Genomic DNA, 144,179 nt, shown 5'->3' on the forward strand with positions numbered 1-144,179 from the left:
GATAGGACTAGGAAATAAGTTATGCTCAGGGTGTATGAGCAGCTAAGGGGTCAATTCAAAAGTAGAACCTGAAAGAAATGGGGTGTGATTCTCCATCCCGCTGCGCCCGTTTACTGGGGCAGCGTGCCCCCCCCCCCCCCCCCCCCCCCCCCCCCCGGCAGCAGGATTCTCCGTCCCTGCAGCCGGTCAATGGGGTTTCCCATTGTGGGCAGCCCCATGCCGTCAGGAAATCCCCGGCCGTGTGTGTTACCGGCGAAATGGAGGATCCCGCTGATTGTGAATCCAGCCCATGATCTCTGGATTATTACCTCAGCCACCAGCAAACTGGTGTTGGGTAAATCGGATTAGAGAGATGAATGTGCGGCTCAGAGATTGGTGTGAGCGAAATGGGTTTTTGATTCGTGAGGCAATGGCATCAGTCCTGGGGGAAATGGGAGCTGGACCATTGGGACAGTCTTCAGCTAAGCCAGGCTGGAACCAGTGTTTCTGGGGAGTCATATAACCAAGGTGGTCGAAAGAGCTTGAAACTCAATACTAGGGGGAAGGAATCATGCCAGAGGCAGTGTAGTAAATCAAAGGGACAGTGATTTGGATAATGACAAGTAGAGCAAGGATAATCCCGGGAACTACAGGCCGGTGAGCCTTACTTCAGTGGTAGGGAAATTACTGGAGAGAATTCTTCGAGACAGGATCTACTCCCATTTGGAAGCAAATGGACGTATTAGTGAGAGGCAGCACGGTTTTGTGAAGGGGAGGTCGTGTCTCACTAACTTGATAGAGTTTTTCGAGGAGGTCACTAAGATGATTGATGCAGGTAGAGCAGTAGATGTTGTCTATATGGACTTCAGTAAGGCCTTTGACAAGGTCCCTCATGGTAGACTAGTACAAAAGGTGAAGTCACACGGGATCAGGGGTGAACTGGCAAGGTGGATACAGAACTGGCTAGGCCATAGAAGGCAGAGGGTAGCAATGGAGGGATGCTTTTCTAATTGGAGGGCTGTGACCAGTGGTGTTCCACAAGGATCAGTGCTGGGACCTTTGCTCTTTGTAGTATATATAAATAGAACATAGAACATAGAAAATACAGCACAGAACAGGCCCTTCGGCCCACGATGTTGTGCCGAACCTTTGTCCTAGATTAATCATAGATTATCATTGAATTTACAGTGCAGAAGGAGGCCATTCGGCCCTTTGAGTCTGCACCGGCTCTTGGAAAGAGCACCCTACCCAAACTCAACACCTTCACCCAACACCAAGGTCAATTTGGACATTAAGGGCAATGATTTGGAGGAAAATGTAACTGGTCTGATTAGTAAGTTTGCAGACGACACAAAGGTTGGTGGAATTGCGGATAGCGATGAGGACTGTCTGAGGATACAGCAGGATTTAGATTGTCTGGAGACTTGGGCGGAGAGATGGCAGATGGAGTTTAATCCGGACAAATGTGAGGTAATGCATTTTGGAAGGGCTAATGCAGGTAGGGAATATACAGTGAATGGTAGAACCCTCAAGAGTATTGAAAGTCAAAGAGATCTAGGAGTACAGGTCCACAGGTCATTGAAAGGGGCAACACAGGTGGAGAAGGTAGTCAAGAAGGCATACGGCATGCTTGCCTTCATTGGCCGGGGCGTTGAGTATAAGAATTGGCAAGTCATGTTGCAGCTGTATAGAACCTTAGTTAGGCCACACTTGGAGTATAGTGTTCAATTCTGGTCGCCACACTACCAGAAGGATGTGGAGGCTTTAGAGAGGGTGCAGAAGAGATTTACCAGAATGTTGCCTGGTATGGAGGGCATAAGCCATGAGGAGCGATTGAATAAACTCGGTTTGTTCTCACTGGAACGAAGGAGGTTGAGGGGCGACCTGATAGAGGTCTACAAAATTATGAGGGGCATAGACAGAGTGGATAGTCAGAGGCTTTTCCCCAGGGTAGAGGGGTCAATTACTAGGGGGCATAGGTTTAAGGTGAGAGGGGCAAGGTTTAGAGTAGATGTACGAGGCAAGTTTTTTACGCAGAGGGTAGTGGGTGCCTGGAACTCACTACCGGAGGAGGTAGTGGAAGCAGGGACGATAGGGACATTTAAGGGGCATCTTGACAAATATATGAATAGGATGGGAATAGAAGGATACGGACCCAGGAAGTGTAGAAGATTGTAGTTTAGTCGGGCAGTATGGTCGGCACGGGCTTGGAGGGCCGAAGGGCCTGTTCCTGTGCTGTACATTTCTTTGTTCTTTGTTCTTTGTTCTAGAGTATCCAGGGGAGGGACTGAACATACAAACTTAAGAGAGCATCAGCAGCCAAGGCCAGAGAATTCAAAAATGGTAAAAGGACAGAATTTCTGGCTCTGTATCTGTTGGAGAGGAACGTGCAGATGGTGGTGTTCCAACTCATCACTTGCCTTTGTTCTTCTAGGTGGCAGAGATTATCAGTTTGGAAGATGCCCTTGAACAATCCTTCATGAGTTGCTGCAGGTCAAGTTATAGCGGGAAGACAACGTGGCCACAGTGCACAGGTGGTGGAGACAGTGTCCACCATGGTGTTTGGCTCATCTGCTTATCGCAGCAATGGCTTTCCACAACGTGTATCAACTCAATCCAATCCTTAACAAAGGATTCTGGTGATAAAGACAGCATGCTCATTCCATTGTTGCAGCAACATTCAGAACCAACCTTTGCATTTCTGACCCTGACAGAACAGAAAAGAGGCTATGAAACTACGTGTGGTCTAATCCAATACACGAATCACCAAATCTTAAATGATTGTTGATTACAGATTGTGTGCACCGTGTTTATACCGTCCTGGTGCCATCTCCACACTAGGAGTTTTTCCCACTCAATGGACAACTTACACAGCAGCTGACCTACCATATACAAATAAGCTCAATGTCATCCAGACATTAATTCATTGCTTATCAGTACCTGAGGCAAAATGTACAAGCTCCAACACCCCAAGTAACTACACTAATCATTTTTCATGGGTTTGTAAATAGAGTTTTGATTTCTTTGTCAGTTACAATTGCATTAATAGGGGCCATTGACATTTAATCATGTGATAAATTGTAACTTTCCCAAGTTTGACGTTACTTAAATTGGAAACAATATCTGTTTTTCCAACAAGGTCATCATGTTTGACATTTTCCATTGTTGAAAAACTTTTAATTACCTGTTATCCAAATCTGTAGACCACGGAATGGATTGATCCTGATGACTATAAAAGTAGCAACAACCAGAACCCATTCACTTTGGAATTTGACATTTCCTTGTGGTGTCCTTCAACTACTCGACGAGGCAAAAATGAAGTGGTTGCTCGTTGCACTTGCTTGCATTCAGCTCTCTGAATGTTTAGTCAGGTAAGATTTTTTTCTGTTATGAATTTAGAGTACCCAATTGTTTTATTCCAATTAAGGGGCAATTTAGCACGTCCAGTCCACCTACCCTGCACATCTTTTTGGTTTGTGGGGGTGAGAGCCACGCAGTCAGGGGGTGAATGTGCAAACTCAACTTGGACAGTGACCCGGGGCCGGGATCGAACCCAGGTCCTAGACGCGTGAGACAGCAGTACTAACCACTGTGCCACCGAGCTGCCCAGTCAGATATGAATTTGTGATTGCAGTCTTGGTTTTGAAGTTTGGATATGTGTTGAATGTACCCTCACAGAAGACGATAATGCTAGCAAAATACTTGGTGTTTGGTTTGAACGTTTCGATTATGTATCTCTCTCTTCCACCATTCGGAATATCGGAACAGGAGTGGGCCATTAACCCCTCGAGCTGGTTCTGCCAGTCAATGTGGGTGATGTCCATACAGCGGCCTTTGACTTATTCCCTTAGTACCTTTGGAGAACAAAAGTCGAACAATCTCAGATTTAAAATATATCATTGATCTAGCAGCCACGGCCAGTTGTGGAGAAGAGTTCCAAACGTCTACCACCCTTTGTGTGTCGAAGTGTTATCGACTTTCACTCCTGAAAGATTCAGCAGCTGTAATCTGTAGACTATTCCCTTAGACCGTGACACCTCAAACAACGGAACTGGTTTCTCTCTATCTACCCTATCTTTTCCCCTTAACATCCTGAAAGCTTTAATCAAGTTGCTTCTTAATCTTTTAAATTTGAGGGAATGAAACCCTGCTGTGTGCAAGGTCCTCTCATAATTAATCACGCGCAATGCAGCTGTCATTCTGGTATGTCTATGGTTATTGATGAAGGCCCCGCCTTCTCACCCTTGCCCCTCGCCCGAGGCGTGGTGACCCTCGGGTTAAACCTCCACCAGTCAGCTCTCCCCCTCAAAGGGGAAAGCAGCCTATGGTTATCTGGGACTGTGGTGACTTTGTCTACCTCTACCTATAACACTCCGGGTGTGAGGGATGTGAATAGCTTCACGAAGGCACCATAACACACAGCATTTAAACTAATAATAATCTTTATTGTCACAAGTAGGGTTACGCTAACACTGAAGTTACTGTGAAAAGCCCCTAGCCGCCACATACCGGTGCCTGTTCGGGTACACAGAGGGAGAATTCAGAATGCCCAATTCACCTAACAGCACGTCTTTCGAGACTTGTGGGAGGAAACCGGAGCATCCGGAGGAAACCCACGCAGACACGGGGAGAACGTGCAGACTCCGCACAGACAGTGACCCAAGCCGGGAATCGAACCTGGGACCCTGGAGCGGTGAAGCAACACTGCTACACATTGTGCCAATGTGCTGCCCATATCTATATAAAATCTATCTGTTCTAACTTCAGGTAGACACAAATGTGCTTTTGCAAACAAAGTCCACTTTGAGTTGGTGCTAGGGGAGTTCCCTGTGCAATGGAACTCTCAGTGGAGAACAGGATTGTTTTTCCTTTCTGCGCCAATCTGGTTTTTGAATTAATTAATAGATGCGGCCAATATTTATGAAATTTGTAATGTATATGGTGACAATTTTGATTGAATTATTACGGTACGTTTGCCCTTGTATGTCCTCAAAGAGCAGTACCTTAATGTGCACTAAGTCCTGAATGTAGCAGACATGGAATGAAGTGTTTACAGGGTTTTAGCAGACAATGAACTGGACAGAAAAATAAATTCAATAATAAATATCACATTGCACATCTCAATTCAGGAGAGATGTTATTTAAATGGAGATTGAACCCTTCTTGTCATCTATTTTCTGTGGAGAATCGGCACCATTGGCGCTGGCGTGGTTGGCGCGGCGCCGGTCGCGCGCCACTCCACGCGGCCGGCCCACCGATTCTCAGGCCGGGATGGGCCGAGCGCGTTGTGGACACACTGAGGTCCCGCCGGCGCCGTTCACACCTGCTCTCAGCCGGCGGGACCTCAGCGTGGAAGGGTCAGATGGGGGGGGGGGGGGGGGCGAGGGGGTCCGACCCCGGGGGGCCGGGGGGGCTCTGATGTGGTCTGGCCCGCGATCGGGGCCCACCGATCGGCAGGCCAGCCTCTCTGGCTGGCGGCCTCCTTTCCTACGCACCGGCCCCTGTAGCCCTGCGCCATGTTGCGTCAGGGTCGGCGCGTTGACGGAGACCACTGCGCATGCGTGGATCCCGCGGCGCCCCGTTAGCGCCGGGATCGGCAGCTGGAGCGGCGGGAACCACTCCAGCGCGGTGCTGGCCCCCTGTAGGGGCCAACATTTGTCCTGGCAGCGGCCCCTTTACGACGGCGTGGACACTGCCGTGGGATGAGAGAATCCCGTCCTATGGTCCAGCTGTGGCCTCACCAGAGTTCTATAGAACTCCAAAATTACCTCACTGCTTTTGTAATCTATGCCCCGATTGACAACGGTAAGTTGCCCATATGCCTTTTTCACCACCCCATTAACCTGCCCTTCTGCCTTCAGAGATCTATGGTCAAACACGCCACTGTCCCTTTTGTTCCTCAAAACCTCCCAGAGACATACCGATTGTTGAATATTCCTTGTCAAATTTCGCCTTCCAAAGTGCATCACTTCACACTTTTCAGGGTTAAAGTCCATCTGCCACTTAATCTGCCCATCTGGCCATCCCGTCTATATCCTCCTGTAACCCCAGACACTCATTCTCACTGTCAGCCACCTGGCCAATCCTTGTGTCATCCGCGAGCTTACTGATCTACCCCTCACATAGTCATCAATGTCATTTATATCAATAATGAATAATCGGGAAGCCAGGACAGATCCCTGGGGTACGTCCCTGGGCTCTGGCTTCCAGTCACTAAAGCAGCCGCCTGTCATCACCCACTGTCTACTGCAACTAAGCCAACTTTGGATCAGTTTGTATGTGTACCTTCATTCATCAATCTCTGGTTTTTGTAAATGCTTCTTTTGTTGACCAATGACAACATAGTACATAGATGATTATAGCTTGTACACATGAAACTGCAAGGTGTAGAAAAAGATATTTGGTTAATTTAGAAGGACGTATCTGCCTGAATGTTGATCCATTTGCATTCCGATCCTTGTAGAGTGAAACTATTTAAGGGTAAATCTGTCCGCGATGTCTTGGAGGAACGTGGTTTACTCGAAGAGTTTCTGAAAGAACACAAAGACAATCTCTACTCAAGATTCCGTGGAGCATCCAAGGGGCAGTCGTTGGGTTCAACAGATTCACTAGTAAACTACCTGGATGTAAGTAATCTGTACTCGTTTTAAAGAAGATCAGCATACAGAATAGAATTGAAACAGTCACATCCCGGTGGTTTTTATTGCATTCTGCCCTTTATTAATGCTGCCACGTGGATCTGAAACCGAAAAGTGCAGCAAGTGCTGAAGTTGGTTATTTTGCGATGGATATATATTAGCACAGCGCTGAGGGAGTGCTGCATTGTCAGGGATACCCTCTATTAGATTGGACATTAAGCCAGGACCATGTCTGCCCTGCCACATGGATGTAAACAATTCCAAGACACCTTTTTGATGCAGAGCAGGGGGGATCTACCCAACAGTTATCACTGTACCAAAGTTACTAATACAAATCTGCTGGCCATCACAGTGCTGTTTGTGGGATCGTGCTGTGCGCAGATTGGCTGGGCTGGGATCGGCCATGATTTTAATGAATGGTGGAGCAGGCCCGAGGGGCTGAATAGCTGACTTCTGCTCCTCATTCTCTTCATTGAGAAGTTACAGCTCAGAAGGAGGCCGTTCGGCCTATCTTGTCCATGCCAGCCTGAGGACACCCAGCTGCCCTTTCTAACCCCATCTTCCTGCACCCTGTCCACAGCCCTGTACCTTACAGCACTTGAGGTGCAGATCCAGGTAATTTTTAAAAGAGTTTAGGGTCTCTGCCTCCAACGCCAACCCGGGCAGCGAATTCCAGACTCCCACTATCCTCTGTGTAAAGAATTTTTCCTCATGTCCCCTCTACACCTTCTGCCTCTGATCTGGAATCTATGCCCCTGGTTCTAGAATTCTCCACGACGGAAAATAAATTAATCCTGTTCACTCTATCTCTTCCCCTCATAATTTTGTACACCTCAATTAAGTCACCCCCTCAGCCTTCTTTGTTCCAAGGATAGTAACCCACCATATCCAATCTCTCCTCATAGGTATTCTGGCCTGATGGCCATCATAGAACACAGAACATAGAACATAGAACATTACAGCGCAGTACAGGCCCTTCGGCCCTCGATGTTGCGCCGACCTGTGAAACCACTCTAAAGCCCATCTACACTATTCCCTTATCGTCCATATGTCTATCCAATGACCATTTGAATGCCCTTAGTGTTGGCGAGTCCACTACTGTTGTAGGCAGGGCATTCCACGCCCTTACTACTCTCTGAGTAAAGAACATACCTCTGACATCTGTCTTATATCTATCTCCCCTCAATTTAAAGCTATGTCCCCTCGTGCTAGACATCACCATCCGAGGAAAAAGGCTCTCACTGTCCACCCTATCCAATCCTCTGTTCATCTTGTATGCCTCAATTAAGTCACCTCTTAACCTTCTTCTCTCGAACAAAAACAGCCTCAAGTCCCTCAGCCTTTCCTCATAAGATCTTCCCTCCATACCAGGCAACATTCTGGTAAATCTCCTCTGCACCCTTTCCAATGCTTCCACATCCTTCCTATAATGCGGCGACCAGAATTGCACGCAATACTCCAAATGCGGCCGCACCAGAGTTTTGTACAACTGCAACATGACCTCATGGCACCGAAACTCAATCCCTCTACCAATAAAAGCTAACACACCGTATGCCTTCTTAACAACCCTCTCAACCTGGGTGCCAACTTTCAGGGATCTATGTACATGGACACCGAGATCTCTCTGCTCATCCACACTGCCAAGAATCTTACCATTAGCCCAGTACTCTGTCTTCCTGTTATTCCTTCCAAAATGAATCACCTCACACTTTTCTGCATTAAACTCCATTTGCCACCTCTCAGCCCAGCGCTGCAGCTTATCTATGTCCCTCTGTAACTTATAAAATCCTTCCGCACTGTCCACAACTCCACCGACTTCAGTGTCATCTGCAAATTTACTCACCCATCCTTCTACGCCCTCCTCCAGGTTATTTATAAAAATGACAAACAGCAGTGGCCCCAAAACAGATCCTTGTGGTACACCACTAGTAACTGGACTCCAGTCTGAACATTTCCCATCAACCACCACCCTTTGTCTTCTTCCAGCTAGCCAATTTCTGATCCAAACTGCTAAATCTCCCTGAATCCCATGCCTCCGTATTTTCTGCAGTAGCCTGCCGATTCTTACACCACAACAGTGACTCCACTTCATAGAGTACTTTACTGGGATAAGTGTTTCGGGATATCCTGAAGTTGTTCTATTTAAATACACAATTTATTTTCTCATTACCAGAATCATAGAACAGGTAATGAATCTGATTAATTCAGTTTCAAGATCTCTCATGAAATTGACGATAGCCACTCACCATTCCTACACATTTATGACAAAGTTTTTAAGCCGCCTCACTACGTGAACCTGTGGAATATTTGCTAAAAGTGGCAGCGCCATCTTTAAAAATCTTAGTTTGACATTTGAAAACCTAAGGAGTTTGTTTTAATTAAACACTGAGGACAGTAAAATTTTACCTAGTTGGATAATAAATGCAAAACTCGTCCCATTGTGGTTGGTTAGTATGCACAACTTAAATTATTCTTAGACAACCCAAAAGCTTAAGCAGGTCTGATCTGTAACGCATCTCAACTGTACTTTACTATCTGAGAAACAGACACATTCCTAATTATACGTTTTTCTTCTATTTTGCTGACAGCTGTCGTACTATGCACCAATCAGCGTTGGGACTCCACCTCAGAGTTTCATTGTCATCTTTGACACTGGCTCTTCAAACCTTTGGGTTCCATCGAATTACTGCTACAGTTATGCCTGCAGTAAGTACTTCCAGATAATAGCAGTTCTCACAATGGCACGTGTTGTCTTTTTTTGAACACATAACGGTTCACAGAAGCTTGAGGTGATACAGTTATTCTTCTTGACTGAGATTTGCTTCATTATGAGCTGATAGTTCAATTGTTAAACACTGAATCCCCACTTGGCTGGGTGGGAAACAGCTGATCGATGTGGTGGGGAAATTTGAAAAGAGCAACACAGAGAGCTCCTGTGAAGATGTCAGGATTCAGAAAGTGGCCCGGGGCAAGAGGAAGCAGTTGATTGGTTTGGGGAAAGGAGCAGCAGCGGGGGGAGAGGAGCAGCAGCGGGGAGAGAGGAGCAGCAGCGTGGGGAGAGGAGCAGCAGCGGGGGAAAGGAGCAGCAGCGGGGGGAAAGGAGCAGCAGCGGGGAGAGAGGAGCAGCAGCGGGGGAAAGGAGCAGCAGCGGGGCGAAAGGAGCAGCAGCGGGGAGAGAGGAGCAGCAGCGGGGGGAGAGGAGCAGCAGCGGGGAGAGAGGAGCAGCAGCGTGGGGAGAGGAGCAGCAGCGGGGGAAAGGAGCAGCAGCGGGGGGAGAGGAGCAGCAGCGCGAAGAGAGGAGCAGCAGCGGGGGGAGAGGAGCAGCAGCGGGGAGAGAGGAGCAGCAGCGTGGGGAGAGGAGCAGCAGCGGGGGGAGAGGAGCAGCAGCGTGGGGAGAGGAGCAGCAGCGGGGGGAGAGGAGCAGCAGCGGGGAGAGAGGAGCAGCAGCGGGGGGAGAGGAGCAGCAGCGGGGAGAGAGGAGCAGCAGCGGGGGGAGAGGAGCAGCAGCGGGGAGAGAGGAGCAGCAGCGGGGGGAGAGGAGCAGCAGCGGGGGGGAGAGAAGCAGCAGCGGGGGGAAAGGAGCAGCAGCGGGGGGAGAGGAGCAGCAGCGGGGAGAGAGGAGCAGCAGCGGTGAGAGAGGAGCAGCAGCGGGGAGAGAGGAGCAGCAGCGGGGGAAAGGAGCAGCAGCGGGCAGAGAGGAGCAGCAGCGGGGCGAGAGGAGCAGCAGCGGGGGGAGAGGAGCAGCAGCGGGGGGGAGAGAAGCAGCAGCGGGGGGAGAGGAGCAGCAGCGGGGAGAGAGGAGCAGCAGCGGGGAGAGAGGAGCAGCAGCGGGCAGAGAGGAGCAGCAGCGGGGGGAGAGGAGCAGCAGCGGGGGGAGAGGAGCAGCAGCGTGGAGAGAGGAGCAGCAGCGGGGAGAGAGGAGCAGCAGCGGGGGGAGAGGAGCAGCAGCGGGGGAAAAGGAGGAGCAGCGGGGAGAGAGGAGCAGCAGCGGGGGGAAAGGAGCAGCAGCGGGGAGAGAGGAGCAGCAGCGGGGGGAGAGGAGCAGCAGCGGGGGAAAAGGAGGAGCAGCGGGGAGAGAGGAGCAGCAGCGGGGGGAAAGGAGCAGCAGTGGGGAGAGAGGAGCAGCAGCGGGGGGAGAGGAGTAGCAGCGGGGGAGAGGAGCAGCAGTGGGGAGAGAGGAGCAGCAGCGGGGGGAGAGGAGCAGCAGCGCGGGGAGAGGAGCAGCAGCGGGGAGAGAGGAACAGCAGCGGGGAGAGAGGAGCAGCAGTGGGGAGAGAGGATCAGCAGCGGGGGGAGAGGAGCAGTAGCGCGGGGAGAGGAGCAGCAGCGGGGAGAGAGGAGCAGCAGCGGGGTGAGCAGGGGTGAGAGAAGCAGTGCTGACAGGGGTGATCACCCCAACCCAACTCCACCCACCCAAAAACTCATCCTTGACCCTGAGGCACAGCCCAAGAAGAAATCACCACAACCAATGCTAGCTTTTTATTCCGTATCTATTTTTAATGAATTGAATTTCAATTCCTCAGATGCTCTGCTGGGATTTGACCATAGCTCTGTACCATTAGTCCCGGCCAACTTGTTGTACTGAAATGAACCGAATCATCTACTGAAACTGAGTGGATACAATGTGCTTTTCTTGTAGGGGATCACACCAAGTTCATTCCAGAAGACTCCTCAACATTTCAGATGGGCGAAAAATCCATTTCCATTCAATATGACACAGGCAGCATGATTGGTATACTGGGATATGATACTGTCAGAGTAAGTCAAACTCGCTGATTACCCATCTCTGAGGGGCTCATTGCCCCAATTGAAGTCGCAGATTGTGTTTTTTAAATCTTTTGTTGGATGTGGACATCGCTGGTTAGGTCAACATTTATTGCCCATCCCTAATTGCCCTTGAGCACCTGACCAAGGGTCTACAAAACCGAAGAACAGCTTCCTGTCCTTTGTATTTCATCGTCCTTGAGTTATAATGAAATGAAAATGACTTGAAAATCGCTTATTATCCAAGTAGGCTTCAAATGAAGTTACTGTGAAAAGCCCCTAGTCGCCACAATCCGGAGCCTGTTCGGGGAGGCTGGTACGGGAATTGAACCGTGCTGCTGGCCTGCCTTGGTCTGCTTTCAAAGCCAGCGATTTAGCCCTGTGCTAAACCAGCCCCTTTTAGCCCCTTTTACACACCAGCAATCAATTGGCTTTTCTGATTGATTTTTGTACCTACCTACTGGCTTTTAATGATTTGTGTTGTTGGGCTCCTGAGGCACTCTCCTCGACCATTCTTAGTTCCTCATCATTTGGGAAATATTCTTTATCTTCTGCCAAAGGGACCTCACACATGCCCACATTGAACTCAGAATGGCCATTCACTTATTCTATTTGTGTTCCTTTGCAAGAATGACCTTCCATCTGCACTACGTGCTATCCCTGCTAACTTTATGTCATCAGCAGTCGTATACAATGCTCAATTCCTTCATCTGGGTCATTTTTGTAAGGGGGCAACGAAGAATCCACACCGCGTTTTCGAGAGAAACATCACTTATTTTATTTAACACGTTAACTATTGTGTACAGCTGCAGTAGTCCCCTACTGGGCCTTCTGTAGTCGGTGCCTAACGGGCCGACTCTATTTGTACAAAGACACATGGTGTCCGCTGTCCCCTTATCGAGGGAGCTCATATTCTACAAGCTCCACGGGACGGTCGATCATCCCAACCCCGTGAAACCCATGTGGGTTATAACAGTCATGAATAAACACGGCAAAAAACTGAGGTCCCAGAGCAGATCCCTACCACATTCCACCTTCCACATACATATCCTTTATCTCCACTCTCTGCATCCCACCTCCCAAACCATTTCTAACCAAAGCCCCATCTCCATCTCCAAAGAGTGGTCTTACTTTTGCCAATAATCATTTGTTTGGAACGTTATCCAATGTCTTTTGAGGTGCCTCTGATGTAAAACCTCCATGGACGTTCCTTTGTCTACCCTTATGGGTGACCATAAAACGCATCCTATCGGGCTGCAGCACAGCCTGGTATGGCAACTGCTCAGCCCAGGACAGCAAGAAACTTCAGAGAGTCATGAACACCACCCAGTCCATCACACAAACCTGCCTCCCATCCATTGACTCCATCTACACCTCCCGCTGCCTGGGGAAAGCGGGCAGCATAATTAAAGACTCTTCCCACCCGGCTTACTCGCTCTTCCAACTTCTTTTTGCAGGAGATACAGAAGTCTGAGAACACACTTGAACAGACTCAAAAACAACTTCTTCCCCGCCGTTACCAGACTCCTTAATGATCCTCTTATAGACTGACCTCATTAACACTACACCCTGTATGCTTCACCTGATGCTGGTGCTTATGTAGTTACATTGTGTATCTTGTGTTGCCCTATTATGTATTTTCTTTTATTCCCTTTTCTTCCCATGTACTTAATGATCTGTTGAGCTGCTCGCAGAAAAATACTTTTCACTGTACCTCGGTACACGTGACAATAAACAAATCCAATCCAATCCAATCTAATCCTACTCAAAAGATTCGGCAGGTTTAGACAGACATGCCCAACCTTTAATAGAGTCACATTGGCTCTCTCTGTCCAGTTTATATTTGTTTAAGTGCTGGGTCCACGCACCATAGTGACAGACAGTAACTGGGTGCACTTCGAAAGTAACTCATTCGCTGTGAAACATTTTGGGATATCTAAACAATGTCTGAAGATGCAGCATGAGAAGAAGTTTACTGGGGCAGCACAGTACATTCATCATAGAACATAGAACAGTACAGCACAGAACAGGCCCTTCGGCCCTCGATGTTGTGCCGAGCAGTGTCCAAAACCAAGATCAAGCTATCCCACTCCCTGTCATTCTGGTGTGCTCTAAACGCTAACACACTATAGGCCTTCTTCACGACTCTATCCACTTGAGTAGCAACCTTCAGAGATCTGTGGACATGAACCCCAAGATCCCTCTGTTCCTCCACATTCCTCAGAACCCTGCCGTTGACCCTGTAATCCGCAATCAAATTTTTTCTACCAAAATAAATCACCTCGCACTTATCAGGGTTAAACTCCATCTGCCATTTTTCGGCCCAGCTCTGCATCCTATCAATGTCTCCTTGCAGCCTACAACAGCCCTCCACCTCATCCACTACTACACCAATCTTGGTGTCATCAGCAAATTATCCAATAACCGCTTGAAAGTTCCAAAAGTGTCCGACTCCACTATCACAGCAGGCAGTCCATTCCACACCCTAACCACTCTCTGAGTAAAGAAACTACCTCGGACATCCCTCATATATCTCCCACCTTGAATCTTATAGTTATGCCTCCTTGTAACAGCTACATCCACCCGAGGAAATAGTCTCTGAACGTCCACTCTATCTATCCCCCTCATCATCTTATAAACCTCTATTAAGTCGCCTCTCATCCTCTTCCGCTCCAAAAAGAAAAGCCCTAGCTCCCTCAATCTTTCCTCATAAGACCTGTCCTGCAAACCAGGCAGCATCCTGGTAAATCTCCTTTGCACCCTTTCCAATGCTTCCACATCCTTCCTATAGTGAGGTGACCAGAACTGCACACTATACTCCAAATGTGGTCTCATTAGGGTCACTAGGCAGTATAACCCCGTGGCTCTTAACCTCTAGCCCCCTGTTGATAAACACTAACACACTATAGGCCTTCTTCACGGCTCTATCCACTTGAGTGGCAACCTTCAGAGATCTGTGGACATGAACCCCAAGATCCCTCTGTTCCTCCACATTCCTCAGAACCCTGCCATTGACCCTGTAATCAAATTTTTTCTACCAAAATGAATCACCTCGCACTTATCAGGGTTAAACTCCATCTGCCATTTTTCGGCCCAGCTCTGCATCCTATTAATGTCCCTTTGCAGCCTACAACAGCCCTCCACCTCATCCACTGCTCCACCAATCTTGGTGTCATCAGCAAATTTACTGACCCACCCTTCAGCCCCCTCCTCCAAGTCATTGATAAAAATCACAAATAGCAGAGGACCCAGCACTGATCCCTGTGGTACACCGCTGGTGACTGGTCTCCAGTCTGAAAATTGTCCATCCACCACCACCCTCTGTCTTCTATGTGATAGCCAGTTACTTATCCAATTGGCCAAATTTCCCTCTATCCCACACCTCCTTACTTTCTTCATGAGCCGACCATGGGGAAACTTATCAAATGCCTTACTAAAATCCTTGTATACGACATCAACTGCTCAACCTTCATCTACACACTTAGTTGTGCAGTGGTTAGCACCGCTGCCTCATGGCATGAGGTCCCAGGTTCGATCACGGCTCTGGGTCACTGTCCGTGTGGAGTTTGCACATTCCCCCCATGTTTGTGTGGGTTTTGCCCCCAGAAGCAAAGAAGTGCAGGTTATGTGGATTGGCCATGATAAATTGCCCCTTTATTAGAAAAAATTAATTGGGTATTCTAAATTTATTAAAAAAGAAGAAATTTTCTCTTCTTCTTTAATTTGCACACATTGTCAAGTCCACAATCTTTGTCACGTTGACCCACTCGAACTCTTGAGGCTAGTGTAATAGCATGTAATTAGAATTGCCGAATTCAGTGCAACTGCCAACTATGGGTGCACACCTGACCCATGTGGTCAGGAACTCCGATGCCCACCTGGGAGTTTGGAAGGTTATCCGCGTTCGCCCTGACATCTTCTCCATATGTTGTGGGACAAAAGCCAGTCGGAGTCCAGAAATGTTTAAAGTCAGAAAATCGTTTATTTCCAGTGTGCAAGGGAAAGATTCAAGTCACAAAATCTCTCACTGAGCAGTTGCAATAACATACATGTATACACAATACAGCTTTGTGTGGGTGCGTGCCAAAGCTTATTTTGACTGCTCACGGCCTTCAATGTGTCCCCATTGAGCACATCCCATCATATTCTCACAGCTCGTGGGAAAGTGCGAAATGTTAAAAATAAACAAAAACAGCTACAGTAACGTCATCTCTAACAAAACACCTCAGGAATAATGAGCCAGGCGTGTAAGATAAAGCTCATGGAAAAATACAGCAAAAGAAACAGCTTTAAAAAATGTATCTCACTTTATAACTCAAAGTAATTGTGCTAACCCTTTATTTCTCACACCACATATCTTCCTCTGCTCCTGGAGGAAGACACAATGTTCCGGAAACTCTTTAAAAACTCTTCAGTGGGATGGGTTAGTGGGGCCCACATCTGCCCATTTAGAGACTGCAGTGCCTCACCTCACTAGATACATTAGTGCCCAATGACTGAGACATTGCAGCAGAAACTTTCAGAACAGAGTGTTTATATCCCTATCTTCACATTCCGAAGACATTCACCCAGTGAGGAGCAGCCGGAGGCTCGATACCTTCCAAGGGCAATTTTAAACAGCAGAGACCAAGAAACTGGCAATACCCTAATGTGTTCATATGTTAACTTGACCTTCTTACAGGACGACCGACTGTAAATATTTAAACTGTCTTCTTTTCGATTAGGTCGGCAACATTGATATCACCCACCAAGAATTTGGTTTAAGTATCACTGAGCCTGGCAATTTCCTTTACTATGCTAAATTTGATGGAATTCTGGGAATGGGATATCCAAATTATGCCGTATCAGGTGCCACAACTGTTTTCGATAACATGATGTCCAAGCATCTGGTGGAGCGGCCTCTGTTTTCCTTTTACCTGACCAGGTGAAGTATTTTTTAACATTCACTAATTAATCTCTTCATCAAGAGCATCTAACATAACCTGCACCAAACTTGCCCTTTTCTTCAACCTCTCTTTATCAACACCTGGATTTTTCTCTGGCATAATTCAATATGCGATACAGCATTGGGAAATTAAGTAAAGTAAGAATGGGATGCCTGTAGACAGAACTCCACTCCCCATCTGCACTGCAGCAAAGTTTCTTCCAGCTCCCTGCCCCATCTGACAGGGATTTTAGCCACCTGACTGTCCGCCACTCCGTGTATTCAAATGATGGTGGGAGAGGCCAGGGTCAGGGAAACCAGCCAATTTCCCTCCGTTCTGCTTTGGGACCATCACCAACAGGGGATCCAGATGTGGCAGCAGTACATCATGGGGCAGAAATAGGAAGCAATAAAAGCTCTGTTGGCAGTGTGAGGGCTAGCAGTGGTCATCGCTACGTCCCTTTAAGCTCATTGTTTCTCCTGGAGGGCCACAGCTCATGGAAAGCCTCACTTGGAAAAAAAATTTGATGTCTTTGAATTGCTTCTGCCCCCTTTAAGAATCCTCTTCTGTTCTGCTCCAGTTTTCCTCCCTGGCTTTGCTCTGACAATCATTCCTTGGCCCATCCTGCCACCCTAGGCAGTGAACCCACTCTAGATTTGATTCCAGCCCTGTAGACTTTAATGAATAGAATCACATGCAGCATAGAAAGAGGCCATTCGGCCCATTGTGCTTGTGCTAGCGCTTTGAAGGAACTATCCAATTAGTCTTACTCCCCTGCCCATCCACCATAACCCTTTTCCCAACATATGCCCAACTCCCTTTTGCAATTTACTCTTGAATCCGCTTCCATTTTCTGCCCAGGCTGTTCCCCATTCCCGATCGCAACAACAAATCAAATAAATCTGACTAGATCACGATGCAAACATTTAAAACCATGTGGATTCACACTGCTGTGGTAGGATATAGTTGCGCCCTACTCTTTAGTTACCACATTCTCTAGACTTTACAGCCAACTTTCCAGCAGGTTAACAACTATTTTCAGGCACATATTTGACAAAAGGCTAATATGATGTGATCGTAGAAGCTGACAGAAATTCTGCACCTGCACAATTCCAGATTTAATTCATTTTTAACCTTGGATTTACAGAGAGAATGGTCAGTCTGGAAGTGAAGTTATATTTGGTGGAGTTGATCCAAACCATTTCACAGGTCAAATTAACTGGGTTCCCGTCACCGTACAAGGATACTGGCAAATCCGTCTGGACGGGTAAGTTAATGCCTATTAACAAATGTTACATGTTCAAGATAGAATTCAGCTGCAAAGATGTGTTTGGTGCCGGAATAATTCATAAAGAGATTAATGTTGCACAGTGCTTGCTGGGTAGTTTAACATTACAGCCGTGTCAAAGAGAAATATCAGGAATCAGCTGGGAAATGCATAATCCAGAGTTACTCAGGTTCAAAGCAAGAGAAGCTCACTTGGCCTGTACTCCCTGCTCCATTGTGCTCTCATGGTCTTCTGCCCCATACCTCCTGATGATTCTCTACATCTTCCCTATCCACCTGATTGGAAGATCACGCAGCATGATCAGTACTTCTCTCACCCTAAACCCCGCCCCCTCTACTCAACAGATATTGATCCAACTGCTTGTAAATTAATGTTGGGGCTGCTTGAATACAAGTCAACTGGAACCAGGTTTGTTGTGCACTTTACCCATACTGCAACATCCAAAGGCATTCTCAAGGTTAAACAGTGGATGAAGCGGGGATTAAGGATTGGATTGGATTTGTTTACTGTCACGTGTACCGAGGTACAGTGAAGAGTATTTTCCTGCGGGCAGCTCAAACAGATCATTAAGTACATGAAAATAAAAGAAAAGAAAAAGAAAATACAGAATAGGGCAACAAAAGGTACTCAATATCCATAAGAGGATCATTTAGGAGTCTGGTAACAGTGGGGATGAAGCTGTTTTTGAGTCTGTTCGTGCGTGTTCTCAGACTTTTGTATCTCCTGCCCGATGGAAGAAGTTGGAAGAGTGAGTAAGCCGGGTGGGAGGGGTCTTTGATTATGCTGCTCGCTTTCCCGAGGCAGCGAGAGGAGTAGATGGAGTCAATGGATGGAAGGCAGGTTCGTGTGATGGACTGGGCTGTGTTCACGACTCTCTGAAGTTTCTTGCGGTCTTGGGCTGAGCAGTTGCCATACTAGGCTGTGATGCAGCCAGATAGGATGCTTTTTTTGGTGCTTCTGTACAAGTTGGTAAGAGTTAATGTGGACATGCCGAATTTCCTTAGTTTCCTGAGGAAGTATAGGCGCTGTTGTGCTTTCTTGGTGGTAGCATCGACGTGGGTGGACCAGGACAGATTTTTGGAGATGTGTACCCCTAGGAATTTGAAACTGCTAACCATCTTCACCCATTGATGCTGACAGGGGTGTGTACAGTACTTTGCTTCCTGAAGTCAATGACCAGCTCTTTAGTTTTGCGTGCATTGAGGGATAGATTGTTGTCGTTGCATCACTCCACTAGGTTCTCTATCTCCCGCCTGTATTCTGACTCGTCGTTATTCGAGATCCGGCCCAATTTAGGCGTGTCATCAGCAAATTGTAGATGGAGTTGGAATCAAATTTTGCTGCGCAATCGTGTGTGTATAGGGAGTAGAGTAGGGGGCTAAGTAAGCAGCCTTGCGCGGCCCCCATATTGAGGACAATTGTGGAGGAGGAGTTGTTGTTTATCCTTACTGACTGTGGTCAATGGGTCAGAAAGTCGAGGATCCAGTTGCAGAGTGAGGAGCCAAGTCCTAGGTTTTGGAGCTTTGATATGAGCTTGGTTGGGATTATGGTGTTCAAGGCGGAGCTGTAGTCAATAAATGGGAGTTGTTGTTGTCGAGATGCTCTCGGGATGAGGGAGATGGCATTTGCTGGGGACCGGTTGCGAATTGCAGTGGATCAAGGCGTCTTGAGATGCGCTTCATGATCAAGCTCTCGAAGCACTTTGTCACGACTGATGTCAGGGTCACCGGACGGTAGTCACTGAGGCATGGGAATGCAAAGAGGGAAGTAAACTAAAGGCACAGTTAAAGAATTGAGTTTTGATGAGACTTTTGAGGATGAAGAAAGTTTTGAAACAGAATTCCCAGCGAAAAAGAAACCTACATAGACTAGCCCCATAGAACCAACAAAGAATGCAGAGTAATTGGGAGACAGAGCTGACAGCAAGTGATGTTATTTAGAGTTGGAGAAGATCACAATGATTGAGGTAAGCAAGCCAGTTGAGGAATATGAACAGGAAGAGGGAGGTTTTGAAGCCAATGCACTGGATGACAGAGAGTCGAATGCAAACCAGGACAGTGGGAATCAACATACATTGACCTGGAAAAACATTGCAAGACAATAGTTGAAAATGTACTAAAGACAGAGCAGCCAGACTGAGAGATTTAAAAATACAATCCGAATGCTATGTTTTACATTTACCGCACGTATAATAACCATCTTGATGTACAATGCACACATTTGCACACATTAATCTCAGTTGTCAATTAGATTTCCAAAATAGGTCACCTAACTATGAATGTCCTTTTGCTTCCTAGTGTGAAACTAAATGGCCAGGTGGTGGCTTGCCAAAGTGGTTGTCAGGCCATTGTCGATACTGGAACCTCTCTGATCGTTGGACCTACCGCACCTATTCAGAAAATACTGCGTGCGATTGGCGCTGGCCCAGAAAATGATTCATGGGTAACTTGCACTGTATTTTATCATGGGAAGGAGATAATTTCATCTCAAATCTTAAAGTACAGAAGTTCCTTATATTAAAGGAGGTTCAGATGCATTGATAACGATATTTTACACTTATGCTACAATTAAGTAAATTCTCAGAGCTAACGTTTGGTCAATAATTCAATTTAAACATAGATGAGAGCTGCTCCTTCAGATTATATCACTGTTAACTTCTTCTTTCTCTGTTCTACAGTATTACGTCTACTGCAATACTGTGTCCAGCATGCCCGATGTGACATTCGTCATCAATGGAATTGACTATCCCATTTCTTCTTCTGCTTATGTGCTCAAGGTATGTTTTAACCCTTAGGCTGCCGGAATTTCCACAGGCCCGTACACCATCTCAGGGTTACTGGTTTTAGAACAGGTTTCAGTGCAATGGCATGGCCCAGTTTTTACACTGAGCCCTAACATCAGCAGACTCTGTGAGTAATGAAAAAGATGAAAATCGCTTATTGTCACAAGTAGGCTTCAAATTAAGTTACTGTGAAAAACCCCTAGTCGCCACATTCCGGCGCCTGTTCAGGGAGGCTGTTACGGGAATTAAACCGTGCTGCTGGCCTGCCTTGGTCTGCTTTCAAAGCCAGCGATTTAGCCCTGTGCTAAACAGCCTCTGTTCAGGAACAGCCTAATGTTCAGGAACAGTGGGCGGGATTCTCCAGTCTCCGACGCCGAAATCGCGTTCGATGATCGGCTGGAGAATCCATGGTGCGCCAAAATCACGGGTGTCGCCTCTTTTCCGATGCTCCGCTCCGACCAAAAACGACGTACTCTGGGAGTACACCGCACGCCGTCGGGACCGCCTCAGGTTGTTACCCGAGGCCCACCCCCCCGATCCTTCGCCCCCGATGGGCCACCTTCCTGCCATCATCGGTCCTGTGTGGCATTTATTTTCGGGAACTCGGCATAGCAGCTGCGGACTAAGTCCAGCGCCGCCACAGTCGGAGGGGGCGTTGGCGGGTGCTGGGGCAATGGTGGGATTGGTTCGAGGCTGGCGGGCCTGGCCAAAGGGGGGGGTCACTATTTGGCAGGCCGGGTCACTGCGCGGCTGACGCCGTGTTGCACGGTGCGACCGCTGCCCTGCGCATGCGCGGCCATGGGCCCGGCAATTCTCCGGCCGTATCCACAGCTAGATCCGGGTGCTCTGTGTACCTGCTAGCCCCCCGCCAGTCAGAGGATCGGTGGCCATTTTGCGCCGTTTGTTCGGTCGTTAAAAAGCCACCGCTCTCACGCTGGCGTCAGCGCTTAGTCTCAGAATCGGAGAATCCAGCCCAGTGTGCTTTTAAAAAAATATATTTTTATTTAAACCAGAACATATATGAAGATAAACACAGAATTATTCAACAAACATAACGCACTCCCCACAGTGTCATGATATTCAGGTGAACATCACAGCACATACATACACACATAATGATGGACAGATCAACGGACCAATCAACACACAAAACACAACAGCCAATCACGGACAAGAGCATACACAGTACAAAGCAGGGAACACGACACTTCCTGGGCACTCGAGCAGGAGAGGGCTCAGGGCACAGACCTCATTGCCAGCCACTCAGAGGTTCACCATGTGCTGAATACCAGAGTTTAATATGTTAATAGTTCATTGAAATAAAACTGCGTTGTACCATTCGCAACCGTGTTGGTTCGTCTGTGTATCAGAGTACCCAACACTTCACACAGTTTGACATTATTTTGTTGTTTTCTCCCCCTAACACCACCCCCCATCCTTCCTCCCCACTCTCCCTCCCCCCTCCCCACACACTGGCAACAAACAAGTCCTCAAACAGGCACAAGAACAACTTCCATTGTGGCCAGAACACCAACACCACCCCCACCACCCACCCCCTCCTCCAGCCCCCAGCCCCCGCCCAGTCCCCTCCCAGCCCCTCAGGGAGAACATAATCTTTTCTAATTCAAGGAATTCTGCTACGTCTCCCAGCCACGTTGACCCCCCCAGTGGCTGCACCGACCTCCAATCCAATAGAATTGGCCGCCGGACACAGTGCAGCGTAGTAACCATGAGGGGGAGCTCAGGCTGATTTGTTCTCCCACCACATAACATCGGGGAGTTCTGACTGAACCTTTCCCCCAGTTACTAACACATCTGCCCTGAGAATGAGAATCTCCTCCTGTTCTTCCCCAAATCGGGCCCTCACCCATGTCACTCCTTGAAGCAGCATCGGCAACAAAATGATCATAGAAATCATGGAATTTACAGTGCTGAAGGAGGCCATTCAGCCCATCTAGTCTGCACCGGCATCTGGAAAGAGCACCACACCTCTACCCCTTCGCCGTAACCCAGTAACCCCACCCAACCTTTTTTGAACACTAAGGGCAAGTTATCATGGCCAATACTCCTAACCCGCACATCTTTGGACTGTGGGAGGAAACCGGAGCACCCGGAGGAAACCCACGCACACACGGGGAAAACGTGCAGACTCCGCACAGACAGTGACCCAAGCTGGGAATCGAACCTGGGACCCTGGAGCTGCGAAGCAACAGTGCGAACCAATGTGCTACCATGCCGCCGTGATGAACTGTTCATTCATCCATATGGCAAACGTGCAACATGGTGATGTGAATATTTTCAACAGTGGCGCGGTGGTGCAGTGGTTAGCACTGCTGCCTTTGGCGCTGAGGATCCGGGTTCACTCCCGGCTCTGGGTCACTGTCTGTGTGGAGTTTGCACAGTATTCCTGTGCCTGCGTGTGTTTCACCCACACAGTCCAAAGATGTGCAGGTTAGATGGATTGGCCGTGCTAAATTGCTCCTTAATTGGAAAAACAAATTGGGTCTCTAAATTAATTTTTTTAAAGTGAAGGTTTTCTGCTGGATTTTCTCTTACCACAGACTCTTTCCCTTCAAATTAATCCATTGTGCAAAGTGCTTTGGTCTTTTTTCCAAGGAAACATCAGGGTGTTCTGCTCATCATGAGGTTTGGGGCAGTTACTTTGTTTCCTATCTGCCAATTAAGTATGGTTGTATGTAACGCAATATGTTTGCGTATAATACCATATTCTGCAAAAGCAAATGTAATCTGAGAAGCAACAAATGTAGGAAAATCTGCTGATTTATTCTTTAATACTTTACTTGCAGAAAACATACCAAGGAAAGAACTATTGTGTGAGTGGATTTGAGAACATGAATGACAACCTCTGGATTCTTGGAGATGTTTTCATTGGAGTCTACTATTCCATTTTTGACCGAGGTGGCAACCAAATGGGTTTTGCCAAGGCTGTCTAATTTATTCATCCATGACGTCGTTTAAGTTGCTTCTTTTTCCTCGCCCCAAATCACAACTACGAACATCGCCTGAATTCCTCACAATTTTCAAATGCAATGGCCAACACAGTAGCAGCAAAATGGTTAAAAATATTATGAGTAATGATTTGTACAGGTGAAGATGATATTTGTTATTAAGCCAACAAGATAAAGGTTTCCTGTTTAGCAGTGCAGCGCTGTACTTTGCAAATGATTATTGGAAAGGATTATTGAAAATGAACATTAAAGTATCAGAAATGCATTAATAGCTCTGATCTCTTTTTATGATACGGGTATTGGAGGTGAATGAGATGCCGCCCAGTTTCTGCTTGGATTAGACACGTGTCTGAGGCTGGATTCTCTGCACCCCGATGGGGAAATCGCGTTCGGCGACGGGGCAGAGAATCCCATTTCCCTCATGAAATCGGGAACGGCACTGTTCTCCGCACCCCGAATCACACGTACTCGAGGAGTACGCCACGCAGAGTATCCAGCACCTGGGGCCATTGCCAGGTCCCGCCCCGCTATTCTCCGCCCCTGACCGGCCGATTTCCTGACGGCGTAATTCTACCGTGGTCCTGCCACCACAGTCGGGGACGGGCCGATCGGAGGGTAGGGGGGGGGGGGGGCATCATTCGGGACGGGGCTTTTAATGTGCGGGCAGAGCGGGTCGGGCACGCGGCCGATCAGCGGCACTATTCCCGTGGTCCATGTCTGCGGTCTGCGGTCTGAGTCCGCCATGGAGCACGGCGCGGCCACTAGAGTCTGCCGCCGTGCGCATGCGCGGCCTCTGACTGGGAAGTGCGGGGGCCGTATCGGCAGCTGGAGCTGCGAGCTCCACGACAGCTGCCTGCCAGCCCCCTGCAGGGCTGTGAATCTGTGACCTTTTGATGTCAGTTTTTCCTGGAATAGGGATCATCCCCTCCAGGGCCTAAAGGAACCCCCTGCACAGACCACAGTGTGTGTGTGGCTGAGTGTGTGTGGCTGAGTGTGTGTGGCTGAGTGTGTGTGGCTGAGTGTGTGTGTGGTTGTCTATTCATGCTCTAGTTACTGACTGATCTGCCGCGTGTTTCTAAGATTTATTGTCTTTCTTTGAAATTAATAGCACTTCTTTGTTGTCTAAATTGTCTTGTTAAAAAGGTGAAGTCACGGGTTTACAGAGTAGGCTGGATTCTCTTAGTTACGAAGATGGACTCTTTTATTAAAATATTTTATTCAGGCATTTTCATAAAAACAAAGCAAAGCAGAAGAAAAATGGTACAAAGTGTAAATAACCAACACCCATTCCCCCCCCCCCCACCCCCGCTCCGCACCATCACCCCCTTTCTCCATCCTGCCTTCCCCATTTTCAACCCCTTACCTCCCTCCATCCCCTCCGCCCTTACTGACCCCTCAATCCTCCTTAAAGAACGGCTTCCACCTCCGAGCGAACCCATCAGCCGACCCCCTCAAGACCAACTTGACCTTCATTGTAGTAGTTCATTATATTCGCAATGCCCCCCCCCCACCTCACACCCCACCTCACACCCACACCAAAAAAGCCCTCCTGACCCGCGGGGTCTTCCGCGCCCACACAAACCCAGAAATCAACGCATTGACCTTTTTAAAGAATGCCTCTGGGACAAAGATGGGGAGGTTCAGAAACACGAACAGAAACCTTGGCATCCCCGTCATTCTCACTGACTGCGCCCGTCCCGCCAGTGACAGAAACAGCACATCCCATCCCTTCACCTGCTCCACCAACCGGGTCAAAGACAACTTGTGCAGCTGCACCCAACCCTGCGTGAATGCCCAAGTATCTAAAACTCACCCCCACTACCTTATACAGCAGCTCTCTGAATCTCCTCTCCCACCCTCTAACCTCAGTCGGGAACACCTCGCTCTTTTCCATGTTCAACTTGAAATGAAATGAAATGAAAATCGCTTATTGTCACAAGTCGGCTTCACATGACGTTACTGTGAAAAGCCCCTAGTCGCCACATTCCGGCGCCTGTTCGGGGAGGCTGATACGGGAATTGAACCGTGCTGCTGGCCTGCCTTGGTCATCTTTAAAGTCAGCGATTTAGCCCAGTGTGCTAAACCAGCCCCAGATCCCCAGCCCCAGAACCTGTACCCAGAGAACCTGCCCAAATCCTCCAGAACCACCAGAAAGCCTCCAATACCACCCAGTGAGTCCGAAATGTACAACAACAGGTCGTCCGTATACAGCGAGACCCTAGGGGCAGCATGGTGATGCAGTGGTTAGCACAGCTGCCTCACGGCACTGAGGTCCCAGGTTCGATCCCTGCTCTGGGTCACTGGCCATGTGGAGTTTGCACATTCTCCCCGTGTTTGCGTGGGATTCGCCTCCACAACCCAAAGTTGTGTAGGGCAAGAGGACTGGCCACGCTAAATTGCCCCTTAATTGGAAAAAAAAATGAATTGGGTACTCTAAAATTTATTTTAAAAAATACAGCGAGCCCCTGTGCTCAGCGCTCAGCGCACAATCCCCCTCCAATCCCTCGGCGCCCTCAGTGCCATTGTCAGCGGCTGAATTGCCAAGACAACGGGGAGAGCGGGAACCTCTGCCTCATCCCCCAATGCAGCCCAAATTATCCCCAACTCACTCGGGTCACCGCACACTGTGACCGGTGCCTTGTACAGCAGCCGGAGCCAGTCCACACACCCCTGCCCGAACCCAAACCGCCCCAGCAGCTTCCACAGATATTCCCACTCCACCCGGGGCAAACGCCTTCTCCTCGTCCATCGCTACCACCACCTCCACCTCCTGCCCCTCCGAAGGCAGCACAATTACATTGAGTAGCCTCCACACAGCTGCCTCCTTTTCACAAAACCCGTTTGGTCCTCGCCTTTCACCCCCGGGACACAGTCCTCAATTCGCGAAGCCAACACCTTCGCCAACAACTTGCTGTCTACATTCAGTCACGACATCGGGCTGTACGACCCACACTGCTCCGGATCCTTGTCCTTTTTCAATCTCAGGGACATGGAAGCCTGTGATAGTGTTGGGGAGAGTTCCCCTCACTCCCTCGCCTCGCTGGATACCCTCACCAGCAGAGGCCCCAGGTCTCCTCAAAACGTTTTATAAACCTCGACCAGAAACCCATCCGGACCCAGGGCCTTCCCTGCCTGCATCACCCCCATGCTTTCCATCACCTCCCTCAGCCCGATCGGGGCCCCCAATCCCTGCATCAACTCCTCATCCTGGGAAACCCCAATCTGTCCAGGAACTGCAGCATTTCCTCCCCCTCCCACTGCAGCTCCGACTCATATAATCTCCTCCAAAACGCCTTCCCCGGTCCACTCGCAAATCCACCCAGTGCGGCGGGTAGTCGGAGACCACGATTGGCGGATACTCCGAGCGAACAAACCCCGCCTGCAACGCCTCATCCAGTCGCCCGAGAGCAAAGCCAGAGCACATGGGAGAAGTTTGGGAATTCCTTCGCCCGCGGCCTCCCAAACCTCCACGGGTCCATCCCTCCGGCAACGGAGGATCCGTGGTGTTTCACGATGGGAAAATCAGTGCGAAACCCTGACCGATTCCGGTACCGGGGAGGAGCTAGCTCCGGCGCCGCTTGATCCACCTGCGAAATGCAGTCGGAGAATCGCTGGGTCCCGGGCCGCGCATGCTCAGGGTTGACAAGCTGCAGCCGCGCACGCCTCCACCCCCCCCACACACGCACCAATCACGCAGACCATGACGCCGCCCGGGCTGGGCGCATACCCGCCCACCCCGACCCTAAAGCCCATCTTCTGGTCACACCCCGCCTATCCCCCCAGCCCTAGCAGAAGCCCTCCGGCCAGCGGCAGCGATCTCGGCCGAGTGTGGCGGAGCGCTGGACACTGTCCTCAGCCGGCACGCCGGGTTCCCGGCGGCTGGGACCACACGTGGCCCGTGCTGTCGGGAATCCAGCCCATTGGAGGCAGAGCATGGTGGGTGGGCAGCTGATGACGCGTCAAAGGTCTTGTGACTGCTTGTGGCACGCATCCCAATGATGACGATTTGGAGGGGGCAGAGCATCACGAACCACGTCAAACCTGCGCCTCCCCCCATTCCGGCGTCGGGAGCCAATCTCGGCCCAATCGCCGGTCTCGATTTCGGCATCAAGCGACAGAGAATCCCGCCCAATGAATGTATTGGGTATAATCTTCCAACATTCCTTCGTTTTGGAAGGGTACCAGTTGTCGGGACCCTTCCTGTTGATTCTTTTAGTTCCTATTTATATTAATTTGCCTTTATCATTTTTGGTCCATGGTTTGTTAATGACGACATACCTCTAAGTCGAGCAGAGGAAGTGTTATTGGTTTAGAGAACCCCAAAGTGTATCATGAAGTTCACCTGACCCACAACTTTTAATAGATTGTGATATGGGGAGCACACGGCCCACTCGACAGGTGTGGGACAGCAGAAATGGAAAAGTATTTTTAAAGAACAGCAGTACACCTGCTTGGTCTGGCTTCAGCTCCAACACTGAAAACGAAACTAAAACACACCCTGCAGCCTGCTCAAAAACAAAAGTAAAAAGCTGACAGATCAGCCCAGCTCCACCCACTCTCTGACATCACTGCAGTAGTAAACACCCATTTCTTAATTTCTTAAAGGTACCCTCCCATCACAGAAGTAAGGAGCTCAAAGTGTCAAGATAATACACTGTGCTGTAACGCTTTGTGTATGGGGCGGAACAACTCAGACTTTATGGCGCCCAAGTGATTGGAGGCATTTGTTCAGATTGGTTGACTGGTGGCCAATGGATTGGCGAAGGATAGTATTCTGCCGGCAACTAACAGTGATTGGTTCCTGTCAGGTAGGGCTTTTTGGAGAGAACCCAGGAGTAGCCATGAGATCCTCAAGGTGGAAACAGCTCTCTCTCTCTCTCTGCTCTGCTGACTACGATCTGAAGGTAGCACCTTCTAGACCTTAAAAGAAGAAGCGGTCTCTCTCACTCTCTCTCTCCATCTCTCTCTCTCTCACTCTCTCTCTGGCTGCCTGTTATTCCTGTGAGTCTAAAGTGAAAACCATTACAAGCTGAAAGAAAAAATAACCCATCTGAAAGCTGAGAGTGAAGAAGAAACTAGCTGGAAGATGTCCATCCGACACAAAGACTCTTATCCTTTTACTCTCATCATTATATTACACCCCTCTGTCCCCTCTGTGTTTGTTTGTGTGTGTGTGTGTCGAGGTTGGGGCTAGTTAAAACTGGAGGGGGGAGTAAGAGATTAGTTAGTAGTTAACCAGTTGTATTTGTTGCCTATTTAATTATTGTTACTGTTCACATGAAAAAGTTAATTGTGATTAAATTTACAAACCTGGTGACTGTAGTTTTGGGCAGCCGAAGACCTCGGGTGATTCAAAATAAAAGTTAATTTAAACCGTATTGTGACTCTGGGTCAAGTAGGGCTGGAGTTTCCCGTACACTGGCCCAGGGTGTTGTAACACAGTGGATTGGAAAGTAAATAATGTAACTCTTTTATTGAAGAAAGAAAGGAGGCAGAAAGTTGGTAACCACAGGTCATGTGTGGGCAGCACGGTAGCACAAGTGATTAGCACTGTGGCTTCACAGCGCCAGGGTCCCAGGTTCAATTCCCCGCTGGGTCACTGTCTGTGCGGAGTTTGCACGTTCTCCCCGTGTCCGCGTGGGTTTCCTCCGGGTGCTCCGGTTTCCTCCCACAGTCCAAAGACGTGCAGGTTAGGTGGATTGGCCATGCTAAATTACCCGTAGTGTCCATAAGGGTTGGGAGGGGTTATTGGGTTGCGGGGATAAGGTGGAAGTGAGGGATTAATGTGGGTCGGTGCAGACTCGATGGGCCGAATGGCCTCCTTCTGCACTGTATGTTCTATGTAATCTATGTCAGTTAACCTAACATCTGTCCCGGGGAAATTTCTCAGACATTATTAAGAAGGCTATGTCAGGACACAGAGAAAGTAAAAATCTGATTTATGCGCTTGTGAAATGGAAACCATGTTTAGCTAATTTACTTGAGGGCTTTTTTAAGGAAATAACAAGCAAGGTAGATAAAGGAGAACCTGTAGATGTGCTTTACTTGGATTTCCAAAAGGCATCTGATAAAGAGCTACATCAAAGGTTACACCACAGAATAAGGAAACATATTATCAAGGTTACAAATTAGCCAGCGAACAAGAAGCAGAGAGTGGGGATAAATGTATATTTTTCAGGTTGGCAAACCAGTGGAATGCAATAGGGATAAGTGCTAGGGCCTCAATGTTTTACAATCTACATCAATGATTTGGATGAAGGAACCAAAGGCATGCTAGCTAATTTACAGAGGGGGCAGAGAGTTTTCAAAGAGACATGCACTGGTTAAATAAGTGGGCAAAGACTTGGGAGGTGGAGTGTAATGTGGGAAAATCTAAACTTGTCCACTTTGGCAGGAAGAATAAAGAAGCAGAACGCTATTTAAATGGAGGGAGATTTCAAAACTGAGCAGTACAGAGGGATCTGGGTGTCCTGGTAAACAAATCACAACACGTTAGTCTGCAGTTGCAGCAAGAGATGAAGAAGGTAAATGGAATGTCGCCATTTGTTGAATGAGGAATGGAAAAGAAAAATAGGGAATTTTTACTGCAACTGTACAGGGCCTTGGCGAGACCTCATTTGGGCTACTGTGCGTAGTTTTGGCCTCCTTATTTGAATAAAGATATCAATGCATTAGAAGCTGCACAGAGAAGGTTCGCTGGACTCTTTCCTGGGATGAAGGGCTTATCCTGTGAAGAAAGGTTGAACCGGTTGTGTCCATACTCATTGGAGTTTCGAAGAGTGAAAGGTGATCTTATTGAAACATCTCAGATCCTGAAAGGACTTGCAAGGCTAGGTACCACCAGGGTCTTTTCACTCTTGGGGGCGATGAGAACAAGGGGACACAGCTTAAGGATAAGAGGTCTCCCTTTTTAGATTGACGTGAGGAAACGTTTTCCCTCTCAAGGTGTCATTAGTCTGTTGAATCTCCTTCTGCAGGGAACTCTGGAGGCTGGGTCATTGAATTTATTCTATACAGAGTTAGACAGATTTTTTGATAGACGAGGGAGTCAAGGGTCATAAGGCAGACAAGAGAGTGAGATTGAGACCACGATCAGTTCAGCCATGAGCTTATTGAAGGTGGAGCAGGTTTGAAGGGCCGAATGGCCTATTCCTGCTCCCATGTCCTCTGTTCCATTGTTCACTGTGTACAGCTTGTGCTTGAGCTGCAACAGTCACCAAATCCAGGAGTGAGACAGTCGGACATCACAAAGTCACAGAAATGACAAAAAGGAAGACATTTTATGCAAATTCGAACATTAAACTGCAGCAGAGAAGCAACTTGAGGCACAACATACTCGGTGCAGCATGTTGCAGTGGAACAGGTGACTTTAGATTTATAGAAATTGGGCCACATCGCATCCATTTTATACCTGCAGTGGTGATGTAAAGAGGCCCAATTTTAATGTCTGATATTCTGTGCCCCAAGGGGTTCTGAATCTATGTGCCGCCTGATATTGGGGCAGGTAATGTATCAAGTTGTTCCTGGTGGTCGCTTAAAACAAATGGCAAGTCCCAACCATATGCCAAAGAAATGGGACAATCTCAGGCAGCTCACTAAGATTATTCAGGGGAGGCCGGAGGCTTAATGTGTTTGTAAATTAAGTGAAGTGCAGCCCAACATCAGAGCGAATGAAGACACTGACAACAGTGATAGGCTTGCAATGCTTCAGAGTTTATTGTCATTACATTCCTTAAGAAAGAAAGAAAAGTTCCCCAGTAAAGATTTGAATAAAATTCCTGGTGTACACCAGGGATAAAACCTCACGACACAGTCGTGTAAAAATCACAATGCTGGTAACTGTCACAATCTCAGTTTAGAAACTGGCAGAGTGGATTTCCCGACCAACATGAACTGGGAAAATTCTTTAATGATGGGCAAAGCCACAAAACAATTTGCAAACCGAGATGTGAAGGCATCGGCCATGAAATCATGTGAAGGTTCTTGATCGTCGACTTCACGAACGGTAAACATTTCTGTTCATGGCTGACGGAGAAATTTCATGTGTGACATATTCAAAATCACGAGGGGTCTGGACAGAGTAGATGGGGGAAAATTGTCCCCTATCACGAGAGGATCGAGGAGAGGGAAATATTTAAAATCATTGACAAAAGAAGCAAAAGCGATGGGAGGAAAAAGTTTTTCATGCCGCGTGTAGTGAAGGTCTGGAATGCACTGCTTGCGAGAGTGGAGGAATGTTCAATTGAAGCATTCCAGAGGGGAGCAGTCTATTATCTGGAAAGGAAGAATGCTGGGCCATGGAGAGAAGGTGGGAGTGTGGCATTAAGGGTCTTGATCGTTCAGAGAGCTGCCACAGACACGATGGGCTGAATTAACATCCAAGGCTGACTTTGCAAGATTATCCATTTAAAGTATTTTCTCTTGATCCATTTTGTTGAAATGTGTGGATCGGTACGGTAAGGGTTCATTCAGATTTAATTGCAAGGTTTCAGCTCATTAATTTTATTTTAGGGATGTTCCTCGCTGCATCCCATCTATAATTAAATGAGCTTGAGCACCCTGGGACCAGAGACTTTGTAGGTTTTTATTAGAATTCTGCTTCAATCATTGACAACGAGGGGCCTCAAAATGGGATCAGGATGTACTTAAAATGAAATCCTGGAAGATTAAATCAGGCAATAGTGGCGAAACCCATACGATTGTTTCCTCTGTCAAAGATGGAATAATACGCTCCAATGAAGACATCTCCCAGAATCCAGAGCCCTCCGCCAGAGCCTGGAAGATACATGCCTTCAAATCCACTCATACAGCCACCTTGATACTGTAAAAAATGCAAAGAGTGAGAGTTAGTTCCCCAGAACGACTTCATTGCAAATACTGGTTATTTTGTCAGTATCATCAAAAAAATGAAACTAGCTTCCATATTTTATTCTATTGGGATCACATTATATTATCTCAAATTAATGAACTAAAAACAATTTCCCCTGCTCTTGATTTTTGTTTTGTCAACTGCAGCCATCTCCACCAGTCAATTATCACCCAGTGACTTTCCAGGTTAAAGGAGAAACTAAAGTTTCTCATTTGAAAGCACAGATGAGCGCTCACACAATTAACTTGTCACGGGGCAGCACGGTAGCATAGTGGATAGCACAATTGCTTCACAGCTCCAGGGTCCCAGGTTCGGTTCCAGCTTGAGTCACTGTCTGTGTGGAGTCTGCACATCCTCCCCGTGTGTGCGTGGGTTTCCTCCGGGTGCTCCGGTTTCCTCCCACAGTCCAAAGATGTGCAGGTTAGGTGGATTGGCCATGATAAATTGCCCTTAGTGTCCAAAATTGCCCTTGGTGTTGGGTGGGGTTACTGGGTTATGGGGATAGGGTGGAGGTGTTGACCTTGGGTAGGGTGCTCTTTCCAAGAGCCGGTGCAGACTCGATGGGCCGAATGGCCTCCTTCTGCACTGTAAATTCTATGATAATCTATGTACAATGGCCGAGAAAATAAATTTGTGTCAGAGAGATTAGAAAAAGAACGTTAATTGGCAATGTTCCGCAAACAAAAGTGAAGATTTGATGAATTTTGTTTGATCACTGATGATTCGAGGCTGGATGCTTGGGAAACATGTAGGGTGAGATTTTCCGACCATTCCACCAGCAGGAACCTCCGGTACCACTGATGATGACCCTGCAACACGGGTTCCCCATCAGCGCAGGGTGTGAACAATGGGAAACCCCATTGACAGCACTGGGACAGTAGGTGGCCCACTGCCGTCAATAGCGGCCCACCTCCACCATCACAGGGGGTGGGTGGGAATCACACCCATTGTGCCTCACACAGGAATAAATACTCAAATGAATTTGGCTGAAGTTTCTCTCCAATGGAACCAACACAAATTTAAATAATTTGGTCCATCGATCTCTTAATCTGTCCACCACTGTTCTGCACTACACACTTCTGGGTGCAGTTGTGACAACATAATTTGACACTATCAGGGACAAAGGCAGTCCATGTGATCAAAAACCCATCCACACCCTTAGGCCGCATTTCCTCCACAAATGATGAACCACGGCAGCAGCGTGCACCGTCGGCAAGATTCACCACAGCAACGTGCCAGGTCTTACCCAACCACACGCTTCGAGCCTGAAATCTATGTCATCGAGAAGGATGAGAGCAGGGAGTGTCGCGAGCACGATCACCTCCAGCTTCCCCTCCAAGTCACATGCTATCATGGCTTGGACACATATTCCCATTCCTTCATTGTTGCTGGGTCAAAATCGTGGAACTCCTTTCCCAGCCGCACTTTGGGAATACCTTCACAACAGGTGCGGCAGTGGTTTATGGAAATATCTCACCACTGCCTTCGCAAGACCAACTGAGGAAGGGCAATCAATGCCTTGACAGTGACACTCATATCCAAAGAGTTCATGCAAAAATTCCCTGCCTTGCATTATCAATTGATATGAAAATGTATTTCTTCGCTAACAATAGTATATTTAGTTAATCCTACCATTTTGTACATCTTCATTGATTTTCTCCTTAATTTCTCCTGAAATCAACTGACTATCAATTTTACTGGATGCTGAAGTCAGAGAACATAGCCAAATCGTTCAAAGTCAGCTTCATCAAATTCAATCAAAACGTACCTGGATTGCGTATTGGGATGGAGTAAGGGGATAGTCGATTCCATTGATCGTGAAGACTACGTTAGGCATACTGCCCAAACTGTTGCAGTTGATGGTGTACTGTAAAAGAGGTGAAGTATTGAACAATGATCGTAAGCAGAGTGTTCTCAGAAATACTGCAAGAAATACTTGTGTAGCTAGTAAAATCGATGATGGAATACCACCCACTGTCACCGTACAGAAACCGAGTGTGCCACTGTGATAACCCTCACCAGGACGACTGTGTAAGTGGCTGATTGATGTCCCCCTGGGCTTCGTACAATGCGAGTTCCCATGGTGAGCGGGCGGAGGCCGGCCCAGGTGGGGCTTGTCAGCAGGACCTTTAAATGGAGCTCCCAGACCCAGAGAGGCGGGTCCCGATAGTCCTGGACTGCGACATTTGTTTTGTGAGCCGCAGGAGCTGCTTTATTTTCAGTTTCAAATAACCCAGTTCAGCATTTCACTCCACGCCTCCTGGGATTATTACAGCCACCAATTTTCATTTTGGTCTTTCTTTAAGATTCCAATGTTAATTGTATCAGGATTATTTAATTATATTCAGTAGCTGAGCATTAACTCAGGAGTCACTTGTGCTGCTGCATATCGGAGGCTGAAGCGGAGCTTCTTGGGTTTTGAGGTGTATGTTTAGAGTGTTTAGTTCTGTTAATGAACACGGGTCAGGGAGAAGGACAGTTCTACCCTTTACCGCCTGGCATTCTGGGAGAGGACTGGCAGGATACCACCCATGCCACTGGGTGGGATTCACATCCACCAGTCAGCAGCTTGGTTTCTCCAGGTATCCGGAGGTTGATGAAGTTGGGTTGACTGGACATTTAGGAGAGATGAAGCATTCCGAATGACTTCCTATCTTCCTATGTCAGCCATTTTGGGAGCGATTCAGCGGACTTGAGTTGAAGTCCGCTGAACGGCGCATTTAGTGGGGTGTTTCTCTTCGCCTGCAGCGCGGAGAATCACCCAGCTGTTCAATGGCATCCTGCCATTTTGTTTGTCCTCGGGGACATTCTGTCCGCTGGCACCCCATTCATAGGGGTTTCCTGAGCAGGAAATTGTCCAGGCAGATTGGGGCGCCGTTGTGTCTGATTGCCCTCATCTTCCCCCCCTTTCAGGCCCCAAGCCTCCCCATTTTTGACCCCATTACCTTCCCCGACATTGAAGAAGCTCACGGGAACCCCCTCACCCCCTCCCTACCTGGATGCCCCCCCCCCCCCCCTCCCCCCGAGGTCCGATTCCTGACACTGCCGACCTGGTACCTGGGAACCTTGGGACTCGCAGCCTGGCACTGCCAACCATGGTGGCACCGCCAGGGTGCCCAGGTGGCACTGCTGACTTACATTGTAAACTCCGTGAACCTTTGGGCTGGTAGTTAAATTTTTTCATTGCAATGGGTGTCGAACTGAAACTGTTTTGGTCCTTGTGGTTATCTGTGATAGTTGGATACAGGGCAACACTGTACATCTTTGAATGGCACCAAATGCTGTGCCAGTGTGGCAGACATCAAATGCCCTCTGTGGCCCCTTGGAGTGAGATTGCCAATTGTTGGTAAATTAGGAGTAAGGTTTCTGCTGAGACGCCATGCCGTGAAGGAATTTGATCAAGACTGCCCAAACTCCTTTCACATCGGGTCCTTACAGCAAAGGCTTGAATTTCTTTTATCCCTTTATTGTAGGCTAGGTTCAAACTTAAATGTGAAATGTGCAAGACAGGAGACAAATGCATCTCATTACCCATTCTCCCCCCATTCTACATTATTGTGCTTCTAAAGAGTGGTCTGTGATGCAAAGTAATAACGGAAGGGAAGTTACAATGTCTACTACTGATTGATGCATTTAGATTTAGTAGTTGAGGCTCCTTCATTAAAAGGAATAAAGGGTTATGGTGTTCGGGCCGGAAAGTGGATCTGCGTCCACAAAAGATCAGCCATGATCTCATTGAATGGTGGAGCAGGCTCGAGGGGCCAGATGGCCGACTCCTGCTCCTAGTTCTTATGTTCTTATGTAAAAGCTGTTTATAAAAAATCTGAACTCTGAAATAAATAAAGCATCAACTTCTAAATGTGACAAAATGAGAAGGGCACCATTTAAAAACCTGTGATGTTCCATAGAAGCTTACCCCGCCATAGTAACCTTCAGTGGCGCCGATGGCTTGCTGGATAGAGCTGATATCCCCACTGGGGCCAGTGAGCAGAGAAGTCCCTGTGTCAACGATGGCCTGACAGCCTCCATTACAGGCCACAGCCTGTCCATTGATTGTGATGCTGAAAGAGGGAAAGCAGTAATACTTAACTGAACCCATTCTCTCCCGAAATCTCTCAGCCTCTCTCCATCTCTCTCCTCCTTTACCCTGCTCATTGAAATCCACCTTTCTGACCAATCATTTGCTTACCTGTCCCACCTCCTTATAATAATATCAGAACATAAAATATGAGCAGGAGGAGGCAGTGCTACCGTTTGAACCTGATCACCCATTCAATAAAATTACAGCAAACCGTTAACCTCAATTCCAGCTTTCCGTACTATCCCCATAACCATCATTTTCTGATCAGGCAACAATCTTATTGTGGCACAATCAATTACTCACGAGTCGAGAAGTGATGAAGTCAATCGAGGCTTTATTAAGCAAGACTTGTTCCCCAGCAGCTCAGTTACAGAAAGCGGCTGCTGGGAGAACCCGGGCTCTTATACTCCGCCTTACTGGGTGAAGCCAGCAGGCGGCAGATCCAATCAGGACCCAGTGTCTGTCTACAAACAGCCTCTTGGGATCACAGGTACCGTACTACCCCTAATACATACCACCACACTTATCAAGCTATGTCTTGGATATACTCAGTGACTGAGCGTGTGCAACGTTGGGTTAACGCCAAAGATTCTCAGCTCTTTGAGTGAAAACATTCCTCTTCCAGTCCAAAACAGCTGACCACTTACTCTGAGACTTTAACGCCTAGTTCTATACTTTCCAGTCAAGGGAAATATCTACCCTGCCTAATTTTATGTACCCCGCCGACAATGGACGGCGAATCAAACAGATTCGATAATCGGCACACTCGCCAAGTACTCTGAGGGAGTGCTCTTGTGCAAACTTTTGCAATAAGTTTACCCTCGGATGTATCGACCCTTTGCTTTCTGGATTGAAACAACGGTCCATTCGTGGTCTGGAAGGTATCCTTTTGTTGGCTCGTTTCATGGGCGACATTCTCCGACCCCCCCACCGGGTCGGAGAATCGCCGGGGTCTGCCGTGAATCCCGCCCCCACCGGTTGCCGAATTCTCCACCACCGGATATTCGGCGGGGGCGGGAATCGCACCGCGCCGGTTGGCGGCCCCCCCCCCCCGCGCGATTCTCCGGCCCGGATGGGCCGAAGTCCCGCCACTAAAATGCCTGTCCCGCCGGCGTAAATTAAACCACCTACCTTACCGGCGGGACAAGGCGGCGCGGGGGGCTCCGGTGTCCTGGGGGGGGGGGCGCGGGGCGATCTGGCCCCGGGGGGTGCCCCCACGGTGGCCTGGCCCGCGATCGGGGTCCACCGATCCGCGGGAGGGCCTGTGCCGTGGGGGCACTCTTTCCCTTCCGCCTTCGCCACGGTCTCCACCATGGCGGAGGTGGAAGAGACTCCCTCCACTGCGCATGCGCGGGAATGCCATCAGTGGCCGCTGACGCTCCCGCGCATGTGCTGCCCGGAGATGTCATTTCCGCACCAGCTGGCGGGCAGAAATCCGTCCGGCATGGGCCTAGCCCCTTAAAGTTGGGGCTCAGCCCCCAAAGATGCCTTTGGGGCGGCGCGATGCCCGACTGATTTGCGCCATTTTGGGCGCCAGTCGGCGGACATCGCGCCGGTACCGGAGAATTTCGCCCCATGTCTTTCTCGTTAACTGTTGAAAGCTGTTCCACTGAACTCAACTGTCTCTCGAATATTCCCACATCAAACGCGTGGTTTGCAATGTTCAGTGCAATGTGAATGTGGCCGAATGCATGGCAGTTGTAAAATGGTCATTCACCTGTCCACGCTGATTTGCCAGTAATCTTGTCGACTGACAGGCACCCAGTTGATTTCACCTGTGTAGTGGTATGGATCAATTCCACCAAAAACAACTTCACTTCCGGACTCACCACTCTCTCTGTAAAACAATTGAACTGGAATGTTAATTTCAGCAGTGACCTGTCTGATATTGAATGAATAAAACAGAAGTTCAGAAATTCCTGAGCAGCGATGTTTCATTTCGAGCTTGTACAATGTGGCATCATTAACCATTGGAAATCAGACCAATGTCAGTATTTTGCTCAATGAAAAAAACCCACACTTGGTCCTCTCTGTGTTGGTTGGAATTAAGTATTGTTCTTTCCAAAATCCCTGAAAGATATTTTTATCCAATTTCCCATGGATCAGTAACTCAATTCATAAAATCTAAAGGAGTTGAATTTCTCCACTGGGATCCAGTTGGATGTACTTAGAACCTTGCCAGGAGATGAAAAGGCTGGCTGATAGGAAAACAGTTCATTAGATTGACTGGAACAATGCAAGGAGGTTGGCATGGTGGTTATCACTGCTGCCTCACAGTACCAGGGTCCCGGGTCCAATTATGACCTTGGGTGACTGTGTGGAGCTTGCACATTCTTCCCTTATCTGAGTGGGTTTCCCCCGGGTGCTCCGGTTTCCTCCCACAGTCCAATGATGTGCAGGTTAGGTGGATTAGCCGTGCTAAAATGCATTGTAGTGGCCAAAAGGTTAGGTGGGGTTTCGCGGATAGGGTGGGGGACTGGCTCTGGGTAGGAAGCTCTTTCAGACGATTGGTGCAAACTTGATGGGCCAAGTGGCCTCATCTGCACCATGGAGATTCCATGAAAGAAGGGCAAGGAAAGACAATTGCATATCTATTTTCTATGTATTCTCCGCTTTGAAGAAAGAAGGTTCTGTGGTAACTTTAAGAAAATCCCCCATTTTATGCTCCAACATGTGGACGGCTGAATTAGGAGCAGGAACAGGCCACTTGGCCCCTCGAGTCTATTCCACCATTCAGGAAAATTATGGCTGATTTGATTGTAGCCCCACTCCCTTGTCACTGAGATGGAAGTGCAAAAAATGTCAGAACACCTACCTGGTCAGGTAAAAAGCAAACAGGTCCTGTTCCACCAGATTCTGAGACATCATGTTATCAAAGAAAGGTGTGATGCCGGATGCTGCGAGATCTGGATAGGCCAACCCGAGAATCCCATCCATTTGATAAGCGGAAAATGCGTTCCCAGGTTCAGTTTCAGTTAACCCAAATTCCTGCTGTGTGACAGCTGCGTAGGCGACCTAGAAGAAAGAGGATGGCTAACTTGTTCTGAGGAATTATTAAACTGAGGATCATCACAAAACAATATTGGGCTGGATTCTGCGTCAGCTGATGCCGGAGTCGGGAAACACGATTGGGCGGAGACCCGGTTCTGACGCGGAAATCGTGGCGGGTGCCGGTTTCAGGCCAAATCGCAATTCTCCCGCAACAGCCTCCCCGAACAAGCGCCGGAATGTGGCGACTAGGGGCTTTTCACAGTAACTTCATTGAAGCACACTTGTGACAATAAGCGATTTTCATTTTCATTTTCATTTCCGTTGCCTCGACAGCAGAGTCAATTTGTTCCACTCCGCACATGCAGTAAACACCGTTGACATATCATTAGCGGGCGTGACCCGCTATTCTCCGGGTCCTCCGCAATCCTCCGCCTCCAGCGGGGGGAATTCCCGACGGCGAGGATCACTTGTGCTTTTAAAAGTTGTGAAACCGGCGCCGTGGCTTCTCCGGGAGAGCGAGGGGCTACGGAAAGTGTCCAACATCGCCATAGTTTGCTGATAGTTGTGCCGCTTGCCGGGGGGGCTTTTGCCAGGGCCAGGGGGGTATAGTGCGGGGCGGCCAGGAGGTGGGTCATGGGGTGGGAGTGGATGGGCACGGAACACCATTGCCGCAGCCTGCAAGGCAGTTTTGCAGCTGCACATGCTACTCACTGGCCACTGTGAACATAGGGCCACGGGTCGCATGGGTGTCTCCCCAGGCCAACCCCTCTGTGCCCTCTAGCCCTAGCTGACCCACCAACGGGATGGGTGCACTCCAGCCCAACCAGTGCCACCTTGTTGACTGTGTGGGGAGTGTAATGTGTATGTGCGGCTGCAGCTTGCAGCCTCCCGAATGTCAATCCCGGGCCCGGCGAATCCCGCACCGTTTCTCATTGGAATCGATTGTGTTCCACGTGGCGCCGGCGCTAGCCCCTCCACAGTCGCTGAATCGGTCCAGGTTCCCCGCCAGTTTTGCTGTCATGGAAGTCCTATCCCGGCGTCAACACTTAGACCCAGGAACGGAGAATTCCTCCCATTGTTGTCCGGGTCAGACATGACTTCAATTTAATGAGTACAACAATTATGAAACTGTTGGTGTTCCTTAGGCTGATACATTACAAAGCAACAAAATACAATTCTGACTTTTATTGATGCAGGGATGGAATATCAACACTCGTGTCTCTCACAGGAACCGTATCATTGCCTGTGTAACAAACAGTGCATGTGTACCCTACATGGGATCCAGGGTGGGCATGACATGCCAACTAGGAGAATCAAGGATCTATCTACCTCTGCCTTAAAAACATTCAAAAACTTTGCTACCTTTTAAGGAAATACTCACAACCCTCAGAGAGAAATATCTTCCACAGCTGGAAATGCCAAGGTGCCCAGGTGGCATCTTGCCTGTGCCGGGAATTGGGCCCGGGTGTGCCCTGCCCTTATGAGACGGGGTGAGGGCAGCTCAAGGAACGCCTACGCGGTAAGTCCGGGGTGATCCGGGAGTCACATTGGGAAGTTGACAGATCGGAGTGGCATTTAAAAATGTCGTCCCGATCTCTTCCTGCACTGACAAGCTCCTCAGTGCAGGAAATTAAGTTAAGTGTAGCCTCGGTGGGGCCTTCCTCGCCGAGGCTCGAAAAAAGGACAGAGCCCCGTTCAATAAGGGGTTGTTCTCTGTGCTACAAGCGCTGGTAAACATCCCGCTAAACACGCACGACACGGGACTCTGTTTCTGTTCTGTTAAATCCCGCACGCCACTCGTTCTATCTTGCTGGACAGAAAATGGCCCATTTATGCTTACTCTCTGTCTTCTGTTAGGTGGCCAACCTTCTATCCATGCCAACATGTTACCATGAGCTCTTATTTTCTGCCAGGAAATGTGACACCCTTTCAAATGCCTTCTGAAAATCAAAGTACAGTACATCTACTATTTCCCCTTTATCCATAGCAATCCAATAAATATGGTTAAACATGACTTCTCTTTCATGAAACCATGTTGACTCTGCCTGATTACTTGAATTTATCAACGTGCCCCAATCGAACATCTTTAATAATAGCATCTGACATTTTCCCAATGACAGATTCTAAGCTAACGGCTTATAATTTCCTGCTTTCTGTCTCTCTTCCTTTTTGAATAAAGGAGTTGCATTGGCTCATTTTTAATCGAATGGGACCTTCCCTCAATCTAATGAATTTTGGAAAATGAAAACCAACACATCAACTCTCCCACTGAGCACTTCTTTTCGGACCCAAGGATGAGACCCATCAGGTCTCGGGCACTTGTCAACCTGCAGTTCCAACAATTTGCCAAGTACCACTTCATTGTTTTTTTTTTGAGTTCCTCCCTCCCTGCCAATTTCTGATTTACCGCTTATTCTGGGATATTACTTGTATTCTGTTTCGTGAAGAGCGGTGCAAAATATATTTTTAATTCATCAGCCGTGTCCTTACTTTCCATCGTTAATTCCTCAAAATCTCTTTCCAAAGGGCCAATGCTCAATTTGTCGACTGTTTTCATTCCAAAATATTTATATAAACTCCTATCCCAAATTTATATTTCCAGCTGGATTTCTCTCGTTCCCTGAATTTTCCCTTCTTATTTAGCTTTTAGTCACTTGAATGTCGAGGATATCAGAATGTTTAGGAGAACGCTGGTAACCGGCAGGCTTATCGGCTGCCAGCGAGGACGGGGAATTTGGCGCACAGACGAAACACCATTCACCGCAGCGGGAATGGGGAATCCCGCCGGTGTGAAGGAGCAGAGAGAATCAAAGTCAACAACTCGAAATCCTCCTGCAACTTATCATGTTCAACTTTGGAGACCACCACCTTCATTACCGTTGTCTAATCTGCAATTTCAGAAATGTTGAAAATGTTGGGTCTCTGATTTTTAGCTCTTCTTTTCCAGGACACATTGCAGCTGAACCCAAATGAATTTTCCATTTTTTGTGGGGTTGCTGGCAAGGCCAGCATTTATTGCCCATCCCTAATTGCCCTTGAGAAGTTGGTTTTGAGCCACCTTCTTGAAGGCCCGCAGTCTGTGTGGTGTAGTTACATGCGCAGCGCAGCTAGGGAAGGAGTTGCAGGATTTATAGCCAGCAACAATGAAAGAACAGTGATCAAGTGAGGGTGGGTGGATCAAGTGGGCCAAGTGAGGATGGTCTGTGACTTGCAGGGGAACCTACAGCTGATTGTGTTCCCATGCACCTGCTTCCCTTTGCCTTCTGGGGGGGGGGGGGAGAGGTTGAGGGTTTAGAAGTTGCTGTTGAAGGAGCCTTGGTCAGTTGCTGAGGTGCATTTTATAGATGGTGCACACTGTTGCCCTTGTTGGGAGGGGAGGGGGGTGTTTAAGATGGTGAATGGGCTGCTGATAAAGCAGGTTACAACTTACTGAATGTTGAAGCTGCACTCATCCCGACAATTGAAGTATATTCCAATATACAACTGAATTTAGCCTTGCAGACAGTGGGCAGACTGTCAAAGAGTCAGGAGTTAAGTTACTAGTTGCAGAATTCCCTGCCTCTGATCTGCTTTTGCAGCGACAGAATTTATTTGGCTGGTTTAATAAGGAAATGTGGATTCCACACCGAGTTGAAATAAGAATAAAGTTTTATTTACACAAATGATATATACACTACCTGGTAGACGCCTACCGGGTGCTTCCTGCTTGGTCAGTGCTTTACTGGCTGACCTTATATACACTGGGTAATTGAGATACCCCACCCCTATCAGGGGAGCTGGTACTCCGCAAGGAGCACGGGGAAGGCGAACATTCCCACTCCGTAGGTCCCGTGCGGGATATTACAGCTGGTTTAATTACATTTCTGGTCATTATGAAGGCCTGGATCTGACAGCGGAAGGTATTAATATTCAGTGAATACATGCCTGAATGGACCATATCTGAATTGTGACAGTGTTTTGTATTAACATTGTTAGTAAAAGTTACAATATACTCACAGTGACTGTGTCATAGCCCAGGACTCCAGTCATGCTGCCATAACCGTACTGAACAGACAGCGGTTGGCCTGTTGCCTGATAAGTTGAAGACTGACGTGGTGCGAATTTGCTGTGGTTTTCTGTAAAAATGGCATTGCGTTTAATGGTTTGTTTATTTTATTCCACTACTGAGTCAAGCGCAGATCCTACCAAAAATATTCTTTCTAATTCTTTGTTTGTAGTTCTATTTGTTTCTGTTGAATTTTACGCTCATTTCCCGTAACAGCCTCCCCGAACAGGCGCCGGAATGCGGCGACTAGGAGCTTTTCACAGTAACTTCATTTGAAGCCTACTTGTGACAATAGGCGATTTTCATTTTTCATTCATTTCATTTCATTTTCATTTGAGTGTGGGATGTTGGTGCTGGCGAATGAACCACTTTACATGTCAGCAACCAGCATTATTCTCGAAAGCAGACAGGGTTAAGTATAGCACAGATTGGATGTCGAGGAAAAGGCCTCTGCTGTAATACACCATTGTACCATTTTTCATTCCCTCACACAATCATCATAGTTACTCTGTGTGAAATTGTCAGTTAATTTCATACTTGGGCAGTGTTGTCCTGTGCGTTCATGATTACTAAGAAACAATTCGGATTACTCAAGTTAATTTCATGTAGGACACCTTTGTCCCATCAATGTGAAATTGCATAATGTCTGTCACAACCGCAGGACATGCCGATGTGCTTTACACCCAATGAGGTGTAGCGTGTTGTAGTGCAACACAGCAGCTACCTTGTACACAGACACGCTCCCACCAAAGACAAAGTGATAATGATCTGATAATCTGTTTTGGTGGTGTTTGTTAAGGGTTAAATATCGACCAACACACTGGATCGTAGGTGTCTTGCTGCTCCCACCAGGAGATCTATTGTTGCGGTATGCCACTATCACGTGTCTATCACTTTACTCGCTCATCCACCGCAGATCATCTGCAATTGCTCCGAGCTGCCTGTCATCCAACTGCACCTATGTTGACCCCTCTTTCTGCTGTCCTCTGCTCTGTCATCTAGCAGAGATCACTGTAGCTCCCAGCTCTGGTCAAATAGCCAAAATACTGACATTTTCTTTTCTGGATGTCACTTTTTAGATTTACTTTTCCTCTTGCAATTGACGGGACCGGAAGACACTGCGGGTGGGATGGGCTGGAAAACCCTGCTCATTGAATCAATTCGCTGAATTTTCAGATGACCGGGACCCACTAAATATTTCTGAATCAGTAGCCAAATCGCTCATATTGGGAGAAAATGCTAAACTTGGGAAGATGTTTATGAATACGTACCACATGACGGGCTGGAGCAGTAAACTGATGTGACCCAGAGGTTGGATGAGCCAGTGTCAAAGATCACAGTAAAGCTCTGTGGTGGGGTTCCAATGCTGATTGCTCCATAATAAGACATCTGTAGGGACAGTTTGATGGATGAAACAACATAAGTTAGAGCTTAGTGAAAGTTGCACAGTTGCATTTCAGTACTTGTGGGCACAACGGGACATTTTCCTCTTCCTATGCTTAAGTCTATTGGACTGTCTAGGTGAAGTTCATGGGAACAAATTAGGTTGGAAGGACCAGTACGCGCCGAGACTGGAATCTGCCTGATTTTGCTCTGTATGCTGAACCTGACAATCCCCATCACAGGAACAAACATCGTGCAATGAAGAACGGAGGGGGGATTTTGTCCTGTGTTTGAGCCCAGCATTATTTTCCACGATAGACCAATGATACCTATTGCTTTGGCCCCATTGCCAAATTCAAGCTGTTGCTGTCTTTGCGCAACTGCAAGCCCATCATAAGACCATAAGACATAGGAGCAGAATTAGGCCACTCAACCCATCGAGTCTGCTCTGCCATTCAATCACAGCTGATATTTTCTCATCCCCATTCTCCTGCCTTCTCCCCATAACGCCTGATCCCCTTATTAATCAAGAACCTATCTATCTCTGTCTTAAAGACACTCAGTGATTTGGCCTCCACAGCCTTCTGCAGCAAAGAGTTCCACAGATTCACCAGCCTCTGGCTGAAAAAATTCCTCCTCATCTCTGTTTTAAAGGATCGTCCCTTTAGTCGGAGATTGTGCCCTCTGGTTCTAGTTTTTCCTACAAGTGGAAACATCCTCTCCACCTCCACTCTATCCAGGCCTCGCAGTATCCTGTAAGTTTCAATAAGATCCCCCCATACCCTTCTAAACTCCAATGAGTACAGACCCAGAGTCCTCAACCGTTCCTCATAGGACAAGTTCTTCATTCCGGGGATCATTCTTGTGAACCTCCTCTGGACCCTTTCCGAGGCCAGAACTTTCTTCCTTAGATACGGGGCCCAAAACTGCTCAGAATACTCCAAATAGGGTCTGACCAGAGCCTTATACAGCCTCAGAAGTACATCCCTGGTCTTGTATTCTAGCCCTCTTGACATCAGGCGTTGGGTTTGACAAAGCACTGTCTTTGATTCGTGCTGGCAAATCTGACTCCAATCTCCACCTTCTCACCTGTCAGGATAAACCAGGTGGTGTACTACTTTGAGTTATGCTCAACTTTGACCTGATTTTGTTATCCTAAATGCGGCTGGCCAAGACTGTTCATGGTACCCACTTCACCTCACCTCTGCCCCCATAGGTACAAAATCGCTAATCAATGTCTTCATCGTCTTAAGTATCGATTTTTCAACTGCCTCTCCAATGTTCATGAACTTTAGTTGGTTCAATGCTTTGTCGCTGATCTTTGGATCTCACGTTCCTGAATTCCCACACCTCTGCCGTGCCTGCCAGCTGTCAGCTTCCACACTCTCATCTTCACACCGCTTCCATCTCACTTCACTCGTGAGTGATCTTCACGAGTCCGATATCCCAGACCACAATCTCCACTCCTCAGAACAATCAATACTTCGGGAATTAACCGGTGGGTGAGTGATATCTCTCCCCAATTTATGGAGCAGTTAAACTGGAGTGGCTCCATTTCCCACTCTTCCCGCTAATCTGCCACTGGGTTTCAAGGCAGATGAGGCTTCTGTTGGCGTTTGGGAAAGGCTCATTACTAAATGAAAATTGGGGTCTATGGATTGGTCGATCTGCACTGCTTCCTGGCCAGGTAATACGGTTGGGAAGTCAGTAAGCCCACTGAAGTTAAGTTAATAAAAAATAACACTCATTAGTTGGGCTGGAGGGAACAAGCGTACTTTTCTGGACCCCACATGGAGAGTTTGGGCCTCAGCTGCCCCAGGCTGCCCACGATGCCCAGTTGTAGGACATTTACCACATCCTTCTCTCTCAGACTGAACTCGAAAACAGAAAAAAATCTTCTTATCCTGGCAAGTGGGCATTGGGTTTCCCGATCTTCACCCCCGCCCACCTAGCCAACCCATGCCACCTCACCCCCCTACCCCCAGCCAACCCCCCCCCCCCCCTCCAGCCAACCCACACCACCTGTAATATTCTAGATACTGCCAGACTAATACCGAAAATTCACAGAGACTGCTGAGTTAGGTAAAATGCTAACTTTTATTGGAACACATCTAACTGTGGCTGCAGGTTACCACGAGGTTGCACAAGAGAGAGAACAAGATCATGTGATCTTATATCACCTCATATGAGGATGCACACAGTAACTGATTAGCATAAAGCACAGTTAGAATGAACCCGTTATGCCACATCCCCACCCTATAAAGTGAGAGTACCCAATTCTTTTTTTCCCAATTAAGGGACAAATTAGTGTGGTCAATCCACCTAGCCAGCAGATCTTTGGGTTTGTGGGGGTGAAAACCACGCAGACACGGGGAGATTGTGCAAACTCCACACGGACAGTGACCCGGAATTGAACGCAGGTCCTCGGCACCCTGAGGCAGCAGTGCTAATCACTGCGCCACCGTGCCATCCATCCTTTGTGCTCACTCTGTACAGGTCTCTTGCAAACAACCTGGAGGTGGACCTTCTTTCTGTATAAAATGGCAAGCTTTGCACTTATGTTTCGCTACTGAACCCACCATAGTTAGCTGGGGCTATCGATGGATGCCCTTCCTGATACTCTGGATTTCTCACAACTGCTATTCTGTGTTTAAATTTAACATACTCTTATTGAGGCAGCACCTGATCTCCCTGAAGGTTCAATTCACCGATCGATTTTGCTTCCTGACTTCTGCTTGTCTGCTCAGTTGGATTAACCTTTGTTAAGTTTAGACCATCTCTCGCCTGCAAGTGGTCAGACCAGGCCACATCCAACACACCACAAACAACTCTGGCTCTGATTAGGTCATCTTTTAAGTCACTGTAATCACAGTCTCTACACTTCCCTGCGTGTCTTTTTTAAATGCTCCCCCCTTGTTATTGTGTGCGCTCAACAATGGTATTCTCCCTCAGATTGGAGTGGTCAGTCCAAGTGCTCTGACTACTTCCTTGTATGTGGCCTTTTCCTCCTCGATACCCTGCCTGACTTGGATTTGTCCGCACAAGCACCCATCACATATAACAGCGTACTGCCCTGCTTACTGCTCGTCTTTGCAGCGAGGTTTGATGTGGTGCGATATCTGGTGATTCCTCAGCACCAGCTCAACCATGGTTCTGTTGGGCTGAGCCCCATGACCTGATGACGGGTTTCCCATTGGCACGGGGGTGCCCACAGTGGGAAACCCTATTGACTGGCTGCCGGGATGGAGAATCCCGCTGCCAGCGGGGGCACGCCGCATCAGAAAACGGGTGCGGCGGGACGGAGAATCCTCACCCAGAATCTTCGCCAAACTGCTGGGCTATGGAAAACACTAACTTTTATTGCAACACGTCTAACTGTGGCCATCTCTTACCACGAGGTTGCACGAGAGGGGGTATGTCCATGTGATGTTATCTCACTTTCTGTGATGATGTGCACAGTATCTAGTTAGAATTAACCCCTTCTACGAAGCCACCAACCCGCTGTCGCTTACTGCTAGAAATGGCCAAGCATCCGAGCGTCATCCAAATGTGTAGCACTCATTAAAATCCATCTGGCCCTCAATCCATACCTTTGCGCAAGATTGCCAACTATGCCCAACAGTTTACTGCCGAGGATTAACACCAGCCCGAAAGGATCTTCTTTCGATCCTTTTATTCCAGTTCATTGATGGTCTTTGCCCAAAACCTCTTTGTCTCCCTATCCCGCTCCCAAAAAGCAGCACGGAAAAGCTGAGCTCTTCCACTGTGACTTTGGCCCCCTGCTGTTTCTCTCCCTGCCTCAATTATTCGTCAATGTTCTTCTACGTTCTATGTTCTGGGGCTGGTTTAGCACAGGGCTAAATCGCTGGCTTTGAAAGCAGTCCAAGACACGCCAGCAGCACGGTTCAATTCCTGTACCAGCCTCCCCGAACAGGCACCAGAATGTGGCGACTAGGGGCTTTTCACAGTAACTTCATTGAAGCCTACTTGTGACAATAAGCAATTTTCATTTTCATTTCATCTGTACACAGCTGTATAAATGCAAAATAATGTCACTGGCTTGATTATCGACTTCTAGAGATGAATTTATAAATATAGATTAATGGTCACTTGCCACAAACAAAACATATTCTAGCAGATATTAAAAGCTGTTTACCTACTCTCCTTTTTACAACCGTGAATTTTAATTTCAATTATATTAATGCAATATTTCATCCAACATTTTTATTTTTTATCCAATTCGTTTTTTTCCAATTAAGGGGCAATTTAGCGTGGCCAATCCACCTACCCTGCACATCTTTGGGTTGTGGGGGTGAAACCCACGCAAACACGGGGAGAATGTGCAAACTCCACACGGACAGTGACCCAGAGCCGGGATCGAACCTGGGACCCCGGCGTCGTAAGGCAGCAATGCTAACCACTGCACCACCGTGCTGCCCACGCCCTTCCTTTTATATGGAGAATCCCGCTGCAAGCGGGGGCACGCTGCACTGGAAAACGGGTGCGGCGGGGCGGAGAATCCTGCCCAGAATGTTCGCCGAACTGCTGGGCTATGGAAAACACTAACTTTTATTGCAACACGTCTTACTGTGGCCATCTCTTACCACGAGATTGCACGAGAGAGAGCTGGATCATGTAATGTTACCTCATTTTCCATGAAGATGTGCACAGTACCTGATGAGAATTAACCCCATCTACGATGTCACCAACCCGCTGTCGCTTACTGCTATAATTGGCCAAGCATCCGAGCGTCATCCAAATGTGTAGCACTCATTAAAATCCATCTGGCCCTCAATCCATCCCTTTGCGCAGGATTGCCAACTATGCCCAACAGTTTACTGCCGAGGATTAACACCAGCCCGAAAGGATCTTCTTTCGATCCTTTTATTCCAGTTCATTGATGGTCTTTGCCCAAAACCTCTTTGTCTCCCGAACCCGCTCCCAAAAAGCAGCACGGAAAAGCTGAGCTCTTCCACTGTGACTTTGGTCCCCCTGCTGTTTCTCTCCCTATCTCAATTATTCGTCAATGCTCTTCTACATCTGTACACAGCTGTATAAATACAAAATAATGTCACTGCCTTGATTATCGACTTCTAGAGATGAATATATAAATATAGATTAATGGTCACTTGCCACAAACAGAACATCTTCTAGCAGATATTAAAAACTGTTCACCTACTTTTCTTAATTTTCCTTTGGAATTTTTACAATGCTACATAATAATTTTAATTATATTAATGCAGTATTTTATCCATTTTTTTGACACAATTTGTCTTTTTTCCAATTAAGGGGCAATTTTGCGTGGCCAATTCACCTGCGCTGCACATCTTTTTGGGTTGTGGGGGCGAGGCCCATGCAGACACGTATTTTGTCTATCATGACACATAACCTAACTGTGAGCCTGGAGAATTCCTCTGCGCTGACAATTGCCTTCAAGATCGTACAATGTGATGGTGGTACGACACTAATTTCAATATTGGCCGATAGTTTAAAACAATGTTAATTTCCATTGCCTTCAGCAGAATAAAGAATCAGGCGAGCTGTATAATCAGTCGCCGTGCTCTGAAGAACAAGTGTAAAGCTACGGAGGTCGACAGGCATATGTGATCAAATATTCGGGCATTCAAGGGCTTTGCAGCATTAAATGTCTATGGTTCCTTTGATTACATACGAATTAGGAGCTGGACAAGGCCATTCGGCCCCTCGAGCCTGCTCCCCATTCAATGAGATCATGTCTGATCTGATTGTAACCTCAATTCCGGATTCCCGCCGTCCCCCGTTAACATTCCCCCCACTTGTTAGTCAAGGATCTTTCTCCCTCTGCCGCACAATATTCAAAGATTCTGCTTCCATACTCTTTTCAGGAAAAGAGTTTCAAAGACTCACAACCCTGGGAGCGGAAACATTTCTCCTCCTCTCTGTCGCAAATGGGTGGCCCCTCATTTTTAAACAGCGGCCCCTTCGTGCTAGATTCTCCCACGAGAGGAAACATCCTCTCCACACCGTCCCTCTGCAGACCCCGCAGGATCTTATGTCATATGATGTGATCACGTGTAATTTCCTGCATGATCCTGACTCCCACTGGGATTGGTGCAGTTACCCCGAGTTCTCTTCTTCAATTTGGTCTTTTTGTCTCGCCATAAATCTTCAGGATTACTTACGTCCATGGAGTTTGAAAGTGGCTCTGTACCCATGGATTGGGTGTTGAAGAGCCTAGCATATTTGGCATATGGATTGCGTGGGTGATTCTTGAGGAATTCACCAAGAAGTCCGCGTTCTTCAAGAACCTGGCGGGCAGATTTCCCTTTCCTCAAGGGGACCCTGCGAAGATCAACAAGACACATATTAGGAGTGGAATCAACATTCTGAACAGCCCGCACCATCGGCTTTTTCATTCAAACAAAAAATGTAAAGTAGCATTGTAACAATGGTTAGAAATATCAGAGTTACTTGCTTGAAAACAGCACGCGAGCTGGAATGTTTCCACCAAGATCAAAATGTTAAGTTGGGGAGGAATCAGGGCATTGGACTGGGGGAATCTGGGAAGTATGTTGAGGCCTGGAGGGCCTGGGGGTGGTGGGGGGGGGGGGGGGCGCTGCTGGGTGATCACCAGTCATGTGGTGATCAAAATCTGGAGAGGGGTGTCAAGGACTCTTGGTGGGAATTGGAAGAGCAAACTTGCTTGTGGATCATGTGGACAGTTAACAGGCAAGACTCTACCTTCCTGGGCCTCTGCCCCTGGCTCCAGTTCGTGGCAGGACTTGATCTGACCACTCACATCTGATCACCTCTTGCTCATTCAGACTTCAAGTTAAAATGGCCGATTAGGTGGCGATAGTGTGACTGGAGTTCAATCTGCATATTTAAACAGGATTTCACCGATATTTTTCTCTGCAACAGCCTTCGATGGAGATTGTCAGGAGCAGGTAAACAATCAATAAATGAAAGGTAGGTTGATAAAGATATGTTGGATTATTTAAGAGAACATGAGGATAATGGGAAATATTTAATCCGGAAATGATGAAAAGGAAATGGAACCAAAAACCATCAACTACTGGTCCTAGTGTAAAAGCAAAATCCTGCAGATGCTGGAAATCTGAAATAAAATTGCACAAAACATTTGATAGAAAATGCAAGAGAAAGAAACAATACATAAGAATGGAAATTTGGCTGCGTAGGTACAGGTGAAATGAATGGCCCAAATCTTCTGTTCTCCAGATGGTCGGACACAGAACGTATGACCGAGGATGCACTTCGGGACTCTGTGGAATCTTCACACGCTGACCCACCTCAGCTTCAACTTCCAGTGGGCAACTCCCCCTACTTTCTGTGACCCTCCACCAATGTCCCCGGCTCTTGGCGCGAGTTGGAGATTTCGGGCAGTTGCATGGTGCATACCTGCCCTTTCATTCGAACTGCCCATTTGCCTACCTGATCAAGCATTCAGAGAGCTGGATGCAAGCGAGAGTAATCAGCAGCCACTTCATCTTGTCAGGTACCTGTCCAGGTGTCTGTGACATTTGTGAATGCTCTGGCTGTTTTTATACTGTTCTGCATCGACCTCTGTCATTGTTCAAAAGTCAAATAATGTAGATGGCTAAAAACATCACAAGATCATTGTAACTAAGTCCTGATGCAAGGGCACACAGATTGTACGTTATATTTAATAATCATCAGCTGATATTTTGACAATTAGACATTTTAGGTGTCAAGCTTAAAGAGTAAGAACTGATAAAAGGCCACGTGTATATTTGTAAAGCGAGATAACATTGAGTTCTTGTGGTCTGAACTTGTTCCATAAGCTGGTCACATTTAGCTCTTGGAATGTACGCCGATTATAGAAACCTGGAACATGTTTCAAGCATAAGGAACATGGATAGCAGATTGTTCCCGTATTTAGAAAAAGATTAAAAAGAAAAGGAGCTGCATTTTATAGCATCTTTTGTCTCAGCCAATTAATTACATTCAGCCAAAGTCACTGTTGTAATGTCAGAAACATGGGAGCCAATTTGTACACAGCAAGATCCAGCAAGAAATATTACAGAAAATGTTATTCCTGTCTCAGAATTACAAAGTCAATGTGCAGAGTGGATGGCAGGAAACCCGTCCGTTTCCTCTCCCACCATGCCCCTTAGAGTGGAATTTGGACAATTATTTGGACATCTCCCTGCTTGCTCCAGTTCAAATTCTACATGGAATCCACCTCATGGTCCCCACAAAAGAAACATACTTGGTCCAAGTTGACAAGGGCAAGGTCTTGGCCTCTTAGCGGAGAGCAACATCTCAGAAAGATGGGACAACATGCACATTGACACGCATGCTGCAGCCTGGAGCTATGCATGGTGATAGAAATAGACATAGAATTTACAGTGCAGAAAGAGGCCATTCGGCCCATCGAGTCTGCACCAGCCCTTGGAAAGAGCCAAATGATGGTAAAGGATCCAATTTCTTTTCAATACATGGCTGACCAGACATCGCTCACACTTTGCCTTTGCTGTGTGTCAGAAGGATTTAGCAAATTGATAATTGACCTGTTTGGCCACGTTGTGAATGCACCGTCCTCAACCCTCACGCCCCGGAGTGGGAATTGACGCCAGAGCCTCAGACTCGGAGGCAGGGTCACTGCCCTCTGCCCCACACGGTCTCCATTCCTAGTCAGCTATCTGAAGTTATTTCCAACTCTAAAGTTCCCCGAAAAGAGCTGGATTGCTCACGATCAAAATTGTCCTCTCACAAAGTCATTCCACCAATTATTCACCCATGTTCCCGATGCACCTCGATAGACAAGTGATTTGCATTTGAGAGAAATTACCAATTCTCTTTTACATGTCTCCATTCTTATTAATTCTTCATTTTAATTTCACTTTCTAATCACTGGTCTGGGTGAGTTAAAGCAAATGAAGCCCAGGAAGGAAGGATTGATTGTGGAGTTTGCACATTCTCCCCGTGTTTGCGTGGGTTTCACCACCACAGCCCAAAGATGCGCAGGGTAGGTGGATTGGCCATGCTAAGATGCCCCTGAATTGGAAAAAATTAATTGGGTACTCTAAATTTATAAGAAAAAAGCTTAATCGCGCGCACCAGGACTGAAGCAGAGCAAGGAGATAGCCCCAGAGCCAGTCAGCCACTGACATAGAATTTCAGGGAGGCCGCGACTTTCACGACACTGGCAACAGATGCCCTCCCGGTCCCCGTGGTGCCAAGTTGTGAAGAGTGTGGCATATGTGAGCAACTAGATCACTGGACAAGAGGAGGCATTGGCGACATTGTGTCTCGCACATCTGGAGGAAAGACATTAGCATCCTGTACACACTGGGCATTGCAAGGCCCCTATGAACGATGTTTCCGAGGACCTCATCCACAGCCTGTGGATGGGGCCTCTGCTGCCCCCTGCTCCAGAGGGTGAATGCCCTGTTTTTTGGTGCGCCAGGTATTGCCGTCGTCATCTACTTCTCCTCCTCTGCTGACTGCATGCAATAATGGCAGTTACAACAATGCAGCATCCATCTCCCTGATTGGTCTTCTCCCTGCAGCACACATAATAGAAAGGCCTGAGTCAACATGAGGCTCCAAAGGTCTATTTCTTCCCGTGATGACTAACCGGTCACTGGTGGATAAAGGACTTGGTAACAGTGCAGGCAAATAACTGCCCCTGAAATCAGGTTCTGCGCATGGTGTGATTGAACATTATCCTTCCCTCTAGCCTTAAGATAAAGACACTGAACTCTTTACCATTAGATGTTTTGCCAAGTTATGAGATTAATTGTGGAGGGTGGGGTCATGGCTGTCATTTTACATGGATGTTCCTTCCCGCAGAATGATTGTGACCAGCAGATGAGACATGACAAGTCGGCCAATTGATCCTGACTCCCTCTTGCTCTTTATTATAATCCTAGACCATAAGACCATAAGACCATAAGACATAGGAGCAGAATTAGGCCACTCGGCCCATCGAGTCTGCTCCGCCATTCAATCATGGCTGATATTTTTCTCATCCCCATTCTCCTGCCTTCTCCCCATAACCCCTGATCCCCTTATTAATCAAGAACCTATCTATCTCTGCCTTAAAGACACTCAGTGAATTGGCCTCCACAGCCTTCCGCTCCCTCACCGTCTGATTCGCACGACTCATCCCTCAGCTGCCCACCGCTAACAAGGGGGAGCTTCTTTTAGACGTTTCCTCAGCACTCACTCCCAGTCAAGGAATAAGGATGGCAGTGCGGAGACCTGCTCCTCACTTTGGGGATATCGACCTGGCCAGGCTTCTCCATACAGTGGATGTTCACCCGAGGGGGTCCAAGAACCAGCAGCAGGTTCAGCAATGCCACCTGGGAGGCACTGGTAGCTGCAATGAGTGCGGGCAGCTTGATCAAGAGATCTGCTGTCCAATGCCAGAAGAAGATGAATAACCTCCAACGAGATGCAAGGGTAAGTTGCCACCTCTCTCCTGGCATCAATCCCACCTGCCACTCCTCAATTTCCCACAGTTACACCCCTCCCCTACCAATCCACTGGCTGACCCCTCCTCAGAACCCCTGGCACCCACCAGCATAACCTCGTCATGTCCAGGTGCGGTGCCCACACATGCCACCTGCCATAAATCCCCAAACCATCAACCCTGCGGCTCAAAATGCCATCTCTTTGTCCCCGCAAGAGAAGGTAGCCCATATTAAGAGGGAAAGGGTAAAGACAGAGTTCGGAGTCCCGGAGATTCAAGTCTTCGCCCCCTATAAGGAACATGTGCTGGAAATCGAGGGGTTGCCCGAGAAGAGGGTAGTGACTGACAGAGAGGCTGGCCTGCGCCAGACATGGTCATGTATCTCATTGCTGTATGTCAGACCTAGCTGTGTGAAAACTAGCCTCTTGGTGTCCCTGAATTATAATGGTGACTAAAGTTTCAAAGTGTGCCGAATTCTGTGATAATTTATGATTGTAAAATATGTGTTTAAATGGAAGTTACCTCTTTGCCTCGCGCAAGTTAACTATTTCTTCAGAAAATCTAACCAGAAATTAGTCTATGACTAAAATAGCAAATCTCAATGTAAATTGGAAAGGCAAGTATTTGTTGGATTTTTGCCTTCAAAAACGGAGAATTTAGCTTTAATTTAGTGATGAAATATGAATACCACTTGAATACTATAATGATTTGCTTAACAAGAATTGTAATTTTCAAATCAAATGCTGTAATTGATTTGAATAGAAAAATATACTTCTGACCATTCATGGTATTCCCAAGCGACATAGAATCACAGAATTTACAGTGTAGAAGGAGGCCATTCGGCCCATCGAGTCTGCACTGGACCTTGGAAAGAGCACCCCACTTAAGCCCATGCCTCCACCCTACCCCGTAACCCAGTAACCTCACCTAACCTTTTTGGACACCAAGGAGCAAGTTTATCATGGCCAATCCACCTAACATGTTGAAACTAACATGCCAGGGGGATGGGAACCTACGCAAGGAGTCAGAGAAAGAGGGAGCAAGGACAAAAGCAAAAGGTAGAAAAGTGAATAAGAAAAGTGATAGGTGGAGAATCCAAGGACAAAATTCAAACAGGGCAGTAGAGAAAAATATTGGGAGCAAGACAAGCATTGTGAAAAAGACAAACGTAAAGGCTCTGTGCCTTAATGCACGGAGCATTTGCAATAAAGTGGATGAACTAATCGCGCAGATAGATATAAATGGGTCTGATATAATTGGGATTACGGAGGCATGGCTGCAGGGTGAACGGGGATGGGAACTGAATGTCCCAGGGTTCTCAGTATTTAGGAAGGACAGGCATAACAGAAAAGGTGGTGGCGTGGCACTGCTGGTTAAAGAGGAAATTAACACAATAGTGAGAAAGGACATTAGCTCTGACAATGTGGAATCTGTATGGATAGAGTTGAGAAATACCCAGGGACAAAAAGCATTAGTGGGTGTCATATATAAACCCCCAAACTGCACTGGTGAGGTTGGGAATGGCATTGAACAAGAAATTAGTAATGCATGTAATGAGGGAATATCGGTGATCATGGGTGATTTTAATCTTCACATAGATTGGGCAAATCAAATTAGCCACAATGCCGTAGAGGAGGAATTCGGGGAGTGTATATGGGATGGTTTTCTTGACCAATATGTGGAGGAACCATCTTAGACTGGGTACTGTGTAATGAGAAGGGAATTATTGCCAATCTGGCTGTATGAGACCTCTTGGGGCTGAGCGACCATAACATGATGGAATTTTTTATCAAGGTGGAGAGTGAAGTAGTTGATTCGGAGACTCGGGTGCTGACTCTTAATAAAGGGAACTATGAGGATATGAGGTGTGAGTTGGCCTTGATAGATTGGGGAGAGTTACTTAAAGGGATGACAATGGATAGACAATGGCAAACATTCAAGGAACGCATGGAGGAACTACAACAACTGTTCATTCCTGTCTGACACAAACCAAAGGGGGTAAGAGGGCCAATCCATGGCTTGCAAAGGAAATTAGAAATAGTATCCGATCCAAGGAAGAAGCATACAGATTGGCCAAGAAAAATAAAAGGTCTGAGGATTGGGAGCAGTTTAGAATTCAACAAAGAAGGACGAAGGGATTGATTAAGATGACAGCAGATGCCACAATGACAGGAGATGGATCACTTAACAATTACACTGGGTCAGTAATAACAAGCAGCGGCTACAGTCCAAGAGGAATACACCAATATTCACCACAGCTATATCCACACATTTTTTTCCACACCAGCAGTGCAGCCAATGACAGCTCATGCTGGACAAACCCAGTATTCAGGCATGCAGCAGCCAGTAGTCTATGCAGCATATTCTCAAACAGGCCAGCACTACGGATTGCCCACTAATGGAATCAAGACCGAAGGAGGACTACCACAAGCGCAATCTGTACTACAGACTGGATGCCTTAGTTACAGCCCAGGATTTGCTGCACACCAGCCTGGCCAGACGGCATATTCCTATCAGATGCAAGGTTCTAGTTTCACATCATCACCAAGTATTTATGCGAGCAGCAATTCTGTTTCCAATTCGACAAGCTTCAACAGTTCTCAGCAGGATCACCCTTCCAGCACAGCATGTGGCCAGAACCAGTATGTACAGTCTTATCCAACTTCAACATATGGCACATCCATGACCTCGAATGATACTGTTGATGGTACCTCTTCAATGTCAACACCTTATCAGCTACAAGATGCCATCCGACAGCACCATCACAAACATCGAAAAAGAAAGGAACTCCAAATCAGGCAGCAAAGTGATTTGACCACTTCTTGGTTCCTGTGACACAGGAACGTTGATGGCGTTCATAACCAAGAGAGACATTTGACCATGATGATTGATGGTTTTTGGACTCACAAGAATGATTTGGACTTATTGTTTAATCACTGTTCCCATGACTTGTATATACCTTATCTTATCTACCTGTTCTTTGTTCAATTTTCTCATAGTGTACAGAAAATATGGAACATATAAAAAGGGGGGGATGTGGTGATGTGCATCAATGTAAATGCATGTAGGCTAACTAGACACTAGGGGGAGCACCAGAAACATCATACACACACACTCAACCAGTAGATCAGTTAGATCGGACACGACCAATGGACATTCACGATACACACAGAGGTGACACGACCACAAGAAGGCATTACACCACCCATATATAAAGGACACCACACACATGATTTGCCTCTTTCCAGTGGAGACAGTCAGTGAGTAGAGACACAGGGTTGATTCAATATTACTCCCACCACGTGGATTGCAGCAACTGGTTAGTCAGTCTGGGTAGCTATAGTAGGATTAGCAGTTCTGTCGAACCCAAATAATAGAAGTGTAAATAGTTTAATAAACGTGTTGAAGTTATCTCCACGTCTGAACCTTCCTTTGTCAAGTGCACCACAAGGAAGCCGCTTATGTTACACCTACAACATAACAAATCAACGATGACTGAAGACTGTCTCTATTTCTCCACAGTACTACATAAACTGCAACAATCTGTACAGCATGCCCGATGTGGTCTTCACAATCAATGGAATTGACCTCTCTCTTTTTGCACAAGGCTACACATTGCAGGTACGTTACTGGACAGCCACAGGGAGCCAGAGTACAATTAAAGTTCCCCCCAAAAAAGAATGGAATTTTTTTTTTAGGGATTAACCAACTGTGGGGCTGACGAAAGGAGATGAACCCCAGTATTAATTGCTCTCCTTCTCCTGACAGCAAAGTAGAATGGGCAATCGGCACTGCTCCAGTGGATTTGCTGTCAGTGGTGAAAGTCTTTGGATTATCGGAGATGCGTTGATTAGAGAATCATAGAATCATAGAATTTACAGTGCAGAAGGAGGCCATTCGGCCCATCGAGTCTGCACCGGCTCTTGGAAAGAGCACCCTACCCAAGCCCACATCTCCACCCTATCCCCATAAACCAGTAACCCCAACCAACACTAAGGGCAATTTTGAACACTAAGGGCAATTTATCATGGCCAATCCACCTAACCTGCACATCTTTGGACTGTGGGAGGAAACCGGAGCACCCGGAGGAAACCCACGCAGACACGGGGAGAACGTGCAGAGTCTGCACAGACAGTGACCCAAGCCGGAATCGAACCTGGGACCCTGGAGCTGTGAAGCAATTGTACTATCCACAATGCTACCGTGCTGCCCTTAATATTACACCATTTTTGACAGAGGCAGCAATCGTGTGGGCTTCGCCCGGGCTCTTTAATATCTCTCTTCACGTTCCTACTAAGAGCGCACCCTGAGTCACATTTTTGGGTTGATATGATGGTTCCTTAGTTGTGTGGAAGCACAGCGTAGTATACCTTTGTTTTCATTTGTTTGTGGGGTATGGATGTCCAGCAAGCCAAGCGCAGACGGTAAGGATCAGCCACATTGCCATGGGTCTGGAATCACATGTGAGCCAGACCAGGAAAGGGTGGCAGATTTCCTTATCTAAATGGGGTGGGAGGGGTTAGTGATCCAGATGGGGTTTTGCAACAATGGTTAATAGACCATTGCCTAGATTAGCCTTATTTCCTGACTTTCTGAATTTAAACTCCACCAGCTGGGGTGGGATTTGTCCCATGTCCTGAAAGCATTAACCTGTGCCCCTAGATTGCTAGCCCAGTGATATGGGGTGAAATTCTCCGGAAAGGGCGCGATGTCCACCGACTGGCGCCCAAAACGGCACCAATCAGACCGGCATCGCGCCGCCCCAAAGGTGCGGAATGCTCCGCATCTTTGGGGGCCGAGCCCCAACCTTGAGGGGCTAGGCCGACGCCGGAGGAATTTCCGCCCCGCCAGCTGGCGGAAACGGCCTTTGTTGCCCCGCCAGCTGGCGCGGAAATGACATCTCCGGGCGGCGCATGCGCGGGAGGGTCAGCGGCCGCTGACAGTTTCCCACGCATGCGCAGTGGAGGGAGTCTCTTCCACCTCCGCCATGGTGGAGACCGTGGCGGAGGCGGAAGGGAAAGAGTGCCCCCACGGCACAGGCCCGCCCGCGGATCGGTGGGCCCCGATCGCGGGCCAGGCCACCGTGGGGGCACCCCCCAGAATCAGATCGCCCCGCGCCCCCCCCAGGACCCCGGAGCCCGCCCACGCCGCCTTGTCCCGCCGGTAAGGTAGGTGATTTAATTTACGCCGGTGGGACAGGCAATTTATCGGCGGGACTTCGGCCCATCCGGGCCGGAGAATCGCGGGGGTGGGCCCGCCAACCGACGCGGCGTGATTCCTGCCCCCGCCGAATATCCGGTGCCGGAGACTTCGGCAACCGGCGGGGGCGGTATTCACGGCAGCCCCCCGGCAGGGGGTCGGAGAATGTCGCCCATGATCACCACACCACCCATGAATACACCAAGATATCAACTCTTGAATGACTATAAACAAAGATTGGCTACTCGGCTGTGGTTTGTGCCCAGCACTGCTTGCTCTAAGCTACAGTTCAAAAAACAATGAAAATGAAAATTTGCCTTGTCAGGGCGGACTTTTAAAGGTTAAGAATGCTGGTTCTGGATTGGCAATGAGACTGTTGATATGGTCACAAGTAAGCTTCAAATGAAGTTAATGTGAAAAGCTCCCAGTCGCCACATTCCGGCGCCTGTTCGGGGAGGCTGGTACGGGAATTGAATTGTGCTGCTGGCCTGCCTTGGTCTGCTTTAAAAGCCAGCGATTTAGCCCTGTGCTAAACCAGCCCCTGCACTGAGCGAAAAGATCCCAGAATGGAACTCTGGCTCTAAAGACCACGGGATTCGCCGTCAGCCGGCACCAGAATCGGCAAACACAATTGGGCAGGGAATCGTGGGCGGGGGTTGGAGAATCGGTGCGGCACCGCGCGAATCGTGCCACGCTGCCCCGACGCCGGGTCGCAATTCTCCGCAGAGCGGAGAGTCGGCGCCATCGGCGCTGGCTGGTCGGCGCGGCGCTGGTCGGGGTATGCGCCGACTCTCCGGCCTGGGCCGGCACGGGCTGGCGTGCCGCTTCCCCGGCCCGGTTGGGCCAAGCAGCCGTCACAAAAAATCCGAGTCCCGCTGGCGCCGTTCTGACATCCTCTGAGCCGGCGCGACCTCGGTGTTAAAGATTCGCCTCCGCCAGGAGGAATTATCGACGGAGAGGTTCACTTTTGGTTTTAAATATTGGGAAGCAGATGCAGTTGTTGAGGGAGAGAGCGGAGTTAGTCCATGTTCCCAGAGGCGTGACCATGGGCTGCGAGTCCAGCTGCCATGGCTGGCTGGTGGGGAGGGAGGCATCTGCCAGGGCTGGGGGGTTTAGCAGGGGATGGGCCATCGTGTCAGGGTGGCCCCAGGGGCTGGGGTGTTCAGGCACGGACTGTCATTGCCGCAGCCCGTGACCACCTTGCCTGTCAGCCCACTGTCTGCCCATCATGGCCCGTGGCACCCTCCCTGGTACACTGCCTCTCACACTGCCCCAGCTGGTACACTGCCCCACCTGGTACACTGCCTCTCACACTGCCCCACCTGGTACACTGCCCCACCTGGTACACTGCCTCTCACACTGCCCCAGCTGGTACACTGCCCCACTTGGTACATTGCCCCACCTGGTACACTGCCTCTCACACTGCCCCAGCTGGTACACTGCCCCACCTGGTACACTGCCCCACCTGGTACACTGCCTCTCACACTGCCCCACCTGATACACTGCCCCACCTGGTACATTGCCCCACCTGGTACACTGCCTCTCACACTGCCCCAGCTGGTACACTGCCCCACCTGGTACACTGCCCCACCTGGTACATTGCCCCACACACTACCCCACCAGATTCCTATTCCCTTGGATAACTTTTCCAGATCCAACGGCTACTTTGAAAATGAACCAATTTAACCAGACTTTCTTGATTATGATAGGGGAATTTTATTAATGACTAAATAGGTGAGGAACAATGGTAAAACACAGACATCTACATTCATACGGATTAAATGTAAGAATTGAGTTCAATAGGAAGTAAATACAAATAATAAATTAACCGGAAAGAATCTCGAGTTGTGAGAAGTAGATGTTGACTGCTACAAGTTGATTCCTGTATATTTCCCTTCTGCAAGTGAATAGTTGATCCTTTGATTCAGGTGTCCTTTGGTTTCGTCGAGAGATTTCAATTCATTTTCACAGTTTTGAGCTTTTTTTGCTGACTTGTTCACTTCCACAGTCAGAGAGAGAGTTTTAGATATGCCTACAAAAGATGGTCAATTTCTTTCTGCAGGGGCACTGTTTCTGGTGCTGTATCACGCACCTTCAGTGTGGAAGACCTCCAGCAACACACACAGAAACACACAGGCACACACACACACACACACACACACAGACAGGGTGGCAGGACAGACACAGGCAAACGGTTAGAGTTTGGGGTGGGGGACCTGGGAAGAACTGAAGAGGCTGCCAGGTATGACTGTGCTCAAAGTTGAAAATAATAAATAAAACATAAAACATGCCTCATCCTCCATCTCCGTACACACTCCTCATGCCCCATTCATGCCAACCCCTGCGACCTCACGCCCTTTGAAGGTAGCCCTTTCAAGATCCTCATGCCCCCCATGACAAGGTGTGCCCCCGAAACAAACATTATAGCCCCCATAATAACCTCCATTCAAACCTATGCCCCTCCATCTACCACCTTGGCTATTTATACCTTCCATGCCAATCTAAACTGCTCTACCCACCCTTATGGACTTTTATAACCCAACAATAATTTAGTCCCAACTCGTGTTAACCTATGACCACACACACCATAAGACCATAAGACCATAAGACATAGGAGCGGAAGTAAGGCCATTCGGCCCATCGAGTCCACTGGCTGATTTCAATTCCATTTACCCGCTTTCTCTCCATAGCCCTTAATTCCTCGAGAAATCAAGAATTTATCAACTTCTGTCTTAAAGACACTCAACGTCCCGGCCTCCACCGCCCTCTGCGGCAATGAATTCCACAGACCCACCACTCTCTGGCTGAAGAAATGTCTCCTCATCTCTGTTCTAAAGTGACTCCCTTTTATTCTAAGGTTGTGCCCCCGGGTCCTAGTCTCCCCTGCTAATGGAAACAATTTCCCTACATCCACCCTATCTAAGCCATTCATTATCTTGTAAGTTTCTATTAGATCTCCCCTCAACCTCCTAAACTCCAATGAATATAATCCCAGGATCCTCAGACGTTCATCGTATGTTAAGCCTACCATTCCTGGGATCATCCGTGTGAATCTCCACTGGACCCGCTCCAGTGCCAGTATGTCCTTCCTGAGGTGTGGGGCCCAAAATTGCTCACAGTATTCTAAACGGGGCCTAACTAATGCTTTATAAAGCTTCAGAAGTACATCCCTGCTTTTATATTCCAAGCCTCTTGAGATAAATGACAATATTGCATTTGCTTTCTTAATTACGGACTCAACCTACAAGTTTACCTTTAGAGAATCCTGGACTAGGACTCCCAAGGCCCTTTGCACTTCAGCATTATGAATTTTGTCACCGTTTAGAAAATATTCCATGCCTCTATTCTTTTTTCCAAAGTGCAAGACCTCGCACTTGCCTACGTTGAATTTCATCAGCCATTTCTTGGACCACTCTCCTAAACTGTCTAAATCTTTCTGCAGCCTCCCCACCTCCTCCATACTACCTGCCCCTCCACCTATCTTTGTATCATCGGCAAACTTAGCCAGAATGCCCCCAGTATCATCATCTAGATCGTTAATATATAAAGAGAACAGCTGTGGCCCCAACACTGAACCCTGCGGGACACCACTCGTCACCGGTTGCCATTCCGAAAAAGAACCTTTTATCCCAACTCTCTGCCTTCTGCCTGACAGCCAATCATCAATCCATGTTAGTACCTTGTCTCGAATACCATGGGCCCTTATTTTACTCAGCAGTCTCCCGTGAGGCACCTTATCAAAGGCCTTTTAGAAGTCAAGATAGATAACATCCATTGGCTCTCCTTGGTCTAACCTATTTGTTATCTCTTCAAAGAACTCTAACAGGTTTGTCAGGCACGACCTCCCCTTACTAAATCCATGCTGACTTGTCCTAATCCGACCCTGCACTTCCAAGAATTTAGAAATCTCATCCTTAACAATGGATTCTAGAATCTTGCCAACAAGATTGGCTAATTGGCCTATAATTTTCCATCTTTTTCCTTGTTCCCTTCTTGAACAGGGGGGTTACAACAGTGATTTTCCAATCCTCTGGGACTTTCCCTGACTCCAGTGACTTTTGAAAGATCATAACTAACGCCTCCACTATTTCTTCAGCTATCTCCTTTAGAACTCTTGGATGTAGCCCATCTGGGCCCGGAGATTTATCAATTTTTAGACCTCTTAGTTTCTCTCGCACTTTCTCCTTTGTGATGGCTACCATATTCAACTCTGCCCCCTGACTCTCCTGAATTGTTGGGATGTTACTCATGTAGACTCTGGGGTGGTCCCGGCGGATTGGAAATTAGCAAACGTGACACCACTGTTTAAAAAAGGAGGTAGGCAGAAAGTGGGTAATTATAGGCCAGTGAGCTTAACTTCGGTAGTAGGGAAGATGCTGGAATCTATCATCAAGGAAGAAATAGCGAGGCATCTGGATGGAAATTGTCCCATTGGACAGACGCAGCATGGGTTCATAAAGGGCAGGTCGTGCCTAACTAATTTAGTGGAATTTTTTGAGGACATTAACAGTGCGGTAGATAACGGGGAGCCAATGGATGTGGTATATCTGGATTTCCAGAAAGCCTATGACAAGGTGCCACACAAAAGGTTGTTGCATAAGATAAAGATGCATGGCATTAAGGGGAAAGTAGGAGCATGGATAGAGGATTGGTTAATTAATAGAAAGCAAAGAGTGGGGATTAATGGGTGTTTCTCTGGTTGGCAATCAGTAGCTAGTGGTGTCCCTCAGGGATCAGTGTTGGGCCCACAACTGTTCACAATTTACATAGATGATTTGGAGTTGGGGACCAAGGGCAATGTGTCCAAGTTTGCAGACGACACCAAGATAAGTGGTAAAGCAAAAAGTGCAGAGGATACTGGAAGTCTGCAGAGGGATTTGGACAGGCTAAGTGAATGGGCTAGGGTCTGGCAGATGGAATACAATGTTGACAAATGTGAGGTTATCCATTTTGGTAAGAATAACGGCAAAAGGGATTATTATTTAAATGATAAAAAATTAAAACATGCTGCTGTGCAGAGAGATCTGGGTGTGCTAGTGCATGAGTCGCAGAAAGTTGGTTTTCAGGTGCAACAGGTGATTAAGAAGGCAAATGGAATTTTGTCCTTCATTGCTAGAGGGATAGAGTTTAAGACTAGGGAGCTTATGCTGCAATTGTATAAGGTGTTAGTGAGGCCACACCTGGAGTATTGTGTTCAGTTTTGGTCTCCTTACTTGAGAAAGGACATACTGGCACTGGAGGGTGTGCAGAGGAGATTCACTAGGTTAATCCCAGAGCTGAAGGGGTTGGATTACGAGGAGAGGTTGAGTAGACTGGGACTGTACTCGTTGGAGTTTAGAAGGATGAGGGGGGATCTTATTGAGACATATAAAATTATGAAGGGAATAGATAGGATAGATGCGGGCAGGTTGTTTCCACTGGTCGGGGAAAGCAGAACTAGGGGGCATAGCCTCAAAATAAGGGGAGGTAGATTTAGGACGGAGTGTAGGAGGAACTTCTTCACCCAAAGGGTTGTGAATCTCTGGAATTCCTTGCCCAGTGAAGCAGTTGAGGCTCCTTCTTTAAACGTTTTTAAGAAAAAGATAGATACCTTTCTAAAGAATAAAGGGATTTGGGGATATGGTGTACGGGCCGGAGAGTGGAGCTGAGTCCACAAAGATCAGCCATGATCTCATTGAATGGCGGAGCAGGCTGGAGGGGCCAGATGGCCTACTCCTGTTCCTAGTTCTTATGTTCTTATGTTCTAATCAAGGAGGAATTCCATAAACAGAGGAACGAAATGTGTGAGGATCATGCAAAGGTCATTGCAGAAGCTGTGGCACCCCTGAAGAGTACTTTGGGGCGGATGGAGAGGTGTTTGGAGGTGCAGGGGTCACAGATTGGGGAGATTGAAGGAGTGATCTCGGACCACAGCGATCGTGTGGTGGCTCTGGAGGCGGAGGTGGGGCTCCTAGGAGACCTTTGTAAAACGCTGAGAGCAAAGGTGGAGGAGCAGAAGTTAACCTCGAGAAGGCAGAACCTGCAAATAGTGGGCCTGCCTGAAGGTGTGAGTGCCACGAGGTACGTCTCGAGGATGCTGGCGAGACTGGTGGCAGAAGGGGTGCTAGATAAGGCACCTGAAGTGGACCGAGTGCATAGGTCTCTGAGGTAAAAGCCTAGAGCTGGGGAGCCGCCATGGGCGGTGATCGTGAGACTCCATAAATTTGTGGAGAAAGAGAAAATTTGACGGTGGGCCAGGGAGAAGCGTAGCTGCGACTGGGAGGGAAATAACGTCTGGATTTATCAGGACATCAGAGCCGAGTTGGCAAAACGGCGGGCAGGTTTCAACAAGGCCAAGGCGGTGCTGTACCGGCGGCAGATCAGGTTTGGGGTGCTCTACCCGGCGAAACTATGGGTGACGTTCGGAGGCCGGGGGTATTATTTCGAGACCCCAGAAGCGGCCGAAGACTTCATTAAGCAGCATAAACTGGGGGAGAACTGAGTGGACAATGCTTGGGAATCGGGGTGCTGGCACTATGGAATGTTTGAAGTGGGTGTAGGGATTGGGGGATTTTCACCTTTTTTTGTGGGGGGGGGGTTTCTGTTCAATGTTGAGATTGTAAGGAGTTGTAGGGGTGAAACGTTTATGTGGGGATGGATGTTCCCATCCCCCCTCCTGTTTTGTGGGACTGTTTGTATTTAACATGTTTGTTTGCTTTTGGAGAAGGATACCTGGAGTTCAAGAGAAGTCCTTGTTTGGGTGGGAGAGGGTAAGGCCAGCAGGAGGCCTTCCTCTTGGAGCTGAGGAGTGGGGGGAGAGGGAGGGGGAGGTCATTAGGATGTGCCTTTGGGCAGGGGCTGCCGCGCTGGCAGGTTATGCTGGTGAACGGAACTGAGGTGGTGGGGGAGAAGGCCAAGAGGGGTGGCCGGGGGGAGGGGGGAAAGGGTAAGTGGGGGAGGGGGGAAGAAGGGGAAGGGAAAAAGCGGGGGGGGGGGGGTTTCTGCGACGAGATGACATGGTCAAGGGCGAAGAAAGGGTCCAATTGGGATGGGCTAGGTACAGAGTGGAATTAAAGGGGCAGGAGTTAAGTGGGGAAGATGATTGGATTGGATTTGTTTATTGTCACGTGTACCGAGGTACAGCGAAAAGTATTTTTCTGCGAGCAGCTCAACAGATCATTAAGTACATGGGAAGAAAAGGGAATAAAAGAAAATACATAATAGGGCAACACAACATATACAATGTAACTACATAAGCACTGGCATCGGATGAAGCATACAGGGTGTAGTGTTAATGAGGTCTGTCCATAAGAGGGTCATTTAGGAGTCTAGTGACAGTGGGGAAGAAGCTGTTTTTGAGTCTGTTCGTGCGTGTTCTCAGACTTCTGTATCTCCTGCCCGATGGAAGAAGTTGGAAGAGTGAGTAAGCCGGGTGGGAGGGATCTTTGATTATGCTGCCCGCTTTCCCCAGGCAGCGGGAGGTGTAGATGGAGTCAATGGATGGGAGGCAGGTTCGTGTGATGGACTGGGCTGTGTTCACGACTTTCTGAACGTTCTTGCGGTTTTGGGCCGAGCAGTTGCCGTGCCAGGCTGTGATGCAGCCCGATAGGATGCTTTCTAAGGTGCATCTGTAAAAGTTGGTAAGAGTCGGACGGTAGAGGGGATTGGAGGCGCAAGCCTCCGGTAAGTTTGGTAACGTGGAATGTCCGGGGACTGAATGGGCCGGTTAAAAGGTCGCGGGTGTTCGCGCACCTCAGGAGCTTGAAAGCGGGGGTTGTCTTTTTGCAGGAGACGCACCTCCATGTGAAGGACCAGGTTAGGTTAAAGAAGGGGTGGGTTGGGCAGGTTTTTCACTCGGGGTTTGATTTGAAATCGAAGGGTGTGGCGATTTTAATGTGCAAAAAAATGGGATTCGTGATTGCGAAGGAGGTGAGGGATCCAGGTGGGAGATATGTGATTGTGAGTGGGGTATTGGAAGGGGCACCGGTAGTGTTGGTAAATGTGTATGCCCCAAATTGGGATGATGTGGGTTTTATGAGGGGGTTGCTGGCAGCAATCCTGGATTTGGCCGCGTACCAGTTGATCATGGGAGGGGATTTTAACTGTGTCCTGGAGCCGAGGGTGGAGAGATCGAGCCCCAGGTCGATGGGCAGGGTACGAATGGCAAGGGAGCTGGGGGGGGGTTTATGGAGAGGATGGGTATGGCGATCCATGGCACTTTCAGAACCTAGGGAGAAGGGAGTATTCCTTCTTTTCACACGTCTATAAGGTGTATTCGAGGATTGATTACTTTGTAGTGAGTCGGGAGATTTTGGTTGGGTTGGAGGGGGCAGAGTATGCGGGGATAGTTATCTCGGACCATGCACACCACTGGCTGGATATTTGGTTCAGTACGGGACGAGAGCAGAGGCTGGGGTGGAGGTTTGACTCGGGGTTGTTGGCAGATGGAGGTTTTTGTGATAAGGTGTGGTTGGCGATTAGGGGTTATGTGGAGTTCAATCAGAATGGGGAGGTGTCGGCGGTCATTTATTGGGAAGCACTGAAGGCAGTGGTCCAGGGAAAAATTATCTCATTTATGGTTCGTGCGAATAAGGAAAGGAGGGCGGAACATGACCGTCTAGTGAGCGAGATAGTGGAGGTGGACAGGGAATATTCGAGGGTGCCGCCGTGGAGGGATTGGCGAGGAGGAAAAAGTTGCAGGGGCAATTTGACAGGCTGACAACGGGGAGGGCGGTAGGGCAACTGCGTAGGGTAAGAGGGGTGCAATACGAGTATGGGGAGAAGGCGAGCCGCATGCTGGCGCACCAGCTGCGGAGGCAGGCTGCGTCCAGGAAAATATTGAAGATCTGGACTGGGGCTGGGGATGTGGTGTCAGAGCCAGGGAAGATAAATGAGGCACTTAGAGAGTATTACCAAGGACTTTATGAGGCAGACCCAGGAGGAGAGGAGGGGGACATGGGGTCGTTTCTGGATGAGCTGGAATATCCCCAGGTGGAGGAAGCAAAGAGGCAGGCGTTGGAGGAGCCCCTGGGGCTGAGGGATGTGCTGGATAGTATCAGGGGTATGAAGTCGGGGAAGGCCCCTGGGCCGGATGGGTACTCGGCAGAATTTTATAAGGAATTTGCGGCGGACCTGGCACCACATCTGTTGGGGGCGTTTAATGAAGCGCTGGAGAAGGGGGAGTTGCCGGAGACGATGAAGCAGGCGGTAATCACACCAATCCCAAAAAAGGGAAGGATCCGGTGGAATGTGGGTCGTATAGACCTATGTCACTATTGAACACGGATGTGAAAGTATTGGTTTAGTTGTTGGCGGGGAGGATGGAGGATTGTGTCCTGGGGGTGGTTGCAGAAGATCAAACAGGCTTCGTGAAGGGCAGGCAGCTCGCGAGTAATATAAGACGGCTGTTGAATGTGGTGATGAATCCGTCGAGAGCTCTGGTACAGGAGGTGGTGGTGTCCATGGACACGGAGAAAGCATTTGATCGGGTGGAGTGGCGGTACTTGTTCGAAGTTTTGGGACGGTTTGGGTTTGGGCCGAGATTTGTGGCATGGGTGCGGTTGCTGTATGTGGCACCAAGAGCGAGGGTGAGGACGAATGATATGAGCTCACAAAGCTTTGACTTACACAGGGGTACGAGGCAGGGGTGCCCGCTGTCACCGCTGCTGTTTGCGCTGGCCATAGAGCCATTGGCGATGGCTCTCAGGGGGTCGGCAGAGTGGCAGGGGATAATGAGGGGACAGAGGGAGCATCGGGTGTCGCTCTATGCCAATGACCTCTTGCTGGATGTTTCGGATCCATTGGAGAGTGTGGGATGGATTATGGGCCTGTTGGGGAGGTTTGGAGGGTTCTCGGGATACAAGCTGAATGTAGGGAAAAGCGAGGTATTCCCGGTGAATGAGCTGGCACAGCGGGCTAATTTAGGGGGAATGCCATTTACGGTAGTGAGGGAAGGGTTTAGGTACTTGGGGATTCAGGTAGCGAGGGAATGGACGGGGCTCCATAAGTGGAACTTAACGAAGCTGGTGGAGGAGGCCAGGGAGGATCTTAAGAGGTGGGATACACTGCACTTAACGTTGGCGGGGAGGGTCCAAGTGGTGAAAATGAATATTCTGCCGAGGTTCTTGTTTATCTTTCAGGCTCTCCCGATCTTTAGATCAAAGGCCTTTTTTCAGAAAGTGGACACAATCATCTCTGACTTTGTATGGGCGGGGAAGGTGCCGAGGGTGGGGAGGACCCTGCTACAGAGGCAGCAGGGGGGGTTGGCGTTGCCAAACTTGTTTCATTATTATTGGGCGGCGAATGTGGACAAGGTGCGGTGGTGGTGGGAAGGGGAAGGGGTAGAATGGGTTGGGATGGAGGAGTAATCTTGTAAGGGGCCTAGTTTGAGGGCTAAGGTGACGGCAGCATTGCCAATGGCTCCGAGTAGGTATTCAGGGAGCCCAGTGGTGCAGTCCATGGTGAAGATGTGGAATCAGCTGAGGAGGCATTTTAGGGTGGAAGGGATGTCGGTGCTAACACCGCTGTGCGAGAATCATGGGTTTGAGCCGGGGGGATGGATAGTGTATACAGGAGGTGGAGGGAAGTGGGGCTGGTCAAGGTGAGGGATTTGTATTTGGAGGAAGGGTATGCTAGTCTGGAGGAGCTAAGGGAGAGGGTAGAGCTGCCGAGGGGTAGTGAGTTCAGGTATCTACAGGTTAGGAACTTTGCACGAAAGGTCTGGAAGGGCTACCCTAGGTTGCCGGGATACACCCTGCTGGAGCGACTGCTGCTTCCGGATGTGGAAGGGGAGGGAAGAATTGGGGATATATATAAGTGGCTGGGAGAGCAGGGAGGTGAGCGGGTGGTGAAGATCAACAAGAAATGGGAAGCGGAGTCGGGAATGGAGATCAATTGGGGAGTATGGAGTGAGGCACTGTGAAGGGTAAACGGGACCTCCCCTTGTGCCAGGATGAGCCTGATACAGTTTAAGGTGGTGCACAGGGTGCATATGACACGGGTGAGAATGAGTGGGTTTTTTCAGTGGGTAGCAGATGAGTGTGAGAGGTGTGGGCGGGGGCCAGCGAATCATGCGCACTTGTTTTGGGGTTGTGAAAAATTGGGAAGGTTCTGGGCGGGAGTGTTCGCGGTCTCAGCCAGGATAGTGGAGGAGGGAGTGGACCCGGGCCCTTTGGTGGCGATATTTGGGGTTTTATGGAGAGGAGGAAGGCTGATGTTTTGATCTTCACCTCTCTGATTGCACGGCGACGGATTTTGCTGGAGTGGCGGTCGGCATCGCCCCCCCGGGGGTAGCAGCATGGTTGGGTGACCTGTGGTTAGAGAAGATAAAGTATGAGTTAAGGGGCTCAGCAGGGGAGTTTGAGAAAAGGTGGGGGATGTTTGTGACCGGGTTTGTGGAGCTGTTCATCGCTGGGGGGTGGAGGGGAGGGGGGGGGGGGGGGGGGGGTATGGTCTGGAGAAAAAAAAAAGCACAAATTTTTAACATGCAACCTCTCTACATCGTGTATTTATTGATGACTTCAACACTATGGGAAATGTGTGTGCTTTTAAAATCTTTCTCTGCAGATAACTGCAATGTTTAAAAGGCCACACGAGCTATTTGCTGCAGTTATTTTGTCTGCTGGCTGTGGTGTCTCACACTTGGTAGGGTCCATGTTAGTTGGCGCCTGATTGGCAGCCAGCTGTGATCACCATGGAGCTCTCTGCATGGAAGATGTTTTTTAAAAACCCAGAAAATCCTATAGATGTTCAGGTCCTGCCAAGGAAAGAAAGAGCTAATGTTTCAGGTCAACGACCTCTTCTACCGGAAGTGGAAAAAGCGGGACGGCACGGTGGCACAGTGGTTAGCACTGCTACCTGACAGCTTCAGGGACCCGAGTTCAAGTCCAGCCTCGGGTGACTGTCTGTGTGGAGTTTGCACTTTCTCCCCGTGTGTGCGTGGGTTTCCTCCGGGTGCTCCGGTTTCCACCCACAATCTAAAGATGTGCAGGTTAGGTGGATTGGCCATGATAAATTAGTGTCCAAAAGGTTAGAGGGAGTTACAGGAATAGGGAGCATGGGATTAAATAGAGTAGTCTTTCCAAAGGCCGGTGGTCTTGATGGGCTGAATGGTCTCACCCTGCACTGTACATTCACAGGCAGGGAGAGCAGTATAACAGGAAAAAGGGCGGAATTCTGTGATCCGGAGGCTACGTGCTGACGTTATCGGATATGCCGTCAGGTTTCCCGTGGCCTGAGGATCAGCATTTCTGGCCCCTACAGGGGGCCAGCGCGGCATTGGAGCGACCCTCGCCGCTCCAGCTGCTGATCCCGGCGTCAACAAGGCGCAGCGGGGTCCGCACATGCGCAGTGGCACCGGTGCCAACGCGCGCATGTGCAGTGGCTCCCTTATCCGCTCCGGCCCCGACGCAACATGGCGCAGGGCTACAGGGGCCAGCGCAGAAGAAAGGAGGCCCCCAGCCAGAGAGGCCGGCCCGCCGATCGGTGGGCCCCGATTGCGGGCCAGGCCACAAGGAAGGGCCCCCCGGGGTCGGACCCCCCCCCCCACAGGCCACCCCCGGACCCTTCCACACAGAGGTTCCGCTGGCTGAGAACAGGCCAGAACTGTGCCGGCCGGACTCGGGTTTTTTGCTACGGCCTGGGCCGAGAATTGGAGGGGGGGGGCGCTGCATAGACCAGCCCATGACTGGCGTCGCGTCGACCACGCCGGCACCAATGGCGGCGATTCTCCGCTCTGGGGAGAATCGCATCCCGGCGTCCGGGCAGCGTGGCGTGATTCGCGCCGGTCGCGCCGATTCTCCGGCCCGGACCCGGGCTGAGAGATTCCCACCCATGATCTGCGATGGGATCACATGTGATGTGACAGGAGTGGTTTCGGGGACAGCATGATGGCGCAGTGCTTAGCACTGCTGCCTCACGGCGCCGAGGACCCGGGTTCGATCAGGGCTCTGGGTCACTGTCCGTGTGGAGTCTGCACATTCTCCCCGTGAATGCGTGGGATTCCATAAGACCATAAGACCTAGGAGCGGAAGTAAGGCCATTCGGCCCATTGAGTCCACTCCACCATTCAATCATGGCTGATTTCAACTCCATTTACCCGCTCTCGCTCCATAGCCCTTAATTCCTCGAGAAATCAAGAATTTATCAACTTCTGTCTTAAGGACACTCAACGTCCCGGCCTCCACCGCCCTCTGTGGCAATGAATTCCACAGACCCACCACTCTCTGGCTGAAGAAACTTCTCCTCATCTCTGTTCTAAAGTGACTCCCTTTTATTCTAAGTTTGTGCTCCCGGGTCCTAGTCTCCCCTGCTAATGGAAACAACTTCCCTACGTCCACCCTATCTAAGCCATTCATTATCTTGTAAGTTTCTATTAGATCTCCCCTCAACCTCCTAAACTCCAATGAATATAATCCCAGGATCCTCAGACGTTCATCATATGTTAGGCCTACCATTCCTGGGATCATCTGTGTGAATCTCCGCTGGACCCGCTCCAGTGCCAGTAGGTCCTTCCTGAGGTGTGGGGCCCAAAATTGCTCACAGTATTCTAAATGGGGCCTAACTAATGCTTTATAAAGCTTCAGAAGTACATCCCTTCTTTTATATTCCAAGCCTCTTGAGATGAATGACAACATTTCATTTGCTTGCTTAATTACGGACTCAACCTGCAAGTTTACCTTTAGAGAATCCTGGACTAGGACTCCCAAGTCCCTTTGCACTTCAGCATTATGAATTTTGTCACCGTTTATAAAATAGTCCATGCCTCTATTCTTTTTTCCAAAGTGCAAGACCTCGCACTTGCCCACGTTGAATTTCATCATCCATTTCTTGGATCACTCTCCTAAACTGTCTAAATCTTTCTGCAGCCTCCCCACCTCCTCCATACTACCTGCCCCTCCACCTATCTTTGTATCATCGGCAAACGTAGTCAGAATGCCCCCAGTCCCGTCATCTAGATCGTTAATATATAAAGAGAACAGCTGTGGCCCCAACACTGAACCCTGCGGGACACCACTCGTCACCGGTTGCCATCCCGAAAAAGAAGTTTTTAGCCCAACTCTCTGCCTTCTGCCTGACAGCCAATCATCAATCCATGTTAGTACCTTGCCTCGAATACCATGGGCCCTTATTTTACTCAGCAGTCTCCCGTGAAGCACCTTATCAAAGGCCTTTTGGAAGTCAAGATAGATAACATCCATTGGCTCTCCTTGGTCTAACCTATTTGGTATCTCTTCAAAGAACTCTAACAGGTTTGTCAGGCACGACCTCCCCTTACTAAATCCATGCTGACTTGTCCTAATCCAACCCTGCACTTCCAAGAATTTAGAAATCTCATCCTTAACAATGGATTCTAGAATCTTGCCAACAACTGAGGTTAGGCTAATTGGCCTATAATTTTCCATCTTTTTCCTTGTTCCCTTTTTGAAACATGGGGGCTACAACAGCGATTTTCCAATCCTCTGGGGCGTTCCCTGACTCCAGTGACTTTTGAAATATCATAACTAACGCCTCCACTATTTCTTCAGCTATCTCCTTTAGAACTCTAGGATGTAGCCCATCTGGGCCCGGAGATTTATCAATTTTTAGACCTCTTAGTTTCTCTAGCACTTTCTCCTTTGTGATGGCTACCATATTCAACTCTGCCCCCTGACTCTCCGGAATTGTTGGGATATTACTCATGTCTTCTACTGTGAAGACTGACGCAAAGTACTCATTTAGTTCCTCAGCTATTTCCTTGTCTCCCATCACAAAATTACCAGCGTCACTTTGGAGCGGCCCAATGTCAACTTTTGCCACCCGTTTGTTTTTAATGTATTTAAAGAAACTTTTACTATCATTCCTAATGTTACTGGCTAGCCTACCTTCATATTTGATCCTCTCTTTCCTTATTTCTCTCTTTGTTATCCTCTGTTTGTTTTTGTAGCCTTCCCAATCTTCTGACTTCCCACTACTGTTTGCCACATTATAGGCTTTCTCTTTTGCTTTGATGCATTCCCTAACTTCCTTTGTCAGCCATGGCTGCCTAATCCCCCCTCTGATAACCTTTCTTTTCTTTGGGATGAACCTCTGTACTGTGTCCTCAATTACTCCCAGAAACTCCTGCCATTGCTGTTCTACTGTCTTTCCCACTAGGTTCTGCTCCCAGTCAATTTTTGTCAGTTCCTCCCTCATGCCCCTGTAGTTACCTTTATTTAACTGTAACACCTTTACGTATGATTCTACCTTCTTTCTTTCAAATTGGAGATTGAATTCTACCATATTATGATCACTGCCTCCTAAGTGCTCCCTTACTTTAAGATCTTTAATCAAGTCTGGCTCATTACATAACACTAAGTCCAGAATGGCCTGTTCCCCCGTGGGCTCCATCACAAGCTGTTCCAAAAAGCCCTCCTGTAAACATTCAATGAATTCCCTTTCCTTGGGTCCACTGGCAGCATTATTTACCCAATCCACCTGCATATTGAAGTCCCCCATGATCACTGTGACCTTGCCTTTCTGACATGCACTTTCTATTTCGTGGTGCATTTTGTGCCCCCGGTCCTGACCACTGTTAGGAGGCCTGTACATAACTCCCATTATGGTTTTTTTGCCTTTGTGGTTCCTCAACTCTACCCACACAGACTCCACATCATCTGACCCTATGTCGTTTAGTGCTATTGATTTAATTTCATTCCTAATTAACAAGGCAACCCCGCCCCCTCTGCCCATCTCTCTGTCTTTTCGATAGGTTGTGAATCCTTGGATGTTTAAATGCCAGTCCTGAACCCCCTGCAACCACGTCTCTGTGATGCCTACCACATCATACCTGCCAGTCACAATCTGGGCCACAAGCTCATCTACCTTGTTCCGTACACTGCGCGCATTTAAATATAGCACCTTTAATTCTCTATTGACCGTCCCTTTTTGTTTTCTTAGTGTGGTGGACCTTGGTTTACTGAGCCTTTCCATACACTGTGTCATATTTTGTGGGATGGGGACTATCGTAACCTCTCCTGAGTTTTGTCTTTTCGTGCTTTTTTGTATTCCTAAGCAGCTACGCTTCCCACTGATTACTTCACCTCTTGGTTCCCTGACTTTCCCTTCCCCCCCAATCTTTAGTTTAAAGTCCTATTGACCACCCTATTTACACTTTTCGCCAGAACACTGGTCCCAGCTCGGTTCAGGTGGAGACCATCCCAACGGTATAGGCCCCCCTGTCCCAAAACTGATGCCAGTGTCCCATGAAAAGGAACCCCTCTTTCCCACACCACTCTTTCAGCCACGTGTTAACTTCCCTTATTCTTGCCTCCCTATGCCAATTTGGACGTGGCTCGGGCAGTAATCCGGAGATTATGACCCTTGAGGACCTGTTTTTTAATTTGAATCCTAGCTCTTTATAATCTCTAAACAGGTCCTCTTTCCTAGACTTGCCTATGTTGTTGGTACCGACATGGACCACAACAACTGGATCCTCCCCTCCCTCTCCAGTATCCTTTCAAGCCGGTCAGAGATGTCCCGCATCCTAGCACCGGGCAGGCAACATACCATGCGGGACTCTTTATCCTGCTCACAAAGGACACTATCTATCCCCTTGATAATAGAATCCCCTACAACTACAACGTGCCTATTTACTCCCTCCCCTTGAATGGCCTGCTGAACCATGGTGCCTTGGTCAGCTGACTCATCCTTCCTGCAGCCCTGTTCGCCATCCACACAGGGAGCAAGTGCCTCATACCTGTTGGACAGAGTCAAGGGCTGAGGCTCCTGAGTTCCTGACTGCTGGTTCCCTTTACCTGCCTGACTTGCAGTCACACCCTGCTGTCCCTGGCCACTGGCAGGATTTAAACTACTTACTCTGACAGGTGTGACTGCCTCCTGAAACACAGTGTCCAGGTAAGTCTCCCCCTCCCGGATGTGCCTCAGAGTTTGAAGCTCAGACTCCAGCTCATCAACTGTGGCGCATGCGCGGGAGCGTCAGCGGCCGCTGAAGGTTTCCCGCGCATGCGCAGTGGGGAGAGTCTCTTCCGCCTCCGCCATGGTGGAGGCCGTAGCGGAGGCGGAAGGGAAAGAGTGCCCCCACGGCACAGGCCCGCCCGCGGACCGGTGGGCCCCGATCGCGGGCCAGGCTACCGTGGGGGCACCCCCCGGGGTCAGATCGCCCCGCCCCCCCCCCCAGGACCCCGGAGCCCGCCCACGCCGCCTGGGACCCGCCAACCGCGGTAAATACCAGGTTTGATTTACGCCGGCGGGACAGGCAATTTCTGGGCGGGACTTCGGCCCATCCGGGCCGGAGAATTGAACGGGGGGTCCCGCCAACCGGCGCGGCCCGATTCCCGCCCCCGCCCAATCTCCGGTACCGGAGATTTCGGCGGAGGCTGGGGCGGATTCACGGCGGCCAACGGCCATTCTCCGACCCGGCGGGGGGTCGGAGAATGACGCCCCAGATGTCAGATGGATCTTGCGGGGCGACGGAGGAAAGGAGCCTATACTTGATGAGGTTTAGACGAATGAGAGGTGGGGCGAAATTCTCCGTAATCGGCGCAATGTCCGCCGACCGGCGCCAAAAACGGCGCAAATCAGTCCGGCATCGCACCGCCCCAAAGGTATGGAATCCTCTGCATCTTGAGGGCCGTGCCCTAACCTTGAGGGGCTAGGCCCGCGCCGGACTGATTTCCGCCCTGCCAGCTGGCGGGAAAGGCCTTTGGTGCCCCGCCAGCTGGCGCGGAAATGACATTGCCGGGCGGCGCATGCGCGGGAGCGTTAGCGGCCGCTCATGGCATCCCCGCGCATGTGCAGTGGAGGGGGTCGCTTCCGCGACCATGGAGACCATGGCGAAGGCGGAAGGAAAAGAGTGCCCCCATGGCACAGGCCCACCCGCGGATCGGTGGGCCCCGATCACGGGCCAGGCCACCGTGGGGGCACCCCCTGGGGCCAGATCACCCCGCGCCCCCCCCAGGACCCTGGAGCACGCCCGGCGCGGCGCGGCGCGATTCCCGCCCCCGCCGAATCTCCGGTGCCGGAGAATTCGGCAACCGGCGGGGGCGGGATTCACGCCAGCCCCCGGCGATTCTCCGACCTGGCGGGGGGTCGTAGAATCTTGCCCCAGGAATCCAGGTGAGATGAGTGGATCATCTCACAGGACAATTCAAATGTGAAATGAATTCACGCTCTAACCACACACAGATGTCACAGGATAAAGAACATGAAACAGGAATACTGGGAGTGTGAATTTCATAATTATATTTTATTGAGCAATTTTAAGAACTATTATAAATAAAGAGATTCCAAAGGATAGAAATGGCTGCTGTATGATGTTAGGATCACATTTACATCAAATCTGGTTTCACTGCAGAGGTCATCCACCTTCAGCAGAAATGTGTGTCTGTCTCTGGAGTGAATCATTGCACCAAGAATATATCACAGCTGAAAGTCAGAATCAAATGAGATCTAAGTAAAAGTGTTTCACAATCAGAGAGGGAGTAGAATTAGACCGTATAAACATTCTCATTTACAATCCAGGACCTGTTTGTCGTGTTGGGTGTTTGGAATGAGCGGGAACTGTGGTGTCCCCTGTTTTTATAGTGCGTGTGCTCTCACTGGCGATTGGCTGCGATGTTGTGTGTGTGTTGGTTGGTCCTACTGCATGTCCATCAGTGTGTGTGTGATTGCACCATGATATGCTGATCTGGATATCGTGACACTGTTCTTTCTAAACCTGTTCCTTTAGAAGTCCACCCTGACAAGGCATTTCTTGAGTTCTTACTTCTATTTTCATTGCTTTCCAGCTGTGACTTGGTGCAATGTGCTGCTGAACACAAACCACAGCCAAGTAGCCAATGGTACGCCTTTGTTTATAGCCATTCTGGAGATGGTGACTTGCTCAATTATACTGTCCTGCACTGGGGAACCATGTGACGGCTCCAAATGCAAATCGGGCTGTGCTTTTAACGAGAACAGGAATAAAGAACTTAGACAGCCTGAGCAAAGCCCAAGCGGTTGTTCCCATGGTCAAAAATGGTGTAATATCCCCCAATGAACACATCTCCCAGAATCCAAAGGTTTCCACCACCTCCACTAAATCCACTGTAGCAGCTGCTTTGGCCGTAGTAATTTTCCTGTAAGGAGAAGGAGAACAATTAAATTTTAAAAATATTCCATTGCAGCTTCTGACATGTTGAGTGTATTCTCGCAGCCTATTGCTGTGCAATAGCATACCTGCAATGTATAGACTTGTGGGGAAAGAGGGAAGTCCATTCCATTGATTGTAAAGACCACATCGGGCATGTTGCTCAGGTTGTTACAGTCTATTGTGGACTGCAGGTAAACAGAAAACGTACTTAGTCATTGTGTCAGTATGTGGATTGACAATAAATCATCTTTGAAATGAGAAACTTCCAAAATGTTAAATCTCTTCAGCATAATTTTGTTACAAGTGATTTGATTTGATTTGCTTGACATGTGCCGAACTACAGTGAAAGTATTTTTCTGCGGCCAGGGGAACGTACATAGTAGACAAAAAAAAAAATACTCGACAGAATACATTGACAAATGGTACATCGGCAAACAGTGATTGGTTACAGTGCGGAACAAGGGGCCACACAAAGCAAATACATGAGCAAGAGCAGCATAGGGCATCGTGAATAGTGTTCTTACAGGGAGCAGATCAGTCCGAGGGGGAGTCGTTGAGGAGTCTTGTAGCTGTGGGGAAGAAGCTGTTCCTATGTCTGCATGTGCAGGTCTTCAGACTTCTGGAGCGAAATTCTCCATCCCGCCCCGCCACATTTCTGCCCCGACCCGCCGGCGGGATGCTCTGTTACACCGGCCGGTCAATGGGGTTTCCCATTGTGGGGCAGCCCCACGCCGTCGGGAAACCCCCGGGCGCCGGCAAAACGGAGACACCCGCCGGCGGAGAATGACGCCCATGTACTTTCTGCCTGATGGAAGCGTCTAGAAGAGCGCAATGCCTGGGTGGGAGGAGTCTCTGATAATGCTGTCTGCCTTCCTGAGGCAGCGGGAGGTGTATACAGAATCAATGTGAGGGTGGCAAGCTTGGGTGATGCGTTTGGCTGAGTTCACCACAGTCTGCAGTTTCTCGCGATCTTGGGCCGAGCAGTTGCCATACCTGGCTGTGATGCAACTGGGTAGGATGCTCTCTATCGCACATCTGTAGATGTTTGTGAGACTCGACGCAGACATGCCAAATTTCTTGAGCTTCCGTAGGAAGTAGAGACGTTGTTAGGCTTTCTTGACTGTTGCATCAACGTGAGTGGGCCAGGACAGATTGTTAGTGATGGTGACCCCAGGAACCTAAAGCTATCGATCATCTCCACTCAGAGCCATTGATGCAGACCAGGATAGGAGGAGAGGGTGTCGTGCTACACTTCCTGAAGTCGATGATCAGTTCCTTGGTCTTTCCGACATTTAGAGAGAGGTTCTTTTCGGTACACCATGCAACCAAGTGATCTATCTCCCTCCTGTAGTCTAATTCGTCGTTGTTTGAGATACGACCCGCCACAGTTATATCATCCGCAAATTTATAAATTGAGTTGGGAGTTAAATCTTGCCACACGGTCATGTGTGTATAAGGAGTACAGTCGAGGACTGAGCACACATCCTTGCGGTGCCCCGGTGTTGAGGACTATTGTGGAGGAGGTGCTGTTGCCTATCCTGACAGATTGCGGTCTGTTGGTGAGGAAGCTGAGGATCCAGCTGCACAGGGAGGGGTCAAGTCCAAGATTGCAGAATTTGGTTATTAGTTTTGTCGGGATAATAATGTTGGAGGCGGAACTGTAGTCTATGAGCAGTAGTCTCACGTAGGTGTCCTTGTTGTCGAGATGTTCAAGTGTTGATTGTCGAGCCAGAGGGATAGCAGCTGCTGTGGACCGCTTGCAGTGATAGGCAAACTGCAGTGGATCAATGGTGATTAATTTCCGGATATTCCTGGGGTTGGGTGTCCAAGCTGCAGTGATTTCCGGAATTTAATTGAACACCACTCCGTGTCCTCAGTCATCTTCTGACAATCCTCACCATTATCCGCCAACATTGGTGCCATCCGCGAACTTACTAATCAGACCAGCTACATTTTCCTCCAAATTGTTTATGAATACTACAAACAACAGAGGCCCCAGCACCGATCCCTGTGGAACACCAACAGTCACAACCTTCCATTCAGAAAAACACCCTTCCACTGCTACCCTCTGCCTTTGTGACCGAGCCAGTTCTGTATCCATCTTGCCGCCTCACCTCCGATCCCGTGTGACTTTACCTTTTGTACCAGTCTGCCATGAGGCACCTTGTCAGAGGCTTCACTGAAGTCCATGTGAACAACATCCACCACCCTCCCTTCATCAATCATCTCTTTGTCACCTCCTCAAAAAACCCGATGAAGTTAGTGAGGCATGACCTCCCCTTCACAAAACCATGTGTCTTATCGCTAATAAGTCCATTTGTTTCCTATTCGGTATCAATCCTGTCCCTGAGAATTCTCTCCAATAATTTACCGACTACCGATGTGAGGCTCACCGGCCTATAGTTTCCTGGATTATCCCTGCTACCTTTCTTAAACAGCCGTACCACATTAGCTATTCTCCAGTCCTCGAGGATCTCACCTTGGATTGGATTGGATTTGTTTATTGTCACGTGTACCGAGGTACAGTGAAAAGTATTTTTCTGCGAGCAGCTCAACAGATGATTAAGTACATGAGAAGAAAAGGAAATAAAAGAAAATACATAATAGGGCAACACAAGATATACAATGTAACTACATAAGCACTGGCATCGGATGAAACATACAGGGTGTAGTGTTAATGAGGTCAGTCCATAAGAGGGTCATTTAGGAGTCTGGTAACAGTGGGGAAGAAGCTGTTTTTGAGTCTGTTCGTGCGTGTTCTCAGACTTCTGTATCTCCTGCCCGATGGAAGAAGTTGGAAGAGTAAGTAAGCCGGGTGGGAGGGATCTTTGATTATGCTGCCCGCTTTCCCCAGGCAGGTGTAGCCAATGAGGAATCAAAGATGTCAGTCAAGGCCCCAGAAATTTCCTCCCTTGCTTCCTACAGTATTCTGGGGTAAATCCCATCCGGCCCAGGAGACGTATCTACCTTAAGGTCTTTTAAAATACCCAATACTTCCTCCTTCTTAATGTCAACATGGCCCAGACTATCCACACACCCTACCCAAGGATCATCTTCCACAAAGGCCTTTTCTTTGATGAACACTGATGCAAAGTACTCATTTAGTAGCTCGCCCATTTCCTCTGGCTCAACATACATGTGCCAATTTGCAATGTTTTTACAATCATATCTAGTTGCACCTGTAATAACTTAAATGGTTTGCGACAAGCCGCATGAACAATCACTCATCGGTGCACAGTCAGACCCCCAATGCCAAACCCATTGCGGAAACGCGGGTTTACCGCGCTAGTTGGGCTTCCGCTTGCTCCAATATACTGCTGAATGGTGTTGATGGCTGAGGTGGATCCAGTAAGATAAGTAGTGCCAGTATCAACAATGGCAGCACACCCTTCACTGCAGGCCACAACCTGACCATCGATGGTCACTCTGAGGGAGAAAAATACATGAAGAGTTAGTCAAAGACCTGAAACTGCCTCACGTGTAAGGCAATTGAACAAATGATACAAAGTTAAGTTTCCTCATTAGCTGAGACATTAATTATATTTTCCATCAATGCTGATGTAACTGAGAATTAAAAATTAGTCCAAGTGTTTTCTTCTGTCGTTGCTTTTAGTTCATGGCCAGAATTCTCCATTTGGGAGATGATGGGCGGGATTCTCCGGATGCTGACGGAGATCGGCCGGAGAATCAAAGTTCGCGCCCAAATCGGGGGCGGCACCGCTTTCGCAATGCTCCGTCCCCTCCAAAGCGCCGTACACGAGGAGTACGGTGCATGCCAGAGGCCCTCCCCTGATGCCCCTCCCCCGACCGGCCGCGTTCCCGACGCCGCGGCTCTCTCATGGTATTACTTGTCGTAAACTCGGCGTGGCAGCTGCAGACTCACACCAGCGCCGCCACATTCGGGGTAGAGCCGATCCGCGGGCATGGGGTACTTTGGCAGGGGCTGGGAGTACTGTTGGGGGGTAGTCCAGGGGTTGAGAGCTGACCAAAGGGGGCCCACTATTTGGCAGGCCGGGTCAGTGCATGGCCGACGCCATGTTGCACAGCGGGTCCGTTGCAGGTTGCGCGTATGCGCAGTCATGAACCGGGCAATTCTCCAGCTGTATTGGCAGCTAGGGCCGGGTGCTCTGCGCTGCCTGCATGTTAGCCCCCCCCAGTCAAAAAGAGCATGGTGGCCGTTTTGTGCCCACTTTCCGGTTGTAGGTGTCATGATATTCAAACATACATCATAACACATACATAATGATAGACAGACCAACGGACCAATTAGCACACATAACACTACAGCCAATCACAGACAAGAGCAGACACAGTATAAGACAAGAAACACAACACTTCCTGGGCAGTCCATCTGGAGACAGCACAGGGCCAGTACCTCATAGCAAGACACTCACACCGTCACAACGTGCTGAGTACCAAGTATAATGTATAAATAGTTAAGTGGAATAAAACTGCGTTGTACCAATCGCAACCGTGTTGGTTCGTCTGTACCTCAGAGCACCCAACACTTCAGTAGGAAGCCACGTTCCCGTGCCGGCATCAGGACATAGCCTGAAAATCGGAGTGTCCCGCCCGATGTGTTGCTGCCGGGTCTGAATAGTGTGCAATTTGCACTTCTGTTGGCGACGCTATTCCCTGAACGAGTCAGGACATGCAAACGGGCCAGCACTCTGCCGGCGCGAATTAGGACCAATTCCCGGCCCAGCGGGCATTGGAACCATTGGGTCTGCAGTTAGCGCTAAAGAGCCCGACAGTTGGAGTTGTCTTTAAGTGTTTCACTTACCACACACACAAAACAGCCAGAAAGGTACCTCACAGAAGGCCTGTTCCCCGCAAGAGAGTCTGAGGTGGCCCCACAGTTCCATGCCAGGGAGGAACTGAGGATCACCTTCTTCCCCAGGGTGGGCCGCATTCTGTCCTCCTGAACATCGCCTGGGAGGTGGGGGCGGAGGCAATCAGTGCTGGAAACTTCACCAGGAGGAGACAGCTGGTGATCCTGAGGGGTAGGGTTCACTGGTGAGGCCTCTGCCCTGAGAGGGGCAGAGAACCAGGGAGGGTACCGAAGGCCATGGTGCAGGTGTCCTCTGGGTGGGGTGAGCTCTGCTGACCCCCTGATTCCTCTGCATTGGGGCCACGCTTCTGAGGAGTGCCAACACCTGGTGGGCCCCTGATTTTGCCCGGCCTTGGCAATCCCCTCAATGAAGCAGGTGAGGGGGTCCAGAAGGGCAGCTTGTGTGGGTACCCAGATGAACAGAGGCCTTCAGAGCATTCGAAGGATAGAGGCAGCACTGAGCAGTGTGATCAGTCAGGAGCCTTTACGTAGCACAAAAGGGGAGCATTTAAATCACATCCTGCAGCAATGAAGGCCAGAGCCATACCACCCCCGATCCCGAGGGGGTCACCTGAGTCCACGGACTTGGCACTAAGTCACTCCCCGCTACTGCTCCAGGCCCGGGCCCCCACCGCCCAGCGAGCCTGTCAATCTTTGAGGGTTTTTCAATGTTTTTCTAGCCTCCCGCACCCCCTCCGTAGCCATGTAGTCCAGTCCCCGCTTGTAACTACTTGCACGAACTGACGGCCACGAGAATTCTGCCCAAGAAGGACAGAGCATCGCGGAAGGGTGGGAGTGCCCAAGCCACTAATGATATAGAAATCCATGCAAATGACCATTTTACATGGATCTGCCGGTGCGGGGCACGAACTTCGATATCGCCGCCAGCGAGGGACCAGAGCATGGCGTCGGAATCAACGTCGGGCTCAAACTGTGTTTATGATCACCCACGATTCAGGGCAGCATGATGGCGCAGTGGGCTAGCCCTGCAGCCTCACGGCGCCGAGGTCCCAGGTTCGATCCCGGCTCTGGGTCACTGTCCGTGTGGAGTTTGCACATTCTCCCCGTGTTTGCGTGCGTTTCACCCATCACAACTCAAAAGATGTGCAGGGTAGGTGGATTGGCCACGCTAAATTGCCCCTTAATTGGAAAAAATGAATTGGGTACTCTAAATTTATTTTTAAAAAATGATCACCCACAATTCTCGGATTCCAGCGCCGTGAATCATAGAATCCAGGCCCTGATGTTTCAATATAGTTTGGTAAAATCATTGGGCGAAATTCTCCCCCAACGGCGCGATGTCCGCCGACTGGCGCCAAAAAAGGCGCCAATCAGACGGGCATCGCGCCGGCCCAAAGGTGCGGAATGCTCCGCATCTTTGGGGGCCGAGCCCCAACATTGAAGGGCTAGGCCGGCGCCGGAGGGATTTCCGCCCCGCCAGCTGGCGGAAATGGCGTTTGGTGCCCCGCCAGCTGGCGCGGAAATGCGGCGCATGCGCGGGGGCGTCAGCGGCCGCCGACAGTTTCCCGCGCATGCGCAGTGGGGAGAGTCTCTTCCGCCTCCGCCATGGTGGAGGCCGTGGCGGAGGCGGAAGGGAAACAGTGCCCCCACGGCACAGGCGCGCCTGCGGATCGGTGGGCGCCGATCGCGGGCCAGGCCACCGTGGGGGCACCCCCCGGGGTCAGATCGCCTTGCGCCCCCCCCAGGATCCCGGAGCCCGCCCATGCCGCCTGGTCCCGCCGGTAAATACCAGCTTTGATTTACGCCGGCGGGACAGGTAATTTCTGGGCGGGACTTCGGCCCATGTGGGCCGGAGAATTGAGCGGGGGGTCCCGCCAACCGGCGCGGCCCGATTCCCGCACCCGCCCAATCTCCGGTACCGGAGACTTCGGCGGGGGCGGGGGCGGGATTCACGGGCGAAATTCTCCCCCAACGGCGGGATGTCCGCCGACTGGCGCCAAAGCCGGCGCCAATCAGACGGGCATAGCGCCGGCCCAAAGGTGCGGAAGGCTCCGCATCTTTGGCGGCCTAGCCCCAACATTGAGGGGCTAGGCCGACGGCGGAGGGATTTCCGCCCCGCCAGCTGGCGGAAATGGCGTTTGTTTCCCCGCCAGCTGGCGCGGAAATGCGGCGCATGCGCGGGAGCATCAGCGGCCGCTGTCAGTTTCCCAGCGCATGCGCGGGAGTGTCAGCGGCCGCTGTCAGTTTCCCGCGCATGCGCAGTGGGGAGAGTCTCTTCCGCCTCCGCCATGGTGGAGGCCGTAGCGGAGGCGGAAGGGAAAGCGTGCCCCCAGGACCCCGGAGCCCGCCCACGCCGCCTGGTCCCGCCGGTAAATACCAGGTTTGATTTACGCCGGCGGGACAGGCAATTCCTGGGCGGGACTTCGGCCCATCCGGGCCGGAGAATCCAGCGGGGGGTCCCGCCAACCGGCGCGGCCGGATTCCCGCCCCCGCCCAATCTCCAGGAGCGGAGACTTCGGCGGGGGCGGGGGCGGGATTCACGGCGGCCAACGGCCATTCTCCGACCCGGCGGGGGGTCGGAGAATGACGCCCATTATCTCAGACTTCAGTGGAGAAGCAGAAAATATCCATCCCAGTTGTATCACTTACCGATCAATGTTGATTTGCCAGTAGAACTCACGAGTGACAGGAACCCAACGAATTTGACCTGTGTAGTGGCTTGAATCAATTCCACCAAACATAATTTCACTTCCGGACTCACCATACCCTCTGCGAAACAGAAGAGAATCATTAAAAAGTTCAGCAATTGACAGTTTTGTGGTTTAGCTGTTTAATATTTAGTGATGTGACTGCCTATTGGATATCGTATGTAAAATAATCAACTTTCTAAATCAGCAACACAACTCACCGATTGAAGCATTGCCATAAAAACTAATGATAAATTTGGGATAATTAATTCAAACAGGGCAACTTGCAGAACATAATCTGCCTTCGTTTATCGGTTTGACTTCTGGGGCGGGATTCTCCGATATCGGCGCGATGTCCGCTGACCGGTGCCAAAAACGGCGCGAATCAGTCCGGCATTGCGCCGCCCCAAAGGTGCGGAATTCTCCGCATCTTGAGGGGCCGAGCCCTCACCTTGAGGGGCTAGGTCCGCGCCAGACTGATTTCCCAAAGGTGGTTCAATCCACGCCGGCTGGCGTGGGTTGACAACGGCGGAACTTCGGCACATCGCTCAGTGGAAAGGTACCATGGATTTCATTTTCCTGCCTGCTTCTCGTATCCCTCGACACACTGGACAATCGAAAATGTGTCTCTGTCAGTGTTCAGTGAACGATGGAACATCCGCTCCTCTGGGGTGGAGAATGCTAAAGATTCAAAATGTCCTGAGTGAAGGGTTTGAAGGATGGAGAGTGATCGCCGCTCACTGTCCCGAGATTCAGCATCTAACCTGCAAACGTCAACTCTCGAACTCGCACCGGCATTTAACGCTCACTTGGGCACTGATTGGCAGTGGGGGGGACTTGTCCACACCTGGAAGGAAGTCCCACCCGTCGGAGTTTTTGGCCGGGCACGGCGCCCCAGTGGACAGAAGAGGCATTTCAGCGCCCTGCCTGGCACTGAGTCCCCAAACCATTGCAAAGTCAGTTCCAGGATCTTGGGGGTGGGAGGGTAGTGGACACCCTCAGGGCTCAAGAAGCACGTGATCACAGTGTCGTGGTGTAGGCCAGGGGGATAAGGTATCCTGGACTCCAAAGTCCTGGGGGTGAGGCACCCCCACCCTTCCCGAGATGGGGGAAGGTTTTATTGTCATGTTCCCATCCAGTCACACCCGCTCCTTCCAGACTAAAAATTGAGGCTGGGCTGGAAAAGTAACTGAAATGGCCATTAAGTGGCCACTTAGGTGCCTTTATAGGTAAAAGGGCAGGAGTCCCACCCGAGGACCTGCCCTCCCAAGAGTCTGGGTTTCGGGGGGTGGGTTCCCGAGGGAGAAACCATCCATTCAATATTACAATCCCCCCACCCCCCCCCCCCCCCCCCCCCCGCGCCCCCCATGCCTCAGAACCCACCTTGAGGACAGTGTAAAAATCTGCCTCAGTGATTCGCTGCTTATCCTGAGACTGTGTGTCCCTGTGTTCCAAATTGTACAGCCAAGAAAAAACCTCTCAGGGTCTATCCTGTCGAACCCCTTCAGAACCCTGAATGTGTTTCACAGAGACTGTTGAATTTTGTGCCTTGGAGATACGCAGAGCTGACTCACCATTATCCACGTGTTGAAGATAAGGTTTATTTACAATGATTGAAAGATGTCCGCCTGTATGTTTGCAGCAGCCGACTGCACTCCAGTTTCTCCCTCTTCAAGTGACCTCACCTAAGTTTAACTAGTCGCACACTGTGAACATTCAACTGAGACACCTAATCAAATGCCGAACAATTGAACACTGCTGCGATCACCTCTAATTCTTCCAAACTCCAGAGAATATAAACCAAATCCACTGAGCATCTCATCAGAGGATAGTCCTCTCACCCAGGGAACAACGAAGGCACGGTGATGTTTTGAGTGAAACCAAAATAAGCCGTTCGTGCTTCACTCAGGGAAATGAGATACAGCAAAGTTGTTCACCTCGTCAGGTAGACGGAGAAGAGAGGCTGATCCACCAGGTTTTGAGTCATCATGTTATGAAATACGGTTGTGGCTCCTGCTGATGCAAGAGATGGATAGCCCATGCCGAGAATTCCATCAAAAGTCACATAAGAGTAGAAACCACCAGGTTCACTTGTGGCCAGACCAAATTCCTGATCCCGGATCACCATATTTGAAATCTAGAAACAAGTAACAAACCATGAGGGATTAAGCAGAACGTTGTCCTGTGAATTGCAAGTTCCCCAGTAAATTAGGTTTTCCCACACAGCCAATCGTGAGCACCAATGGAACAGATGCCCAATGGAACGTTTTCTTCAGAAATCCTGGTTCATGGATACATCTTGGAAAAGAACCAAAAAGAAGACACGCCTTCTTCATTGAATAGTAGCCTGGGATTATTTGCACCCCCCTGACGGGGCTCCTATCACACCGTGGCACTGTCAATCCGGATTATCTGCACAAGTGGGATGGAACTCCCATCCTCGGACTCAGAGTGACACCACTGAGCTCATGTAGACAACCAATAGAGATAATATCCCACATTCAACACAAATAGACACCACAAGTTGAATTTAATAGCTGAATGATGGGAGCATTTTCATCAAATATTTTTATCTTGATCTGGAAGATTAAACCTCAGACATCAATTATCACTGTTATATGATTTACCTTATTTGATGAAAGTTACAGTCTACTTACGCTGACAGTATCATATCCCAGTATTCCAACCATGGCGCCTGTACCATACTGGATAGATACACCCTGGTTGTTTGAATGATATGTTGAAGACGTACTGGGGTCGAATCTGCGATGCTTCGCTGCAATGCAACATTAATTTCATGAAGTTAATGTCGGAACTTAGTTTTGCTCAAAAATAATCTTTTACTTCACATTTCAAAAGGTTTCCATTTTAACAAGAATTTCAACCCATTTTCTTTAGCCTCCCACGGTGATACTAGTTCCTTTTGCTTGGAGGTGCTGCTGAGAATGTGATGACGATCAGAAAGCTGTCTTCATGTTTAAGGTGGACATGTGTGTGTGTGCTAGTGTGTATGTCCGTGTGTGTGTCTGCATGTGTGTGTGTGTGTATGTCTGTGTGTGTGCTAGAGTGTATGTCTGTGTGTGTGTCTGCACGTGTGTATCCATGCGTGTGTGTACGTCAGCAAATGGAGATATCTCCTGCTGCATTGCAGGAGGCCCTCTTCTTGGCCTACTCAGTGGATAGGCTTAAACTGAATCAAATTTGACTCCACACAAGACTGGTTTCAGGGCTGAGGGATTTTAGCCACCAGGTTAGGTTGTAAAAGATGAGTTTTTTTCCCCTTGGAGTAAAGGAGATTGAGGGAACATTTGACAGAGTTGTAGAAGATTAGAAATTAAGACAGTTTTAGATAAGGTAGACAAAAAAAGTGGTTCCCACTCACAGATCGTTCAAGAACCAAGAGCATAGATTTATGGGGTTGAATAATGGTGCAGGGAGATATTATTTTAGTGCAGCAAGTGGCAGTGATCTGGAGGTCACTGCCTATAACATGGTGGAAGGACAAATAATCAACGATTGTGAAAGCAAATTGGGTAAACTTGAGGAAATAAACTAGCAGGACGACGGGATAGAGGCAGGGAATGGTGCTGAGCAAATAGCTCCGCAGTGAGGAATGGACACGATGGGCTGAATGGTCTCCTTCTCTGCAATGATGACTCTATTCGTGGGATTTTCCAGCCTTCCCCCACCCACACGGTGTGTTTGGTCTCCTGCGGAAACTTCCTGTCCCGCTGATGTCTACGACGTTTTGTGTGGATCAAACTTTCCGCTGACGGTGAACCCGTCGCGAGGATTCGAGGAACCGGAAGACCGGCCAACGGGAACGGCCAGAAGAATCAGCCCTATGACTCTATGACACAGGGTTAAGGGGAATGTACCTTCTCTGTACACTTGTAATTTGTTTAGTTTACTGATGAAGCTGAATGATCATTAAGTATCTTTCTAAATTCTTCCAGGTTTCCAACCTGCTCAAGGCCTCCACCATGCGTTATTTTTGGTTGGTATAACCGTTCTAGCCAAGAGTGTGAACTGGATATTATTTTACATTGATGCTAATTTGTGTTTGGGTAAATTCATCCGAAGATTTACCCATATCCTGAGGAAGACAAAGAACCACAGCGAAAAGGTCCGAGAAATCAAAGCTCTGTTTCAATTCTCTCCAAACTCAGAGAGAAATTCTAGTTTCACCCAATCTTACAGAACGTGCTTTTCAACTGTGATTATTCTGGGAATATGACTCCCTTCCTATTCCTGCCATTAGCGAGAAGAAATGTCACAGAGGGAAGCATGTTGAAGAGCAGGGTAATGTATACTTACTGCATGATGCTTGAGAGCAGTAAACTGATGGGACCCAAAGGTTGGATGAGCCAGTGTCAAAGATGACAGTGAAACTCTGTGGTGGGTTCCCAATGCTGATTCTTCCGTAGTATGACATCTGTCAGAAAAAACGATAAGACCAAAATACATCAACTGGAAATGTATCAGTGCATCAGGTGTTATGAGGCTTAGTTTTCTCAAGATCCATCGGAAATGCTGCAGCTTCTTCAACCAATCCATGGAACTGAAATTCCCCATCCCTGGAACTTTCTCGGAAATCTTTTCTCTACGCTTTCGAATTAGTTCACAACTTTCTAAAATGTGGTGCTCCGAATTGGACACAACGTTCCAGTTGATACCGAATCAGTGTTTTGTAAAGTTTCGTCATAATTCCCTTGCCTTATCCTCTACGCCCCAATTCATAAAGTCCAGGGTCCTTAATGTCCTTTTAACCACTTTCTCAACCTGCACATCACCTCCAACAATCTTTGGATACATACACCTGGATCCCTCTACTCCTGAACCCCTCGTAGCATTGTATTCATTATTTTATATTGCCTCCCCTTGTCCTTCTGACCAAAATGAATCACTTGATACATCTTTGCAATAAATTTGAACTGCTACGTGTTCACCTCAGACACCAGCCTCACTGTGTCACCTTGATGATTCTCACTAATATCCTCAGGGTTTGCAATACTTCCAAATTGTGTATCACCTGCAGATTTTGAAATTGTGTCCCGCCGCACCCAAGTCATTAAACTAGATCTAGAAAAGCCATGGAGCTAAAACCGACTCCTGGTGTAAATACCCATACACTGTCCTCCAGTCTGGAGAATAACCATTGCCCAGTGCTCCATGTTATTCTCAGCACCTATCAACAGCCCAAGCTGGAACAGCTGAAACCCATCCATTGACACTTCCTGTGTAAGTTATCGCAGGTTAAAGATCTACAACAGATGATACACCAGCCCTGTATTCATGCTAATGAATTATTATCCTTAACTAACAATTGGTTCTGGAATAACACAAAATACGAGCGGATGGTTTAATGAAGGTGAGTTAAGATGTAGTTTTCCTTTTTTGTTTGGAAAACTGACAGGTTACTTACATCCATGTAGTTAGTCATTGGTTCATTTGCATTCAGGGATAAGGGTCCTTCAAACTTTGAGCAGGGATCATGTGGGTGATTCTTCAGGAAGTCTTCCAGCAACCCTTTCTCCCGCAGAACATCCCGAGTCGATTTACCCTTAAACAAGGGCATTCTGCAAAGAAATAAAGTAAGTTAGAAGCTTCATCAGCTTTTACTATTGCTGGATGACCAATTATTTTTCCCTCTCTTGCCCTTTGATGGTTTCCTACCTTAACAGGCATTCAGAGAGCTGAATGCAAGCGAGGGTGATGATCAGCCACTTCATCTTGCCAGTTGAGTTGGTTCAGGGACTCTTCAGAATCTGAAGTTTTGGGGTCTGAGCTGCAGTATTTATAGCCCCTCTGAGCAAACCATTCCATTGTCACGAGGACTCAGGTGCGATCATTCAACATGAGAATTAAATATTAATGTACTCATGATTAGTTTATCTCAAATATAATCTCTTTAGTTAAGGACAATGTTCAACTTAAGTAGTCAGCAATTGAGAGCATTTGGATTAATACAAAATATGTTAAGGGTGCGGTTCTCCAGAAAGATGTCTAAGTGTGGTAGCGAGCGGGAACTGCCGCAAGCTTCCCGGCGCTCGGTCCAGCGAGGCCGTCAACGTTATTCTTTCTTTTCTTTTTAAAATAAATTTAGAGTGCCCAATTACTTTTTTCCAGTTAAGGGGCAATTTAGCGTGGCCAATCCACCTACCCTGCACATCTTTGGGTTGTGGGGGTGAGACCCACACAGACACAAGGAGAATGTGCAAACTCCCACAAGTCCCCGAAAGACGTGCTTGTTACTTGAATTGGACATTCTGAATTCTCCCTCAGTGTCCCGAACAGGTGCCAGAGTGTGGCGACTAGGGGCTTTTCACAGTAAACTCATTGCAGTGTTAATGTAAACCTGCTTGTGACAATAAAGATTATTGTTATTGAACTTTCTCTTCAACCTCAGAATCATTTCAGCTTTGCAGGAAAGCATGTTCAGGCACTCACGATTTTCAGAGCAATAGAGCTGCTATTTCACTTCAATAAACTAGGGGGAGAGGGAGAGAGAGCATGAGAAAGAGAGGGCGAGAGAGAGAGCGAGAGGAAGAGAGAGAGAGAGAGAGAGAGAGAGACAAAGATCCATCAGAAAGCTACCCAACCAGCTGCAAGAGGATGAATCGGATAAGTTCATTGTCTTCTGTATTGAAAACCAGACCGAAGAATTCTAGTTAATCCCTATCAACCTCGCTAACTGAACAGACAAGGCATTTGTCTCTGTTTTCCTACTGTCTCATGTCTTTGGTTATATCTACATTGGTTACAATTGGTCACCTTATCATTTTGTTGCCAACAAACCTTGAGAAGGTTTTCCTTTCCTTTCAAGATAACTGATTCGCTTTCCACATAACTACCAACTGATAAAAACTTGATAACTTGTTGTCCCTTCTGCAATGTATAACGTTTAGCTTACTCTTGCTTGCTCCAATTCATATCCATTACGTGCCTGACCCGACAAGGCGGAGGAATAGTTCAGAGCAGGGCATGGTAGGAGAACCTATTCTTATGAAAGCTGTTTCTTTCATATGTTGGTCATTTATAGTTTTCCCCAAGTTGAATTTTTAGACTTTCTGTGAGACAATGGTGCTAAATGTAGTGAGTCAACAGGTGAATGAAACAATGCACAGTTTTGTCATTTGCACCATTGAGACAATAACCTTTCATTCTTTAAGGTTGACATAACCTCTTTCAGTCCTGCAAGCAATCTCCTGTGTAATTACCACGTGGTGTGTTATCCTTGAAATGTTCTTGGAATGTCTGGATCAAGACTTTGGAGTCATGCGCATGTCAATGTTTTTCCGTACCGTCCAGTCCCTGGTTGTGCTCAGGGATCTGTTTCAGCAGCGATTGTGACTAGATTGACGTTAACACAAGTTGAAATTCTCAAACATTTGTTCTCTATTTATTGTCGACTGTTATTTCCAAGGAGTTATTGTTGAAATCTGGAGTTCATCGTGCAGTGTCGACGGGCATACAAGATGCTATCAAACGTTCATTCTCTTCAAACAAACAATTTTTGAAAACTCCCCTAAAAGGACATAACTGCAGCCCTTCATGGACTATTGCCTCGTGCAATTTTGCAACATACGTCCAACCAATCTGGAGATCCAATTCGCTGTACACAGGCTCGGAGAGTCTGTCCCAATGAGGAGGTGCACCAATGTCACAGCTTTGATGTGAAAATAAGCATTTTACTTGTTAATGAAACCGCATTAAGATGCAGGGAATTTAAAATCTTGTATATTTGTTTGGAATTTTATGAGAATATTGTTATCTCCATTGGGGCCCACAAAAGGAAAACAGAGGCCAAGGAAAGGGAAAGATTACTGGGGGAGATTTTAAGGGTGGATAGGGAATTTGCAGAGACCCCGGAGGAGGAATTGTACAGGGAGAGGAGACGACTCCAGACGGAATTTGACCTTCTGACCACCAGAAAGGCGGAGGTACTGTGGAGGAAGGCACAGGGGAGGAGGTGTGAATATGGGGAAAAGGCTAGTCGCCTGTTGGCTCATCAATTGCGAAAGAGGGCAGCAGCGAGGGAGATAGGAGGAATTAGAGACGAAAGGGGAGACACGGTGCGAAGGGCAGGAAAGATAAATGAGGTGTTCAAGACCTTCTATGAGGAACTGTATAGGTCTCAACCCCCAGAGGGAGAGGAGGGGATGCGGCAGTTCCTGGACCAATTGAGGTTCCCGAAAGTGGAGGAGCGGGGGGTGGTAGGCCTGGGGGCACCGATTGGGGTGGACAAGGTTATTAAGGGACTGGGAAGCATGCAAGCAGGGAAGGCCCCAGGACCAGACGGGTTCCCGGTGGAGTATTACAGAAAATATGTGGACTTGTTGACCCCGTTGATGGTGAGGACGTTCAATGAGGCCAGGAAAGGGGGGACTCTACCCCCGACGATGTCGGAGGCGACGATATCGTTAATTTTGAAGAGGGATAAAGATCCGTTGCAGTGCGGGTCCTATAGACCCATTTCATTATTGAACGTGGACGCCAAATTGTTGGCAAAGGTACTGGCATCGAGGATAGAGGACTGTGTCCCGGGGGTGGTGCACGAAGACCAGACAGGGTTCGTAAAAGGGAGACAACTGAATGTTAATGTGCGACGACTATTAGGGGTGATAATGATGCCCCCAGTGGAGGGGGAGGCAGAGATAGTGGCGGCAATGGACGCAGAGAAGGCATTTGATAGGGTGGAGTGGGAGTATTTATGGGAAGTGTTAAGGAGGTTTGGGTTTGGGAACGGGTTTATTAGCTGGGTTAGACTTCTTTATGGGGCTCCAACGGCAAGCGTAGTTACAGGTCGACATAGATCGGAGTATTTCCGACTATATAGGGGAACAAGACAGGGATGCCCGCTGTCTCCATTGTTGTTCGCGTTGGCAATTGAACCTCTGGCCATGGCGTTGAGAGACTCCAGGAAATGGAGAGGGGTGATTAGAGGGGGAGAAGAACACCGAGTCTCGTTATACGCGGATGACCTATTGTTATTGTCCGACCTGTGTCGGACCCAACGGGGGGGATGATAGAGGTTATGCGAATTTTGAGGGGGTTCGGGGATTTCTCGGGGTATAGGCTAAACATGGGGAAGAGTGAATTATTTGTGATACATCCAGGGGACCAGAGTAGAGAGATAGAAGGCTTGCCTCTAAGGAAAGTGGAAAGAAACTTCCGATACCTGGGGATTCAGATCGCTAGGAGCTGGGGAACCTTGCACAGACTTAATCTGAGACGGTTGGTAGAACAAATGGAGGAGGACTTCAAGAGGTGGGACATGTAGCCTCTATCGCTGGCGGGCAGGGTGCAAGCAATTAAGATGATGGTCCTCCCGAGGTTCTTATTTGTATTTCAATGTCTCCCTATACTAATCACCAAGACCTTTTTTAATAAAATAGACAGGAGCATCACGAGCTTCGTGTGGGCAGGGAAAGTTCCGAGAGTAAGGAGGGGGTTCCTTCAGCGTAGTAGGGACAGAGGAGGATTGGCACTACCGAACTTGGGCAATTACTATTGGGGCGTCAATGTGGCAATGATACGTAAATGGATGATGGAGGGTGAGGGAGCGGCGTGGAAAAGACTGGAGAGAAAGTCCTGTAAAGGGACGAGTTTAGAGGCGCTGGTGACGGCGCCGCTACCGATCTCACCTAAAAAGTTTACCACGAACCCGGTGGTGGCGGCAACATTGAATATCTGGGGGCAGTGGAGGTGACAGAGAGGGGTGCGGGGAGCCCTGGTGGGGTCCCCTATCAGGAACAACCATAGGTTCGCCCCAGGAAGAATGGATGGAGGATTTCAGAGCTGGTACCAGTTGGGAATTAGGAGGGCGGGAGATTTATTTATAGATGGGACTTTTGCGAGCTTGGGAGCATTGGAGGAAAAGTATAAGTTGCCCCGGGGAAATTTCTTGAGATATATGCAGGTGAGGGCGTTTACTAGACAACAGGTGAGGGAATTTCCGTTGCTCCCGACACAGGGGATACAGGACAGGGTGCTTTCAGGGGTGTGGGTCGGAGAGAGCAAGGTGTCAGAGATTTACCGAGAGATGAGGGAAGAGGGGGAGGAGTCGGTGGGCGAACTAAAAGGAAAGTGGGAAGAAGAACTAGGGGAGGAGATAGAGGAGGGTATGTGGGCTGATGCCCTAAGCAGGGTAAATTCCTCTTCCTCATGCGCCAGGCTTAGCCTGATTCAATTTAAGGTGCTACATAGAGCACACATAACGGGAGCAAGATTGAGCAGGTTCTTTGGGGTGGAGGACAAATGTGGGAGGTGTGGCGGGAGCCCGGCAAACCACGCACATATGTTTTGGGTGTGCCCGGCACTGGAAGGATATTGGAAGGGAGTGACGGGAGTGATTTCGCGGGTGGTGAAGGCCCGGGTCAAACCAGGCTGGGGGTTAGGTCTATTTGGAGTTGCGGAAGAGCCGGGAGTGCAGGAGGCGAAAGAGGCCGACGTTGTGGCCTTTGCGTCCCTAGTAGCCCGGTGCAGGATCCTACTCATGTAGAAGGAGGCGAAACCCCCCGGACTGGAGGCCTGGGTAAATGATATGGCGGGGTTCATTAAACTGGAGCAGATAAAGTTTGCCCTGAGAGGATCGGCTCAAGGGTTCACCAGGCGGTGGCAGCCATTTCTCGACTACCTAGGGGAACGTTAGAGGGAAGCCAGATGACCAGCAGCAGCAACCCAGGGGGGAGGGTGGGGGGGGGGGGAGGGGGAGGGGGGGGGGGTTAGTTTAGTTTAGGTCAAAGATAAAGAGGTTTTGTTACTTGTGTATTGTTAAACATTTCTGTATTGTTATTGTTGCGTTTGCTTTGTAAGAGGGAAAAATTGTTGTTTGGGAAAAAAATTTAAATAAAACATATTTTTAAAAAAGAATATTGTTATCAGCAATCTCTCCACTAGGTGATGAGGGCATTGATCATGTACAGTATCGGTAAAATCTGCATTGACACACAATATACAAAATATACTTTGTCTTTTTCTCTGTCTATTCCAAAATCTTCCTGTTCAGTACTCTGAGATACGTCTCAATCGGTTTGTAAGTGTTAAACCTCTCCGAACCTGGGGCGAGATTCTCCGATCCCCCGCCGGGTCGGAGAATCGCCGGGGGCTGGCGTGAATCCCGCCCCCACCGGTTGCCAAATTCTCCAGCACCGGATATTCGGCGGGGGCGGGAATCGCGCCGCTCCGGTTGGCGGCCCCCCCCCCCCCCCCACGATTCTCTGGCCCGGATATTCGGCGGGGGCGGGAATTGCGCCGCTCCGGTTGGCGCCCCCCCCCCACGATTCTCCGGCCCGCATGGGCCGAAGTCCCGCCGCTAAAATGCCTGTCCCGCCGGCGTAGATTAAACCACCTACCTTACCGGTGGGACAAGGCGTCGCGGGCGGGCTCCGGGGTCCTTGGGGGGTTGCGGGGCGATCTGGCCCTGGGTGGTGCCCCCACGGTGGCCTGGCCCGCGATCGGGGCCCATCGATCCGCGGGCAGGCCTGTGCCGTGGGGGCACTCTTTCCCTTCCGCCTACGCTACGGTCTCCTCCATGGCGGAAGCGGAAGAGACTCCCTCCACTGCGCATGCGCGGGAATGACATCAGCTCCCGCGCATGCGCCCCCCCGGAGATGTCATTTCCGTGTCAGCTGGCGGGGCACCAAAGTCCTTTTCCGCCAGCTGGCGGGGCGGAAATTCGTCCGGCGCCGGCCTAGCCCCTTAAGGTTGGGGCTCGGCCCCCCAAGATGCGGAGCATTCCGCACCTTTGGGGCGGCGCGATGCCCAACTGATTTGCGCCGTTTTGGGCGCCAGTCGGCGGACATCGCGCCGATACCGGAGAATTTCGCCCTTGTTGTCAGCCTGAGGGTTGGGCCTGGGGGAAAGGGGGAAATGCAGAGGGTGGAACTGAGTTGCAACCCAGGGCCTGTTGGAAAAGGGGGGGAAGGGGAATTGTGCGAGCTGCTAACATCTCCTCTCTTTCCCCCTGTGTAGAGAATGGAGTTGGGAGTAGAGCCCCGAATGGTTGCATTCTACCTGGTCGCAGCTGCCCTTGGAGACTCACTGAGGCTGCAGGCAAAGGCACTGCTTGGGGAGGACCTTCACAAAGGACCCTGCCCAAGAGGAGCGGGGCCAGCCGGTGAGGTTGAAGAACAAGGCGTCCAACAGGTCAAGGAGGGCCTGTGGAGGGGGCGCCACATCAGGCCACATCTATACCGTCAACGTGAATCCTTCAAGGACATGCCAAACCGAACATGTGATCAAAGACTTTGGCTGAGCAGGGAGATCATGTGCCACCTGTACCTATAATGGCACACCTGGAACCACGGGGGTTTGGAGGAGTAGCGACCCTGTCATCTCATGCCCTTGGAAGGTAGCCCTTTCAATGATCCTCATGCCCCCATGACAAGGTGTGCCCCTAAACAAACATTATAGCCCCCATAATAACCTCCATACAAACCTATGCCCCTCCACCTACCTCCTTGGCTACTTATACCTTCCATGCCAACCTAAACGTCTCTACCCACCACCGTGGATTTTTATAACCTGGCAACAATTTAGTCCCAACTCGTGTCAACCTCTGACCCACACACACCACCCTTTGTTCTTACACCAGAAAGAGCACATGCTCTATCTGAGTGCTGGTCCCACACCTGCTCTTTCTATGAAGCTCTTAGAACAAAGAGAGAGCCTCTTTAAAAACTCTGTAGCTAGAAAGAGCAGCTACTCAAAATTGCAAGATTTTCAGAATGAATGTACTCCAGTAGAGCTATATAAATAAACAACGGTAAGCCTTCCTTTGAAAATGCCTGAACCTGTCAATCAAGAGGCTTTTAAAAAGAAATGGCCTTTGAAATTGAATGTAAACAATACAGTTAAAATCTTTTAGACTTGGAGACAGGGCTGGAGAAAGGGCAATGAAATTGATGGTTAAAAAGTGCCTTCAATGGTTTCCACCACTTTAAAAGCAAGACTTTTATCTTCATCTCACTGATTTTTGAACTTAACATGCAGGGAGACAGTGTAAAGGTTTTAAGGCTACAGCTGGGAAGATTTTCACTTTCTTCTCACAGATCTTGCTCATTGACAAGGTGAAAAACAGTTTCAAGGGATTAACGGCTGCAGATGGGAAAACATCTGCAAAAGACCCCATCCCAGAAAGATTCTCGGCTTGAGCATTCTTGCCAAGTCCATCCTGAACCATACCTCCCCTGAAGGATCCCCCACAGCACCCTGGAGGCAAGTGTTTGGAGGGCACATAACACCTTTCACTCCTTGGAGTCAAAGAAGCCAGGTTGGCACTGCCAAGGGGTTGTGCCTCAGGGGGGAGATTGAGGGGGGCTGAGTGCAGTGGGCTGAGAGGGGGATTGAGGAGAGGAGCTGAGGCGGGAGGGTGGGGCGAATGAGGGGGGCTCTTGTCGGGGGGAGGCCGTTCTAGCGAGTCGGGGGGTTTCTGCAACTTTAATCTGAGATCTGGGCACCCTTTCAATCACCTTTTATGTAATGCCTGCCATCCATCTTCTTCCTTCTTTATCATAGCTACCAGTCCAAAGAAATGAACATGCCTTCACTGCACAAGATAGATTTATTGCTCAGCTTGTTCCCTTTAATTGGGATGCAAAAGTAGCCAAAGAATTGGATAAAATAACAACCATCATCGAAAACATAGCTAATGAAACTCTACTGCCCTAGTCCAAGTTTCTGCTGAAATGCTAGCTATCCGTACTGTAACTTTACAAATTAGAATGGCTCTTCATTATATTCTGGCAGAAAAAGGTGGAACCTGTGCCTTAATTGGACTAGAATGCTGTACTTACATCCCAGGTAGTTCCAAAGAAATCACGGATTTGGCAAACCACATTCAAAAGCAAGTGGAAAAACAAAAATAACCCGAATCTAACACACATTGGAGTTGGGCTACAGAGTGTTGGGATCCTTGAGAGCCTCAGTGGTAAAAGGCCTATCTCTGTATTTTGTACTTATTTTTGATGTGTATCTTGTAATTTTGACAACCAAATGTGTCTGTAGGAAAATGACAAGGAACGCTGGAGTAACAATACCATTAGGGAACATGAGAGGCTCTTTTTATTGATTCCTTATTGTTGATATCATTTACTAAACCTACAAATTTTAAAGGCACATAACTCTTTTAAATCCTGGTAACCCATTCCAATGTTGAAAGCTGTTCCTATACACAGGGACCACCAAAGACACGTGAGAATGCGTTTTCCTCAGCTTATATTTCTTTCACTTTCCTATTATTTTTATTATTATTGATTTATTAACTGATTTATTTTATTATGTTTAAAATTATAAAAGGGGGGATTTGTTGTATTCAACAATTATGGAGGAGGTCCTTTAAGAGATGGCGTGGGGACTTAGTCTCCGGAAGGGAGAATCCCGCTATCAAAGAAAGGATAATTAATTGGAATAATTTATTAATGTCTAATTAACGAATCAGTTGGTAAGTGATTGACACTTTCCTGAATGTTCCAAGGGCGTCTCAGCTGAGAATTAGAACCAATGAAAGTAAACAAAGGACTAAACCATAGATAAAGATTCCCTTAAAAATGTGATCCATATGACTGATTAGAAGAAGAATTTTAACCTTCCGAGATTCTTGAGGCATTCGTGAAAATTACTTTTAAAACACCTTTGTTGAAATTACTTCTATTTTGTAAGCCTTTTCTGAAATTACTCTTATTTTGAAACCAGGGGCATCATTCTCCGCCGGCGGGAGTCTCCGTTTTGCCGGCGCCCGGGGGTTTCCCGACGGCGTGGGGCTGCCCCACAATGGGAAACCCCATTGACCGGCCGGTGTTACGGAGACTCCCGCCGGCCGGTCGGGGCAGAATTGTGGCGGGGCGGGTAGGAGAATTTCGCCCCTGGTTCTTTCACTTTTCAGTATCTCAAGAACTTTTCAGTGTTCCCACAAACGGTTTTCGATTTCATTTTGTGCAAATGTGCCAAGTGAATTATTGGCAAGTAAAGAGTGCTTGGATACCTCAAACCGGACTGAGTACCTTATCCTGAGTAGAGACAAGAGGAGTTTCGAGATACTGACTTGAAATTATGGGCTATCATGTCTCAGAATCTTGGGCAGCATTCTCAGGCAGCATCTCTAGGAGTTGTGGGAGAAGAAGATGAGAAGCTGATGAGAAGCTGATGAGAGCAGAGTGAGATTTCATTGCAGAGATATAGCACAAGGTCAAGTTATAATGTAGTTTAATAGTCAGAGAGAATATTGATTACTGTACTGTGGATTCAATGTCATTACTTTATTATCTGTTACTTAGTAAAGTGTGCGGACCTAATCAAGTTTAGTAGCGTGAAATAAATTTGTTTTGATTTAAACTTCTCATTTTTAAATTCTTTGTCAACACTACATATCTGGCTATCTTGGAGAAAAAGGCAAGGAATATAAAATGGTACCAGGATATTGCTAAAGTAATTCAGATAGATTGGTTAGACTCCAGCAAGAAGAAAAACTAACACGCGACTCAGACTTCGAAGACCAGACTGCTTCCAGACCGGCTACTTCAAAATACAGAAAAATCCCGATCTCATGGACAGCTCAGGACATCTGGTAAACTAGATATAAACTGGAAAGTATTTAATCAGCAATTTCAGCTATACCTTTCTGCATCTGACAATGTCAGTGATAATAGAAAACTCGCATTATTCTTAACAATGGCTGAACTATGTAACTCCTTTCAATTCTCAACGGAAGAAGATAAAAGTAAATATAATGTTGTCATTGAGAAATTTGATCTGCACTGCAGGGCACAAATAAATGAAACATATGAAAGATTTATCTTTAAGAAAAGGATTCAAAAAGATGGGGAATCTATTGATTGCTTCATAACAGATTTAAAACTCAAAGCTCAAACCTGTAACTTCTCTATATTATCAGACTCTCTGATCAGAGACTAAATCGTTTTTGGGATCATAGATGAAAAGTTCAGAGAACGTGTGTTAAGGCAAAAAGATCTGTAGTTAGAAGACGCTATTGAAATGTGTCGAGTGAATGAATTGTCTAAAAGTCAGGACTCTGAGATTCTGAAAAAAGGAAAGGGTGTGCAAATGAGCCTCGAGACCGACTGCGTTGGATCCTTGCCGCAATTGATGTGCACCCCTGTCAGCATCAACGGGGCCGAGGTGGAGATGGTTAGCAGTTTCAAATTCCTAGGGGTACACATCACCAAAAATCTGTCCTGGTCCATCCACGTCGACGCTGCCACCAAGAAAGCACAACAGCGCCTATACTTCCTCAGGAAACTAAGGAAATTCGGCATGTCCACATTAACCCTTACCAACTTTTACAGATGCACCATAGAAAGCATCCTATCGGGCTGCATCACAGCCTGGCACGGCAACTGCTTGGCCCAGGACTGCAAGAAACTTCAGAGAGTCGTGAACACCGCCCAGTACATCACACCAACCTGCCTCCCATCCATTGATTCCATCTACACCTCCTGCTGCCTGGGGAAAGTGGGCAGCATATTCAAAGACCCCTCCCACCCGCTTACTCACTCTTCCAACTTCTTCCATCGGGCAGGAGATGCAGAAGTCTGAGAAAACGCACGAACAGACTCAAAAACAGCTCCTTCCCCGCTGTTACCAGACTCCTAAATGACCCTCTTATGGACTGACCTCATTAACACGACACCCTGTATGCTTCATCCGATGCCAGTGCTTATGTAGTTACATTGCTTACCTTGTGTTGCCCTATTATGTATTTCTTTTATTCCCTTTTCTTCCCATGTACTTAATGATCTGTTGAGCTGCTCGCAGAAAAATACTTTTCACTGTACCTCGGTCCACGTGACAATAAACAAATTCAATCCAATCCAATCCAGTTCAGAAAAATGCGTGTTTCCGACAGCAGCCATATTGCACATGCGCTTTCCCGCCCCGCACATGCGCACTTCACCAAACGGCGCGAGATGGAAGAATACCGTTCTGCGCATGCGCGAAGACAATTTGCGAGTGACAAAATTAACGTCATGACATGTGGACACTGTAGACACACCCACCCACATAAAAAATGCACAGCATTTGGAAACATTTGCTCAAAATGTTGCAAACTCAATCACTTTGCTGTGCAATGCAGAACTTCACTTAAAGCAACACAATTTAAATCTTCCAATCTACAGAAGACACACATGAATATAAGAAGTGTTGATACAACTGCAGATACCTCTAAAATTGACAGCACTGATAATGATCTTGATGTTTCTAGCTTAGAAAATTCCTTCTTTGTTGGAATTATTGAGAAGATTGACGCTACTGCAAATGATACTTCTAATACTCAAATAGTACAATCTATGAACACGGAACCCGAATAGAACACACCGCTTCAAGTAAATAGTTCCAAAATCATCTTCAAGTTGGACACAGGAGCTTCCACGAACTTGGTAAACACTCATGACCTTTCGCAACTTGGTCACAGTCCTAAAATACAGGAAACAGATTGCCAATTGCGTGATTATAATGGCAATACAACTACCTCATTGGGAACCTGCTATCTTGTAGTGACAAATCACAACACTGTGTTATCCCTGCGGTTTGAGATTGTTGAATCCAATCAATCTTCGCTACTGGGTGCACAAGCCTGTCAGGATCTTCACCTAGTTCAAAGAATCTATAGCACCAGGAAACGTCTCCCACCTGTACAGGAAGTTATTCAGGGGATTCTTAATCAATTTCCTCACGTCTTTGAAGGTATGCTCTTCCATTTCAATACAAGATACAATTGAAACAAAATGCCCAACCAGTGGTACACCCTCTTAGAAGAGTTACCGCTCTGCTACGTGAACGATTAAAGCAAGAACTTGCACGCATGCAGAAGCTTGGAATCACCTCCAAGATTACAGCACCGTCTGATTGGGTCACTTCGATAGTGTGCATCAAGAAACCAACTGGAGAATTGAGAATCTGTACAGATCCGAAAGATCGAAACAAGAATTTAAAGCGTGAACATCATCCAATACTCAAGCGTGAAGAGATTACCAGCGAAATGGCAAATGCAAAAATTTTGTCTAAACTGGACGCCTCTAGAGGATTTTGGCAAATGCAGCTGGATGACACAAGCAAGAAATTGTGTACGTTCAACACACCGTTTGGACGATACTGTTTCAGTAGAATGCCATTTGACATAATCTCAGCATTGGAGATATTTCATTGTGCAATGGGACAAATGGCTGAAGGCATCGCTGGAGTACGAGTTTACGTTGATGGCATCATCGTTTGGTCATTTACACATGAAGAGCATAATGCAAGGCTATTGCAATTCTTCCAGAGGATGTATAAACTTGGCTTAAAGCTAAATAGGCCAAATGCAACTTTGGTATCTCAACTTTAAAATTCCCGGGTGATCAAATCTCAGAACATGGTGTGCAACCAGACGACAACAAGATTGCTACCATTCAGAAGTTGACAGTCCCAGAGGACAAGAAAGCAGTGTTGAGATTCCTAGGCATTGCAAATATCCTTGGAAAGTTCATACCAAACCTATATTCAAGAACAATAGCTTTGCATCACCTTTTGAAGAAAATCACAGCAATGAGCACCACACAGAATGGTTGGACCTCAAGTCAGCATTGCCTACCTTTTCTTTCCTTCTTTGACCCTGAAACAAAGATTTCTATGGATGCAAGTCAAAGTGGAATTGGAGCAGTTCTTCTTCAAAGAGATGATGATTCTTTGAGGACACCTGTTGCTTGTGAATTGCGATCAAGGACTTCTACTGAGCAAAGGTAAGCTCAGATAGAAAAAGAATGTTTAGGTTTACTTCCTGGAATTCTCAAATTTCATGACTACGTCGATGGACTACCAATGCTCACGGTCGAAACTGAGCACCGACCATAAGTGCACATCATTCACAAAGTCTTGAATGACATGACTCCTAGATTACAGCGTATTCTCATGAAGTTAAGAAGATACAATTTTCAACTTGTCTACACTCCGGGCAAAGATTTGATAATTGCTGATGCATTATCTCGTTCTACCAACACAGAAGAACAACCACCAGAGTTCATTCAACAGATTGAAGCTCAAGTACAGCTTCGAGCTGAAACTCATCCTGCTTCGGATCACAACCTCAAACTCATCAAAGATGAGACACACAAAGATGGAGTGTTGCAATGTGTCATTGACCATTTGAACAATGGTTGGCCCAAAGTTGGCCCAAAATTGAATTTAAGTTCCGTGAGGTGATAATGCAGCTGTACAAAACTTTGGTAAGGCCACATTTGGAGTACTGTGTACAGTTCGGGTCACCTCATTTTAGGAAGGATGTGGAAGCTTTGGAAAAGGTGCAAAGACAATTTACCAGGATGTTACCTGGAATGGAGAGTAGGTCTTACGAGGAAAGGTTGAGGGTGCTAGACCTTTTCTCATTAGAACGGAGAAGGATGAGGGGCGACTTGATAGAGGTTTATAAGATGATCAGGGGAATAGATAGAGTAGACAGTCAGAGACTTTTCCCCGGGTGGAACAAACCATTACAAGGGGACATAAATTTAAGGTGAAAGGTGGAAGATATAGGAGGGATATCAGAGGTAGGTTCTTTACCCAGAGAGTAGTGGGGGCATGGAATGCACTGCCTGTGGAAGTAGTTGAGTCGGAAACATTAGGGACCTTCAAGCAGCTATTGGATAGGTACATGGATTACGGTAAAATGATATAGTGTAGATTTATTTGTTCTTAAGGGCAGCACGGTAGCATTGTGGATAGCACAATTGCTTCACAGCTCCAGGGTCCCAGGTTCGATTCCGGCTTGGGTCACTGTCTGTGCGGAGTCTGCACGTCCTCCCCGTGTCTGCGTGGGTTTCCTACGGGTGCTCCGGTTTCCTCCCACAGTCCAAAGATGTGCAGGGTAGGTGGATTGGCCATGATAAATTGCCCTTAGTGTCCAAAATTGCCCTTGGTGTTGGGTGGAGGTGTTGACCTTGGGTAGGGTGCTCTTTCCAAGAGCCGGTGCAGACTCAGAGGGCCGAATGGCCTCCTTCTGCACTGTAAATTCAATGATAATCTATGATTAATCTAGGACAAAGGTTCGGCACAACATCGTGGGCCGAAGGGCCTGTTCTGTGCTGTATTTTCTATGTTCTATGTTCAAAGGACACTGTTCTAAATTCAGGAACATTCAATCTGAACTCACTGTTGTAGATGGTTTTCTACTCAGTCTCGGTCGTATAGTTAAGGTCACTAAGACCCATGATACTACAGAAAATACATGAAGGTCATCTAGGCATAGAGAAATGCAAACGAAGAGCGAGACAGGCAGTATATTGGCCAGGCATCAACAAGGACATAACAAACCTGGGGCGAGGTTCTCCGACCCCCCGCTGCGTCGGAGAATCGCCGGGGGCTGGCGTGAATCCCGCCCCCGCCGGTTGCCGAATTCTCCGGCACCGGATATTCGGCGGGGGCGGGAATCGCTCCGCACCAGTTGGCGGCCCCCCCCCCCCGCGATTCTCCAACCCGGATGGGCCAAAGATGTCATTTCCGCGCCAGCTGGCGGGGCACCAAAGGCCTTTTCCGCCAGCTGGCGGGGCGGAAATCAGTCCGGCGCGGACCTAGCCCCTTAAGGTTGGGGCTCGGCCCCCAAAGATGCGGAGGATTCCGCACCTTTGGGGCGGCGTGATGCCCGACTGATTTGCGCAATTTTCGGCGCCGGTCGGCGGACATCGCACCGATACTGGAGAATTTCACCCCTGATTTTTGACTGTGAAACCTGTCAACGCAATCAATCAAATCAAAGAAAAGAAACACTTCCAACTCATGATCTTGAGAAGACTCCATGGTCAAAGGTTGGAATCGATCTATTTCACTTTCATGGTCATGATTATATTCTAATCATTGATTATTTCTCAAACTATCCCAAAGTAACCAAATTGTCTGACTCAACTGCAAAATCCGTGATCAAGGCAACAAAAGAGATTTTTGCTCGACATGGGATACTTTGCAAAGTCATGACAGACAATGGACCTTGTTTTGCTAGCTATGAGTGGACAGAATTTGCTAAAGCATACACTTTTGCTCACATAACTTCCAGTCCTCTCCATCTGCTATCCAATGGCAAAGTAGAAAAAGGACTTCACTTTGTGACACGACTTTTAAAATAGCTCCTGATTTTGATTCTGACATGTACCTAGCTTTATTTACTTACAGAGCTACTCCTCTAGCAACTGGTTTATCCGCTGCTCAACTATTGATGAATAGAACATTGCGTGCAACTCTTCTGTGCATAAGGCTTTCTGATCCAGATCTTCAGCCAGTCTTAAAAAAATGCAACGTCAACAAAACATTCAGGAGAAATACGACAATCAACATGCGACACCACAGGAAACACTGAATCCAGGTGATCAAGTGAGTCTTCATATTCCCACTGGAGGCTGGTCTGATCTAGCTAAGGTCATACGACAAGCAGCACCTCGTTCATACATCATTCAGATGAATGACACTTCGATTGTTAGAAGAAATCGTAGAGCCCTTCTGAAAGTTCAATCTTCCAGTACGTTATTCCCTGATCTTCAATTCAATTAAAGTTTATTTCGTACTACAACAACATCTTCCAAGATACCAGATGACTTCCAGAAGACATTCAAGACATCTACCACTCTCGTACTGGATTGAGAGGATCATCCAGAATAAGAAAAAAACCAGACAGACTTAACTTGTGAAGAAACACAAATGAACTGCTTGAATAATTTTTTTTCTTACTCACTTGTTAACAGAGTATACATCTCAATGTATTCTGCACTAATGTTATACGTTTTTTTCTTTAATCATATAGAAAAGAAATGTCTTAAAAAAGGGCGATGTAATGATATGTATAGTGCAAGTGTATATCAACATTAATGATATGTATAGTGCAAGGGTTATATCAGAAACTATGAGTAACTCAACACTAGATGGCGTTACTAAATTACTGTATATAAGGCAGCATCTCTAGGAATTCTGGGAGAAGCTGATGAGAAGCTGATGAGAGCCGAGTGAGATTTCATTGCAGATATATAGCACGAGGTCAAGTTATAATGTAATTTAATAGTTAGAGAGACTATTGATTACTGTACTACAGATTCAGTATATTAGTTTATTATCTGTTACTTAGTAAAGTGTGCTAACCTGATCAAGTTTAGTAGCGTAAAATAAATTTGTTTTGATTTAAACTTCTTGTTTTTATATTCTTTGTCAACACTACGTATCTGGCTGTCTTGGGGAAAAGGCAAGGAATATAACAACTGGGAGTGTGAATTTCATAATTATATTTTATTGAGCAATTTTAAGAACTATTATAAATGAAGAGATTCCAAAGGATAGAAATGGCTGCTGTATGATGTTAGGATCACATTTACATCAAATCTGGTTTCACTGCAGAGGTCATCCACCTTCAGCAGAAATGTGTGTCTGTCTCTGGAGTGAATCATTGCACCAAGAATATATCACAGCTGAAAGTCAGAATCAAAAGAGAGCTGAGTAAAAGTGTTTCACAATCAGAGAGGGAGTAGAATTAGACCGTATAAACATTCTCATTTACAATCCACAACCAGTGTTCTTAACCTGTTCCTTTAGAAGCCCACCCTGACAAGGCATTTCTTGAGTTCTTACTTCTATTTTCATTGCTTTCCAGCTGTGACTTGGTGCAATGTGCTGCTGAACACAAACCACAGCCAAGTAGCCAATGGTACGCCTTTGTTTATAGCCATTCTGGAGATGGTGACTTGCTCAATTATACTGTCCTGCACTGGGGAACTATGTGATGGCTCCAAATGCAAATCGGGCTGTGCTTTTAACGAGAACAGGAATAAAGAACTTAGACAGCCTGAGCAAAGCCCAAGCGGTTGTTCCCATGGTCGAAAATGGTGTAATATCCCCCAATGAACACATCTCCCAGAATCCAAAGGTTTGCAGCGCCTCCAGCAAATCCACTGTAGCAAGTTCTTTGGCCGTAGTAATTTTCCTGTAAGGAGAAGGAGAACAAGTAAATTTAACAACTATTCCATTGCAGCTTCTGAGATTTTGAGTGTATTCTCGCAGCCTATTGCTGTCCAATAGCATACCTGCAATGTATAGACTTGTGGGGAAAGAGGGAAGTCCATTCCATTGATTGTGAAGACCACATCGGGCATGCTGCTCAGGTTGTTACAGTCTATTGTGGACTGTCAGAAAATAGAAACAGTGTTTAGTCACTGTGTCAGTATTTGGATTTACAATAAATCATTTAGTAAATGAGAAGGTTCCAAAATGTAAAGACTCTGCACCTTAATTTTGTTACAAGTGGTGATTAATTTCCGGGTATTTCTGGGGCTTGGTGTCCAAGCTACAGTGATTTATTGAATTTAATTGAACACCACTCAGTGTTCTCAGTCATACCCTTCCTCCTTTCCTACCCACCCTCATCCAGCAAGATGCTGAGGGCATTTTGTTGGAGCAACTTACAAAGAACAAAGAGAACAAAGAACAATACAGCACAGGAACAGGCCCTTCGGCCCTCCAAGCCTGTACCGGTCATGATACCAACCTTGGCCAAAACCCCCAGAACTTCCTTGTGTCGTATCCCTCTGTACGCATTCTATCCATGTATTTGTCAAGATGCCTTTTGAACGCCGTTAATGTATCTGCTTCCACAACCTCCCCTGGCAACGCGTTCCAGGCACTCACCACCCTCTGTGTAAAAAAAATACCTTGCACATGCTCTGAAATTTGCCCCATGGACCTTAACCCTCTGCCCCCTAGTGACTGACCCCTCCATCCTGGGAAAGAGTGCCTACCCATCCATTCTATCCATGTCCCTCTTAATCTTTTAGACCTCTATCAGGTAGCCCCTCAACCTCCATCATTCTAATGAGAACCGTCCAAGTTTATTCAGCCTCTCCGCATAGCTAACACCCTCCAGAATGGGTAACATCCTGATAAACTTCCTCTGCACCTTCTCCAAAGCCGCCACATCCTTCTCGTAGCGTGACGAACAGAAATGTGCGCACTATTCCAAGTGCTGCCTCACCAATGTTCAATACAACTATAGCATGACTTGGCAGATTTTATACTCGATACACCATCCAATGAAAGCATACATTCCATATGCTTTCTTGACTACCTTGTCCACTTGTGTTGCCACTTTCAAAGATCTGTGGAGCTGCACACCCAGATCTCTCTGGCTTTCTATATTCCTAAGAGTTTTGCCATTTACGGTATATTTCCCCTCTATGTTAGACCTACCAAAATGCATTACCTCACATTTGTCTGGATTAAACTCCATTTACCATTTCTCTGCCAAATTCTCCAACCTATCTGTCCTGCTGTATTCTCTGACAATCATCAACACTATCCGTCACTCCGCCAACATTGGTGTCATCTCCGATTTTACTAATCAGACCAGCTACATTTTCCTCCAAATTGTTTATGTATACTACAAACAACAGAGGCCCCAGCACAGATCCCTGTTGTACACCATTAGTCACAACCTTCCATTCAGAAAAATAACCTTCCACAGCTACCCTCTGTCTTTGTGACCGAGCCAGTTCTGTATCCGTCTTGCCGCCTCACCTCCGATCCCGTGTGACTTTACCTTTTGTACCAGTCTGCCATGAGGCACCTTGTCAGAGGCTTCACTGAAGTCCATGTGAACAACATCCACCACCCTCCCTTCATCAATCATCTTTGTCACCTCCTCAAAAAACCCGATGAAGTTAGTGAGGCATGACCTCCCCTTCACAAAACCATGTGTCTTATCGCTAATAATTCCATTTGTTTCCTATTCGGTATCATAGAACATAGAACATAGAACAATACAGCGCAGTACAGGCCCTTCGGCCCACGATGTTGCACCGAAACAAAAGCCATCTAACCTACACTATGCCATTATCATCCATATGTTTATCCAATAAACTTTTAAATGCCCTCAATGTTGGCGAGTTCACTACTGTAGCAGGTAGGGCATTCCACGGCCTCACTACTCTTTGCGTAAAGAACCTACCTCTGACCTCTGTCCTATATCTATTACCCCTCAGTTTAAAGTTATGTCCCCTCGTGCCAGCCATATCCATCCGCGGGAGAAGGCTCTCACTGTCCACCCTATCCAACCCCCTGCTCATTTTGTATGCCTCTATTAAGTCTCCTCTTAACTTTCTTCTCTCCAACGAAAACAACCTCAAGTCCATCAGCCTTTCCTCATAAGATTTTCCCTCCATACCAGGCAACATCCTGGTAAATCTCCTCTGCACCCGCTCCAAAGCCTCCACGTCCTTCCTATAATGCGGTGACCAGAACTGTACGCAATACTCCAAATGCGGCCGTACCAGAGTTCTGTACAGCTGCAACATGACCTCCCGACTCCGGAACTCAATCCCTCTACCAATAAAGGCCAACACTCCATAGGCCTTCTTCACAACCCTATCAACCTGGGTGGCAACTTTCAGGGATCTATGTACATGGACACCTAGATCCCTCTGCTCATCCACACTTTCAAGAACTTTACCATTAGCCAAATATTCCGCATTCCTGTTATTCCTTCCAAAGTGAATCACCTCACACTTCTCTACATTAAACTCCATTTGCCACCTCTCAGCCCAGCTCTGCAGCTTATCTATATCCCTCTGTAACCTGCTACATCCTTCCACACTATCGACAACACCACCGACTTTAGTATCGTCTGCAAATTTACTCACCCACCCTTCTGCGCCTTCCTCTAGGTCATTGATAAAAATGACAAACAGCAACGGCCCCAGAACAGATCCTTGTGGTACTCCACTTGTGACTGTACTCCATTCTGAACATTTCCCATCAACCACCACCCTCTGTCTTCTTTCAGCTAGCCAATTTCTGATCCACATCTCTAAATCACCCTCAATCCCCAGCCTCCGTATTTTTTGCAATAGCCTACCGTGGGGAACCTTATCAAACGCTTTGCTGAAATCCATATACACCACATCAACTGCTCTACCCTCGTCTACCTGTTCAGTCACCTTCTCAAAGAACTCAATAAGGTTTGTGAGGCATGACCTACCCTTCACAAAGCCATGCTGACTATCCCTGATCATATTATTCCTATCTAGATGATTATAAATCCTGTCCCTGAGAATCCCCTCCAAGACTTTACCCACTACAGACGTGAGGCTCACCGGTCTATAGTTGCCTGGATTATCTCTGCTACCTTTCTTAAACAGCCGTACCACGTTAGCTATTCTCCAGTCCTCTAGGATCTCACCTTGGATTGGATTGGATTTGTTTATTGTCACGTGTACCGAGGTACAGTGAAAAGTATTTTTCTGCGAGCAGCTCAACAGATGATTAAGTACATGAGAAGAAAAGGGAATAAAAGAAAATACATAATAGGGCAACACAAGATATACAATGTAACTACATAAGCACTGGCATCGGATGAAACATACAGGGTGTAGTGTTAATGAGGTCAGTCCATAAGAGGGTCATTTAGGAGTCTGGTAACAGTGGGGAAGAAGCTGTTTTTGAGTCTGTTCGTGCGTGTTCTCAGACTTCTGTATCTCCTGCCCGATGGAAGAAGTTGGAAGAGTAAGTAAGCCGGGTGGGAGGGATCTTTGATTATACTGCCAGCTTTCCCCAGGCAGGTGTAGCCAATGAGGAATCAAAGATGTCAGTCAAGGCCCCAGAAATTTCCTCCCTTGCTTCCTACAGTATTCTGGGGTAAATCCCATCCGGCCCAGGAGACTTATCTACCTTAAGGTCTTTTAAAATACCCAATACTTCCTCCTCCTATTCGGTATTAATCCTGTCCTGAGAATTCTCTCCAATAATTTACCTACTGGCATTGGGCTAACCAGCTGGCTTGTAATGAAAACAAGACCAACAGCGCGGGTTCAATTCCCATACTGGCCTCTCCGAACAGGCGCCGGAATGTGGCGATGAGGGGCTTTTCATAGTAACTTCGTTGAAGCCTACTTGTGACAATAAGCAATTATTATTATTATTACTACCGACGTGAGGCTCACCGGCCAATGAGGATACAAGATGTCAGTCAAAGTCCCATCAATTTCCTCCCTTACTTCCCTCAGTATTCTGGGGTAAATCCCATTCGGCCCAGGAGACTTATCTACCTTAAGGTCTTTTAAAATACCCAATACTTCCTCCTTCTTAATGTCAACATGACCCAGACTGTCCACACACCCTACCCAAGGATCATCTTCCACAAAGTCCTTTTCTTTGGTGAACACTGATGCTAAATATTAGTACCTTGCCCAGTTCCTCTGGCTCAACATACATGTGCCAATTTGCAATGTTTTTACAATTACATCTATTTGCACTTTGCAATAACTTAGATGGTCTGCGACAAGCAGCATGAACAATCACTCATCGGTGCACAGTCAGAACCCCAATGCCAAACCCATTGCGGAAACAAGGGTTTACCGCGCTAGCTGGGCTTCCGCTTGCTCCAATATACTGCTGAATGGTGTTGATGGCTGAGGTGGATCCAGTCAGGAAAGAAGTGCCAGTATCAACAATGGCAGCACACCCTCCACTGCAGGCCACAACCTGACCATCGATGGTCACTCTGAGGGAGAAAAATACATGAAGAGTTAGTCAAAGACCTGAAACTGCCTCATGTGTAAGGCAATTGAACAAATAATAATAAGTTGAGTTTCCTCATTAGCTGAGACATTAATTATATTTTCCATCAATGCTGATTTAACTGAGAATTTGAAATTAGTCAAAGTATTTTATTCTTTCTTTGCTTTTAGTTCATGGCCAGAATTCTCCGTTTGGCAGATGATGGGCGGGATTCTCTCAGCCCGGGGCCGGGCCGGAGAATCTCCGGAACTGGCGCGAATCGTGCCACGCCGCCCCGACGGCGGGATGTGATTCTCTGCAGAACGGAGAATCGGCTTCATCGGCGCTGGCGCGGCACCAACCGGGGGCCGCACTACGGCCCCCCCCCCGGCGATTCTCAGTCCGGGATGGGTCGAACGGCCGCAACAAAACACCCGAGTCCCACCGGTGCCGTTCACTCCCAGCCGGCGGGACTTCGGAGTGGAAGTGTCCGGGGACGGCCTGTGCAGGGGAGGGTGATCCGACCCCGGGGCGGGACCACCGATGTGGCCTGGCCCGCGATCGGGCTCCACCAATCGCCGGGCCGGCCTGTCTGGCTGGGGGCCTCCTTTCCTCCGCACAGGCCCCTGTAGCCCTGCGCCATGTCGCGTCAGGGCCGGCGCAGAGAAGAGAGCCACCAGGTTCGCGTCGGCGCCACTGCGCATGCGCGGATCCGGCAGCGCCCAGTTCACGCCAGGATCAGCAGCTGGAGCGGCGTGAACCCCTCCAGTGCCGTGCTGGCCCCTTGTAGGGGCCAGAATTGCTGATTCTGTGGCCGTGCTGACCCCGTCGAGAAAAGCTTTTCCAACGGCGTCAACACTTAGCCACAGGATCAGAGAATCCCGCCCCAGGTGAGTTGCCGCCGGATTGAATAGTGTGCGATTTATACTTCTTTTGGGAGCGCCATTCGTTGAATGAGTCAGGACACACACATTGGCCAGCACACTGCCGGCGCGAATTAAGACCAAATCCTGTCCCAACGGGTGTTGGAACGATTGGAAACTTCACCAGGAGGAGACAGCTGGTGATCCTGAGGGGTAGGGTTCACTGGTGAGGCCTCTGCCCTGAGAGGGGCAGAGAACCAGGGAGGGTACCGAAGGCCATGATGCAGGTGTCCTCTGGGTGGGGTGAGTTCTGCTGACCCCCTGATTCCTCTGTATTGGGGCCACGCTTCTGAGGAGTGCCAACACCTGGTGGATCCCTGATTTTGTCTGGCCATGGCAATCCCCTCAATGAAGCAGGTGAGGGGGTCCAGAAGGGCAGCTTGTGTGGGTACCCAGATGAACAGAGGCCTTCAGAGCATTCGAAGGATAGAGGCAGCACTGAGCAGTGTGATCAGTCAGGAGCCTTTACGTAGCACAAAAGGGGGGCATTTAAATCACATCCTGCAGCAATGGCGATCTGAGCCAGACCACCCCCCAACCCGAGTGGTCACCCCGACTTGGCACCAAGGCATTCGCTGCTACTGCCCCTGGCCCAGCCCCTACCGCCTAGCAAGCCTAACAATCTTTGAGGGTGTTGCAATCTATTTTTAGCCTCCTGCAGCCCCTCCGTAACCATGGCGTCAACTCCCTGGTTGTAAATACTTGCAATGACTCACACCAACTAGACTTCTGCCTATGAGGGGCAGAGCATCGCGGAAGGGTAGAACATGAAGTGTCCAAGCCACTAATGATATAGAAATCCATGCAAATGACCATTTTACATGGATCTGCCGGTGCGGGGCACAAACTTCGATATCGCCGCCAGCGAGGGACCAGAGCATGGCGTCGGAATCGACATCGGGCACAAATTGTGTTTGCGATCACCCGCGATCCTCGGGTCATCGTGATTCTCGATTCCAGCGCCGTGAATCATAGAATCCAGGTCCACATATTTCAATATAGTTTGGTAAAATCATTATCTCGGTCTGCAATGGAGGAGCAGAAAATATCCATCCCAGTTGTATCACTTACCGATCAATGTTGATTTGCCAGTAGAACTCACGAGTGACAGGAACCCAACGAATTTGACCTGTGTAGTGGCTTGAATCAATTCCACCAAACATAATTTCACTTCCGGACTCACCATACCCTCTATGAAACAGAAGAGAATCATTAAAAAGTTCAGCAATTGACAGTTTTGTGGTTTAGCTGTTTAATATTTAGTGGTGTGACTGCCTATTGGATATTGTATGTAAAATAATCAACTTCCTTAATAAGCAACAAAAAGACACCGATTGAACCATTGCCAGAATTTTTAAAAAATTTATTTAGAGTACCCAATTCTTTTTTTTCCAATTAACGGGAAATTTAGGGTGTCCAATCCACCTACCCTGCACATCTATTTGGGTTGTGGGGGTCAGAGCCATGCAGACACGGGGAGAATGTGCTAACACCACAAGGACAGTGACTGGGGCCGGGATGGAACCCGGGTCGTGGGCGCTGTGAGGCAGCAGTGCTAACCACTGCTCCACCGTGCTGCCCCTCCATTGCCATAAAAACTAATGATAAATTCAGAATAATAAATTCAAACTCAGCAACTTGTCCTTTAAATGAATCATGCAGAACATAACCTGGCTTTGTTTATCGGTTTGAATTCTGAATTTGGTTGGTTTTACCACACAACAGATTCAAGGTTCAGAACCAAATCACTTTGAGAGAAAGCACTAGGATTGACCTAGTGTCTTTCAAATCCTCAGGGTGGCCTTATCTTCTTCTCAATCAATTAATAGTTTCAAATTGTATTTAACGTTGCAGTGCAGGCAAATGTGGCTGGCACTTTGTGCAGAGCAGGATCCCATGGATAAGCTGACGGAGCTCAGTGGAAAGGATGGAAAATGGATTTCATTTTCCTGCCTGCTTCCCGTATCCCTCGACACACTGGACAATCAAAAATGTGTCTCTGTCAGTGTTCAGTGAACGATGGAACATCCGCTCCTTTGGGGTGGAGAATGCTAAAGATTCAAAATGTCCAGAGTGAAGGGTTTGAAGGATGGAGAGTGATCAGCGCTCATCGTCCCGAGATTCAGCATCTAACCTGCAAATGGCAACTTCTCTAACCCGCACTGGCATTTAACGCTCACTTGGGCGCTGATTGGCAGTGGGCGGGACTTGTCCACACATGGAAGGGTTATCCTGTCGAACCCCTTCAGAACCGTGAATGTTTCACAGACACTGTTGTATTTTGTGCCTTGGAGATACGCAGAGATGACACACCATTGTCCACGTGTTGTGGATAAGGTTTATTTACAATGATTGAAAAACGTCCGCTCGTATGTTTGCAGCAGCCGACTGCAGCCCAGTCTCTCTCTCACCAAGTGACCTCACCTAAGCTTAACTAATCGCTCACTGTGAACATTCAACTGAGACACCTAATCGAATGACGAACAATTGAACACTGCTCCGATCATCTCAAATTCTTGCAAACTCCAGAGAATATAAACCAAATCCACTGAGCATCTCATCAGAGGATAGTCCTCTCACCCAGGGACCGATCCAGTGAACTACTGCCTCCCATACAAGTACACGTGTCCTTAGATATGGGGACCAACATTGCACACAATACCATGGGGACAATGCCACACTTAACTATTGACTGACACAATGTGCTCAATTTTCACATTAAAATTGAACCCACAACTTTCTGACTGAAAGACAAGAGTGTGAACAACGAAGGCAAGGTGATGTTTTGAGTGAAACCAAAATAAGCCGTTTGCGCTTCACTCAGGGAAATGAGATACAGCAAAGATGTTTACCTCGTTAGGTAGACGGAGAAGAGAGGCTGATCCACCAGGTTTTGAGTCATCATGTTATGAAATACGGTTGTGGCCCCTCCTGATGCAAGAGATGGATAGCCCATGCCGAGAATTCCATCAAAAGTCACATAGGAGTAGAAACCACCAGGTTCACTTGTGGCCAGACCAAATTCCTGATCACGGATCACCATGTTTGAAATCTAGAAACAAATCATGAGGGATTAAGCAGAACGTTGTCCTGTGGATTGCAAGTTCCCCAGTAAATTAGGTTTTCCCACACAGCCAATTGTGAGCACCAATGGGACAAATGCCCAATGCAACGTTTTCGTCAGCAATCCTGGTTCATGGATACATCTTGGAAAAGAATCGAAAAGAAGACACTCCTTCTTCATCGAATAGTAGCCTGGGATTATTTGCACCCCCCTGACGGGGCTCCTATCACACCATGGCACTGTCAATCCGGATTATCTGCACAAGTGGGATGGAACTCACATCCTCGGACTCAGAGTGACACCACTGAGCTCAGGCAGAGAACTAATAGGGAAAATATCCCACATTCAACACAAATAGACACAAGGTTGTGAGTCGAATTGAATGGCTGAATGAAGGGAGCATTTTCATCAAATTTCTACTGTTCCATTGGAAAGAATTTCAGGCAGGTTTTGTTTCAAATAATCAACTTGAAGTTTGGAGACGCTCTCTGCTCCATCATTATAACATCCACACAGCGACTCAACTTCTAATTGATCAAACTCATGCTTCTTGATTCCAAGATCTTTGTATCTTGATCTGGAGGATTAAACCTCAGACATCAATTATCACTGTTATGTGGTTTACTTTCTTTGATGAAAGTTACAGTCTACTTACGCTGACAGTATCATATCCCAGTATTCCAACCATGGCGCCTGTACCATACTGGATAGATACACCCTGGTTGTTTGAATGATATGTTGAAGACGTACTGGGGTCGAATCTGCGATGCTTCGCTGCAATGGAGCATTCATTTCATGATGTTAATGTAGGAACTTAGTTTTGCACAAAAAAATAATCTATTACATCACATTTTCAATGGTTTCCATTTTAACAAGAATCTCAACCCATTTTCTTTAGCCTCCTACAGTGTTACTAGTTTCCTTTTGCTTGGAGGTGCTGCTGAGAATGTGATGGCGAGCAGAAAGCTGTCTTCATGTTTGAGGTGGACATGTGTGTGTGTGTGTCTGCATGTGTGTGGGGTGTGTGTGTGTCCGTGTCCGTGTGTGGGCATGTGTGTGTGGGCATCTGTATGTGTGTTTGCGCAAGTGTGTGTGTGTGTGCTAGAGTGTGTGTCTGTGTGTGTGTGCTAGAGTGTGAGTCTGTGTGTGTGTGTGTGTGTGCGTGTGTGCTAGAGTGTGTGTCTGTGTGTGTGTCTGTCTGTGTGTCTGTGTGTGTGTCTGTGTGTGTGTGCTTGTGTATACATCAGCAAATGAAGATATCTCATACTGGACTGGAGGAGGCCCCCTTATTGGCCTACTCATTGGATAGGTTTAACCAAATCAAATTCAACTCCACACCAGACTGGTTGCAGGGCTGAGGGATTTTAGCCACCAGGTTAGGGTGAAGAATGTGAGTTTTTTTCCCCTTGGAGAAAAGGAGTTTGAGGAAAGATTTGACAGAAGTGTAGAAGATTATAAATTAAGACAGTTTTAGATAAGGTAGACAAAAAAAGGTGTTCCCATTCACAGACCGTTCAAGAACAAAGGACATAGATTTATGGGGTTGAATAATGATGCAGGGAGATATTATTTTAGTGCAGCAAGTGGCAGTGATCTGGAGGTCACTGCCTACAACATGGTGGAAGGACAAATAATCAACGATTGTGAAAGGTGAACTTGAGGAAATAAACTAGCAGGACAACGGGATAGAGGCAGGGAATGGTGCTGACCAAATAGCTCCGCAGTGAGAAATGGGCCCGATGGGCTGAATGGTCTCCTTCTCTGCAATGATGACTCTATCGGTGGGATTTTCCATCCTCCACCCCCCCCCCCCCCCCCCCAAGGTGTGTTTGGTCTCTTGCGGGACCTTCCTGCCCGCCGATGTCTACGACGCTTGTGTGGATCAAACCCTCCTCTGACGGTGAACCCGTCGCAAGGGTTCTCCATTGGAGGAGTCGGAAGATCGACAAGCGGGAATGGATGGAACATTCAGTCCTATGACTCTGTGACACAGGGTTAAGGGGAATGAACCTTCTCTGTACACTCGTGATTTGTTTAGTTTACTGATGAAGCTGAATGATTACTAAGTATCTTTCTAAATTCTTCCAGGTTTCCAATCTGCTCAAGGTCTCCACCATGTGTTATTTTTGGTTGGTGTAACCATCCTACCCAGGAGTGTGAACGGGATATCATTCTACACTGATGCTAATTTGTGTTCGGGTAAATTCATCCGAAGATTTACCCATATCCCGAGGAAGACAAAGAACCACAGCGAAAAGGTCCGAGAAATCAAAGCTCTGTTTCAATTCTCCCGAAGCTCAGAGTTAACAAAGCAAAATTCTAGTTTCACCCAATCTTACAGAACGCACTTTTCAACTGTGATTATTCTGGGAATATGACTCCCTTCCTATTACTGCCATTAGCGAGAAGAAATGTCACAGAGGGAAGCATGTTGAAGAGCAGGGTAATGTATACTTACTGCATGATGCTTGAGAGCAGTAAACTGATGGGACCCAAAGGTTGGATGAGCCAGTGTCAAAGATGACAGTGAAACTCTGTGGTGGGTTCCCAATGCTGATTCTTCCGTAGTATTCCATCTGTCAGAAAAAACGATAAGACCAAAATACATCAACTGGAAATGTATCAGTGCATCAGGTGTTATGAGGCTTAGTTTTCTCAAAATCCATCGGAAATGCTGCAGCTTCTTCAACCAATCCATGGAACTGAAATTCCCCATCCCTGGAACTTTCTCGGAAATCTTTTCTCTACGCTTTCGAATTAGTTCACAACTTTCTAAAATGTGGTGCTCCGAATTGGACACAACGCTCCAGTTGATGCCGAATCAGTGTTTTGTAAAGTTTCGTCATAATTCCCTTGCCTTATCCTCTACGCCCAAATTCATAAAGTCCAGGGTCCTGAATGTCCTTTTAACCACATTCTCAACCTGCACATCACCTCCAACAATCTTTGGATACATACACCTGGATCCCTCTACTCCTGAACCCCTCGTAGCATTGTATTCATTATTTTATATTGCCTCCCCTTGTCCTTCTGACCAAAATGAATCACTTGATACATCTTTGCAATAAATTTGAACTGCTACGTGTTCACCTCAGTCACCAGCCTCACTGTGTCACCTTGATGATTCTCACTAATATCCTCAGGGTTTGCAATACTTCCAAATTGTGTATCACCTGCAGATTTTGAAATTGTGTCCCGCCGCACCCAAGTCATTAAACTAGATCTAGAAAAGCCATGGAGCTAAAACCGACTCATGGTGTAAATACCCATACACTGTCCTCCAGTCTGGAGAATAACCATTGCCCAGTGCTCCATGTTATTCTCAGCACCTATCAACAGCCCAAACTGGAACAGCTGAAACCCACCCATTGACACTTCCTGTGTAAGTTATCGCAGGTTAAAGATCTACAACAGATGATACACCAGCCCTGTATTCATGCTAATGAATTATTATCCTTAACTAACTCAGGGCAGCACGGTAGCCTTGTGGATAGCACAATTGCTTCACAGCTCCAGGGTCCCAGGTTCGATTCCGGCTTGGGTCACTGTCTGTGTGGAGTCTGCACATCCTCCCCGTGTGTGCGTGGGTTTCCTCCGGGTGCTCCGGTTTCCTCCCACAGTCCAAAGATGTGCGGGTTAAGTGGATTGGCCATGATAAATTGCCCTTAGTGTCCAAAATTGCCCTTAGTGTTGGGTGGGGTTACTGGGTTATGGGGATAGGGTGGCGGTGTTGACCTTGGGTAGGGTGCTCTTTCCAAGAGTCGGTGCAGACTTGATGGGCTGAATGGCCTCCTTCTGCACTGTAAATTCTATGATAATCTATGATAATCTAACAATTGGTTCTGGAATAACGAGCGGCTGGTTTAATGAAGGTGAGTTAAGATGTAGTTTTCCTTTTTTGTTTGGAAAACTGACAGGTTACTTACATCCAGGTAGTTAGTCATTGGTTCATTTGCATTCAGGGATAAGGGTCCTTCAAACTTTGAGCAGGGATCATGTGGGTGATTCTTCAGGAAGTCTTCCAGCAACCCTTTCTCCCGCAGAACATCCCGAGTCGATTTGCCCTTAAGCAAGGGCATTCTGCAAAGAAATAAAGTAAGTTAGAAGCTTCATCAGCTTTTACTATTGCTTGATGACCAATTATTTTTCCCTCTCTTGCCCTTTGACGGTTTCCTACCTTAACAGGCATTCAGAGAGCTGAATGCAAGCGAGGGTGATGATCAGCCACTTCATCTTGCCAGTTGGGTTGGTTCAGGGACTCTTCAGAATCTGAAGTTTTGGGGTCTGAGCTGCAGTATTTATAGCCACTCTGAGCAAACCATTCCATTGTCACGAGGACTCAGGTGCGATCATTCAACATGAGAATTAAATATTAATGTACTCATGATTAGTTTATCTCAAATATAATCTCTTTAGTTGAGGACAATGTTCAACTTAAGTAGTCAGTAATTGAGAGCATTTGGATTAATACAAAATATGTTAAGGGTGCGGTTCTCCAGAAAGATGTCTAAGTGTGGTAGCGAGCGGGAACTGCCGCAAGCTTCCCGGCGCTCGGTCCAGCGAGGCCGTCAACGTAATTCTTTTTTTTCTTTTTAAAATAAATTTAGAGTGCCCAATTACTTTTTTCCAGTTAAGGGGCAATTTAGCGTGGCCAATCCACCTACCCTGCACATCTTTGGGTTGTGGGGGTGAGACCCACACAGACACAAGGAGAATGTGCAAACTCCCACAAGTCCCCGAAAGACATGCTTGTTACTTGAATTGGACATTCTGAATTCTCCCTCAGTGTCCCGAACAGGTGCCAGAGTGTGGCGACTAGGGGCTTTTCACAGTAAACTCATTGCAGTGTTAATGTAAGCCTGCTCGTGACAATAAAGATTATTGTTATTGAACTTTCTCTGCAACCTCAGAATCATTTCAGCTTTGCAGGAAAGCATGTTCAGGCACTCACGATTTCCAGAGCAATAGAGCTGCTATTTCACTTCAATAAACAGGGGAGAGGGAGAGAGAGCATGAGAAAGAGAGGGCGAGAGAGAGAAAGAGGGAGAGAGAGAGAGAGAGCGTGAGAAAGAGAGGGCGAGAGAGAGAGAGAGGAAGAGAGAGAGAGAGAGAGAGAGAGACAAAGTTCCATCAGAAAGCTATCCAACCAGCTGCAAGAGGATGAATCGGATAAGTTCATTGTTTTCTGTATTGAAAACCAGACTGAAGAATTCTAGTTAATCCCTATCAACCTCGCTAACTGAACAAGGCATTTGTCTCTGTTTTCCTACTGTCTCATGTCTTTGGTTATGTCTACATTGGTTGCAATTGGTCACCTTATCATTTTGTTGCCAACAAACCTTGAGAAGGTTTTCCTTTCCTTTCAAGACAACTGATTTGCTTTCCACATAACTACCAACTGGTAACAACTTGATAACTCGTTGTCCCTTCTGCAATGTATAACGTTTAGCTTACTCTTGCTTGCTCCAATTCATATCCATTACGTGCCTGACCCAGCAAGGCGGAGGAATAGGTCAGAGCAGGGCATGGTAGGAGAACCTGTTCTTATGAAAGCTGTTTCTTTCTTTTGTTGGTCATTTATAGTTTTCCCCACGTTGAATTTTTAGACTTTCGGTGGGACAATGGTGCTAAATGTAGTGAGTCAACAGGTGAATGAAACAATGCACAGTTTTGTCATTTACACCATTGAGACAATAACCTTTCATTCTTTAAGGTTGACATAACCTCATTCAGTCCTGCAAGCAATCTCCTGTGTAATTATCACGTGGTGTGTTATCCTTGAAATGTTCTTGAAATGTCTGGATCAAGACTTTGGAGTCATGCGCATGTCAATGTTTTTCCGTACCGTCCAGTCCCTGTTTGGGCTCAAGGATCTGTTTCAGCAGTGATTGTGACTAGATTGACATTAACACAAGTTGCAATGCCCAAACATTTGTTCTCTATTTACTGTCGACAGTCATTTCCAAGGAGTTATTGTTGAAAGCTGGAGTTCTTCGTGCAGTGTCGACGGGCATACAAGATGCTATCAAACGTTCACTCTCTTCAAATACACGATATCAGAAACTCCCCTAAAAGGACATAACTGCAGCCCTTCATGGACTATTGCCTCGTGCAATCTTGCAACATACGCCCAACCAACCTCGAGATCCAACTCGCTGTACACAGGCTCGGAGAGTCTGTCCCAATGAGGAGGTGCACTTATGTCACAGCTTTGATGTGAAAAGAAGCATTTTACTTGTTAATGAAACCGCATTAAGATGCAGGGAATTTTAAAATCTTTTATATTTGTTTGGAATTTTATTAGAATATTGTTATCAGCAATCTCTCCACTAGGAGGTGAGGGCATTGATCATGTACAGTATCGATAAAATCTGCATTAACACACAGTATACAAAATATACTTTGTCCTTTTTCTCTGTCTATTCCAAAATCTTCCTGTTCAGTACTCTTAGATACGTCTCAATCGGTTTGTAAGTGCTAAAACTCTCCGAACCTGGGGCGAGATTCTCCGACCCCCCGCCGGGTCGGAGAATCGCCGGGGGCTGGCGTGAATCCCGCCCCCACCGGTTGCCGAATTCTCCAGCACCGGATATTCGGCGGGGGCGGGAATCGCGCCGCGCCGGTTGGCGGGCCCCCCCCCGCGATTCTCCGGCCCGGATGGGCCGAAGTCCCATCGCTAAAATGCCTGTCCCGCCGGCGTAGATTAAACCACCTGCTTTACTGGCGGGACAAGGCAGCGCAGGTGGGCTCCGGGTGGTGCCCCCACGGTGGCCTGGCCCGCGATCGGGGTCCACCGATCCGCGGGCAGGCCTGTGCCGTGGGGGCACTCTTTCCCTTCCGCCTTCGCCACGGTCTCCACCATGACGGAAGCGGAAGAGACTCCCTCCACTGCGCATGCACGGGAATGCCGTCAGTGGCCGCTGACGCTCCCGCGCATGCGCCCCCCGGAGATGTCATTTCCGTGCCAGCTGGCGGGGCACCAAAGTCCTTTTCCGCCAGCTGGCGGGGCGGAAATTTGTCCGGTGCGGGCCTAGCCCCTTAAGGTTGGGGCTCGGCCCCCCAAGATGCGGAGCATTCCGCACCTTTGGGGCAGCGCGATGCTCAACTGATTTGCGCCGTTTTGGGCACCAGTCGGCGGACATCGCGCCGATACCGGAGAATTTCACCCTTGTTGTCAGCCTGAGGGTTGGGCCTGGGGGAAAGGGGGAAATGCAGAGGGTGGAACTGAGTTGCAACCCAGGGCCTGTTGGAAAAGGGGGGGAAGGGGAATTGTGCGAGCTGCTAACATCTCCTCTCTTTCCCCCTGTGCAGAGAATGGAGTTGGGAGTAGAGCCCCGAATGGTTGCATTCTACCTGGTCGCAGCTGCCCTTGGAGACTCACTGAGGCTGCAGGCACAGGCACTGCTTGGGGAGGACCTTCACAAAGGACCCTGCCCTAGAGGAGCGGGGCCAGCCGGTGAGGTTGAAGAACAGGGCGTCCAACATGCCAAGGAGGGTCTGTGGAGGGGGCGCCACATCAGGCCACATCAATACCGTCAACATGAATCCTTCAAGGACATGCCAAACCGAACGTGTGATCAAAGACTTTGGCTGAGCAGGGAGACCATGTGCCACCTGTACCTACAATGGCACACCTGGAACCACGGGGGTTTGGAGGAGTAGCGACCCTGTCACCTCATGCCCTTGGAAGGTAGCCCTTTCAATGATCCTCATGCCCCCCATGACAAGGTGTGCCCCCTAAACAAACATTATAGCCCCCATAATAACCTCCATACAAACCTATGCCCCTCCACCTACCTCCTTGGCTACTTATACCTTCCATGCCAACCTAAACATCTCTACCCACCACCGTGGATTTTTATAACCTGGCAACAATTTAGTCCCAACTCGTGTCAACCTCTGACCCACACACACCACCCTTTGTTCTTACACCAGAAAGAGCACGTGCTCTATCTGAGTGCTGGTCCCACACCTGCTCTTTCTATGAAGCTCTTAGAACAAAGAGAGAGCCTCTTTAAAAACTCCGTAGCTAGAAAGAGCAGCTACTCAAAATTGCAAGTTTTTCCAGAATGAATGTACTCCCGTAGAGCTATATAAATAAACAACGGTAAGCCTTCCTTTGAAAATGCCTGAACCTGTCAATCAAGAGGCTTTTAAAAAGAAATGGCCTTTGAGATTGAATGTAAACAATACAGTTCAAATCTTTTAGACTTGGAGACAGGGCTGGAGAAAGGGCAATGAAATTGATGGTTAAAAAGTGCCTTCAATGGTTTCCACCACTTTAAAAGCAAGACTTTTATCTTCATCTCACTGATTTTTGAACTTAACATGCAGGGAGACAGTTTAAAGGTTTTAAGGCTACAGCTGGGAAGATTTTCACTTTCTTCTCACAGATCTTTCTTATTGACAAGGTGAAAAAGAGTTTAAAGGGATTAACGGCTGCAGATGGGAAAACATCTGCAAAAGACCCCATCCCGGAAAGATCCTCAGCTTGAGCATTCTTGCCAAGTCCATCCTGAACCATACCTCCCCTGAAGGATCCCCCACAGCACCCTGGAGGCAAGTGTTTGGAGGGCACGTACCACCTTTCACTTCTTGGAGTCCATGAAACCAGGTTGGCACTGCCAAGGGGTTGTGCCTCAGGGGGGAGATTGAGGGGGGCTGAGTGCAGTGGGCTGAGAGGGGGATTGAGGAGAGGAGCTGAGGCGGGAGGGGGGGCGAATGAGGGGGGCTCTTGTCGGGGGGAGGCCGTTCTAGCGAGTCGGGGGGTTTCTGCAACTTTAATCTGAGACCTGGGCACCCTTTCAATCACCTTTTATGTAATGCCTGCCATCCACCTTCTTCCTTCTTTATCATAGCTACCAGTCCAAAGAAATGAACATGCCTTCACTGCACAAGATAGATTTCTTGCTCAGCTTGTTCCCTTTAATTGGGATGCAAAAGTAGCCAAAGAATTGGATAAAATAACAACCATCATCGAAAACATAGCTAATGAAACTCTACTGCCCTAGTCCAAGTTTCTGCTGAAATGCTAGCTATCCGTACTGTAACTTTACAAATTAGAATGGCTCTTCATTATATTCTGGCAGAAAAAGGTGGAACCTGTGCCTTAATTGGACTAGAATGCTGTACTTACATCCCAGGTAGTTGCAAAGAAATCACGGATTTGGCAAACCACATTCAAAAGCAAGTGGAAAAACAAAAATAACCCGAGTCTAACACACATTGGAGTTGGGCTACAGAGTGTTGGGATCCTTGAGAGCCTCAGTGGTAAAAGGCCTATCTCTGTATTTTGTACTTATTTTTGATGTGTATCTTGTATTTTTGACAACCAAATGTGTCTGTAGGAAAATGACAAGGAACGCTGGAGTAACAATACCATTAGGGAACATGAGAGGCTCTTTTTATTGATTCCTTATTGTTGATATCATTTACTAAACCTACTAATTTTAAAGGCATGTAACTCTTTTAAATCCTGGTAACCCATTCCAATGTTGAAGGCTGTTCCTATACACAGGGACCACCAAAGACACGTGAGAATGCGTTTTCCTCAGATTATATTTCTTTCACTTTCCTATTATTTTTATTATTATTGATTTATTAACTGATTTATTTTATTATGTTTAAAATTATAAAAGGGGGGATTTGTTGGATTCAACAATTATGGAGGGGATACTTTAAGAGATGGCGTGGGGACTTAGTCTCCAGAAGGGAGAATCCCGCTATCAAAGAAAGGATAATTAATTGGAATAATTTATTAATGTCTAATTAACCAATCAGTTGGTAAGTGATTGACACTTTCCTGAATGTTCCAAGGGCGTCTCAGCTGAGAATTAGAACCAATGAAAGTAAACAAAGGACTAAACCATAGATAAAGATTCCCTTAAAAATGTGATTAGAAGAAGAATTTTAACCTTCCGAGATTCTTGAGGCATTCGTGAAAATTACTTTGAAAACACCTTTGTTGAAATTAATTCTATTTTGTAAGCCTTTTCTGAAATTACTCTTATTTTGAAACTTGGAACGTCATTCTCCGACCCCCCGCCGCGTCGGAGAATGGCCGTTGGCCGCCGTGAATCCCGCCCCCGCCCCTGCCGAAGTCTCCGGTACCGGAGATTGGGCGGGGGCGGGAATCGGGCCGCGCCGGTTGGTGGGACCCCCCCCCCTCAATTCTCCGGCCCGGATGGGCCGAAGTCCCGCCCAGAAATTGCCTGTCCCGCCGGCGTAAATCAAAGCTGGTATTTAACGGCGGGACCAGGCAGCGCGGGCGGTCTCCGGGGTCCTGGGGGGGGGGGCGCGGGGCGATCTGACCCCGGGGGGGTGCCCCCACGGTGGCCTGGCCCGCGATCGGGGCCCACCGATCCACGGGTGGGCCTGTGCCGTGGGGGCACTCTTTCCCTTCCGCCCCCGCCACGGTCCCCACCATGGCGGAGGCGGAAGAGACTCTCCCCACTGCACATGCACGGGAAACTGTCGGCGGCCGCTGACGCTCCTGCGCATGCGCCGCATTTCCGCGCCAGCTGGCGGGGCAACAAACGCCATTTCCGCCAGCTGGCGGGGCGGAAATCCCTCCGGCGTCGGCCTAGCCCCTCAATGTTGGGGCTCGGCCCCCAAAGATGCAGAGCATTCCGCACCTTTGGGCCGGCGCGATGCCCGTCTGATTGGCGCCGTTTGTGGCGCCAGTCGGCGGACATCGCGCCGTTGGGTGAGAATTTCGCCCCTGGTTCTTTCACTCTTCAGTATCTCAAGAACTTTTCAGTGTTCCCACAAACAGTTTTCGATTTCATTTTGTGCAAATGTGCCAAGTGAATTATTGACAAATAAAGAGCGCTTGGATACCTCAAACCGGACTGAATACCTTATCCTGAGTAGAGACAAGAGGAGTTTCGAGATACTGACTTGAAATTATGGGCTATCATTTCTCAGAATCTTGGGAAACATTGATTGGGCGGAGAATCGAGGGCGGGTTTCTCTCAGCCCGGGTCCGGGCCGGAGAATCCCCGCGGCCGGCGCGAATCGTGCCTCGCGGCCCCGACGCCGGCACGCGATTCTCTGCAGAGCCAGTCGGGGGCTGCTCTAGGCGGCCGGCACGCCGATTCTCAGCCCGGGATGGGCCGAGCAATTGTTGTAAAAACGCCGAGTTCTGCCGGCGCCGTCCACACATGACTTCAACTGGCGGGACATCGACGTTGAAGGGTCCGGGGGCGGCCTATGGAGGGGGGGGGGGGAGAAGCGGTCCAACCCTAGGGGGGGGCCACCGATGTGGCCTGGCCCACGATCGAAGCCCACCGATCGGCGGGCCAGCCTCTCTGGCTGGGGGCCTCGTTTCTTCTGCGTCGGCCCCTGTAGTCCTGCGCCATGTTGCGTCGGGGTCGGCGCGTTGAAGGAAGCCACTGCGCATGTGTGCGTTGGCGCTGGTGCCACTGCGCATGCACGGATCCCGCAGCGTCCATTTGACTCTGGAATCAGTGCCATGCTGGCCCCCTGATGGTGTTTCCGACGGCGTCAACACGTAGCCTCAGGATCAGAGAATCCCGCCCCGGGTGTCCGTCAAAGGTCCTCACCTTGCTCTGAACCGAACACATGCTCCAGCTCCCTGTTGGGGACCGTAACGCGAACCTCACCCCTTGCTGTGTGGGTTTGCAAATCCATAGTTGGCATGTGTTTACATGTCATTAACGAGACTGACCCAGTCTGCTCCAGGACTGCACGATTCTCCGCTCCGTTCAGGTAGCCGTGACATGGGCGCAGTTCACAACAGCAATTGAAAAGCGGGGTCTGGACGCCATTGCCTCTGAGGGAGAGAGGAGGTAAGAGAAGTTTTAAAAATTGTTCGACACTGGAATAAAAAAGTAGCGCTTGCCGGGGGTGCCTGCCGAGGTTGGGAGGAGTAGCGGGGAGCGACATGCTGATGGCCACGTGTGTTCAGGATGTCCCCCTCGGGATTGAGTTGGCCAGGCACGAGCTGCCATTGTTGCGATCGTTGTCAGAACAGCAATTATTCAGCACAGGTCACAGGCCGCTGGCTGCCCAGTCTGCGGATGGCTCACTGTGTCCTGAAAATGTCCGCAGTGCCCCTCATCATTTTGGAGGCCACCCTCTGGAGGCCCCCTGACCCCAGCTGACCAATCAATAAGATGGGCGTGGCCAAGCTGAACCTAATAGCAGACCTATTGCTGCCACTCCTCAGTGCACTCACCAGAAGCGCAGCCCCAATGCAGGGGAGGCAGGGAACAGAAGAGCGCACCCCAGGCAAGGGACAAGTACACCGTAGCCTTTGGCAACATCACTGGCACACCGGCCCCTCAGGGCAGCAGCCTCACCTGTGTCACTAACAGCTAGCTCAGTCCTCAGAACGAAACCCTGTCTGCCCACCACGTCCCTGTTCCCGGACAGGCTGGCACAACCCGTGTGCCAAACCCAGGACCCGCTGCACACTACAGCCATGTTCCCAGCTGACGCCAACATCCCTCGCCCAGCCGTGGGACATGTGAACATCTCCTCTCTTTCCCCCGGTGCAGAGAATGGAGCTGGGAGTAGAGCCCCGAATGGTTGCATTCTACCTGGTCGCAGCTGCCCTTGGAGACGCACTGAGGCTGCAGGCACAGGCGCTGCTTGGGGAGGACCTTCACAAAGGACCCTGCCCTAGAGGAGCGGGGGCCAGCCAGTGAGGTTGAAGAACCGGCCGACCAACAGGCCAAGGAAGGGGTGTGGTGGGGTCGCCGCATCAGGCCACATCTATACCATCAATGCAAGTCCATAAGACCATAAGACATAGGAGCAGAATTAGGCCACTCGGCCCATCAGGTCACCATCTCAGGCTAAAGGGACGATCCTTTAAAGCAGAGATCAGGAGGAATTTCTTCAGCCAGAGGGTGGGTGAATCAGTGGAACTCTTTGCTGCAGAAGGCTGTGGAGGCCAAATCACTGAGTGTCTTTAAGACAGAGATAAATAGGTTTGTGATTAATAAGGGGATCAGGGGTTCTGGGGATAAGGCAGGAGAATGGGGATGAGAAAATATCAGCCATGATTGAATGGCGGAGCAGACTCGATGGGCCGAGTGGCCTAATTCTGCTCCTTTGTCTTCTGGTCTTATGGGTCTGCTTCGCCATTCAATCATGACTGATATTTTTCTCACCCCCATTCTCCTGCCTTCTCCCCAAAACAACTGATCCCCTTCTCATTCAAAAACCTATCTCTCTCTGTCTAAAAGGCACTCAGAGCCCTTTGAGGACCTGCCGAATCAAACTTTGGCTGAGCAGGGAGACCATGTACCACCTGTACCTACAATGGCACACCTGGAACACCTGGAACCTGTACCATGTGCCACCTGTACCTACAATGGCACACCTGGAACACCTGGAACCTGTACCATGTGCCACCTGTACCTACAATGGCACACCTGGAACACCTGGAACCTGTACCATGTGCCACCTGTACCTACAATGGCACACCTGGAACACCTGGAACCTGTACCATGTGCCACCTGTACCTACAATGGCACACCTGGAACACCTGGAACCTGTACCATGTGCCACCTGTACCTACAATGGCACACCTGGAACCACGGGGGTTTGGAGGAATAGCGACCCTGTCATCTCTTGCCCTTGGAAGTTAACCCTAATGGCCCCCATGACAAGGTGTGGCCCCTAAACAAACAATATAGCCCCCATAATAACCTCCAAACAAACAGTATTCACCAAAGAGAAGGAATTGGCGGATGTTGAGTCTGGAGAAGGGTGTGTTTATAGCCTGGGTCACATTCAGATCCAAAAAGACGAGGTGTTGGGCGTCTTGAAAAATATTAAGGTAGATAAGTCCCCAGGGCCTGATGGGATCTACCCCAGAATACTGAAGGAGGCTAGAGTGGAAATTGCTGAGGACTTGACAGAAATCTTTGGATCCTCACTGTCTTCAGGTGATGTCCCGGAGGACTGGAGAATAGCAATGTTGTTCCTTTGTTTAAGAAGGGTAGCAAGGGTAATCCAGGGAAGTACAGGGGCGAAATTCTCCGATATCGACACGATGTCCGCCGACCGGCGCCAAAAACGGCGCAAATCAGTCCGGCATCGCGCCGCCCCAAACGTGCGGAATCCTCCGCATCTTGGGGGGCCGAGCCCTAACCTTGAGGGGCTAGGACCACGCCGGACTGATTTCCGCCCCGCCAGCTGGCGGAAAAGGCCTTTGGTGCCCCGCCAGCTGGCGAGGAAATAACATTGCCGGGTGGCGCATGTGCGGGAGCGTTAGCGGCCGCTCACGGCATCCCCGCACATGCGCTGTGGAGGGAGTCTCTTCCGCCTCAGCCATCGTGGAGACCGTGGCGTGGGCCCCGATCGCAGGCCAGGCCACCGTGGGGGCACCCCCCGGGGCCAGATCACCCCGTGCCCCCCCTAGGACCACAGGCCCGCCCGCGCCGCCTTGTCCCGCGGGTAAGAGAGGTGGTTTAATCCACGCCGGTGGGACAGGCATTCTAGCAACGGGACTTCGGCCCATCTGGGCCGGAGAATCGCGGGGGGAGGCCCTCCAACTGGCGCGGCTCTAATCCCGCCCCCGCCAAATCTCCGGTGCCGGAGAATTCGGCAACCGGCGGGGGCGGGATTCACGCCTGCCCCCGCTGATTCTCCGACCCGGCAGGGACTCGGAGAATCTCACCCCAGGCTTGTGAGCCTTACGTCTGTGGTAGGGAAATTACTGGAGAGAATTCTTCGAGACAGGATCTACTCCCATTTGGAAGCAAATGGACGTATTAGTGAGAGGCAGCACGGTTTTGTGAAGGGGAGGTTGTGTCTCACTTACTTGATAGAGTTTTTCGAGGAGGTCACAAAGATGATTGATGTAGGTAGGGCAGTGGATGTTGTCTTTATGGATTTCAGTAAGGCCTTTGACAAAGTCCCTCATGGCAGACTGGTACAAAAGGTGAAGTCACACGGGATCAGGGATGAGCTGGCAAGGTGGATACAGAACTGGCTCGGTCATAGAAGGCAGAGAGTAGCAATGGAAGGATGCTTTTCTGATTGGAGGGCTGTGACCAGTGGTGTTCCGCAGGGATCAGTCCTGGGGCCTTTGCTGTTCGTAGTATATATAAATGATTTGGAGGAAAATGTAACTGGTTTGATTAGTAAGTTTGCAGACGACACAAAGGTTGGTGGAATTGCGGATAGCGATGAAGACTGTCAGAGGATACAACAGGATTTAGATTGTTTGGAGACTTGGGCGGAGAGATGGCAGATGGAGTTTAATCCGGACAATTGTGAGGTAATGCATTTTGGAAGGTCTAATGCAGGTAGGGAATATATAGTGAATGGTAGAACCCTCAAGAGTATTGACAGTCAGAGATATCTAGGTGTACAGGTCCACAGGTCACTGAAAGGTGCAACACAGGTGGAGAAGGTAGTCAAGAAGGCATACGGCATGCTTGCCTTCATTGGCTGGGGCATTGATTATAAAAATTGGCAAGTCATGTTGCAGCTGTATAGAACCTTAGTTAGGCCACACTTGAAGTATGGTGTTCAATTCTGGTCGCCACACTACCAGAAGGATGTGGAGGCTTTAGAGAGGGTGCAGAAGAGATTTACCAGGATGTTGCCTGGTATGGAGGGCATTAGCTATGAGGAGCAGTTGAATAAACTTGGTTTGTTCTCACTGGAACGACGGAGGTTGAAGGGCGACCTGATAGAGGTCTACAAAATTATGAGGGGCATAGACAGAGTGGATAGTCAGAGGCTTTTTCCCAGGGTAGAGGGGTCAATTACTAGGGGGCATAGGTTTAAGGTGCGAGGGGCAAGGTTTAGAGCAGATGTACGAGGCAAGTTTTTTACACAGAGGGTAGTGGGTGCCTGGAACTCGCTGCCGGAGGAGGTGGTGGAAGCAGGGACTATAGTGACATTTAAGGGGCATCTTGACAAATACATGAATAGGATGGGAATAGAGGGATACGGACCCAGGAAGTGTAGAAGATTGTAGTTTAGTCGGGGAGCATGGCCGGCACGGGCTTGGAGAGCCGAAGTGCCTGTTCCTGTGCTGTACTTTTCTCTGTTCTTTGTTCTAAACCTATGCCCCTCCACCTACCCCCTTGGCTACTTATACCTTCCATGCCAACCTAAACGTCTCTACCCACCACCGTGGATTTTTATAACCCAACAACAATTTAGTCCCAACTCATGTTAACCTATGACACACACTCACACCACCCTTTGTCCTTACACCAGAAAGAGAACGTGCTCTATCTGAGTGCTGCTCTTTCGAGGAAGCTCTTTGAACAAAGAGACTACCCCTCCTAAAAAATTGCAGTTAGAAAGAACAGCTGCTCAAAATCGGATGTTTTCCACAGTTAATGGACTCCTGTAGAGGTTTATAAATAAACAACAATAATCCTTCCTTTGAAATTGTCAATCAATTGGCTTTTAAAAGGCAATGGTCTTTGAAATTGAATGTAAACAATACAGATCAAAGCTTTTAAATTTCTATGCTTGGAGACAGGCCTGCAGAAAGGACAACAAAACTGACGGTTAGAAAGCCACTTCAATGCTTTAAAAGCACCTTAAAATCAAGATTTCTACCTTCATCTCACCAATCTTTGAACTTGACATTCACGGAGGCTGTTTAAAGGTTTTAAGGCTACAGCTGGGAAGATTTTCAATATCTTCTCACAGATCTTTCTTATTGACAAGCTGAAAAACAGTTTAAAGGGATTAAAGGCTGCAGATGGGAAAACAAGCCAAATGACCCCATCCAGGGAAAGACCCACTTGGGCATTCCAGCCACCCTAAGTCCACCTGGAACCATACCTACCCTGAGGGATCCCCCACAGCACCCTGAAAGCAAGTGTTAGGAGGGCACATACGCCCTTTCACCCCTTGAAGTCCAAGGAGCCAGGTTGGCACTGCCAAGGGGTTGAGCCTGAGGGGGCAGACTGAGGGGTTGCTGAGTAGAGTGGCGTGAGGGCGGGGGGGGGGGGGGCTCAGCAGAGGAGCTGAGGTGGGGGGGGACGGACGAATGAGGTGGTCACTTGCCAGCAGGTGTGGGGAGGGGGAGGCCTTTTGAGCGATTTGGGAGGTGTCTGGAACTTGATTCTGAGTCTGGGCACCCTTTCAGAAAGCAGTCAGTGCTTGCTATTATTACTGTCAGGAACCTTAGGCTGCGGTCTTTTCGCTGATGGAATCATTAGACATCACTCATTTGTCGTGAACTTCTATTTGTTCCTCACTATTCTCACGGTAAAGGCTGATGGAAGCGGTAAGCCTTGTTGAATTGAGAGTCAGTGAGTTTTGAATGGTATAGATTGTCATAACTATTACTGAACAGGTGAGAACAGACCTAGTGAATTGTGCACAATGTTGGTATTTAAGTCAGGATATATTTGCATTGGAGGCAGTTCAGATATGATTCATAGAATAATAGAATCAAAGAAATTACAGTGCCAAAGGAGGACATTCGGCCTATCGAGTCTGCACCAGCCCTTGGAAAGAGCACCCTACTTAAGCCCACACCTCCACCCTATCACCGTAATCCAGTAACCCCACCTAGGGGTTCAATAGATTGATTCCTGAGATGAATGGGTGGAAAGGTTGAGCAGGTTGGGCCGATATTTGTTGATGTTTAGAAGAATGAGAGGTGATCTTATGTATGAGATTATGATAGGGCCCGACAGTGTAGATGTTGGTAAAATACTTTCCATCTTGTAGCAATCCAGAATCACGGGGTGCAGTTTCAATAAGGAATCCCCCATTTAAGAGAAAGATGAGGAAGAAATAGTTTCTCTCAGAGGGTTGGCTACTCCAGAGGCTGTATAATTAAGTATAATGGAGCCAGTGTCACACTGGCAAATGGTTAGAATTGCTGCCTAATGGCACCAGGGACCCAGGTTCAATTCCCGCCTTGTCTGTTGGAGTTTGCACATTCTGAGTGGATTTCCTCCTGGTGCTCCAGTTTCGTCCCACAGTCCAAAGATCTCCAGGTTAGGTTAATAGGCCATGCAAAAGTGCCCAAAGGTTAGGTGTGGTCACGGGGGGAAGTTGGCCTAGGTAGGGTGCTCTTTCAGAGTGTCGGTGCAGACTCAATGGGCTTAATGGCTTCATTCTGCACTGTAGGGATTCTACGATTCTCTGATATTCAAGGCCGAGTTAAAGAGATTTGTGAAATACAAGATTGTCCAGAGTTATGAGGGGCAGAAAGGCAGGGCCGTTTAGTTGAGGCCACAGTCAAGTAAGCTTAAATTGCATTGAATTGTGGAGAGGTCTTGAAGGGCTGACTATCCGACTATTAGTTATGTTCTTATTTAACAACATCGCTGGCATTGAAAACAGATTATACAGGCAGCTCAATGCCTTAGAAGTTGTTGCTTCTTAATAAAATCTTTTAGAAATTAATGTTCTGGTATTTTTGATTCTCCTTTAATCCAATAAAAATAATCCCAATGTGTATTTTGCTTTCTGTATTGATTTAAATGTGAGTTACATTTCCTACTTTTTACTTCCTGCAATGTTGTCTGTGACAATTCTTCAATCTGACTGGACGATCAGCCTGCCTGTTGCCTGCCCTGTTTCTGGATGCCATACATCCCCTGAAGAAGGTTGAAACTGACTTTGGGAAACAGGAAATCTGTGTTCTAGAACTAATCAAATCCATGCGGATAACTTTTATTAAGGGCACAGGCAAAACTATCCCATTGCTACTGACCTGAAATTATGGGCTATCGTTTCTCAGAACATTGGGAAATATAGTTGGCCATTTTAGAATATGTGGACCAGGGTCACTACAGTTCAATCTGAAATGGACATAGATCCAACATCTTAAACAACAGGGACTTGTATTAGAATTATTCTGAGACATAAATAGAAACAGAATGAAACTTCATCAGGCCATGTCCAAGTCCCTGTAAATATTATTCAACAGCAACTTGAAATGAAAATCGCTTATTGTCACAAGTAGACTTCAAATGAAGTTACTGTGAAAAGCCCCTAGTCGCCACATTCCGGCGCCTGTTCGGGGAGGCTGGTACGGGAATTGAACCGTGCTGCTGGCCTGCCTTGGTCTGCTTTCAAAGCCAGCGATTTCGGTTGATCATCTCACAGGACAATTCAAATGTGAAATGAATTCAAGCTCTAACCACACACAGATGTCACAGGATAAAGAACATGAAACAGGAAAACTGGGAGTGTGAATTTCATAATTATATTTTATTGAGCAATTTTAAGAACTATTATAAATGAAGAGATTCCAAAGGATAGAAATGGCTGCTGTATGATGTTAGGATCACATTTACATCAAATCTGGTTTCACTGCAGAGGTCATCCACCTTCAGCAGAAATGTGTGTCTGTCTCTGGAGTGAATCATTGCACCAAGAATATATCACAGCTGAAAGTCAGAATCAAAAGATGGCTGAGTAAGAGTGCTTCACAATCAGAGAGGGAATAGAATTAGACCGAATTAACATCCACAACCAGTGTTCTTAACCTGTTCCTTTAGAAGCCCACCCTGACAAGGCATTTCTTGAGTTCTTACTTCTATTTTCATTGCTTTCCAGCAATGACTTGGTGCAATGTGCTGCTGAACACAAACCACAGCCAAGTAGCCAATGGTACGCCTTTGTTTATAGCCATTCTGGAGATGGTGACTTGCTCAATTATACTGCCCTGCACTGGGGAACTATGTGATGCCTCCAAATGCAAATCGGGGTGTGCTTTTAACGAGAACAGGAATGAAGGACTTAGACAGCCTGAGCCAAGCCCACGCGGTTGTTCCCATGATCGAAAATGGAGTAATATTCTCCAATGAACACGTCTCCCAGAATCCAAAGGTCTCCACCACCTCCACCAAATCCACTGGAGCAACTTCTTTGGCCGTTGTAAGAGCTCTGGAAGGAAAAGGAGAACAAGTAAAATTAACAAATATTCCATTGCAGCTTCTGACATGTGTGTATTCTCGCAGCCTATTGCTGTGCAATAGCATACCTGCAATGTATAGGCTTGGGCGGGAAGAGGGAAGTCCACTCCATTGATTGTGAAGACCACATCGGGCATGCTGCTCACCTTGTTACAGTCTATTGAGTACTGCAGGTAAATAGAAAAAGTGTTTAGTCACTGTGTCAGTATATGGATTGACAATAAATCATTTGCGGTGCAATGATATTGCAAACTGACCATAGCTCAACTCAATATGAGGTGACAAGCAGGTTAATAAAGTGGTTGAAGTGAAGCTTTAGAATTCCCCAGGGTCTATTTAATTTCCATTTGGCAACCCTACCTCAAAACATTTCTAAACATCAGTGTCACCTCAATGGTAAAACAATTATAGGATTCTGCACTTATTCTTCTGACACTGTGTTCTATTTCAGCAAGAATATTTGTCCTTCAATGAGAAGGTTCCAAAATGTAAAGAGTCTTCACCTTAATTTTGTTACAAATGGTGATTCATTTCCAGATATTTCTGGGGCTAGGGCGTCCAAGCTGTAGTGACTGTCTGATATTCATGGAATTGATTTGAACACCACTCCGTGCTCTCACTCACACCTTCCACCTTTCCTTTGCTACCACCCCGCCCCCCCCCCCCCCCCCCCCCCACCCCAATCCGGCAAGAGGCTGAGGGCATTTTGATGGAGAAAATTACATGTCGCAATTTGCAAGATTTTTACAATCGTATCTATTTGTACTTTGTAACAATTTAAATGGTCGGCTGCCAGCTGCATTAACAATCACTCATTGGTGCACACTCAGATACTCCAACCACACCCATCGTCGAAAAAGGGATTTACCATGCCATAGTAACCTTCGGTTGCTCCAATGCGGTTCTGAATTGTGTTGATGGCTGAGGTGGAGCCAACGAGAAGCGAAGTGCCAGTATCAACAATGGCAGCACACCCTTCACTGCAGGCCACAACCTGACCATCGATGGTCACTCTGAGGGGGAAAAATACATGAAGAGTTAGTCAAAGACCTGAAACTGCCTCATGTGTCAGACTATTGAACAAATAATACAAAGTTGCATTTCCTCGTTAGCTGAGACATTAATTATGTTTTCCAACAATGCCGATGTGGCTGAGAATTTAAAATTAGTCTAAATGTTTTCTTCTTTCTTTGCTTTCAGTTCATGGTCAGAATTCTCCGTTTGGGAGACGATTGGGCTGGATTCTCTGATTTTGAGGCTATGTCCCCACGCTAGCGTGGGAATGGTGGCGTTTTACGACAGAAGAAATGGCGTAAAACAGCCAGCGATCCTCCGTTTGGCTGGGGGGCTAGCATCAAGGCAGCGTGGAGCACCCAGCTCTAGCTGCCAATACGGCCCGGAGAATCGCCGGGTCCATGGCCGCACATGTGCAGGGTGGACGCCTGCAGCGCTGCGCTGTGCAACATGGCGCCGGCCGCGGACTGACCCGGCCTGCCAAATAGTGGGCCCCCTTTGACCGGCTCGCGTGCCCCGGATCACCCTCTCAAAGTACCCCCAGCCCCTGATGAAGTCCCCCCCCCCCCCCTACCCGCGCTCCCCGACTGTGGCGGCACTGCACTGAGTTCACAGCCGCCACGCCGAGTTCCTGATGGATGGGATGATGAGAGACCCACACCCTCGGGAACTCGGCCAGCAGGGGGCACAGCATCGGGGGGGCGGGCCTCAGGCAATGTCCTGAGGCCATCGATACGCTGCGCGGCGTTCTCAGAGAGTACGACGCTTTGGAAGGGGCGGAGCATCACGAATGTGGCTCCGCCCCTGTTTTGGTTGTAAACCTTGACCGGGGAATTGAGCCCGATGTGTTGCCGCTGGGACTGAATAGTGTGCGATTCGCAATTCTGTTGGGGGCGCAATCCAGTGAACGAGTCATGACACGCAAATGGGCCCGCACTCTGCCCGTGCGAATGAAGCACAAAATGGGTGTGTTTAAATCACATCCTGCGGCAATGAAGGCCAGAGCCAGACCACTCCCAATCCTGAGGGGTCACCCCGAGTCCACGGAATTGACACTAAGTCACTCCCCGCTACTGCCGCTGGCCCGCGCCCCCGCCGCCCAGCAAGCCTGACAGTCTTTGAGGGTTTTCACTGCTTATTTAGCCTCCTGCACCCCCTCTGTAACCATGGCACCCAGTCCCCTCTTGTAAATACTTGCACTAACTCATGCCCATGGGAATTCTGCCTATGAGGGGCAGAGCATCGCGGAAGGGTGGAACATGAAGTGTCCAAGCCGCTAATCATGTAGAAGTCCATGCAAATGACCATTTTACATTGTTCTGCCGGTGTGGGGCACAAACTTTGATATAGCCGCCTGCGAGGGACCAGAGCATGGCGCCGGAATCGATGGCGGGCACAAAGCGAGCCTTTGATCACCCGCGATTCTCGAGCCATGGAGATTCTTGATTCTAGCGACGTGAAGCATAGAATCCAGGCCCATATGTTTCAATATGTTTACGGGCAGCACGGTAGCATTGTGGATCGCACAGTTGCTTCACAGCTCCAGGGTCCCAGGTTCGATTCCAGCTTGGGTCACTGTCTGTGCGGAATCTGCACATCCTCCCTGTGTCTGTGTGGGTTTCCTCCGGTTTCCTCCCACAGTCCAAAGATGTGCAGGTTAGGTGGATTGGCCATGATAAATTGCCCTTAGTGCCCAAAATTGCCCTTAGTGTTGGGTGGGGTTACTGGGTTATGGGGATAGGGTGGGGGTGTTGACCTTGGGTAGGGTGCTCTTTCCAAGGGCCGGTGCAGACTCGACGGGCCGAATGGCCTCCTTCTGCACTGTAAATTCTATGATAATTCTATGATAAATATAGTTTGGTAAAATCATTCTCTCGGACTTCAGTGGAGAAGCAGAAAGTATCCATTGCAATTGCAGATGAGGGTAATCACTCACCGATCAATGTTGATTTGCCAGTAGGCCTCACGAGTGACAGGAACCCAGTGGATTTGACCGGTGTAGTGGCTTGAATCAATTCCACCAAATAGAATTTCACTTCCATACCCACCATTCTGTCTGTGAACAGAAGAGAATCATTAAAAAGCTCAGCAATTGACAGTTTTCTGGTTTAGTGGTTTCATACCTAGTGATGCGACTGCCTGTTGGATATTGTAAAATAATCAACTTTCCAAATCAGCAACAAAAGACACCGATTGAATCATTGCCATAAATACTTTTATTTTCATGAATTTGGAGTACCAAACTCTGTTTTTTCCCCGCTTAAGGGGCAATTTAGCCTGTCCAATCCACCTACCCTCCGCCCCTGGTTGTGGAGGTGAGAATGTCACTCAGTCACAGGGAGAATGTGCAAACTCCACATGGACAGTGACCCGGGGCCGGGATCAAACACAGGTCCTGGGCACTGTGAGGCAGCAGTGCTAACCACTGCTCCACCATGCTGCCCCTCCATTGCCAAAAATACCAATGATAAATTCAAGATAATAAATTCAAACTCAGCAACTTGTCTTTTAAAAGGATTTTGCAGAACATAACCTGCCTTTGTTTATCGGTTTGAATGCTGAATTTGGTTGATTTTACCACACAACAGATTCAAGGTTCAGAACCAAATCACTTTGAGAGAAAGCACTAGGATTGACCTAGTGTCTTTCAAATCCTCAGGGTGGCCTTACGTTCTTCTCAACCAATTAATACTTTCAAATTGTATTTAACGTTGCAGTGCAGGCAAATGTGGCTGGCACTTTGTGCAGAGCAGGATCCCACAGATAAGCTGACGGAGCTCAGTGGAAAGGTACCATGGATTTCACTTTCCTGCCTGCTTCCCGTATCCCTCGATTCCCTGAACAATCGAAAATGTGTCTCTGTCAGTGTTCAGTGAACGATGGAACATCCGCTCCTCTGGGGTGGAGAATGCTAAAGATTCAAAATGTCCTGAGTGAAGGGTTTGAAGGATGGAGAGTGATCGCCGCTCACTGTCCCGAGATTCAGCATCTAACCTGCAAACGTCAACTCTCGAACTCGCACCGGCATTTAACGCTCACTTGGGCGCTGATTGGCAGTGGGCGGGACTTGTCCACACATGGAAGGAAGTCCCACCCGTCAGAGGTTTTGGCCAGGCACGGCGCCCCAGTGGATGGAAGAGGTAGTTTTAGCGCCCTGCCTGGCACTGAGTCCCAAAACTATTGCAAAGTCAGTTCCAGGATCCTGGGGGTGGGAGGGTAATGGACACCCTCATGGCTCAAGACGGACGTGATCGCAGTGTCGTGGGGTAGGCCTGGGGGATATCCTGATGTTCCAAAGTCCTGGGTGGGAATTAACCCCCTCCCCTCTCCTTCCCCCCCGCCCCTCACCCACCCGAGATGGGGAAAGGTTTTATTGTCACGTTCCCATCCAGTCACACCTGCTCCTTCCAGACTACAAATTGAGTCTGGGCAGAAAAAGTAACTTCGGTGGCCATTAAGTAGGTTTGGGGGGGGTTCCCGAGGGAGAAACCCCTTCCATTCAATATTACAATGATGCCCCCCCTCCCCCATGCCTCAGAACCCACCTTGAGGACAGTGTAAAATTCTGCCTCAGTGATTGGCTGCTTATCCTGAGACTGTGTGTCCCTGTGTTCCAAATTGCACAGCCAATAAAAAAATCTCTCAGGGTCTATCGTGTCGAACCCCTTCAGAACCCTGAATGTGTTTCACAGAGACTGTTGTATTTCGTGCCTTGGAGATACGCAGAGATGACACACCATTGTCCCGTGTTGAGGATATGGTTTATTTACAATGCTTGATAAAGGCAGTCCACTTTCTCTCTCTTCAAGTGACCTCACCTAAGCTTAACTAATCGCACGCAGTGAGCATTCAACTGAGACACCTAATCAAATGCCGAACAATTGAACACTGCTGCGATCATCTCTAATTCTTCAAAACTCCAGAGAATATAAACCAAATCCACTGAGCATCTCATCGGAAGATAGTCCTCTCACCCAGGGACCGATCCAGTGAACCTTTGATCTACTGCCTCCCATACAAGTACATGTGTCCTTAGATATGGGGACCAACATTGCACACAATACCATGGGGACAATGCCACACTTAACTATTGGCTTACACAATGTGCTCAATTTTCACATTAGAATTTCCCACAGCTTTCTGACTGAAAGACAAGAGTGTGAACAACGAAGGCAAGGTGATGTTTTGAGTGAAACCAAACTAAGCCGTTCCTGCTACACGCAGGGAAATGAGATACAGCAAAGATGTTTACCTCGTCAGGTAGACGGAGAAGAGATGCTGATCCACCAAGTGTTGCGCCAGCATGTTATGAAATACGGTTGTGGCTCCCGATGCTGCAAGAGATTGATAGCCCATGCCGAGAATTCCATCAAACTTCACATAGCCAAAGAAACCACCAGGTTCACTTGTGGCCAGACCAAATTCCTGATCCCGGATCACCATGTTTGAAATCTGCAAACGAGTGACAAATCATGAGGGATTAAGCAGAACGTTGTCCTGTGAATTGCAAGTTCCCCAGTAAATTAGGTTTTCCCACACAGCCAATTGTGAGCACCAATGGGACAGATGGCTAATGAAATGTTTTCTTCAGCAATCCTGGTTCCTCCCCCCTAATGGGGCACCGATAGCACCAGGGACGGGATTGTCCGGTCGGCGATGCCGAAATCGCATTTGACGATCAGCCAGAGAATCCCTGTCTACGGCTAAATCGGGAGCAGAGCCACTTTGGCGATGCTCAGCCCCCACCCCGCACCAAAGCGGTGTACTCTACACGCTGAATCGATGACCGCAGGAAGTTGCCTGAGGCCCTCCCCCCATTGCTCCGCCCCCAATGGCGTGGGTCTCTCATGGTCTCACCAGTC

At 48.3% G+C, this 144,179-nt stretch overlaps 4 protein-coding genes across 4 annotated transcripts in view; 1 reads left to right on the top strand and 3 right to left on the bottom strand.

Moving 5' to 3' along the window:
- The first annotated feature begins 3,222 nt into the window (after positions 1-3,222).
- LOC140393697 (pepsin A-3-like) lies at positions 3,223-23,608 on the top strand. Its single transcript, XM_072479992.1, has 9 exons — positions 3,223-3,350; positions 6,443-6,605; positions 9,206-9,323; positions 11,257-11,375; positions 16,106-16,305; positions 17,454-17,573; positions 19,892-20,036; positions 20,272-20,370; positions 23,184-23,608. The coding sequence occupies exons 1-9, from the start codon at positions 3,295-3,297 to the stop codon at positions 23,328-23,330; spliced, it is 1,167 nt and encodes a 388-aa protein (XP_072336093.1). The 5' UTR covers positions 3,223-3,294; the 3' UTR covers positions 23,331-23,608.
- Positions 23,609-32,016: 8,408 nt separating this feature from the next.
- Positions 32,017-92,666, bottom strand: LOC140394555 (uncharacterized). The gene is made up of 18 exons (XM_072481913.1): positions 92,594-92,666; positions 92,343-92,496; positions 91,235-91,352; positions 89,575-89,693; positions 88,855-89,054; positions 86,880-86,999; positions 82,720-82,864; positions 79,525-79,623; positions 79,284-79,424; positions 52,146-52,249; positions 50,876-51,035; positions 44,603-44,720; positions 43,283-43,401; positions 39,111-39,310; positions 38,013-38,132; positions 36,131-36,275; positions 33,983-34,081; positions 32,017-32,166 (listed from the first exon to the last, which is right to left on the bottom strand). Exons 1-18 carry the CDS (start codon positions 92,647-92,649, stop codon positions 32,017-32,019), a joined length of 2,367 nt encoding a protein of 788 aa, XP_072338014.1. The 5' UTR covers positions 92,650-92,666.
- Positions 92,667-109,158: 16,492 nt separating this feature from the next.
- Positions 109,159-122,713, bottom strand: LOC140393700 (pepsin A-like). The gene is made up of 9 exons (XM_072479994.1): positions 122,595-122,713; positions 122,344-122,497; positions 120,876-120,993; positions 119,073-119,191; positions 118,206-118,405; positions 116,425-116,544; positions 114,290-114,434; positions 109,969-110,067; positions 109,159-109,868 (listed from the first exon to the last, which is right to left on the bottom strand). The coding sequence occupies exons 1-9, from the start codon at positions 122,648-122,650 to the stop codon at positions 109,722-109,724; spliced, it is 1,158 nt and encodes a 385-aa protein (XP_072336095.1). The 5' UTR covers positions 122,651-122,713; the 3' UTR covers positions 109,159-109,721.
- A 14,864-nt stretch (positions 122,714-137,577) lies between these two features.
- Positions 137,578-144,179, bottom strand: part of LOC140393699 (embryonic pepsinogen-like) — an 11,459-nt gene continuing 4,857 nt past the window's right edge. The window contains exons 5-9 of the mRNA XM_072479993.1: positions 143,570-143,769; positions 141,254-141,373; positions 139,172-139,316; positions 138,372-138,470; positions 137,578-138,274 (exon numbers count right to left, since the gene is read on the bottom strand). Of these exons, the coding sequence (XP_072336094.1) occupies positions 138,128-138,274; positions 138,372-138,470; positions 139,172-139,316; positions 141,254-141,373; positions 143,570-143,769 (711 nt within the window). The 3' untranslated portion in view covers positions 137,578-138,127. The remainder of the gene's footprint in view (positions 138,275-138,371; positions 138,471-139,171; positions 139,317-141,253; positions 141,374-143,569; positions 143,770-144,179) is intronic.

The sequence above is a fragment of the Scyliorhinus torazame genome, chromosome 17 (assembly GCF_047496885.1).
Source record: "Scyliorhinus torazame isolate Kashiwa2021f chromosome 17, sScyTor2.1, whole genome shotgun sequence".
Lineage (NCBI taxonomy): Eukaryota > Metazoa > Chordata > Chondrichthyes > Carcharhiniformes > Scyliorhinidae > Scyliorhinus > Scyliorhinus torazame.

What these genes read in the sequence shown, in the direction of transcription:
- LOC140393697 (XM_072479992.1), top strand. Translation starts at nt 3,295, where the DNA reads ATGAAGTGGTTGCTCGTTGCACTTGCTTGCATTCAGCTCTCTGAATGT. An exon ending in CTCTCTGAATGTTTAGTCAG is followed by an intron (nt 3,351 to 6,442) that starts GTAAGATTTTTT and finishes CGATCCTTGTAG; the next exon opens with AGTGAAACTATTTAAGGGTA. An exon ending in TGGGATATGATACTGTCAGA is followed by an intron (nt 11,376 to 16,105) that starts GTAAGTCAAACT and finishes CTTTTCGATTAG; the next exon opens with GTCGGCAACATTGATATCAC.
- LOC140394555 (XM_072481913.1), bottom strand. Translation starts at nt 92,649, where the DNA reads ATGAAGTGGCTGATCATCACCCTCGCTTGCATTCAGCTCTCTGAATGC. An exon ending in CTGCTCCAGCCCGTCATGTG is followed by an intron (nt 43,402 to 44,602) that starts GTACGTATTCAT and finishes CCATTTTTACAG; the next exon opens with AAAACCACAGCAAATTCGCA. An exon ending in CATCCCAATACGCAATCCAG is followed by an intron (nt 32,167 to 33,982) that starts GTACGTTTTGAT and finishes CATTTTTTACAG; the next exon opens with TATCAAGGTGGCTGTATGAG.
- LOC140393700 (XM_072479994.1), bottom strand. Translation starts at nt 122,650, where the DNA reads ATGAAGTGGCTGATCATCACCCTCGCTTGCATTCAGCTCTCTGAATGC. An exon ending in TTCTCCGTCTACCTAACGAG is followed by an intron (nt 116,545 to 118,205) that starts GTAAACATCTTT and finishes TCTGTTTCATAG; the next exon opens with AGGGTATGGTGAGTCCGGAA. An exon ending in GCGGAAGCCCAGCTAGCGCG is followed by an intron (nt 110,068 to 114,289) that starts GTAAACCCTTGT and finishes ATTTTCTGACAG; the next exon opens with TCCACAATAGACTGTAACAA.